General features: G+C 44.6%; 1 protein-coding gene across 1 annotated transcript; it reads right to left on the minus strand.

Annotated features, from left to right (window-relative positions):
• Positions 1–17,253: 17,253 nt before the first annotated feature.
• LOC137383523 (extracellular serine/threonine protein kinase FAM20C-like) lies at positions 17,254–106,898 on the minus strand. The gene is made up of 10 exons (XM_068056566.1): positions 105,633–106,898; positions 102,746–102,918; positions 64,449–64,527; positions 32,901–32,993; positions 32,685–32,800; positions 30,921–31,101; positions 29,479–29,588; positions 27,495–27,576; positions 21,253–21,312; positions 17,254–18,118 (listed from the first exon to the last, which is right to left on the minus strand). Exons 1-10 carry the CDS (start codon positions 106,217–106,219, stop codon positions 17,866–17,868), a joined length of 1,734 nt encoding a protein of 577 aa, XP_067912667.1. The 5' UTR covers positions 106,220–106,898; the 3' UTR covers positions 17,254–17,865.
• Between the last annotated feature and the right edge of the window lie 37,281 nt (positions 106,899–144,179).

Raw genomic sequence — 144,179 nt, forward strand, 5'->3', positions numbered from 1 at the left:
CCTCTACCTCCTAGAAGGACAAGAGCAGCACCTGCAAGTTCCCCTCCAAGCCATGCACCGTGTTGACTTGGAACTATATTACTGATCCTTTACTGTCACTGGGTCAGAAACCTGGAACTCCCTCCCGAACAGCACTGTGGGTGTATGTACACCCCAAGGACTGCAGTGGTTCAAGAAGGCAGCTCACCACCAGCTTCTCAAGGGCAATTAGAGATGGGCAATAAATGCTGGCCTTGCCAGTGATGCCCACATCACACAAATGAATAAAAGAATCTTCCCCCTCAATCACGCCTGGAGATAGCACTGCTGTAAGTAACTGAGTTTGTTTTACTCACATAAATTGTATTATGTAGCGATCAGGCACTCATTACATTTTGCTGGAGAATTAATCCTGCTGTCCCCAGTTCTATTAATAGATTCTGTTTGCTGTCGAGACTCTGCTTGCTGCAGTAACAGGCCGCAAAATTGGCTGGCCTAGTGCCGTTCCTGCATGGCCTGCTTGGCATTAGTGTAGAAAAAGAAGCATACAGGTATATTCCCTGCGTGTGCCGGAACCCTGTGAATTGACGTTATCACATAGCCTAACTGGCTGATGCAACGTAGGATTGAAAACTTGGACCACCCAGCACCAGCTGCACCACGCAGCCCAATTTCTCACCCTCCGTTCACTGTAAATGGAAATCTCAAGTCCCATTCCGCTTCCAACTCATTGGCTGACGCAGTGGTTCCAATGTTGCCTGCGTTATTTAAAATTAATATTCAGCCATGGCAATGCCATTGAATGTCAAGGGGAGATGGTTCGATTCTCTCTTGTTGGAGATGGTCATTGCCTGGCACTTGTGTGGCACGAATGTTACTTGCCACTTATCAGCCCAAGCCTGGATAATGTCCAGGTCTTGCTGCGTTTCTACACGGACTGCTTCAGTATATGAGGAGTCACGAATGGTGCTGAACATTGTGCAATCATCAGCGAACATCCCCACTTCTGACCTGATGATAGAAGGAAGGTCATTGATGAAGCAGCTGAAGATGGTTGGGCCTAGGACACTACCCTGAGGAACACCTGCAGTGATGTCCTGGAGCTCAGATGATTATCCTCCAACAACCACAGCCATCTTCCTTTGCGCTAGGTATGACTCCAGCCAGCGGAGGGTTTTCCCCCTGATTCCCATTGACTCCAGTTTTGCTAGGGCTCATTGATGACATACTCGGTCAAATGCTGCCTTGATGTCAAGGGCAGTCACTCTCACCTCACCTCTTGAGTTCAGCTCTTTTGTCCATGTTTGAACCAAGGCTGTAATGAGGTCAGGAGCTGAGTGGCCCTGGCGGAACCCAAACTGGTTATCACTGAGCAGGTTATTGCTAAGCAAGTGCTGCTTGATGGCACTGTTGATGACACCTTCCATCACTTTACTGATGATTGAGAGTAGGTTGATGGAGCGGTAATTGGCTGGGTTGGACTTATCCTGCTTTTCGTGTACAGGACATACCTGGGCAATTTTCCACATTGCAGGGTAGATGCCAGTGTTGTAGTTGTACTGGAACAGCTTGGCTAGGGGTACGGCAAGTTCTGGAACACAGGTCTTCAGTACTATTGCCGGAATATTGTCAGGGCTCATAGCCTTTGCAGTATCCAGTGCCTTCAGTCGTTTCTTTATCACAACTATTCATTCCTGGTGATGTCTGGAAATGCTGTTTTCTGCTTTTATGTATCAGAGTATAAACAACCACATCTTAAAGTGATTTAAACGCTGGGACTGGTTATGATGTCCTTTCAGAATTAGATTAAACCAGTTAACTCTGCCTGTACGTTTGTTGTACAGTTACAAGGAAACTGCCAGATCCTCAGTTGTAAATAATGGCACATGAAACAAAGCAACACACTTTTATTTCTATGGCATCTTTCACAATGTCAAGATGCCCCAATGACGTACTTCTGAATTGTATTCACTGTTGTAGTGTAGGGTTTTGATAAATGACCAGATCATTTGTTTGAGTGATGTTGGGTGAGGGCCAGGACACTGGGGCAAACTCTCCTGCTCTTCTTGGAAATAATGCCATGGGATCTTTTATGTCCACCTGAGAGGCAGACAGGGCCTCGGCTTAACGTTTCATCTGAAATACGGCACCTTTGACTGTGAAGCACTCCCTCTGTACTGCACTGGCAGTGTCAGCTTTGTGCTCGAGTCTCTGGAGTGGAACTTGAATCCACAATCTTTTGACTCAACTGAGAGTGCTAGCCACTGAACCACAGACGAGACAATGCGGTTGAGCCATCACCTTGTTTCCAATGCTTTGGGGTGAGGCTTGTGTTCAGGTACAGAATTGTAATGGAAATGGCTTGACACATAGGTATTGCATAGTCACTTGTTGGGGCTGATTTGCTGAATGCCCTCTACCAATAGGGCACCTTGACCACTATTCGAGGATTTTGGAAAATTGCAAACTCTCTTCCCAAAATTTTCCAACCACTAAAGTGGCTCTTGCTTGTACAGTACCAATTCTCACAGAGTGCCATCTCTATCGTTGGCGGTTGTTGAAAACTGCACTGCATACATTCCAGCCTCTGTGCCAGTTACATATTCTACACTTGTCCAGGCCATAAACTTGTATAGAACCTTGATTAGACCACACTTGGAGAACTGTGAACAGTTCTGGTCTCCATATTCTAAAAAAAGAATATAGAGACACTGGAGAAGGTGAAAAAATGATTTACTTGAATGACACGATGAACTGAGAGGTCAAAAGATTCAAGATTAAACAGGCTGGAGCTCTTTTCTCCAGAAAATAAAAAACTGAGGGGTGATCTGATGGTGTTCTTTAAAATTACGAAAGGATTTGTTAGGGCAGACACAAAGAAGATGTTGCCGCTAGTGGGGGAGATCAGAGCTAGGGACCATTAAAAAAAGATAGTCACTAATAAATCCAATAGGGAAGTTGGAGAAACGCCTTGACCCAGAGAGTGTTGAGAATGTGGAACTCTCTACCACAGGGAGCAGTTGAGGCAAATTGATGCATTTTAGGCGAAGCTAGATAAACACGTGAGGGAGAAAGTAGTAGAAGGGTATGTTGATAGGGTTAGATGAAGAAGGGTGGGAGTAAGCTTGTGTGGAGCATAAAGACTAGCATGGAGCCCTTGGGCCGAATGGCCTGTTTCTGTGCCTTGCGTTCTACGTGATTCTATCGAGCCATGTTTTTCTTTGCGTGAACCTTGCCAAATTACCATGAACTTTTTCAGACAATAACAATTCTGCCAACCTTACCTTGACTTTGCCCACAGTACACTGTATCAACCTTTTTCAAGGGCCCTTGCATTAGTTATTCTTCTTGTACAATGAGGTTTTCAGCTTGCATCTATAGCACCATAACTCATCCCCAGTTGTTCAAAGTCTAATTTTCACATCTATACAATACTGTTTACTGTAAATTATACACAATAAGCACCAGCTTGAATATATAGTTTGCACTGAAAGCTCGAGTTAATGCAATTGCTATCCTGTTTAAATTTGTAACTTTGGCCATCTAATGCTTATTCAGGTAGTCTAATAATGTTGTTTTCTAGTTGCTGTCCTTCCACATTGTTGAGCCGAAGGTTAATTTTGTGTATATTCTCTTCCTTGCTGATCACCAGTGACTTTGTAGGTTAGAATTTATTTTCAATCCAAGTTCCATTGACTGATTTACTGTTCATGTGTCTCTTGTGGTTTCTCTATTCTATCTACAATCAGAGCTGGGCCTAGGTTATTTATCAAGTTTCCATTGAACTCCACTTCTCAGCCTTACACTGCCTTGTAATGATTTCTGACTCTGTGTTGAAAACATATGGTGTTACAACCCATCCTGTGTCACTCCTGATCCATTTTGTTAACTCATTATTAAGTCTTCTCATTGCTGCTTTTGTTCCAGTGTAGATTAAGCTGAGTGGATAGTTAAAAGGTCCAAATAGGAACATTTCTCACAGTCTGGGTGTTATCACCGTTTTGATATGTTAATTGTAGTGAGGTGAGCAAGCAAGAGGCATTTATTTAAAGGGCCAGAACCTTGACTTGTTTTTGCTTGTGAATTGTGCCAATACATAATTTTATCAATTGCCATGTTATTGGGGCAAAAATTAATGCTGACTCTTGTGGATTTTTTCTGTCCTCAAACAAAATGCAAGTCTGCTAAATATTTCCTCATGAGGGCAAATATCCCATAAACAGATGGAATAAAATGGGATTTTCTGGGCAATGCTGTCCTATCAAATCCCTTTAAACCTGCAGCACAGACACTTAACACAGAACTTCCAGTAAAAACGCAATTATTGAATATTTAGTTGCTGTGGGGATCTCCCTTATGATTTTGAGCTTAAAGGTTTTTCTATTAATTTATCGATCAACATGTTCCACGCCATCAATCTGTCATTGGAGGGAGAGAGGGATATCAGCACACGTAAAAATATCATCTATAACAGAAGGAGTCTTCAATTTAAGGAGGCTGCGCGTTGTCAAATGGCCACGCAATCACATGACATTGGTAAAGCCGTGGAGCTTTTACAAAACGGTTTGTGTCCGATCTTGAACTGTTCCTACTGCTGTGTGGACAAGGGAACTCTTATAAAAGGAAGAGAGAAAGACTTGCATTTCTATATCACCTTTCACAACCTCAGGACATCCCAAAACGCTTTACGTTTGAAGTGTAGGCACTGTTGCAATATAGGAAACTCAGCAGCCCATTTGCACACTGGGTTGGCATCCTTCAATCTACGAAAAATAATGGAAATTCAGCAAACAATCCATTTAAGTGGGGTGGCTGCTCTTGGTGTACCTTTGCTGATGGCTGTGGAGGCCAATCCCAGGTTCTGCCACAAGTGCTGCACGTGAAGCTGCCAAGTGACGCTGTGAGTTGTTGTTTTTGAAGTTGGCGCCTGTTGCCAATCTGCTGTAGCCACTGATCATGGTGGTAGTGCACACCAGGTCACAGGATGTGTCGCCATTTCCCTCTTTTGCCAGCTAGTGATTCCCAAGCGCGATAATTGACATTTAGGGCCTCATGTCAGGCTTGCAAGCATCCCTGAAGTGGAGCTTTGTCTGACCCCGGCTACCTCACCATATAGAAGGTCCTTGGATATGCAACTGTCTTCCATCCTGCGGACGTGTCTGATCCACTGAAGCGGCTTCTGTTTGATTCGTGCCAACACACATGGAAGCTCTGCCTTTGAGAGGACTGCCACATTAGTGATTTTGTCCTGCCAGGATATCCTAGCATTTGCACCCAGCATGATCCCAAAACCCTAGATGCTTTATCAGGGTACTATCAGACAAAATTTGACACCCAGCCATATAAGGAGATATTGAGACGGGTGACCAAAAAGATTCATCAAAGAGGTAGGTTTAAAGGTGTGACTTAAGGGAGGAGAGAGAGGTGGAGAGGTTTATGGAGGGAGTTCCAGAGCTTGGGGCCCAGGCAAATAAAGGCATGGCCACCAGAATTGGAGGAGCGCAGAGGTCTTGGAGGGTTGTGGGGCTGGAGGAGGTTACAGAGATAGGGAGAGGTGAGGCCAAGGAGGGATTTGAAAATAAGGATGCGAATTTTAGAATCGAGGCTTTGCCGGATTTGCCGGGGAGCCAATGTAGGTCAGCGAGCCCAGTGAATGATGGGGCAGCGGGACTTGGTGTGAGTTAGGATGTGGGCATTTGGATGAACCCAAGTTTAAGAAGACAACGTCAATGATATATTACTTGTTAAATCTTCACAGATAACACCATTTCCTTGCTTCATTTCTACCCCAAAGAAGTCAGCAATTGACATACTACTGACTACAGCTTCTGGCAAAGGGAGAGTACAAGCTCAGTGAGGTCATGGTAGAACTGGTCCTGCGGGATGGACTCTCACCCATTCTAATCAGGGCGCACCTGAAGGTCATGGACTGGAGCCAGGTCCCGACATTTGCAGGTTTGGTAATTTTAGTTGAGATTTTTCACACCGGGTGTAAGTGTTTGGTGCAGACAGGTTCACCACCTATTGGCACGCATTAATGTCTTGAAATGTATCTGTTAAAGGCTGCCTTGTATTTTGTCATACCCTCCTTGCTTTAAATTTGACCACCTCCGAATTTTAGATCACAACTGCAGGAAAGTCCCGAATCTCTGTGTCTTCAAAAGCATCTTTTCTTGGCCTGGATATCGAAGTAAGTTATCAATAATGTGCCCGGTATAACAAACACCCCTCACCCTCAGCCACTCCATTGCCATTGGAGCTGGGTTTAGGGTTGTTTCAGTGGCTGCTCATTCCTATCAGCAGCTGTAGATGGAGCTAAGTCACTGCAATTTCACTGAGAACCCAAGTGTCATCAACACAGAAGAGCAACAGCACTTTTAAACATCAACAATGATAGAATCTTACAGCACAGAATGAGGCCATTTGGCCCATCATACCTGTGCTGGCACTTTGAAAGACCTATCAATTAGTCCCACTCCTCCCTGTTCTTTCTCCATAGCCCTGTAAATGTTTTCCTGTTTAAGTACTTATCCAATTCCCTTTTGAAAGTTACTATTGAATCTGTTTTGACCACCCTTTCAGGCAGTGCATTCCAGTTCATAACTCCCTGCATCAAAAAAAAACATTTGTAACTGCATTTTGTCTTATTTGATTTGGCTTGTACATTCCACACACTGAAAGACTTCACAATGGAATCATTTTGAATTTGAGAGCAAGTTTTTGGTTTCTTTCAATTGCTGTTAGGATCTGATAACATCCATTTCTTGTGTCGATTATATTTGTGTCTATCTCCACAGTAATGCTGTTCAGAATGAAAAGAAAGAAGTTGCATTTATATAGCGCCTTTCACAACTTCAGGATGTGCTAAAGTGCTTTACAACCAGTTAAGTACTTTTGGAGTGTCACCACTGTTGCAATGTAGAAAATGCGACAGCCAATTTGTGCACAGCAAGCTCCCAAAAACAGCATCATGATAATGACCAGATAATTTGCTTTTAGGTGTTGGTTGAAGGATAAATATTTGGCCAGGACACCAGGGAGAACTCCTAAGCTCTTCATTGAAATAGTGCCATGGGATCTTTTACATCAACCTGAGAGGGAAGACAGGGCCTTGGTTCAACAGCTCATTTGAAAAGTTGCACCTCTAACAGTGCAGCACTCCTTCAGAACTGCACTAGAGTGTAAGCCTAGATTTTGTGTTCAAGTTGCTGGTGTGGGACTTGAAACCACAGCCTTCTGACTCAAAGGCAATGAACTGATACCTAAGAGAATCAAAGGGGAAGATGCGGAGAATGGTTTTTATGCAGTGAGTTGTTATGAGCTGGAATACATTCCCTGAAAGGATGGTGCAAACAGATTCGATAGGAACTTTCGAAAGGGGATTGGATAAGGGGCAACATTTGTACGTCTATGGGGTAAGAGCAGGGGAGTGGGACTAATTGGACAGCTCTTTCAAAGCACAGGAACGATAGGCCAAATGTCCCCTGCCTCCCTAATGGGCTCTGCGTGATTGTATATTAACTGTTGTGGGATCATCTTAAGAGGAACACCTTAAGAGGCTGTAAGCGAAGATCAATGGGGGAAGTGATATCACATCATACTTGAGTTGGGAGTGTAGCCCGACACAGTAAGATTTATTTATTTTTATTTAGAGATACAGCACTGAAACAGACCCTTTGGCCCACCGAGTCTGTACCGACCAACAACCACCCATTTATACTAACCCTACAGTAATCCCATAATCCCTACCACCTAGGGGCAATTTACAATGGCCAATTTACCTATCACCTGCAAGTCTTTGGCTGTGGGAGGAAACCGGAGCACCCGGCGAAAACCCACGCAGTCACAGGGAGGACTTGCAAACTTCGCACAGGCAGTACCCAGAATTGAACCCGGGTCCCTGGAGCTGTGAGGCTGTGGTGCTAACCACTGCACCACTGTACCGCCCTAAGATGTGTGTAGATGTGCCCATGCAATAGCTGTGTATATATATCTGTTCTAGTTTAAGTTATATTAAAAACTCACATATTCTTTGGATATTACTTGTAGTCCTGTGAGTCTTACAATAGCTCACATATCAAAGGAACAAGTAATATTATATTAACTGCTCATGATAGAGGATGGTGCTTGGTCATTGAAGGGTATCTAGTGTGTTATGTACATTATCCTGACAGATTTCCCAACCCCTAGGACAATTGTCATTGCTTGGTGTCAATGCATCATTCCCCCAGTGTCCATGGATTAGCTGAGCTGGCAGTAGTATTCCAAGGCTCTTGAATGGACTCGCATACAGATAAAAAATAAATACCTGCACTTATCCAGTGCATTTCCCAACCTTAGAATACCCCAAAGGCACTTTGCAACCAATGAAGTATTTGGTTAAGTGTAGTCACTGTTGTAATGTGGGAAACACAGCCGCCAATTTGCACACAGCAAGATCCCACAATCAGCAGTGTGATAATGACCACTGGTCTATATTTGGTGATGTTGGTTGAGGGATAAATATTGGGCAGGACACCAGAGTGAAATCCTCTGCCCAGACAGGCCTCGGTTTAACATCTCATTCAAAAGATGACTCCTCTAACAGTGCAGCACTCTCTCAGTACTGCCGTAAAATGTCAGCCTAGATTTTTGTGCTCAAGTCTCTGGGAGTGGGCCTTGAACCCACAACCTTTTGACTCAGTGCTGCCTACTGAGCCATGGCTGGCCACCAGAATTCCTGGCTGTGAAAATACCAAATAGTTTCAATCTTCAGACACCGTTCCCTATCTGTGAGGTTTAGGGACAGCATAAATGACGCTAGTTCTGTTGGTTATGAAGTTAATACAGTTGTCCAGTGTATTTGCCTAATTTTTCAAACTCAATAATTTTTGGTTAATAAAACCACTGCCTTGGGGCAGGTTTTTCAGATCTGATTACCTTTTCATATTTGTAAGATAAAACCTCCATGTTCCAACTTTTTATAGGCTTTTTCCTTCTATATCTCAGAAATTCTGGGGTCATTTTCCTTCTTCCTCCATATTTAGATTCCACTGTCTTTTTTCTAGAATGATAATTTAGTGGATTTCTATTCCAGAATCAGCATGCATGTGAGTTACTGGACTAGGCTTCCTGCCCTCCACCCCCACCTCCCCTACTGGGTTCTTGGCTATCTGGGGTTGTATCCCCATCTTCTCTGACACTTTCTGGGAGTCGGTCCCAACAGGTCCCAATACACCACCCCCGTGTGTAGGCAGGATTTATTTCCTGCCATTTGATCCCTTTAATCCCATTGTAAATTCACAAAGAGAAGAATCTGGAAGCCTAATCCACCATCTCTGTGTTGGGAAGTAGTTACATTTCTCTATAGAATGAGTTCTTTTGGGGAATATTTGGAAGAAGAACTTGATGAAATGTGGAACCCTTCTCCACGACATGCTCTTCTCACACATCACACACATGCACATCACCCACAGACACACACATCTCGCTCTCACACAGACACACACACACACACATACACATTTCTCTTTCTTTCACAGGCACACACTCTCACTCAAACATGCATATCCAACACACACATAGACACTCATGTACACATACACACTCTCACTCACACACACACATACACACAGACTCATACTCTCACTCATGCACAGATAGACACAGAGACTCTTACTCTCACTCATACATATACATGCACATGCAAACACACACACTCATACACACAGACACACTCTCTCTCACATACACAGATACACATACAAACACACACACACACTTGCACATACACACAGGCAGTCTGTGAGAGTTTAATCCTGCCCCTCTACCTACAATGTTGCGGAGATTGACTTTTCCTTTAAAAGCTTGGACAATGTCCTGCAAAATGGTCACTGAAGGTCAGATAACTTGGCCTGTATATTCAAAAATTGCTTCACTGTCTCAAAAGGAGAAAAAGATTTATTCCAGACTAAGAGGTGTTGACTACACCCATCCTGAAACCATAAAGCGACATTCCTGAATTGAATAGATTTCTTCTGAGAAAAGGGTGTGAAGTAGAGACATCATAACAGAATGATACTCATCCAGACAAAAATGGATGGCCATGAGTTCCACATCTTGGTCCATTGTGTGGTCACACCAGGGGAGAAGGCCACGTGTCAGGTACCAGAAATGCTAATATGATGAATTGAGACCTTTTCAGGTAACCCTCTGATGAGCGAGGCCGAGATCACAGCAACATCACGGAAGGCAGTGGTAGAATTCAGCTTAAACAAGAAGAAGCCCTGCCGCTAATTCTACATTTCAATTTGGTGCAGCGGAGAACTGAAAGTGACTGCCACTTGCAGTCTGAAATCTTAACCACCAGAAATCTACAACACCAACAAATTCAAGACTACAAACACACAGGCCTGCATCTTTAAAAGAGACTGTCCTACAAAGAAGATTCAACAGATTTACCATAAACACGAAACCTACCACACCTTGAACTCTTACCCTTTACCTTCTATTTACCTTCTCCTGAGAATGCATATGAGAGTGACTGTATGCATGAGTGGTGTTGCCAACATTTTGGGGAATGAATCTTGTTCAATAAATAGTTAATCTTCTGTTTTAAACTTACCAAAAAACCTGTCACTGTCTGTTCATTTGGAAAGTAAAACACTCAGGAGCTAGCTCATCATATTAGGCAAAACATGATTGCGGTCAGTTGGGAGGTGAACCACCCATACCCCTTACCAGCTGTCTGTAATATGCTTTAAATTAGTATTTGAAATAGCAGTGTTAGCAAGGTTTTCATTTTTAGTGTCCATTAAAATGAAAGTGTGGAGATTTGATAAACCAGACCTGGACATAAGCACATAGACACAGGTAAATAAAATTAATCAGACCTGGGCAGAAATATATAGAGAAAAATAAATCAGAGCTGAACCCAAACAACTGAGGTATAAATAAATGAAATGAACTGAGCACCAACACACATATACAAATGAGTGAAATAAATCAAACCTGTCCTTTTAAACTTCATTATCATTTTGTTTTTGAAATTCATTCTTTCTTTCTTTCTTTCTTTCTTCCTTTCTGTTGTGGGTTTGAAGATGGGGCTCCATTTTTTTGGAAGCTCAAACTTTATAAGTTGCTAAGGCCAGGTACTCTGCTCTGCATGCCAGCTGTAGCTCAGTCGGCAGCAGTCTCACTTCTGAGTTAGACAATTGTGGGCTCAAGTCCCACTCCAGAGACTCGAGCACAAAATCTAGGCTGACATACCAGTGCATATTGGGAATGGTAAAAAAAAAAGTATTTTTGACTGAGTGGGGCAGTTGGAGCAGGAGTTGATGTGATGAAAGCTCCAGGGATAAGTCCAGCTGGGAGTGGCAACCTCATGTGGAAGTGACGTGAGAGAGGGGGGAGCTGGTTGGGGTGGCAGTGTTGACCAGGAAAAAAGACTCTGAGAAGGAGTTGCTTAATTTGGAATCATGCCTGGCTATTGGAAATCCAAACAAATGTGCATACAATGAGAAAACAGATGTGCTGGAAGACTTTGATACGTTGGGTTCTGCAAACCAAAGAAGTTGCTGCTGGGGTTTTCAAGTTCTTAAGATGCGTCTGTTAACAACCCATCCACCACCTTAAACATTCATCTCTCCACCACTGGCGCACAGTGGCAGCAGTGTGTACCATTTACAAGATGCACTCTAGCAACTCACCAAGCCTCCTTTGACAGCACCTTCCAAACCCACGACCTCGACCACCTAGAAGGACAAGGGCAACAGATGCATGGGAACACCACCGTCTGCAAGTTCCCCTCCAAGCCACACACCATCCTGACTTGGAACTATATCGCTGTTCCTTCACTATTGCTGGGTCAAAGTCCTGGAACTCCCTCCCTATCAGCATTGTGTGTGTACCTACCCCACATGGACTGCAGCGGTTCAAGAAGACGGCTCACCAGCTAATGATAAGAGACATGAGTTCAAAACCCACCATGGTAGCTGGGAAATTTAAATTTAGTTAATTAAATAATATATAGAATAAAAAGCTAGTATCAGTAATGGTGACTATGAAACTACTGGACTGTCATATCATCCCATCTGGTAAGGAAATCTGCCATCCTTACCTGGTCTGGCCTACATGTGACTCCAGACACACAGCAATGTGGCTGACTCTTAACTGCCCTCTGAAATGACCTAGCAAGCCACTCAGTTGCATCTTAGAAGGCAGCTCACCACCACCTTCTCAAAGGCTGTTAGGGATGGGCAATAAATGCTGGCCTTGCCCACATCCCATGAATGATTTTTAAAAAGTTTATTTTAAATTTATTTAGCCGTGACCTGTATTTATATAGCGCCTCTAATGTATCAAAACATCCCAAGGTGCTTCACAAGAACGTAAGCAGACAACATTTGACACGAGCTGAAGGAAGAGAGAATGGGTGGAATCTTCTTATGATTGTTTATTTTCAGGAGTTGGGACCATTTCCAGTTCCGGATCTCGCACGGGTCTGCTGTGAGCACTGCAGCGCGATCTTCTGGAACGGCTGCCTCCTAATTGGCTGCCTCTGTGTTCGCCGTCCAATTAAGGCTGCAGGCCCAATCAGGATTGGAAGGCTGACAGTCCCACTGGGAGAGGTGGGCACTGCTCAGACAGAAAGGAGAATGCGAGGGGGCAGGCCTCAATTTGGAGGCCCCCTCCGAAGTGTGTGTGAAATTTCAAAAATGAAGAGGACTGAAGCTGGTAGGCCCCTCGGAGTGGAGGGGAAACCCCTCCAGAGATTTATTTTGGTCGCAGGTGCGGCCTTTCATGCCTGTGGGCCTGGAGCCTCTGCCCCCGATGGCCCCCAACCCCCAGCCTGCCCTCTGGTGGCCACCTCCATGGAGCTGCTGGGCTCAGCATTCAGTGGGAGTCCGTTCCAACACCAGAAGATCCCGGGGGTGTCCTCACCATCCGCCTCATTAGGCCCTTAATTGTTGATTATTGGCTACCTGCCGGTGCTGGGCGGATAGCTGCTGCTGTTGTCGTTCTCCCACCTCTGGAGGTGGAAACGAGTCAGCCCACTGACCTGCACTCTTTTCTCCAAGTGTGCTCCTGTTCCTGCAAACCCACCTCCATGAGACCTGGACGATTCTGCATAATTGGAGGGCTAGCTGAAAGCCTGGTCGGGTTTAAGGAGGCCCTTCCAAGGAGGAACATGAGGGGTAGAGAGGCTTAGAGAGGGAAATCCAGAACTTGGGGCTTAGTTAGCCACCAGTGGTGAAGCAAAGGGAATGGGAGATGAAGCTTTGCACAACATTCTGCAGTCGGCTGCATTGTCAAAAGAAGGTGTCCGTTGTGGTTGTTAGAGTGGATGATGCACTGCTTTGAAGGGAAACAGATGTTCAAACCTGTACATCTGTCGAGGTTCAGCTAAAAATAGAACTGAAAAGATAAATGTGATGATCAGGAGTTTGCAAAGCATATTTTAACACAGCCAGCTGAGCATATTTTAAAAATCAAGATGATTTGAAATTAGAACTCAAATCTCCTTCACTGCGGAGTCCGGCGGTTTTGAGGTCAGGTGGTAGTTTTAATGGAATGGTTCTACGTAGAACAGGAATAGCAAGTGTTGAACTAGTTTTAACCAGACTGTTAACTGCTTGAAGCTGGGCTGCTTAATGATGTTACACAAAAGGCCCATTGCTAAGGTTTTTCTGAACTCGAAAGGAAGTAAGCATGGTGAGGGATGTTCTGTGTCTTTGAGCTGACGAGTTTTGATGAATATTTAAAGAGCGTTAGCCAAGCTCTCTTGAGTACACTGCTGTGTGTTCAAGATCACTTGTGCTGTCCAAAGTCTAATAGGTTTTACAACATGTTATATATAGTATGATACAGTTTGACATTGGTGTGCATTTGAGATTATTCCATCTTTTGTTTATATTAGCTGCCTTTCTTTATGTGGAGTCACCTTCATTTGCTAAGGACAAAACGAAACAAGGGGGCAGGACGGAGGACTATGGCCCCAGCTGAAGTTCTGATGTTTGTTTTTCTGCCTCTGGAAATTAATTGAAAACCTTAATAGCATTACTCTGGTCCCTCGACTACCCCTCACTCCCTTCACTCCACCATTGGCGGCCATGCCTTCAGCTGTCTAGGTCCTGAGGTCTGGGATTCCCTCCCTAAACCTCTCTGCCTCTGTCTTTCTTCTCCTTTCAGAGCCTCCCTTAAAACCCATCAGTTTGACCAAGCTTTTCATCACCCCTCCTTGGAGTTGTTTCGTTGGCTCAGTCAATATTTTTTGTCCGATTATTCTCCTGTGAAGCACCTTGGGACATTTTTCTACGTTAACAGAGCTAGTCAATTATGAGGTGAGATGGTGGCCTAGTGGTAATGTCGCCAGACTAGTAATCCAGAGGCCCAGGCTAATGCCCTGGGGACATGGGTTCAAATTCCACCAGGGCAGCTGGTGGAATTTAAATTCAATTAATTAATGGAATCTGGAATTGCAAGCTAGAGTCAGTAATGGTGCCATGAAACTATCATCAATTGTAAAAAAACTATCTGGTTCACTAATATCCTTGAGGGAAGGAAATCTGCCTTCCTTACCTGGTCTGGCCTACATGTGACTCCAGACCCACAGCAATGTAGTTGACTCTTAACTCTGAACTGGCCTAGCAAGCCACTGAGTTCAAGGGCAATTCAGGATGGGCAACAAACGCTGGCTTTGCGAGCGATGCTCACGTCCCATGAAAGAATAAACAAGTTGTTGTTGTACTAGCTAATTACTAGCGGCTCATCGCAAGAGACAAAGGAATGGCTGGGGCAGACCTTTGGTGTCAAATTTGCATTTTAGAGATGGCCAAACAACATGCTGAGGAAAACAAAGTCCTGTCCAGCCCAGAGCTAGGGGGTGGGATGGTTTCCTCTGATTATGGAGCATGGACATTGCTATTAGTGTGTTATAGCGGGGTTACCAAGACGTTAGTTTAGCACGTGATGTTTCTTTGATCAGAGGATGGGCTAAAATGTGGGTTTGACCTCCCAACATAACAAGCCAACCATTAGGGATAAAGGAGGAAGAGGAGGCCATTCAGCCCCTCGAATCTGTTCCGCCAAATGATGCAGAATGGATAATCCTGATAACCAGCTGTGGTCTGCAATTAGAAGATTTTTAGGCAGCTGAACTGGCAGCAGGAAGGGCAGGAGTGCTGGGGGACTGAGCGAAATGGCGAAAGAATTGAGTGAGAAACAGAGATAACCTTTTGTGCGGATGAGTGGTCATTAACTTGATATGTTAATTCTGTCTCTCTCTTTTCAGGTGCTGCCTGACCCGCTGAGTGTTTCCCAGCATTTTCCTTTTATTTCAGATTTCCAACACCCGCAGTATTTCACCTTTGTAAGGAATGGGGACATAAGGCAGATTTTCTGCCTGGGTAGGAGCACCCTTTTTACCAGGAGCTTGGGAATAATAACTTCATCACCTCTCTCATCACACCTCCGTGTCTGGGATCGCACTGGACCTCATTGAGGCAGAATATCAGGAGTAAACTGAGTGCAGCAGCCACAAGATTATGATCTACATTTTAAGATATAAAATAGCAGACAACCCTGAGGGGGATTTCAAGATTATAATCCATCACTGAGTTCCGATGACAGTTATAAACCATTTAAGCTTTGCAGTTATATTTCGTGATATCAGTTGAACTGCTCAAGTAGATTATTGCCTCATAATCATTCTTAATTATATCCATTATTCTCTGTATAAATCAACTGAACTCCTGCCTGTAACTCACCCCATTATTCCTTACATAAACCATCTGAAGCTCTCAATTAGATTCCAACCTGTAACTCACTCCCAGCAATCCATTATATTTTATACACACTGCATCAAGTTCCTTGACTAGATTCTAGCCTGGGTATCATTCTAATGTATAATTTGCAGGAAGTCCCAAACAAGATGTCATAAAGCAGCATAAAAACAGAAAGTGCTGGAAATACTCAGCAGGTCTGGCAGCATCTGTGGAGAGAGAAACAGAGTTAACGTTTCAGGTCGATGACCTTTCATTAGAACGTGTATATCCCTTTCAACAACCTGAAACGTTAACTCTGCTTCTCTCTCCACAGTTGCTGCCAGACCTGCTGAGTATTTCCAGCATTTTCTGTTTTTATTTCAGATTTCCAGCATCTGCAGTATTTTGCTTTTATTTTAGGGTCTAAAAAGCAGTGTTTTCTTCAGCGAGCTATCTGTAAGTAGGCAGGTTTTTATTTGAACAGGAATATTTCAATATTTTTCTTTGCTCTGTACAGTCACCTGCAACAGAGAGCAGTGATCATGTGTATGTGTGTGTGAGTGTATATGTGAACGTGTGCATGTGTACGCGTGTGAATGTGTGTGTCTGTGAGTGTGTGTGTGTTTGTATGTGTGAGTCTGTGTGCATGTGCGTGTGTGTGTATGCGTGAGTGTGAGTCTGTGTATGTGTACATGTGTTTGTGTGTATCTATGTTCATGCATCTGTGTGCGAGTGCATGTGTGTGCCTGGGTACAAGAGCGTGTGCGCATGTGGCTGAAAGCTGGGAAATAGAACACCCCCAGAGCAATGTTTAAAAAAAACCCTTTATATCTGCAGCTGCTTTTAGCTGGCCGTGCCCCAACTCTGTGTGGTTTATGTGTGCATATAAGACAAATCTCAGCCTCCAGCTGTTTCTGCTCTGCCCAGTGAAAAGGATTGTTATTCTTTGCAATCTCTTTTTTGTTACCAGCCATAGATGAACATTCCTCTCAGATGTGTTCACAGTTCTGAGGGGTTTTGATGGAACAGGCAGGGAGAAACTGTTTCCAGTGCCACACAGGAGGATCAGTAACCAGGTTAAAGATAATTCATAAATGAACCAGAGGGGAGATGAGACTTTCTTTTCACGCAGCAAGTTCTTGTGATCTGGAATGCACTGCCTGAAAGGGCAGTGGAAGTAGATTCAATAGGAACTTTCTAAAGGGAATGGGATAAATGAATGAAAAGCAAATATTTGCAGGGCTATGGAGATAGAGCAGCAAGAAGTGGCACTAAGAGCTAGCAGAGGCAGAGGGCTGAATGGCCTCTTTCTGTGCTGAAAGATTTTATGATTCCAACTTGCCAACACCCTCTCGACCTTCAACAGTCCCTTGGGTGAAGAATTGGAGGACAACCGGTAACAGTGGGACTGTACCCCAGCGGGAACTGGGAAAGGAAAGTGGGGAACAGCCTCAGTTAGGCCGAATCTGATTTTTGAAGACAAGCACTGCCACCCCACCAAATTGATCTTGAGACACAGACCAGACACAAGTTGTTGCCATAATCTTTATTGCACTTTCACCATATCGCAAAAACAATTACCACAACCCCACACCCCGAAAACATTGCTAACGCAAAAGCCTACAGCCACAGAAACCAGCTCGCCCATCTGTACCTGTAAATAAAGAACTCGAAAAGCAAAGCTGGAAATAAAGTGGCCGATTGCCGTCTGTCGGAAAGTTCCGAGGAGAATTGACGCGACACCTTTGCTGCCTCATTTAACAGAGCAACACCCAGGTTGCTAAAATCAATTTAACCAGCATTCAAGTATTTTGCTTGTCAGCATGTTTCTTGTTTATATATATATATTTCTATATATATATATGAAGATTCTTCTTTCTTCTGTTTTGTGATTGCACACTGCTACTTGTTCAATATTCACATCTCAGGACTGGATACCATCGAGTAAAACAAATAAATGCTTAACTTAGAAACTTTAATTATAATAATCTGGGATGGAGTCTATATTTTACATATTTGGGAACAATTACATCTCTGCTCTGAATTCACTGAATTCAAAAGGTAACATAAATAGCCAGTCTCTCCAAGACTTTCCATTTCTCACTTACACAGGTAAAAAAAATGAGAGTTCCCAGTCCCTCTACTACCTATTGGTTGCCATTGAATTGATATTGTAGTCTATGTCGTTCTCCACCACAATGCTGTGCCCTTCCTTTTCCACGCAGTCGCTGACTGACTTTAAAATGATTCGTAACCTCCTGTCCATGGCCTTTAGGTGTGCATCTATTAGAATGGGCGAGAGTTTGTCCCGCAGGAGCGATTCTGCCATCACCTCGCTCAGTTTGTACTCTTCCTTTGCCAGAAGCTGTAGTCGGAGGTATGTCGATTTCTTTATTCTGAAGGGTAGAGACAATGGAAGGTAATTTAACAATTCGCACATCAAGATGGTGTCTCCCTAAACTTGAGCTCTGCTACTCGCGTTCTAACCCACATCAAGTCTCGTTCATCCATCACCCCTTGTGCTCATTGACCTACATTGGCTCCTGGTCCAGCAGCACCTCAGTTTTTAAAATTCTCATCCTAGTTTTCAAATCCCCCCATGGCCTCACCCCTCCCTATCTCTGTAACCTCCTCCACGCCCACAACCCTCCGAGATATCTGCGCTCCCCTAATTCTGGCATCTTGTGCATCCCCGTTTTTCATCACTTCGCCACTAAAGGCTGTGCCTTCAACTCCTTAAAACCTATCTCTTTGATCAAATCTTTTCATCACCTGTCCTATTATCTCTTTGTGTGGCTCAATGTCAAATTTCGTCTGATTACATTCCTGTGAAGTGCCTTGGGACTTTTTACCATATTAAGGAGGCTATATAAATGAAAGCTGTTGTTGCTGCTGGACAGTCTGGTTCAGCCTCAGGCAGCGACCAGGGAGGGGGAATGGAGTCGGTGCAAGGGAACAGAGTTTGTGGCAGGGACTGATGACAATATTTTGGAGTTCCCCACGTTTAACTGGAGGAAATTGCAGTTCAATCAGAACTGGGTGTCGGACAAGCAGTGTGACAACACAGTGGAGGGCTCGAGAGAAAGATAGTGGTGAGATACAGCTGGGTCTCATGGGCATACATGTGGACCCTGCCGTTCTGCTTTCTGTTGATGTCACTGAGGGGCAGCATGTAGATGAGAAATAGCAGGTGGCGGGGGGGGGGGGGGGCGGTGGGGGGTGGTGCATGGATAGACACTCAGGGGGACTCCAGAAATAACAGTGCGGGAGCGGGAAGAGAAACCATTGAAGGAGATAGTCTGGCTACGACTGGATAGATAAAAATGGAACCAGGCGAGGGCAGTTCCACTCAGTGGGACAATGGAGGAGAGGCACTGAAGGAGGATGGCGTGATCAACTGTGTCAAAGGCCACAGACAGGTTGAGAAGGATATGGAGGGATAGTTTATCATGGTGACAGTCACAGAGTATGTCACTTGTGACTTTGATTAGGACTGGTTCAGAGCTGTGACAGGGGCTGAATGTTGATTGGACGGATTGAAACATGACATTCTCGTTTACTTTTGTCTAATGCTAGTCGGTAATCTTTGAGACATGGAATTAATCGCCTGCAGTTTTACCAATTGTTTGGAATTCTTAGAATCTGAGAAAAAGAGACTATAGCTGCTAAATCTTAGAGATAATCAGCAAATCAATCACTTGTCTTACAGTATTATACAATATCCTGGACTGTAACTATTAGATAATCATCGTATGTCATCGCTCTGTAGTTGCAGTGTTTCAAACTTCAACCATCTTACAAAAACAAAAGGTTGCATTTATATATGACTTCAACATTGTAAAATGCCTCAAGGCACTTCACGGGAGCATCATCAAACAAAATTTGACATCGAGTCACATAAGGAGATATTAGGGCAGATGACTAAAAGCTTGTTCAATGAGGTAGGTTCTAAAGAGTGTCTCAAAGGTGGAGAGAGGGGTAGAGAGTCGGAGAGGTTTGGGGAGGAAAGTCTACAGTCCAGAGTCCAGGCAGATAAAGGCACAAACGCCAGTGGTCGAGCGATTGAGAATGCTCAAGAGGTCAGGGATCTTCAGTTTCAGTCCTATTTTCTCCCCTTCTCTCTCTCCCAAAGACTCATATGGGGGAGTCGGGGAGGCCGAGTTGGGGGAAATTCCATAGTCACTATTAGGCCTCTTGCCTAAAATTGCTGCTGTTAATCTAAGAGCCTGGGCAGTGAATGGAAACTTATTTGCTCGTGGGTTGAGGGTGGAGGGGGAGGGGAGAGGATAGTCTGATAATGCCCTGAATCAACTGCTTACACATGCACTTTTCAGCAGTGATCACTGGAAAATGATCAGGATTGAGAGCCTTGTGCAATTTCCCCCTTTCCCTAATCCAATGGTACTGAATGTACAAATGTTGTACCCTCTGTTGCTGCAGCTGAGATCAGTACAGAGCAGCGATTGTAGCTTGCGAGCTGACTAGTCACTGAGAATAGAATAATTCACAAGTTTTCCTATGAGGATAAAACAAATCCCCTGTAGGGTTTCTGGATGTTCACACCAGTGTTAGAAAATCCCAACTAGCACAATAAGAGTAAGATTTCAAATGGTAACCAAGGTGTGACCAGCCTCAATTCCACAAAGTACAGCAGCAATTCTGCAGGTAAGAAAGAATTAGGGTTCATGGGATTGGGAGTAATATATTATCATGCAATAATGATTGGTTAACGAGCAGAAAATAGAGAGCAGGAATAAGTGGGTCATTTTCAGGTTGGCAGGCTGTAACTAGTAGGTACTCAAAGGATGAGTTCTTGGGCTTCAGATATTCAAGTATAATTTTACTGCAAGCAGTTCGTTCCATTTTATTTCAACATCTCTGACCGTTTGGATTTCACACACCTGTGATAGGACTACCTGCTGTAACTGAGGTGAGGTCATGCTTAAAGTGATTCCCAGGATCCCATGGGAGCTGAACAGCAGGATATCTGAGTATTTAAGGGGCTTAACTGGAGAAAGTTGACTGCAGAGGTGACTCTATGTGCCACAGTGACCTTTGAGCACAATGACCTCTGCAGCACCATGACCTCCGTGCACCAGTGACCTCGGTGAACTGCAATGGCCTCTGGGAATCGCAGTGACCTCCCTGCACAATGACCTCCTGCTGTAAACCCAACACATCTAATGAGCAGCTCAGTGCTGTAATTTGGAAGATTGTTGGGATGATGATGGGCCCAGATGAGATTCCAGGACACTATCATAGAGTCATTTACAGCAGAGAAGGAGGCCATTTGGCCCATCGAGTCCATACCTGAACTCTTTACCTGAAGCTGGTTCAAAGCTGCAGTGACCCATTCATTAGTCCAGTATTATTATCATAAGGAGCTCATAGCACAAACCATGATTTCTTAATTGGGCGGGGAGTGGGGGAGAGAAATACAAGTTTCTGCAATGAAAACAAACTCTGAAATGTTGAGACTGGGAGAAGACTGTAAGGTCAGGAGAGCAGCTCTCTCACTCTCTGCACTTACCTACAGCACTGATTCAGTGGCACCAGGATGGAGAGCTCGTCATGCGAATGTTTCCCAAACCTGCGGGAGGGCATCAAGAAAACGTTAGAAAGGGTTTGCCCGTTTCCAAGCATCCTCCTGAAATCCAGGAGAATTGTGTTTAAACACACCTTATACACAGAGCTCGAAACAATATGGGTCAGTTAGCCTGACATCAGTCGTCAGGAAAATGCTGGAATCTATTATTAGGGACGTGATAACAGGGCACTTAGAAAATCATAGTATGACTGAGCAGAGCCCATATGGATTTATGAAAGGGAAATTGTGCTTGACAAATGTCGAGTTTGTTGAGTTTGCAAGTAACAGTGTAGATAAGGGGGAAACCAGTGGATGGAGTGTATTTGGATTTTGAAAAATCATTTGATAAGGTGTCACACAAGAGGTTATTAAACAAAATTAGGGCTTATTTTCAGGTTGGCAGGTTGTAACTTGTGGGTACTTAAAGGATGAGTACTTGGGCCTCAGATATTTACAATCTATATAAATGACTTAGCAGACAGGAGTGATTTTGCGTATCCAGGTTTGCTGGTGATACAAAGTTAGGTGGGAAAGTAAGTGGTGAGCAGGATGCAAAGAGGTTGCAAAAGGATTTAGACAGGTTAACTGAGTGGGCAAGAATGTGGCAGATAGAATACAGGGTGTTTGTAAAGTCCTTGTGCAACTTTAAACTTTAATAATTTTGGATGTACATATGACAGAAGCAAACTGTAAATGGCATATGAAAAGATAATTCACTAAGTATTTTTAATGTTGTTAATGCTGTGTCAATGATGCTGAAAATGAAAATGGTGAACTGTTGGGAAATAAGATTGATGTATCACAAAAATGGAGAACCTGGAAATTTTAACTGTATTGTGTTAAAACTTTATGAATTATGCTTTCACGTGTTATCGTTTCCTTCCATCATACGAATATATGAATTCGGAGCAGAAGTAGGCCATTCGGCCCCTCTAGCCTGCTTTGCCATTCAATAGATCATGGCTGATCTGTTTGTGTGTCAAGTTCCACACTCCCATCTACCCCCGATAACCTTTGATTCCCTTGCCTAAGAAGAATCTATCTACCCCCGCCTTAAAAATATTCAATCACCCCGCCTCCACCAACTTCTGAGGCAGTGTTCCAAAGTCACACAACGCTCTGAGAAAAAAAATGTCTCCTCATCTCTGTCCTAAAAGGGCGACTCCTAATTTTAATAGTGCCCTCTAGTTCTGGACTCCCTATAAGAGGAAACATCCTCTGCATATACACCCTGTCAAGACCATTCAGGATCTTATAAACTTCAATCAAGTCTCCCCTCACTCTTCTAAACTCCAGTGAAAACAAGCCCAGTCTGTCCAACCTTTCCTCATAAGACAACCCGCTCATTCCAGGTATCAATCTAGTAAACCTCCTCTGAACTGCCTCCAGTTCATTTACATCCTTCCTTAAATAAGGAGACCAAAACTGCACACAGTATTCGAGATGTGGTCTCACCAATGCCCTGTATAACTGAAGCATAACATCCTTACTTTTATTTTCAATTCCTCTCGTAATAAAGGATATCATTCCATTAGCCTTCTTTATTACTTGCTGCACCTGCATACTAACCTTTTGTGACTGCTGCACTAGAACACCTAGATCCCTCTGCACTTCGGAATTCTGCAGTCATTCTCCATTTAAGTAATACTCTGCTTTTTTATTCTTCCTGCCAAAGTGAACAACTTCACATTTTCCCACATTATACTCCATCTGCCAGATTTTTGCCCACTCACCCAACCTATCTATATTGGTCTGCAACCTCCTTATGTCCTCTTCACAGCGTACTTTACTACCTATCTTTGTGTCATCTGCTACCATGCCATCACTCCCCTCATCTAAGTCATTGATATCAATTGTAAAAAGTTAAGGCCCCAGCACAGATAGATCCCTGAGGGACTCCACTCATCACATCCTGCCAATCAGAAAAGGACCCATTTATGCATATCCTTTGCATATCCAAAGTTATTGAAGTTTAAAATTGCACAAGGACTTCATACACACCCGATATAATGTGGAGAAATGTGAAGTTATCCACTTTGGTAGGAAAAATTGAAAAGGAGAATATTTTTTAAATGGCAAGAGATTGGGAAATGTTGATATTCTGAGGGACCTGACTATCCTTGTACGTGAAATACAGAAAGCTAATATGCAGTTACAACAAGCAATTAGGAAAACAAATGGTATGTTAATCTTTATTATCAATTCGGTGAAAGACGCCCTTTGGTCTGCCCGAAACTTGCTGGACTTCCAGCGCAAAGAGTTGTCCACGACTGAGTGTTGCAGACTGGCACATTCCAAGGTCCGGGACCACATGCTGAGGGACGCACTAAAGCTTGGGACAGCCGCAGCAAAGGCTCAATGGGGAAAGACCACAGTGTAAGGTCCCCCCCACCAAGCTGAACTGAGGGGCTGGATCCATGGAAAACCCCTTGAACTGTATCCGGAAATTTTTGTTTGCTGTAAGATGTATATGGCATGAAAAATGAAATGGAAGGGTTGTGAGGCAACTCACTCCAGTATTGAAGGGAACTGATCTCCTTTGCACTCTTTGTATTATTTGACTTGGTGCTGTTTGGAACTGTTTTGTAATTTTTTTTCCAGATTTTTATGAACAAAGTATATTTTGGAAATAAAAAAAAGGTATGTTAGTCTTTATTACAAAGGGATTGGAGTACACGAGCGAGGAAGTCTTACTGCAATTGTACAGGGCCTTGATGAGACCACACCTGGAGTACAGTGGACAGTTTTGATCCTCTGACCTAAGGAAGGATTTACTTGCCTTGAAGGGAGTGCGACAAAGATTCACTAAGACTGATTCCTGGGATGAGAGGATTGTCCTATGAGGAATGATTGAGTAGACTAGCCCTATATTCCCTAGAGTTTAGAAGAATGAAGCGTGATCCAATTGAAACATATAAAACTTTTAAAGGGCTTGACAAGGTAAGTGTTGGGAGGATATTTCCCCTGGCTGGAGAATCTGGAGCATGGTGTCACAGCCTCCGAATAAAGTGTCGGCCATTTAAGATGAGATGAGGAGAAATTTCTTGATTCAAAGGGTTGTGAATCTTTGGAATTCTCTACCTCAGAGAGCTGTGGATGCTCAGTCATTGAGTATATTCAAGACAGAGATTGATAGACTTTTGGATACTAAGGGAATGAAGTGATGTGAGGATAGTGTGGAGTTGAGGTCGAAGAGCGGCCATGATCTTGTTGAATGGCGGAGCAGGCTTGAAGGGTTGAATGACCTGTTCCTGCTCCTATTTCTTAGGTTCTTATATATTTTGGCAGAGATTCTCACAAGCATTGCCTTTGGGACAGATTGGAATAAAAACAGGTTATATAGTAAAGCAAAATACTGTGGATGCTGAAAATCTGAAATAAAAACAGAAAGTGCTGGAAATACACACGTTAGCTCTCTTTCTCTCCCCACAGATGCTGTGTATTTGCAGCACTTTCCGTTTTTATTTTAAAAGCAGGTTGTGGCATGTGTAACCTACATATTGTATTGCAAGCTCACGGGTATTGTGTGGGACCGTGAAGAAATTCTACGGCTCCCCGAGATGATAGGGTTTGTGCTGTGCTATAAAATGTAAATGAAAAACAATCTATAACTTCCTCTTTCTGTCAGAAAGACCCATTAAAGGCTGTAATGGTATTTAGTGCTGCATGCACAGCACGAACACTCCCATGCTCAGACAATGTGTAGTGTTAACACTCCTGACAGTTCATAAAGCACACCGTATTAACACTCCTCACGGTTCATGGGATGTGGGTGGCGCTGGCAACGCCAGCCTTTGACGCCCATTCCTAATTGCCCTTGACAAGGTTGTGATGGTGGTGTAGTGGTAATGTCACTAGACTAGTAATCCAGAGACCAGACTAATATTCCAGGGATGTGGGTCCAAATCCCACCATAGTGGAATTTAAATTAAATGTTTTCATAAAAATCTGGAATTGAATCATTAAAAACCCCCATCTGGTTCACTATTGTCCTTTAGGGAAGGAAATCTGCCGTCCTTACCTGGTCTGGCCTACATGTGACTCCAGACCTACAGCAATGTGGTTGACTCTTAACTGCCCTCTGAAATGGCCTAGCAAGCCACTCAGTTGTGCAAAACTGCTATACAAAAGCTGATGGATGGCAGCGGTTCACGAAGGCAGCTCACCACCACCCTCTCAAGGATAATTAGGGATGGGCAACAAAGCCCAGCAAAGCCCACATCCTATGAAATGAATTTTTAAAAAAAATTCTTGTGGTGTAGGTACAGCTTATGATCCCTAATACCTCTTGGAACCTATTCTGCTGGTTTTCCTTAGTAATCTACTCCACAAACATATTACGCTTTGGCATAAAAAGCCACACCTGACTTCCTAATTTTTAACTTCTGTCCCTTGAATTTGAAACCTTTGCTACCACAAACAATGCACTATCGATCTGCTTTGTCAGTCCACTTCATTTAATCTTGAAGGCTTCAGTCAGGTAGACTAAACGTGGCAACACTCATTCAGTACTCAGACAGGGAGACTAATACTGTTCCTACAATTCAGCACAGTTTGATGTAACAGCATTTAGATCTGTGATCAGGTTAACAACAATACCCACAGTGAGTACTGATGCGCTATCTCTCCCTCTCTGGTTCTCTCTCTGTCTCTGATGTGAAAACAGAGTAGGTAGGGGGAAACTATCAAAATCCCTCATAATTTTGAACGCCTCTATTAAATCTCCCCATAACCTTCTATGCTGCAAGAACAATCCAAGTTTCTCTAGTCTCTCCACATAACTGAAGTCCATCATCCCTGGTATCATTCTGGAAAATCTAGGTGCCCTCTGTGGTTCAGTGGGCAGCGCTCTCACTTCTAAGACAGAAACATGAGCACATAATCCAAGCTGACTCTCCCTGTGCAGTACTGAAGCAGTGCTGCATTGCCGAGGGTGCTAAGGTTCCTGTATTCTGTCAAGCAGACTAAGTCTGTTGCTGGCATGGTGCAGGATTGACAAGCTGTAGATGCCAGGGTGACATTAGGCACCTAGCTGTATTCCCAGCAGCTTTTATCCAACTGCGGCCTGTGCCTCTCACTCGTTTAGATGTTGGAGGCTGTCGCTAACATCGTTGATCCAGGCATTGATGAAGCACCAGGCTTTGACTGCTGGCTGTGTTTCTTGGGGAAAGTAATAGGACGTCGTTAGATCAGGAAATAGCAAGATACTCTACATCACTGCTGAACTGTTCAGTGAGTAAATCAGCCTCAGCAGTTATTTTTAAACCAGTAATGTGCAGCGCTGGTTTCTGCACTGTTACAAGTGATGGATTAAGTGATGCACAGGCTTTTCTTTCAAAGCTTGAGAGTGGTTTGAGATGCGGTGCCTGACCCTAGGACCTACTTTTGCACCAACTTGGGGACTGGATGGGGCAGAAGACACAGAGAATAGTAACTGCTCTGGGATTAACTTTTCCAATGACAGTGTAGAAATTCTTGCCAGGCAATTGCAACTGGCCTCTCCATGCTTATGACGGGAGATACTGTTGCTATCATTGGTGTTCTGGAGGGTCAGAGTGCTTCAGGCCAGAACTCTGATCATTCACTGCAGTCACATGGCCCTCGGACCCTGTCTACCTTCACCATGGAAATTTTAATCTTTTAAAAAAAAGAATCCTATAAATGTCTTTCCTTGAGCAGCTTGCTCAGCATAAACTGGAATCAAACAAGGGACCTTCCTGTGCTGTGTAGCTCAGGACCTCACAGGGGTCACTGCATTCACCAAGCAGATGTTCCAGTCTTTACTGACTTTTGGAGGTAAACTGTAACTAAATCAGAATCAGTATGATAGAGTTAAACCAACCGTGCTGGACATACAGAAACGCACATACATGCACATACCGTCGCATGCTCAAACACACAGACACATGTACTCGCAAGTTCATACGCACACACACACAAGCTCATACATGTGCACAAATGCATATGCACACGCTCATAGACACACACTTGTACACATAGACACGCGGCGCACACGCTCATACACACACATGGTCAATGTGCAGATGCTGATACAGACATTTGCACACCCTCACACTCATGCACATGTATGTAGTTCACACACATGCACAAACACGTGCACACCTGCACTCACAAACTCACATTCAGACATTGAATTGGAAAGCAGCATCTTTGTCGATCCTTACCCTCGCCCGTTATCCAGGTGAATAATAAATGAATCATTTCCAAACTTTTCAAAAGTTTCATAATGGTGCCGATCCATATTTCCTGAAAGCAGAAGAAGCAGGAAAACAGTCAGACTGAAGGCAGTCCCGGTGTGTGACATGCTGATCACCATGGAGCGGAGCCTGGCCTAAACCCACTGCCTGCCCTGGTGCCTGTCGGTCTTCATAAGTGAACCCAGAGGGTGAGTGTCCGCTGACTATTCAACCTTGGCGGGAGGGGCTCTGAGGACAAGCACAATCCTGTTTTTTAAAAATTCTTTCATGGGATGTGGGCATCGCTGGCAAGGCCAGCATGTGTGGCCCAACCCTAATTGCCCTTGACAACTGAGTGGCTTGCTAGGCCATTTCAGAGAGCAGTTAAGAGTCAGCCACATTGCTGTGGGTCTGGAGTTACATGTAGGCCAGACTGGGTAAGGATGGCAGATTTCCTTCCCTAAAGGATGTTTGTGAACCAGATGGTTTTTTTTGCAATAATCAGTGATAGGTGACAAGGAGAAGGCAGGTGAAAAGCTCGTTTGGAAAGCCAGTGCAGACACAATGGACCAAATGGCCTCTTTCTGAGCTGTAATAATTTTCAATTCCAGATTTTTTAAAAATCAAATTTAAATTCTACCAGCTGCGGTAGTGGGATTTGAACCCACGTTCCTAGGGTATTAGCCTAAGCCTATGAATTACTAGCTCAGTACATTACCACTACATCTATACATGCGTGTCCAACAGGAATCCCTGGACGGGGTTTGGGAGTGGTTATCCAGACTGATCCGCCCATTCCCAAGGGAGGACTGAAACCAGTTGTAGCCCCTTGACCACCAACTGGGATCGCTAACTCTGGTTGGATGAATTCCTCGAAGTTTCATCACATGACCTGCTGCTGCCTACAGCCCCGCCTCTACCCACCCTTATTTGGTCGCCTGATGTGTCCATCTGCATGAAGCCCCGCCTCTCCTGCCAGTTGGAAAGCATATTTGATTACCCGATTGGATAATTCTTGACAGTCAAATAGCTGTTTTGTCCCCCAACTCATATTTTTATAAAGAATAAGGTGTTCAAAGAAAATGAAGGAAAAGCCACACAATTTGTTTTTAGAGCCTCTTTGATTTTTCTCTCCAAGTTTTTGCTCTCAGCTGTGTCCTGGGGATTAATCTTTAATCCTGGAGACTCCAGGGCAATCCTGGAGCGTTGGCAACCTACCCAGAAAGCTGTTGAGGCTGGGGGTCAATTGAAAATTTCAAAACTGAGATTGATAGATGTTTGTTACGTAATGCATTAATGGTCACGCACCGAGGCAGGTAAATGGAGTCAGTTACTGATCAGCCATGATCTCACTGAATGGCAGACAGGCTCGAGGGGTCCCTGTGTTCTGGATGAGATGAACCAATTCAGCACAGATTAAGAATCAAACCTGCATTCTTGTTACCCAGCGTCTTTACCAACAGAGCACAAAGGTCTTCAGAGATATTTCAGCCATTGCTCAGTGGGTCGTACTCTCACCTGAGTCAGAAGGTTGGGACTTCAAGTCTTATGCCAGGACTTAACACAAAAAACCTATGCTGACACACCAGTACAGTACTGAGGGAGTGCTGCACTGTCTGAGGTGCTGTCTTTTGGATGAAATGTTAAACCAAGGCCCTCCTGCCCTCTCAGCTGGACTTAAAAGATTTCACTGCACTATTTCAAAGAAGAGCAGGGGAGTTCTCCCCAGTGTCCTGGTCAATATTTATCCATCAATCAACATCAGTAAAAAGATAATCTGGTCATTATCACATTGTTGTTTGTGGGAGCTTGCTGTGTGTAAATTGGCTGCTGGGTTTTCTATATTACAACAGTGACTACACTTCAAAAGTACCTCATTGGCTGTAAAGTGCTTCGGGACATTGTGAAAGGTGCTATATAAATGCAAGTGTTTCCTTCTTTCTGTTTTCAGAAGTAAAGCAGATTTATTTACCCATAAGAAAGTCAAAAATAGTCATTTCAATGAGATCGAGGAGACGGGTGCCACTGTTATATGGGGCAGTCTGTTTGACCTCTTCACAATAGTCAGGATCAACCTCCCACCTGTTGAAAGGAAACAGAAAGCTTTTGTAAAAGAGTGTTTTGGCACCTTGCAGCGAGTAGGATCTCAGTGCCTTCATCGCTTCTCCATTAACGTTCCTCCATTTATCCCAGCATTTAATAACAGCTTTCCAGGCAGCCGATCTCGGGATCTATTTAAACAGACAGAGCCAGCTGCATTGCAACAGTCACCACTGAAGCTTCTAGATTTCAGCTTTAGGTCCCATATTTTGTGGATTGTATCTTTATTCATCTGTCCCGCAGTCAGATGATTCAACAATTAATTGTGGACTATCTCTTGATTCCTTCTTTAACCTTTAAGATGCTCCTTAAAACCTACTTAGACCAAGATTTTGGTCACCTGTCCTAATATCTCCTGACGTGGCTCGGTGTCAAATTTTGTTTGAAAATGCTGCTATGAAGCACCTTGTGATGCTTTATTATGTTAAAGGTGCTGTACAAATGCAAGTTGTTGTTGTTGATGGACAGTTCCAGAAGGAAATGTTGCTTCAGGAAGGGAACACATGCGGTTTCTGAGAATCCGTAGAGGGCGTGTCAGTCTGACCCTGCGGTTTTGCCCTTCCTTCACTTTCTGTATCTAAAATGAAATTACTAAGCACTTGGAGTAAAATGATTTAATTGAAGTCACTCAGCAGGGTTTTTTTAAAAGGACAGGTTGTGTTTGATCAATGGAGCGGAAATCCTTTGAAGGAATAATTCCATATTACTGACCTGTTTTTGACTCTGGATTGGTTGAGGTAGGTAAGAAAGTGATGAATTTGTCGATCCAATTTTTAAAGAGGCAGCATTCTTCAACAAATACATTGAAATATGAAGTTACTGTGCTCTTTCTATGACTCAAATTTATTCCACTTCTTCTGTGTGTCAGCTGTGGCTTAGTTGCCAGCACTCTTGTCTAGTCATAAGCCTCCAAGTTCAAGTCCCACTCCAAGAGTTAAGCACAAAAGTCTAGGTTAACACTTAAGTAGTACCGAGGGAGTGCTGCACTGTTGGAGATGCTGCCTTTTGGATGAGAGGTTAAACCCAGGCCCCGTCTGCCCTCTCAGGTGTACATAAAAGATCCCATGGCCAATATTACTTTTTTGAAGAAAAGCAGGGGAATTCTCCCTGGTGTCCTGGCCAATATTTATCCCTCAACCAACATCACAAAAAAAAAAGATTATCTACATTACAACAGTGACTGCGCTTCAAAAGTACTTCGTTGGCTGTAAAGCTCTTTGAGACGTCTGGTGGATGTGAGAAGTGATATTTCAATGCAAGTCTTTCTTTAAGGATTCATTGTCCCTTTAACAAATCGCTCTTACTTGAACTTACTCTGCTCTCTTGCGTTTATGGTATGACCGTCGCCATGGATTCCTCCAGGTTTTTCTTTTTGCCAGTGCCAGATCTGGCAGGAAAGCTGCCAGCGAGCCTTCTATCTGGTCAGGCTTCCCACATATCGCGTGCTCGGTGGAACAGTAGTAGGAGCACTCTCCGTAGAAGCAGATGTTGTTGGCTGGCCAAGGAGACAGAGATGTACAAACACAATCAGCATAGACGAGTCACAGAACATAGAAACATAGACAAATCTACAGCACAGAAGGAGGCCATTGGGCCCTTCTTGTCCGTCCCAGTCAGAAAAGAGTTATCCAGCCTAATCCCAACTTCCAGCTCTTAGGCTGCAGCCCTGCAGGTTAAGGCACTTCAAGTGTATATCTAAGTGCTTTTTAAATGTGATATGGGTTTCTACCTCCACGACTCTTTTTCTTTCAGGCAGTGAGTTCCAGATCACACTCCGACACCCACCACCCTCCACCCACCCCCCTCCTCTGGGTGAATGGGACATGATGTGAATTACACGCAAATCACCTGATTCAAGGGGCATTGCCGAGCTGGGGCATTGTGGTGGCAATTTGTTGGGCACAATCTCTGGGGAAAGTGCTAAGTCGAGTGCAGGACTGAGCAGAATGGCTGTAAGGTGATTATCAAGCAAATCGTGTCTTTCACTATTAGCCTGAACTAAGAGCTCTGGGCTGTAGTATTGGCCCTGTGGTCACCAGCACTACTGTCTGAGCAAAGGGCTTGAACTCCATTAGCCCTTCCGGCTAATCGTGAATGGCCGCAAAGGTTTAGAAAAAAGGGGAGCTAACTTTCAGTAGGCACGACTCCCTGAAAGGCAGCAGTGCCTTTGAACCTACTGGCAAAACCCTAACAGGGCACGAAGTGCCCCTGGGTGAGGTATAACATGGCTAGTTGCAGAGTAAAGCTTCCTTTACTTTGGCGCCACAACGTGCCTCAATCTGAACCTCAGGAAAACGCCCATCCACTGCACTGTTTTCTACACCAGTCGAACCTCTCTGAAGGGTTCAGTTCCGCACTCCCAGGGAAAGTCACACTTAAATGGAGTGCTGGCTGGAGTTAGGTGGACAATGCAGCTACAATTCTCTGACAGCATGACTCTCCACTGAGAAGGTGTCAGTATGCCAAATTCGAGCCAGTATTGACCCTTGTCCTATATCAACCAGGGTTTGAGTTTAAACTGTCAGAATGAGGGGTCAATATTGGCCAGTACACCTCGGAGAAACTCCCCCTGCTCTCCTTCAAAATAGCACCACAGGATCCTGTATGTCAATCTGACCATGTAGTATTCAATGCCACGGTGGGAGAGCCAACCTGAATTTCATGCCCAAGAGTGAGACTTGAACCCACAACTGCCTGACTTAGAGACAAGAGTGCTACCCAGTTAGGCACAGTTGATACCTAGATTTAGTAGAATGGTACCAGGGATGAGGGACTTCAGTTACCCAAGATGTTACAGAAGCTGGGATTGCTCTCTTTAGAGCAGAGAAGGTTCTGGGGAGATTTAATAGAGGTGTTCAAAACACTGGGGGTGTCAGCCTGGATTATGTACTCAATCTCTGCAGTCTGTTTTGAACCCGCAACCTTCTATAGATCAGTGTCGCAGGCCATGTGACTATGAGAGTGTCGCACCTTGTGTGACTCCTCCTTGCCCCTGCCCAGGGAGGATCTTTGCTGTTGAAAGGTACAACGTGGAGGATTGAAGGGGGATTGCAGACCCCATTAAATCAGTCTCCCTACCTGGCGAGATGAAGAATGTCCTCCAGAGTTTTTTGTCGCGAGTCACGTCTCTGATTTCTCTCGTCATGTTGACCAGCCTCCCAGCAACAGGCGGCACACGCCGAAAATCCAGAATTCTTTGAGGGGGGTAAAGGCGAGGACGTTACACACAATAAGAGCAAGGGAACAATCTAAAATATTCTTTCTTTCACCTAGGCCGTTTTAAAGAGACCTTACCTGTCCAGGTGGAAAGCAGCAATCTCTGAGTTATGTCGCTCATAATCAGAGAAATAGAAGAAATCTGGAGGCGTTTCTTGCTCTCTGGTTTGTCTGAAAAAGACACCAGGTTTAAGTATTTTTTCATTCATTCACAAGATGTGGACATTGTTGTCAAGGCCAGCATTTATTGCCCCATCCCCTAATTTCCCTTGAGAAGGTGGTGGTCAGTTGCCGCCTTGCATACAGTTGAAGGGCTTGCTACATCATTTCATTGTAAAGAGTCAACATTGCTGTGGGTCTGGAGTCACAAATGGGCTACACCAGGGTAAAGAAGATAGATCTCCTTCCCTAAAGGGCATGAGTGCACTAGGTGGGTTTTAATGACAATCTAGTAGTTTTATTTTCACCATTACTGATACTAACTTTTTAAGAATTTAAGTTCCCCAGCTGCCAAAGGGGGATTTAAACTCCTGTCTCAGGATCATTAGTCCAGTAACATAACCACTATGCTACCTAAATCAACACTCCCCATTACTCAACCTACCTCACCCTCGGTTAAATCCCTGACCAGCACTCACGCTGCAGTCCCATTTCTTAATGGTTACTTGTTTGAGGGAACACTCCCTATTCTCAAAGCACAACTCCCATTCACCCCTCCTTCCTTCTATTGTTATTCATTTACCGCCTCCTTCATTACCAATGGTTTCCCCATTTCTCTCACATTCATTTCCCCGATCGGTGCCCCCTCTTTTACTAACACCTGCATCCTATCCATTAGCTCCTCCCCACTCCTACCCAGTGTTCAGTGGCTTATGCACCAACCACATCTCTACCCTGCAGGTGGGAATTTCCAGTCCTGAGAGTTCAAACCTCCAGAAGCAGCAGTCTGGATCATTCGTAGAATCATACAGCACAGAAGGAGGCCATTCAGCCCATTGTGCCTGTGCCAGCTCTTAGAAAGAGCTATCCAATTAGTCCCACCCCCCCTGTGGAATTTGCTTCCTCAGAGAGCAGTAAAGGCTGGGTCACTGAATATATTCAAGGCTGAGTTAGATAGATTCTTAATAGACAAGGGAGTCAAGCGTGATGAGGGGCAGACAGGAAAGCGGAGTTGAGGTCACATTCCGATCAGTCATGATCTTATCAAATGGCAGAACAGGCTCGGGGAGCCGAACGGCTCCTAATTCTAATGTTCTTTTCCTATAGCACTGTAATTTATTTTCCCTTCAAGTATTTATTCAATTCCCTTTTGAAAGTTAATATTGAAGCTGCTTCCACCTCCCTTTTAGACAGCGGAAAAAAATTCTCCTCATCTCCTCAGTTTCTTTTGCCGATTATTTTAAATCTGTGTGTCCTCTGGTTATCAACTCTCCAGCCCCTGGAGCGTGCATGGAAGAGAAGCAGGAACTGGTGCATTGGCCACTGCACTTGAGAGCAATGGGACCAAGAATGGGGTCAAAGGGGAATGGTCCGGAGGGATTTATTTGTGTTGGCAGGTGCTGGGTAACTAACTGGTCTTATGAGGCACAGGGTCATAGAGTGACTCCTGTGACTCCCTAAAGTTAACTTGGCACTCCTGCCATGGTTGAAATTTAGTCCCTAAAGCTTATTTACATAAATAGAGTCATCGAGTCATTTATGGCATAAAACGAAGCCATTCTGCCCATTGGGAAGGCCATTGGGCCCATGATGTCAGCATGAAATGCTGATGGCTGGTTCTTGTGTGATACACTTGTATCAGAGTTCTCAGTATTGGTCTGATCCTCAGTGCGAGAATTTGAACTGTGAATCAGCTCCAAACTTCACACCAAAAAAAAAACACTATTAGAATCAGGAAAGTGTGTCAGATCTAATAGAACATGGCTCCAGGAATGGGCAATCAGAAAGACCTACATTTCTATAGCATATTTCACAACCTCAGGATATCCCAAAACGCTTTACAGCCAATGAAGTACTATTGAAGTGTAGTCACTGTTGTAATGTAGCAGTTAATTTGTGCACAGCAAGCTCCCATGAACACCAAAGTGATCATGGCCAGAACATCTGTTTTTGTGATGTTAATTGAAGGATAAATATTGGCCAGGCCACCAGGGAGAACTCCTCTGCTCTTCTTTGAATAACCCCATGGGATCTTTTACATCCACATGAAAGGGCAGATGATGGGGCATCGTTTTAACATGCTGGCACCTCCGACAGTGCAGCACTTCCTCAGTACTGCACTGAGTGTGTCAGCCTGGACGGAGAGCAAATTGACTTGCACGCTACAGGAGCTTGTTAATGTTGGTGGCTTTCATCTGTCAGTGAGGCAAACCAAACACAACTTAACTGCTCAGGCTCATAAAGGAAAAAAAAAGAGCTTGCATTTATATAACACCTGTCACAACCTCAGAAAGTCCCAAAACACTTTACAGCCAATTAAGTATTTCTTTGAAGTGTATGTAGTCACTGTTGTAATAAAGGAAGCTCCCACAAACAGCAATGTGATAATGACCGGATCATATGTTTGTGTGATGTTAATTGAGGGGTAAACAATGGTTTAGACACTGGGGAGATCTCCCCTACTCTTCTTCAGAATAGCTGCACTGGAATCTTTTATGTCCACCCGATAGCAAGCACAGGGCCTCTGGTTTAATGTCTCATCTGAAAGATGGCACTCCCTCAGTACTCCACTGATATGGCCTAAATGTTGTGCTCAAGTCTCCGGAGTGGGACAAGAACCAAAGGCCATTGTAGCTCAACAGGCAAGTGTGCTGTCGACTGAGCCACTGCTGATGGAACACAGGAGCCCAAGGAGCCACCCAGCAGTCTGGCTGCCTGAAGCACGGCCAGTAATTGATAGCGACTGTCTCACGTGTTGGAAACGAAATCTCGGCACAAGTTGTGAAGACAGTGAGTGAGAACAGCCTGCATTGCGGAGCAGAGTCACACAGTCCCTCATTATAGTGAGGGGAGAAAATGCGATCAATTATCAGCGAACACCATTCTGAATATTCACATTCATGCCATCAGTATGCATAGCTGTCAAGGTTCCCTCCTCTATGGTAATAGTGGGGCCAAATGTCAAATTCACAACAGGAGCTAGCAGTAATTGCAAATTGTCATGGCTGCAGTAATTGCTTCTATAATTCTGGGCTTACTCCGATCTTAATTTAATGAATGTGGCGGGGGAATGTGTCAGCGAAGAAATCATAGGTTTCTGTCAGATTAATTAAATTGAGTCTTTTTTGCAGAATACAAATATATAATTTCTTAACATGGAGTCCCTGCTAGACTTAAGCCGGCACTGACTGTGAAGGCCTCCAGACATCCTGTGGTGTGAAGCTTCCTCTTACAGAGGAGTGCTTAACTTGCCAGCCCAGGCTAAACCCGATTAACAGGGCAGGGTGTCCGATCTCCTGTGAGACTGAACGGTTTCAGAGACGGCGTGCAGGAGTGGAGGCAATGGCAGACGTGCAGGCCTCCCTGGCATCCCGTAAACAGGCCAGGCTTCCTTATCCTGGTGCAAAAACAAAAAGTGCTGGAGACACTCAGCAGATCTGGCAGCGTCTGTGGAGAGAGAAGCAAAGCTAACGTTTCAGGTCAGTGACCTTTCAGATTTCCAGCATCTGCAGTATTTTGCTTTTATTCCTTATCCTGGTGGTTTTGCAGACCCCAAAAATATGCCTCGTGGGATAGTGGAGCAACGTTTCGTTCTGTAAATGCATGGATTGGAAAGAAAGAAAGGACTTGCATTAATATAACGCCTTTCATGACCTACAGGATGTCCCAAAGTGCTTTATAGCCAATTTTGAACACTTTTGAAGTGTTGTAAAGTAGGAAACACAGAAGCCAATTTGTGCACAGCAAGCTCCCACAAGCAGCAAAGTGATAATGACCGGATAATCTGTTTGTGTGATGTTAATTGAGGGATAAATATTGGACACTGGGGAGAACTCCCCAGCTCTTCTTCAAATAGTGGTCATGGAATCTCTTACATTCACCCAAAAGGGCAGACAGGGCTTCAGTTTAACACCTCAATTGAAAGACAGCACTTCCAACAGTGCAGCACCCCCTCAGTGCCGCACCAGGAGCATCAGCCTAGTTTTTGTGCTCAAGCCTCTGGTGTGGGGCTTGAATCTACAACCTTCTCACAGAATAATACAGTGCAGAAGAGGCCCTTCGGCCCATCGAGTCTGCACCAATACATTAAAGACACTGACCTGTCTACCTAATTCCATTTGCCAGCACTTAGCCCATAGCCTTGAATGTTATGACGTGCCAAGTGCTCATCCAGGTACTTTTTAAAGGATGTGAGGCAACCCGCCTCTACCACCCTCCCAGGCAGGGCATTCCAGACCGTCACCACCCTCTGGGTAAAAAAGTTCTTCCTCAAATCCCCTTAAACCTTCTGCCCCTCACCTTAAACTTGTTTCCCCTAGTAGATGACCCTTCAACTAAGGGGAACAGCTGCTCCCCATCCACCCTGTCCATGCCCCTCATAATCTTGTACACCTCGATCAGGTCACCCCTCAGTCTTCTCTGCTCCAGTGAAAACAGCCCAAGCCTATCCAACCTCTCTTCATAGCTTAAATGTTCCATCCCAGGCAACATCCTGGTGAATCACCTCTGCACCCCCTCCAATGCAATCACATCCTTCCTATAATGTGGCGACCAGAATTGCACACAGTACTCCAGCTGTGGCCTTACCAAAGTTCTGTACAACTCCAACATGACCTCCCTGCTTTTGTAATCTATGCCTCGATTGATAAAGGCAAATGTCCCATATGCCTTTTTCACCACCCTATTAACCTGCCCTTCTGCCTTCAGAGATCTATGGACAAACACGCCAATGTCCCTTTGTTCCTCGGAACTTCCCAGTGCCGGGCCATTCATTGAATACTTCCGTGTCACATTACTCCTTCCAAAGTGTATCACCTCACACTTTTCAGCGTTAAATTCCATCTGCCACTTTTCTGCCCATTTGACCATCCTGTCTATATCTTCCTGTAACCTAAGACACTCCACCTCACTAACTGAGAGATGAGAGTGCCATCCACTGCGCCAGGTCTGAATGAGTATGCAACTATAATCTCAAGCCACAGTGCCTTCTCTATTCTCCCATCCTGCTGGCTTCTGAACCGAGCAAACATTTGGAGAGCTCTGGTGAACCATTGTAGGCTGGGGAGGCCTTCACAAGTAGTGTTATGAGGAACCAGTCAATAGGTCAGGGTAGAGGTCTATCTGCATTCATTGTCCCTAATCTAAACTCCTTTCTGCTCCACGTGTCACTTTTACCTGGATAAAACACTCCTCAAAACCTATCTCTTTGATGAAGCTTTAGCTCATCTGTCCTAATGTCTCCTTATGTGGCTCGGTGTCATATTTTGTTTTATAATGCTCCTGTGAAGCACCTTGGGACATTTCATTATGTTAAAGGTGCTATATAAATATAAGTTGTTGTTGTTATGGTCAAATACTTGCAGAAATTTCCTTGACCTGTGGAGGGTTTAAATACCAGTGACCAATGGTCATAAAAGTCATTATTCAGGGTTCTTCTGCCTAAGGCCTATAGCTCCACCAGAGCTTTAGGTTGGAAACTTCCTTTGGAAGAATTGTTATAGTTGCTAGACCACATTCCTAGTAAAGTAACGGAATCAGCATTCCTTCATCGTCACTGGGTCCAAATTGTGGAACTCCCAATTGATTGGGAGTGTTTAATTTATTCATGGGATATGGGCATTGGCATCACTGGCAAGACCAGGAGATGAGCCAGGCTAGGCCATTTCAGAGGGCAGTTAAGAGTTAACCACATTGCTGTGGGCCTGCAGTTGCACATAGGCCAGACCAGGTAAGGATGGCAGATTCCCTTCCCTAAAGGGCATCCATGAACCAGATGCATTTTTTGATCAACAATTTGGTAGTTTAATGGTCACCATTACTAATAATTATTTCCCTTTCCCCCAACCCCCCCGGATTTATTTAATTAGCTGAACTTAAATTCCCTCACTGCTGAGGTGGGATTTGAAGTCACATCTCTAGATCATTATGCAGGTCTCCAGATTACCAGTCCAGTATCATAACCACTATGGTGCCATACTCCCATTACAAAATAACCTTCAGCACAGGGACTGCAGCAGTTCAAGAAGATGGCCCACTAGAATGAGAGGGGGATCTCATAGAAACCTACAAAATTCTAACAGGATTGGATAGACTAGATGCAGGAAGGATGTTCCCGATGGCGGGGGAGTCCAGGAGCAGGGGTCACAACCTAAGGATAAGGGGTGAGCCATTTAGGACTGAGATGAGGAGGGATTTCTTCACCCAGAGAGTGGTGAACCTGTGGAATTCTCTACCACGGAAAGCAGTTAGGGCCAAATCATTAAATATATTCAAGGCAGAGTTAGATATAGTTCTTAGGGCTAAAGGAATCAAGGGATACGGGGAGAAAGCGGGAACAGGGTACTGAGTTTGGACGATCAGCCATGATCGTATTGAATGGTGGTGCAGGCTCGAAGGGCCGAATGGCCTACTCCTGCTCCTATTTTCTGTGTTTCTATTTATTTATTTATTTTTATTTAGAGATACAGCACTGAAACAGGCCCTTCGGCCCACTGAGTCTGTGCTGACCATCAACCACCCATTTATACTAATCCTACACTAATCCCATATTTCTACCACATCCCCACCTGTCCTGATATTACCTGTCCCTATATTTCCCCACCACCTACCTATACTAGAGGCAACTTACAATGGCCAATTTACCTACCAACAAGTCTTTTGGCTGTGGGAGGAAACCGGAGCACCCGGAGAAAACCCACGCAGACACAGGGAGAACTTGCAAACTCCACACAGGCAGTACCCAGAATTGAACCCAGGTCGCTGGAGCTGTGAGGCTGCGGTGCTAACCACTGCGCCACTGTGCCGCCCTATGTTGCCACCTTCTCAAGGGAAAACTAGGGATGGGTAATAAATGCTGGCCTCCCAGTGACGCTCCTCACATCCTGAAGAATGATTTGAAAATCGGATCAGTCCTTCTATGATTCTCCCTGCTCAATCAACCTTGGCTTACACTGGCATTCCCTCCCGGTATTCCGAGACTGTAGAGAAACAGAACTTTTTCCTGAATTCCATTTCTACTTAGCGATGGTAATGTGAATTTAGCTAGGCTTGGGGGGGGGGGTTGAATTAAATCTACAAAATTCACCACTCGCCCATGATTCACACTTAACGTTAAAAGTTCACGGAGGACAGCACTGGAATTAGAGAATTCAGGTATTGGATGAACTTTGCCCTCAAGACAAGTTCGGCTGCCAACTCTCCAGTATTGCCCTGGATTCTCCAGGAATCAACGATTAATCTTCAGAGCAACACCCAGGCTGGCGGTTAAAAGTTGCGATGTAAAAAAAAAAAATCTTTGAACACTTTTGTTTATTAGTTATAAATTATTGGACGTAGGTGGGAGCGGGATTGGCTGTTTGACTGATTGTCAAGAATCATCCAGCTGGATAATGAAGAGTCTGTTCAATTTCCGATTGGTGTGGGAAGGCGGGGCATCACGTGGATTGTCATTTTGGGTGACCAATGGCGTGAGCGTAGGGACCGGGGCGGCTGGAGGTCGGAGGTCATGTGATGGCACCTCCAGGAATACGTCCAACCATAGTTGGCAACCTTAAGGACAAGTGAGAGAGAGTTACAATAAGCCTTCCTTGTAGGCCTCCGCAGGATTTTGAAATCCCTTTTAGTTATGTTTGGATAGGATTCATGAATTTCACTTGTTTCTGTTGCTAGCCATTGGGAAACTGGGCGTGTTGTCTTTTACGATGTGGTCAGTGGAAAATGATGGTCACAGCTTTGTGTTAATTCTGTTTTTCCCAGCACTGCATAATACTTTCCAAGTCATTGTCCGTCTGCAGGAAGTCACTACGTTTGAAAATTTACTGTAGACTCTTCAAAAATGATTGAGCTGTGGCTGAGTGAGCAGTACTCGTCCTCTGAACCCAAAGGTTCTGGGTTCAAGCTCCACTTCAGAGAACTGAGCACAAAATCTAGGCTGACATTTCTAGTGCCAGTACTGAGGGAGTGCTGCACTGTCAGAGGTACTGTCTTTCAGATGTGATGTTAAACTGAGGGCTTATCTGCCCTCCCAAGTGGATTGGAAAGATCCCATGATACTACCTTGAAGACGATCAGGGAACTTTTCCCTGAAATCCTGGCCAATATTTCTTCTTAAACCAACATCAATAAAAATCAGGTCATTTATCTCTTTGGTATTTGTGTGAGCTTGCTGTGTGCAAATTGGTTGCAGCATTTCCTACATTATAATCATGACTACACTTCAAAAATACTTCACTAGCTTTGGGACATCTTGAGGTTGTGAAAGGCACTATATAAATGCAAGTCTTTCTTTAAATTGGAATTGGAGGTTGGAGTGACTGGTGACTTTCAAGGCTACAATTTTGGATCAGTCTGTGGAAGAGCTGTACAGTGTGATGCTGAGCCCTGGAAAGAATGTGCTGACCAAGCTGGGCTCAATCCGGTTGGAACTGGGGTCACTGCAATTAGCCTCGGTTTCCCAACTACAGTCTGTCTTCAGGAGGGGGAGAGAGAGAGAGAGAGAGAGAAGTTTAAAGCTGCAACATCCCACTAGGTGGTGGTATTCAGTAAGAGCACATAGGCCCCAATAGAAAAGGTTTGCTGTGTGGCTCTTTTCGAATATATCAGTGTCAGGCCCTATCAGAGGCAGCACTGTACTGTAAGGTGTCCTGTGTTTTTGCATGTGTGTGTGTGTGTGTGTGTGTGTGTGTGAATTTCCCCTGTGCGCAGTTACTCTGACTGTGTGCGGATCTTGCCTGTGTGTAGTTACTGTGTGTGTGAATTTCCCCTGTGTGTAGTTACTGTATGTGTGTGTGAGTGAATGAATCTCGCCTGTGTGCAGCTTGCTCTGTGTTGCTGAGTGCTCCCTGAGGCATGAACGCTGTGAAATTGGCAAACGCTACACCATCATTTCCAGTAACACTGTCTCCTTCATGCCATCAACAGCATGAACAAACAGGCCTGGAATTAATGAAAAGTAGCTGGGCTGTCAGAATGCGCTGAACTCACAGAAGCTTCCTAGCTACAGCAGCTGGACAAAAACTCGCCAAAGAAAAGTTTATAATGTGACATTTATATATTTCTAAGTAAAATCAAATGGCCTGATGGACAGGACAGTATTTTTCTGTAAACATCAAATACACACAATGTTCTTCTATAAAACTTAACTTTTAGAGACAGTAAACAGAGATTTGGAATAAAATGAAATGAGGTGGATGAGTCTGACGGTTAAATAGTTGGTTTGCCGTTTGTGGCAGACACATTTTAAACAGAATGACTCGTCAGAATATTTAAAGTTGAGCTGTTTTTCCAGCTGCCAGCTGATAATATTGGGATATTCTGTTCTGTGCTGCAATTGTAGAAATAGGTTCCAGTCATACTAGTGGTTACAATGTTCAACCAGAGTTTTTTCCAAACTGGACAGAACACAAAGTGCTACCCTTGTTCACGTCACTGAATTTCCAACATGTTCGATGTGCTCCTTGTCTTTCTTTTAAGCTCCACTGCCCAGACTTGGCTCAAGTCTTCCGTCTCTGAGTCTGGAGTTTGTGGGGTTTAAGCCCCCACAAGTTCAAGGTGTTAGTTGAGCGATAAATGCTGACCTGGACACTGGGGTGATAATTCCCCTTGCTCCTCTTTGAAACAGTGCTGTGTGATCTTTTACAGCTGCCTGAAAGGGCAGACTCAGTTTAATGTCTCATCTGCAAGATGGCACCTGCGGCTGTGCAGCACTCCCTCGGTACTGCACTGGGTGTCTCAGCCCATCCAGCTCAAATAGGGCAGTGGCTCGCACCCTGTATCGTGGGACTGAAATCCTAAATAAGGGAATTTCAGTGTAACCCATTAAATCAAATTGCTCATCACTCCGAATCCACCAGCCATTTTAATTTTGAGCCTTGACAATTCTGCAGTGACAGGAATGCCCAATCGAAGCCCAGTGAATGCATTTGCAATCACCTCAGGGAGAACCTTGTTCATCACAACTACAACTGGCCTACATCAACTCCCATTCCAGCAATGCCTCAAATTAAAAATTCTTATCATCGTGTTCAAATCCATGGCCTCATCCTCTTCCTATCTCTATAACTTACTTCCGCCCTCCAGCCCTCTGAGATCTCTGCGTTCCTCCAGTTCTGGCCTCTTGCATATCTCTGATTTCTATCACTCCACCATTGGTGGCTGTGCCTTCAGCTAACCCGGCCCTAAGCTCTGGAATTCTCTTCCTAAACCTATCTGCCTCTCTACCGCTCTGTCCTCCTTTAAGACGCTCTGTCAGACCTGCCTCTCTGGCCAAGTTTTTGATCACCTGTCCTAATATCTCCTTATATGGCTCAGTATCAATCTTTGCCTGATTACACTCCTATGAAGCCCCTTGGGACGTTTTACTATTTTAAAGGTGCTATATAAATGCAAGTTTTTGCTGGGCTTAAAAAAAATCAATCTCAAAAGACAATAATTGATTTGTAATAGGAAGTTGTTTTGATGCAAATGAAAAGCTGCGAAAAGCTGCATTTTATCAACTTTTTAGTTGTAGATAACTTCTTTGAGGTTAAACATTAACTGAACATATCCGTAACTGCGACACTCAGAAACCGTCAGCTCATCTTAAACCTATTCTGCCTCAAATTCATGCGCCGCCAACAGTGGAAAAAAGTAATATTAATTCATTGGCTCTGAAAGCCTAGCTCTGTCCTTCCCATCACTCGAGTTCAAAATATCCAGCTTCCAATTAGTTCCAGCAGTCTTTAGTCCATTTCCCCAAACAGATAGCCTCCATTCTGCTGAAGCGCTGACAAGCTGAGACGTGGGTTCAAACGCTGGCGGTCAGCTTAAGAAAAACATATGATTGGCATGTATGCAGAATTTACATTTAACAGCCGATGAAAAGTCACCCACCTAAAATGTCGTGGGCGGTTTTAACCTCCAACAACGAATGGGTTTGGGTCGGGTGGGATGTTGAACAGTAAGAAATTTGAAACCTAAATCCAACCCATCTCGGACTTGCCCACTCTGGTTTCAATGGAGGCAAGAGTGGGGCAGGCGTCTAATCCAGTCCTAGGAGGCGACTTCCTAATTTAAATACTTTGAGCCAGTGTGTCTCTGATTTGATCCCTCTTCCTGGTTTAATGCTGACCAGCCTTGGGAAAGCCAGTGGCTAAAGGGCGGTGAGGACCACTGTGAAGAAGAGATAGCTGCCTTTCCAGCACTGCTCGTGGGCTAGGAGGCACAGCAGTGCTTCCCTCTCCTCCATCAATCGGATGACCTCGCGATTATCGAACACTCCCTAGCCCTTCACACCACCCCCCCCTGTCCCCACCACTGTGATCTTTACCCCGGAGCAGCAGGAAATCTACCTGCTCCTGGGCTGCCTCCTCCGAAATGTTCACTGCCCGACAGGAAGCCGATTCTGTCAATCAAACTGGCTTTTGTGGGGTGGGGGGGTGGGATCCTGCTTAATAAAAACATACAGGCCCCAGAGTTACAGCCATGTTTGGGGAAAACTGGCCAGAACTCTTTCCCTCTCCAGAACTTCTTCCCTCCCCCAGAACACTTTCACTCCCCTCCGCTTGAAAACCCTGATCCAGTAAATATCGGGGCTGTTAACTTTTTGTTCCTCTCTCTCTGTCCACAGATGCTGCCCAATCTGCTGCATTTTCTGTTTATAAATTACATTTAAGAGAATTTGATACACTCCCATTAATAACTCCATTATAAACCTTGTGCGATCTCTGTTTGACAGAGTGGAGAACTTTTGCAAACAAGGAGTCTGTTGTTCTGAGATTAGTTAACCAGAGTCACTCGGTCACAGGTCAAACTACCTACTTTGCAAATAACACTGCTCATTGGCTAACCAGACTGGGTGCCAGTTTATATTCCAGGTTTAGGCTAAAAATATTCGGGAGTCAGAACTAGCTCATTATTCCACATTTTTCTCCATTTCTCCTGTTCAATATTTTTCCTCATAAAATACAGAATCATACAGTTCAGAAGGAGGCCATTCGGCCCATCGTGCCTGTGCTGGCTCTTTGAAAGAGCTATCCAATTAGTCCCACTTCCCTGTTCTTTCCCCATTCCCCTGCAATTTTTTGAAAGTTACTCTTGGATCTGCTTCCTGCACCCTTTCAGGCAGCGCATTCCAGATCATAACAACTTGTCGCATCAAAAAAAAATTCTCATCTCCCCTCTGGTTCTTTTGCCAATTATCTTAAATCTGTGTCTTCTGGTTACTGACCCTCCCACCAGTGAAACAGTTTTTCCTTATTTTTTTCCATCAAAATTCCTCAAATTTTGAACACCTCAAATAAATCTCCCCTTTAACCTTCTCTGCTCTAAAGAGAACAATTAGACTGTTGATCCCGATTTCAATTCTGGCCTCTTTGGATATGAGGCCTGTGATACAGGCCAAGCAATCCACAATCAAACTTGATATTTCTCTCAAATTACATGGATTGCTTTCGAATGAAGTTTGCGTTGTTAGAAGCTGAATCTATGTGACATTGAGTCCCTGAACCAAAGTTCAAGTCCCACAAATCTTTACCCTCATGTCAATCCTTCTCCTCAGGCTACTGTGTAACACTGAACCTCACAAACTTCATTATATTACTGCAATCTGAAACAATATGATAGCTCAAAACTGAAGTCAGCTGTGGCTTAGTGGGTAGTCCTCTTGACTCTGAGTCAGAAGGTTGTGGCTTTGAGTGGTAGCTATTATTACAAGGAGACAAGTGGGTGGGATCAGTAACTCAATCGGATCCAGAGACTTCAGCACAGAATCTAGGCTGGCACCTACTTCAATGCCAATACTGAAGGAGTGCTACACCGTCAGAGGGGCAGTACCATAGGTGTGCTGCACTGTTGGAGGTACTATCTTTCAGGTGAGACATTAAACTGTGGCCCCATCTGCCCTCTCAGATGGACATAAAAGATCCCATGGCGCTATTTCAAATAAGGGCAAGGGAGTTCTCCCTGATGTCTTGGCCAACAATCACTAAAACACATTATCTGGTCATTATCACATTGCCGTTTTTGGGAGCTTGCTGTGTGCAAACTGCATGCTGCTTTTCCTACGTTACAGCAATCAGTACACTTTAAAAAAAGAATGCACTTAGTTGACTGTGAAGCACTGTGGGAATTCCTGAGGCCGGGATAGGGACTATGGAAATGCAAGTTCATTCTTTTGTCTGATGGTCTAGAGGAGGCCTGGCTTCCTGCTCCTGATCATTTACTCAGTGACCCTCACTGGAAAATAGAATTGCTTTGAAGTCAAGTGAGGAACGGCCTTTGCTGCGATGGCTCCCTATGGTCGAATAGCTGGCTGACATCCATGGTCTAAACACGCGAGCAAATTGCGGCCATTGAGCGAGGATGAGAAAAAATCGGACCAATAAACGAAACGACCAGTTCGCTGAGTTGCTGCCCAATCCCCGGCTGAGACAGCTAAAAGAAATGCATTTATATAGTGCCTTTCACAACCACAGGACATCCCACAGCAAACCCCTAGAATCGGCAATGTGAGAATGACCAGGTAATCTGTTTTTTGTGATGTTGGTTGAGGGGTAAATAGAGGCCAGGCCTGCAGGGAGAACTCCGCTGCTCTTGTTCAATATAGTACTGTTAAATCTCACATCTACTGGAGAGGATAGATCAAGCCACAGTTTAATATCTTATCTGAAAGATAGCACACCTCTCCATCAGTACTACACCAGAGTGTCAGCCTTGACTTTCCTGATCAACTTTCTGGAGTGGAACTTGAATCCATGATCTTCTGCCATAGCAGAGAGTGTGCTACCCACGGAACCATAGCTCGAGGTCTCAAGCACGTGTCAAAGGAACCAGGCCAAGTGCAGCTGGAACTCCTGTGTTTTGGTGGCTGCTGTGCAGGGCCCAGAATCAAATGGGTTTCGGTCTCAAATAATAATCAGAAGTCTGGGAGCGGTGGGATGCAAGTTCCGAGCCCTCTCCACGATTGAAGAGGCCATTTACCAGGCTAGGCTTGTACTCTAGAGCTGGTCTCCTCCTTATAGTGCACCACTGGTTATAAAACAGCCATTTGAATTTAACAAAACCCATCACATTGCCAGGCATTTTGCATAATTTAATTGAATTGCTCGGAATAAATGCCTATTATGTTGCACTAGACAATTGCAAGATTCCATTTATCAAACGCTATTGCTTAATTAAAGTGCTGTTTAATCCACCAAAGAGATAACATTTTAGCAATGTCACACTTCATTTTTTTTAATGCATCAACTTTCTTTGAATGTATTCACCGGAATGTTCCAGGGACGGAGGATTTTAGTTACAAGGTTAGGTTGGAAAAGCTGCGTTTGTTCTCCTTAGAACAAAGGAGATTGAGGGGAGATTTAATAGAAATGTACAAGATTATGACAGGCTTAGATAAGTTAGACAAGGAAAAGCTGTTCCCATTTGGGGAACACAGATTGAAAGTTTTGGGCAAAAGATGCAGGGGGAATATGAGGAAGCACTTTTTTACACAGCGGGTGGTAATGACCTGGAACTCGTTGTTCACAAGGGTGGAGACGATCAATGGCTTCAAGAGGAAGTTGGATGGGCACCTCAAAGAAATAGACGTGCAGGGCTACGGGGATAGAGCTGGGGAGTGGGACTGACTGCATAGCTCCGTGGAGAGCCAGCATGGACCTGATGGGTCGAATGGCCTCCTTCTGTGCCAAAAATGATTTTGTGTTTTTCTGCACAAGATGATTAAAATAACCATGAAAATTTACCTGAGACGCAGTTAAACTATTCTCCAGGCCCAGCTGAGGCCCAGCTTCTGATCATAAAGCTCCAAGTACTCTCAGGATAGCTCTTGACTTTGTGTGACAGTATAAAATGGGCCATAGCGTGCTGGCAGCTCGTTTTCCACCTCTGCTGATTTTTATTTCGGTTCAAGCCAAAATGAAATAGGCTGCTGATTCTCAAATCGCCTATTTTACACTTGGTCACGATCTATCCCTCTGTGATATCAGCGTTTAAAGTCGTTAAGGCCCTTATTACAACAGGATGCACCAAACAGTCATACAATAAAATGGACTCGAGACGCCGAGCAGTGAATCTTACAGCACAGAAGGTGGCCATTCGGTCCATCATGCCTGTGCTGGCTCTTTGAACGAGCTATCCAATTAGTTCCACTCCCCTGCCCTTTCCTGATAACCTTACAAATTTCTCCTTTTTTTTTTATTCATGGGATGTGGGCGTCACTAGCAAGGCCAGCATTTACTGCCCTTGAGAAGGTGGCGGTGAGCTGCCTTCTTGAACCGCTGCAGTCCATGTGAGGTAGGTACACCCACAGTGCTGTTAGGAAGGGTTTTGACCCAGCGACAGTGAAGGAACGGCGATATAGTTCCAAGTCAGGATGGTGTGTGACTTGGAGGGAAACTTGCAGGTGGTGGTGTTCCCATGTATTTGCTGCCCTTGTCCTTCTAGGTGGTAGAGGCCGCGGGTTTGGAAGGTGCTGTCTAAGGAGCCTCTTCAAATGGGTCAGATGCTTAAAATAGTTGATAGAGTAGACAGTGAATAACTATTTCCTCTGGTAGTGAGAATCCAGAACAAGATGACATAACCTTAGAATTACAGCTAGGCTGTTCAGGAGTGATGTCAGGAAGCACGTCTTCATACAAAGGGTAGCGGAAAACTGGAAAACTCTCCCCCAGAAAAGCTGTTGAGGCTGGGTGGGAGGTCATGTGAAAATTTCAAAACTGAGGTTGATGGATTTTTGTGGGGCAAACGTATTCAGGGCGATAGAACCAAGCGGCTGGATGGAGTTGAGACATAGATCAGCCATGATCTAACTGATTGACTGATAGCATGGTCTGAACAGCCTCCTCCTGTTCAAGTATTTATCCAATTCCCTTTTTGAAAGTTACAATTGAATCTGCTGCAACCACTTTTTCGGGGCAGCGTGTTCCAGAGCGTAACAACTCACTGCGTAATGAAAATTCCCATCATCTCCCCCTCGCTTAGCAGCTGGTGAAAAGGTGGTTGAAATGTCTTGAGGTCACTGATAGCTTATAAGGCCAGGTAACATTTTCTTATTCTGAGGAAATGTTTTCTCCTTTTGTGTCCTTCTCCACCCTGCCCCTTCCGAGGGCATTCACCAGCTGCTGGGTATGGTAATGTAGGCATTATCTACAACTTCAAGGCAAGTGGGGCTGATCGGAGCTGCCCACGTCCCCACTGAAATGAATGGATAGACAATGACAGCACGTGCGTCCCCGTGATCTCCCAAGATAAACTCCCTGGAATGCAGTTTCTCACTTTGCATCATGGAATCACACGTGAGTCTGAGAAATAAAGAACTTGCATTTCTATAGTACCTTTCACTACCTGAGGATGCCCCAAAGCATTTTACAGCCAAGTGAAGTTTTTTTGAAGTGTGCTTCATTGTTGTGATGTGGGAAACATGACAGCGAGTTTATGCCACAGCAAGAGCCCACAAACAACAACATGATAAATGGCCAGTTCAATTGCTTTAGCGAATGTTAATGTCTCATCTGAAAGATGGCACCTCTGGCAGTGCAGCACTCCCTCAGTACTGCACTGGGCGGGTCAGTCTGGATTCTTGTGTTCAAGCCTTAAGACTATCAGTATATAGATTAGAGAATTGCTTATTTTGTTTCATCTAGCTCGGAGGAAAAACAAAGTCATCGATTGTGACAGAAATTAAAAGTTTGGTGTTCTGTCTCATCCGTCCACTCGATAATATTCAACTCCTCTCTCTGTTTTGGCCTTTCTGCTCTCTCTATTCTGTTGAAGCTGACAGTATTAGCCTGGGTTCAGTAGACGATTGTGGGTTCAAGTCCCACTCCACAGAACTTGAGAACTGACACCCCCAGTCCCAGTGAGAGAGTGCTGCACGATCAGAGGTACTGTCTTTCAGATGTGACATTAAACCGAGGCCTCGTCTGCCCTCTCCGGTGGATGTCAAAGATCCTATTTTGAATAAGAGCAGGGGAGTTCGCTTCGGTGTCCTGGCCCAATATTTATTCCTCAACCAACATCACTAAAAACAGATTGCCTGATCATTCTCACATTGCTGTTTGTGGGATCTTACTATGCACACATTAACTTTACATTTTCTTCTTTAGTAACTATGGTTCCAAAGTATTTGCTTTGCTGAAAAGCATGTTGGGATGTCCTGAGTTATAGAAATACAAGTCTTTCTTCTTTTCTTCCTCTGAACTCTTCTCTTAAACTGTTGAGAGTCTACCAGAGTCGCCTGTGGAAATTCAGGGGCAACATTTTTAATAATCTAGATGGAGAGAGAGTTCTATCTGTCAAGACAATGTGTATCTGCTCGCTGAAGTCTGACTGCCGTCAAAATAGAGTTTGAAGCTTTATTCTGCTTGACAGGCCCCAACTCAAGGATTTGAAGGCTGCATTTTATGAATGCTTTGGTTTAATTTCTTTCTGCCATCCACTTCTCACTCCTGTACCCACTCTCCCTTCCAAAACAAAGAAGCTGGCTCCTACTATGCAACTGTTCTCTGGATGTCGGCATTCCAGGGTGCCTTGCGCAAGTAGCAATCCTTTGCATGCGAGTGCACAAAACAGGCTGAAGTACTGGATGGAGCCAAATCCTGACTTTCGTACGTGTATAATACCCAACCTAGGGAGCTGAGAAGCAGGAATCTTGGCTGATATGACTCCCTCTGCCACTCAAGGGGGCTTAGGCCAACTGAAGGAACGAAAGGGTGGCGACCCAACCCGAACCCGGCCAGACCCGACGACAAGTGTCGGGGTCGGGTATCTCTTCCGGGTCCAGCATTCGGGCTCGGGTCGGGTCGGGTCGGGCTGGACGTGGACAGTGCTGCCTTGCTCCGGGAAGTAATCTTTAAATGAACATTCAGGACGTCAAGGCGGGAAACGTGCAGTCCAGACTCCGCACTCTGCAGTAAAGCCTGGCTACCCGACCAAACCGGACTACGTGTGTCGGGTTTGGGTCAGGTCGGGCATTGAAAAAGATTAAAGGACTCGTGCCCAGGTTGGGTTCGGGTTGGTTGTTGTTGGGTCGGGCCCGGCTTGAGTTTTAATTTTATACCTGAACCAGGCTTTAGAAGGAACCCTGGCTGCAGTAACAAGACTCAGCATAGCCTCTGGGGCAGTTATGGAACGGGGTGATATATTTAATCAAAGTTGTCCATTCAACTGCTGTAAAACAAAAGCATCATTGAGGAAACTTGATGTCACATGTTAGGAACCGGAAAAGGCCATTCAGCCCCTCTGTTCCACAATTCTATTAGATCATGACTGATCTGTATCTTAACTCCATCCACCCACCTGAATGCTCCATTAACATCATCCTCATTAGATACTGGTTCACTTGGATCAAGGCCAGGAAATTTAATTGGCAGAAGGACCAACGGCAATATAAGGGAAAAATGTTTACCCAGCGAGTTGTTGTGATTTGGAATGCGCAGCCTGAAAGGGCGGTGGATTCAATAGCAACTTTCAAAAAGGGAATTGGATAAATACTTGAAGGGCATAAAATTGCAGGATTATAGGGAAAGAGAAGGGGGAAGTGGCTAGCTCTTTTAAAGCCTGGCACTAGATGGGCTGAATGGCCGTCTTCTGTGCTGTATGATTCTATGAAATTATGGAGTGTGACCATTTATCTCCCAACACTTAACGGAATTATCAATCTCCCACGCTTAACATTCTCAGTTGGGTTAACCCATTTAAGGAATCTCCTTGAAAACTATTAAGCACGCAGCCACTAATCATTGTACATCCTCATCCGAACGCTCACAATCATTGCTTAATGTGCACAGAATTTCACTAAGTGCAAAAAAGGACCTCTTGTTTATAGTTACCGGCTGCTAGTAATTGAGCATTTAAACAACTGGCTAAGAACCAGTAGTGGATGGTAGCCGAGCCTGAAATCTATTTTACCGATATACTAATATACACAAGCAACCATTGATTCCCCCGGGGAAATAATCACTTCACTGTGACAACGTGTCTGTGAACTCGGCAAATCAGCTGCTAATCAATTAGTTGCCATTAAACCACAAATTGCATTCTTGTTAGACTTGCCCCTGAGTGAGGCCCGTTCTTTATTGCAAAGTATAATGAAATAAAAATAATAAGCCGGGACATATCTCTGCCATAATGGTGGCTGTTACAGGATGTAGGAGCTATAATCAGAATATTCTATGAGTCTACATGGCTGAGGATTGACTACTAATGACTCAATCAGATAAAGGTTTTCTTTGGTTCTCACTTGCTGTATTTAGCCTCGTGTTTTCTTCATGCTGTGAATGTGCTATATAAATGTAAGTTTTTGTTGTTTCCATTATGGCTCCTCACTGGACTGTAATGGAATGAGGCCTTAGATCAGTGATAGCATTGTGTAGGGTTTAATTTCTACTCTATACAGTCCCTTTGCAAGCGATTGACTAGTTTAACGCCCCTCAGCAGTGCTATCTCCTGCTTATCATTGCTTTAAAGTGGCTGCAATGTTTGAGATGATAAGCAGATAACTGGTGCTTCTCACAATATTGAACAGAATTCCTTATTGGACGTGCTTTCCAACTTAGTGATCTTCTCTCCTGCCGGTGTGTGCTGCGGACTGTCAGCCCTCCATGACATCACCCAAGCAGCCATTCTTCAAGTGTGAACCAAGATGGTGAGTGCCAGAGGCTCATTACTATGGCAGGAGGGGAATTGGGTGATGGTTGTGGTGACACAGCCAAGCCCAGTCTTCGTCTCATTCAACACCTACACGCGTTCCCCTCCTGCAGGAGTCACTCAGGAACCATACACCCAGCCTGACTCCCTTCCCACCACTCCACATGACCCTCCGCAGCTCAGGAGCCATCACCCCATACCCATCCCCTCACCAGAAGATGGGAGGAAGGGGCAATCATAGACAAGTCTGGGTTTGTTCTCTCTCAACTCGTACACACACTAGATTGTTATCGGGAGCAGGAACCCTGTCTGATTCCACTCCCTTACCTCCCCATCTGGCGAGGGGGGGCGGGGAATGGGGTGTGTGGGGGGAGGGATTACGGTTCTGAGGCCAGTTGCATTGCTCCAGTCTATGGTCAGCCAACCCAGCGAAGACTTGGGGTCAACCCTGGGAGTTTCCACTCTCTTGCCCAATGCCACATCAAAAGAAAAGACTTGCATTTATATAGTGCCCTACATGACCTCAGGACATCCTAAACTCCCCCACTCTTCTTCAAAATTGTGCCGTGGGATCTTTTACATCCACCCAAGAGGGCAGACGGGGCCTCAGTTTCACAACTCATCTCATTCTGACAGTGCAGCACGCCCTCAGTACTGTGCTGTGTCAGCCTAGATTTAGTGCTTAAGTCTCTGGAGTAGGACTTACGCACACAAACTTCCAATTCAAAGGCAAGAGTGTTACCCACAAAAAGGCTGTCTGCTTACCCGTTGAGCATTCAGCAAGCTCTCCCAAAAGTTAATGATGTAAATGATATGAATATTTTAAAAAAAATGTTAAAAGTGCTTTGAATAATGAAATGCTGGTTAAAGTATGCAGGGACAGCTGTTGTGTGAGTTCTGCACTCTGAATGGTGATTGCAGATGGATAGAGTACTGCTTTCTTCATCAGAAAATATATGAACTTATTTAAAAAGAAAATGTTATCATCCAGGCAACATTGCACAAGCTTTGAATGGTCTGTGCAGCTTTCCAAACACACATGCTTTTGATTAAAGAACATATGGAAATATATGATCAGGTCCTTTATCACAGAACAAAACTCTGCTCCTTGTATCCGAACTCATGCCAAGTCCCATTCACCCCGGTGCTTGTTTTTTTTAATTCATTCATGGGATGTGGGCATCACTGGCCAGGCCAGCATTTATTGCCCATCCCTAATGCCCACGAGAAGGTGGTGGTGAGCTGCCTTCTTGAACCGCTGCAGTCCATGTGAGATAGGTACACCCACAGTGCTGTTAGGAAGGGAGTTCCAGGATTTTGACCCAGCAACAGTAAAGGAACGGCAAGAGAGTTCCAAATCAGGATGGTGTGTGATCTGGAGGGAACTTGCAGGTGCTGGTGTTCCCATGCATCTGCTGCCCTTGTCCTTCTAGGTGGTAGAGGTCGTGGGTTCGGAAGGTGCTGTCGAAGGAGCCTTGGTGTGTTGCTGCAGTGCATCTTGTAGATGGTACACAGTGCTGCATCGGTGGTGGAGAGAGTGAATGTTTGTTAGCAATTTGTTAGCAATTTGTGGACCCACATTGGTTCCAGGTTCCTGCAGCAATGCCTATTTTTAAAACTCCCATCCTTGTGTGCAAGTCTCTCCATGGCTTTGCCACTCCCTATCTCTGTAACTTCCTCCAGCCCTTCAACCTTCCGAGATCTCTTCACTCTTCCAATTCTGGCCTCTTGCAAATCCCTGATTCCCATCGCTCCACCATTGGTGGTCATGTCTTCATCTGCTGAGACCCTAAGCTCAGAAATCCCCCCCTAAACCCCACTCGCCACCTTTAAGACGCTCTTTAAAACCTACCTCTTTGACCAAGCTTTTGACCTTTCGTGGCTTGGTGTCAAATGTGGTCTGATTACGCCTCTTTGAAGTGTCTTGGGACATTTCACTACAGTAATGGCGCTATATAAATGCAAGCCTTTGCTGCTGCATCTGGGTTTGAAGCTAGTCTGCGGGTGCAGGTGGCATTAAAGGAGAAGGTTCCTCTCTGGGCATGTGGTTTGTACAATTATTACTTGCTAAGAGATTTAGTTTTAAAACAATTACTTTAACAGGTATTAGCTAGAAATTGCACTAAGTGTACTGTTACCCTATTGGACAGGGGCTATACCATAGGGCCTTTCGTTGGGAGATTACAGGCAGGTAACGCACCTGATTTTCTGCCCAGTTAAGTCTGTCAGAACCACAGGTACTGTGGTACTCATGATTTCCTGTGACTATTCGATTGTGAAATCAGATCCTTGTAGATTTTGATGCAAAGTGGTGTTCAGCTCTGCATCAATGCTAAACTTGTGGAGGAAGACCACATCCTTCAGAGAGACTCCCTCCACCTTCCTGTTGTGTCAGGCGGGGCTCTGGCTCCAGAATCAGGCAAAGGGAGACCGCTTCAGATCAACAATATGGTTGGTGTGTAACTGCAGCCTGGAATGACTTAGTGTGCTATTTTAATGGAGGCCATTTGTATTACAGTGATGTTGCACAGTGTAACTTCTGGGGCTCTTTGAACTTACTACAAGATTAGCAATTTGTCTCTGCCCTTATATGGAACCTGTCTACCCTCTGTGTAGTAGCGGAGCGTACAGTGCATTGCTGAGGCCACACCTGGAGTACTGTGTGCAGTTTTGGTCTCCTTACCTAAGGAAGGACATACTTGCCCTAGAGGCAATTTAACAGACGTTCACTGGACTGGTTCCTGGGATGAGGGGGATTATCCTATGAGGAGAGATTGAGTAGACTAGGCCTATATTCCCTGGAGTTGAAAAGAATGAGAGGTGATCTAATTGAAACATAAAATGTTTTTAAAGGGCTTGACAAGGTAGATGCTGAGAAAGTGTTTCACCTGGCTGGGGAATCTAAAACACAGGGATATTGGCTCAGAATAAAGGAGTCAGCCATTTAGGGCAGTGATGAGGAGAAATTTCTTCATTCATCTTTGGAATTCTCTACCTCAGAGAACTGTAGATGCTCAGTTATTGAGGATATTCACAATAGAGGTTGATAGATTTTTGGATAGTCAGGGAATTAAGGGATATGGGGATAGTGAGGGAAGGTGGAGCCGATGTCGAAGATCGGCCATGATCCTATTGAATGGCGGAGCAGATTTGAAAGGCCAAATGGCCTACTGCAGCTCCTATTTCTTATGTTCTTATGTTGTCCAATGCATTAGCCAGTGTGGTTACTTAGGAATCCGGATGTGGCTTCTTAATTAGTAAATAAAAAATGAACAATAGCCATGGTTGTTGGGTCTGTGATTTCAATCCCCATTGGCATGGCGTACAGATGTGAACTTCAACTGCTTTGTGTGTTTGTTGGTAAAATGGTAAGATGAAAAACAGAGTGTGTGTGTTTTTTGATCATTGTGTGTGCCTTACTTGCATGGTTACTGAATGATGGCAGATGTTTGTGATGTAAATATACATGTGAAGTACATTTTCTTGCATTGTGTGAATGTATATAAAATGTTTCACACGTGTAAAATGGGTGCAGCGAGGCCCGATTTCAGACACCAATGTCCTGTGCACCAAGGGGCTGTGCAAAAGGTTTGCCCTGAAATTGGGTCAGGCCATTTTTTTAGACATCTGAGGAGGCCAACTAAAGCAGACATATGCCGATGTGGGGCCCAGTGCCTGTTTCAGGACCCCTCTGGGAAATTGGGCTGACATGCGCGGAATACGAACGAGGCCAGGGTTATCCAGTCCGCGGGTGCCCCCCACCCTAAACCAATAGCCACCACCGAACAGGTAATCACATGATTTTTTTTTCAATTCATGTGGAGCCAGGAAGATCAGGAATGCTGCTCCCAGCACTGTAGCACTCCCGATAGCAGTGCTTGTTACCCGTCACTGCTGCCCCACCCACCTTCTCCCCCCCATACCCCTCTCCAAATGGGACCAACCTGAGGGCCTCTGCTGGAGAGGCAAGCGGCCCACAATTCTTTCTCGAGAGACGGCCGAGCTGCTAGTGAAGGCACGACAGACAACTCGCACAAGTTATCGAATGAGGCCTGAGGCCCAATTTCAGGCTAGCCTCAGCCTGAGCAGGTCCGGTTCTGGGCCCATTTTCCCTGTAATATACCTTAACTGTAGCTGCCATATGATCCAGTGCTCCAGAAATATAAAGAAACGTCTCTTAATTCAGAATACTTAATGATGTTACGTGGAAAAATAATTTTAATGTCAGCTTGAGGGCTATTGCAATATTGGCCCAAGCACCCTGTGAGTTAGGTTGCTGAGGCTTTATTTGAAATGTTTTGGCACTATGCCATTCTAACCCTTGGGGCAGTTGACTTACAGCAAGATCTTTTGTATTGGAGAGTGTTGTTCCAGAGCAAAGCATCATCGTGTCACAAAAGGGCTAACGGTATAATTAAACCATTGCTCAATTAGATGATTGCACTTTCAGAGAGACAGATTTCAAGCAAGATATGTATAGACTCTGCAGCATCTCTGCCCATACGTTGCCTGGACTGAACGTCACGCTGTTGGAGAACATTATGTTTCTCTCAGTCATCTGCTGTTTGATATCTGTGGCCTTGGGTTCTATTTCTGGAAATAGACGGGCTATTGTAACCATCTTCTTCGGTCAATTTGGACCTGTCCCATCTTATGAGCTCCGACCACCAAATCAGTAGTTGCTGTAGCTTAGTGGGTATCATTCTGACCTCTGATGTCAGACGTTTATGGGTTCAAGTCTCCATCTGGAGAGTTAAGGACAGAATCTCGGCCAATGTTCCTAGTACAGTACTGTGCTTATTCCATTATCTCTAGTGACTGATTACCTATGTTAACATTAAAGTACACATTGACCTAAATATAAAGGTCATGAGGGGGTGGAAGTTGCTGGAATTTTGCATTAATTTACGGTCTGGAAATAATGAGCCTTTGTTTTTTCACTTGCAGTAGTTGTTTCAGAAAATAAATGATGCCTGATTGCTGCTTTGCATCTCCCTAACGATACAGCACCAGATGGAAATCTTCATTTAAGGGAGACATGAGCCCATGATATTAAAGTAGATAGGCAGAATTTGGAGTGTGGCCAAGTAGAGAATGAGAATATAATGGAGAAAGTGAATTGCGGCAAAGAGAAACAAAGACACCAAACGATCCGAGGCTAAAGTCAAATTAAAGTGCTACTTTGTGTTTGTACCTGAATACCAGGAGGGCTCAGAATAAGATGCATTTCAGCTATAAAGAGAGACTGGATAGGCTAGGGTTGTTTTCCTTAGAGCAGAGAACGCTGAGGGGAGATATGATTGAGGTATACAAAATAATAGGGACATAGATAGGGTAGATATGAAGAAACTTTTTCCCTTAGCAGAAGTCTCAATAGCCAGGGGGGCATAGATTTAAGGTAAGGGGCAGGAAGTTTAGAGGGGATTTAAGGAAAAATGTTTTCACCCAGAGGGTGTTTGGAATCTGGAACACACTGCCTGAAGGGGTGATAGAGGCAGGAACCCTCACAACATTTAAGAAGTATTTAGATGAGCACTTGAAATGCCATAGCATACAGGACTACGGGCCAAGTGCTGGAAAATGGGATTAGAACAGTTAGGTGCTTGATGGTCGGCATGGACACGATGGGCCGAAGGGCCTGTTTCTGTGCTGTATAACTCTATGACTCTATGCTTAGTTCAAGTTGCATGCATCAACTGGAAAATATATTATGGGTCAGTCTAGGTGAGAACTAATTCCTTATGCGAAGATATGGAATATTCAGGAAAGAAAGAAGGACCTTGCATTTATATAACGTGCTTCCTGATCTCGGGATGTCCCAAGGCTCTTTACAGCCAATGAAGTACGTTTTTGAAGTGTAGTCACTGTTGTAATGTAGGAAAGGCGGCAGTCAATTTGCGCACAGCAAGCTCCCACAATCGGCAATGTGATAATGACCAGATAGATATTAGTGGTGTTGGTTCATTGTTAAATATTGGCCCAGTACACTGCGGAGAACTCTCCTGTTCTTCTTTGTGATAATGCCATGGGATCATTTATGGCCACCTGAGAATGAGAGGGCCTCAGTTTTACATCTTATCTAAAAGACTGCACCTCTGACAATGCGGCACCCCCTCGGTACTGCACAGGATATGTCTAGATTTTGTGCTCAAGTCCCTGCAGTGGGACTTGAACCCACTGCCTTTTGACTCAGCAGCAAAAGCTGTAACTGACACCAGCATTGAGTGTCATAGAGTCATAGAGCCGTACAGCATAGAAACAGGCCCTTCGGCCCACCGTGTCCATGCCGACCATAATGCCTATCTATAATAATCCCACCTGCCTGCATTAATTCCATATCCCTCTATGCCTTGCTCATTCAAGTACCTGTCCAGATGCCTCTTAAATGTCGCTACTGTTCCTGCCTCCACCACCTCCCCTGGCAGCTCATTCCAGATACCCACTATTCTTTGTGTGAAAAATTTACCCCTTTGATCCCCTTTAAACCTCCTCTCTCTCACCTTACATTTATGCCCTCTAGTTTTAGGCACCCCTACCATGGGAAACAGACTCTGGCTATCTACCCTATCTATGCCTCTCATAATTTTATATACCTCTATCATGTCCCCTTTCAGCCTCCTTCGCTCCAGGGAAAACAGACCCGGCCTATCCAATCTCTCTTTATAACTCAGGCCCTCCAAACTAGGCAACATCCTTGTGAATCTTTTCTGTACCCTCTCTAGTTTAATCACATCTTTCCTGTAGTGCGGCGACCAGAACTGCACACAGTACTCCAAATGCGGCCGAACCAACGTTATGTACAACTGTAATATGACGTCCCAACTCTTGTACTCAATGCCTCGGTCGATGAAGGCAAGCATGCCATACGCCTTCTTCACCACCAGGTCTACCTGTGTTGCCACTTTCAGGGAACTATATACTTGCACGCCAAGGTCTCTCTGCTCAACAACACTCCCCAGGGCCCTGCCATTCACTGTATATGTCCTGCCCTGGTTTAACTTCCCAAAATGCATCATTTCACAGTTGTCTGTGTTAAATTCCATTTGCCACTCCCTTGCCCACTTTCCCAGTTGATCTATATCCTGTTGTAACCTTAGACAACCTTCCTCACTGTCCACTATACCACCAATTTTGGTGTCATCGACAAACTTACTAATCATGCCCCTTACATTCACATCCAAGTCATTAATATATACAACAGAGGGCCCAGCACCGATCCCTGTGGCACACCACTGGTCACCGGCCTCCAATCTGAAAAACAACCCTCCACTACCACCCTCTGCCTCCTATCACCAAGCCAATATTGTATCCAATTTGCTAACTCACCCTGGATCCCATGTGTTTGAACCTTCTGGACCAGCCTACCATGCGGGACCTTGTCAAAGGCCTTGCTAAAGTCCATGTAGACAACGTCCATCGCCCTGCCCTTGTCAATCCTCTTGGTCACCTCCTTGAAAAACTCAATCAAATTCGTGAGACATGATTTCCCACGCACTAAGCCATGCTGACTATCCCTAATCAGACCATGACTTTCCAGATGCATATAAATCCTGTCTCTCAGAATCCCTTCCAATAACTTTCCCACCACTGATGTAAGGCTCACCAGCCTGTAGTTCCCTGGCTTATCCCTGCTGCCCTTCTTAAATAAAGACACAGCATTAGCTATCCTCCAGTCTTCCGGTACCTCACCCGTGGCTAACGATGATATAAAAATCTCTGCCATGGCCCCAGCAATCTCCTCCCTTGCTTCCAATAGCATCCTAGGATAGACCTGGTCAGACCCTGGGGATTTATCCACCTTATTGTGCTTCAGGACCTCCAACACCTCCTCCTTTGTAATGTTGATATGCTCCAGGATATCACTGTTCCCTCCTTTGAACGCACTAGCTTCCATGACCTTCTCCACAGTAAATACAGACGAGAAGTATTCATTTAAGACCTCACCCATTTCCCGTGGCTCCACACATAGATTGCCACATTGATCCTTAAGGGGACCTACTCTCTCCCTAGCTACCCTTTTACTCTTAATATACTTATAGAATCTTTTAGGATTCTCCTTTATCTTATCTGCCAGGGAAATCTCATGGCCCCTTTTCGCACTCCTAATTTCCTTCTTAAGTGTAGTCCTAGATCCCCGATACTCCTCGAGGGACTCGCTCGATCCCAGCTGCCTATACCTGACATATGCCTCCTTCTTTGTCCTGACCAGACCCTCAATATCCCACGTCAACCAAGGTTCCCTAAACTTGCCAGCCTTGCCCTTCAATCTAACAGGAACATGCCAGCCCTGAACTCTTCCTATCTCACTTTTAAAAGCCACCCACTTGTCAGACGTCCCTTTACCTGTAAACAGCCTCTCCCAATCAACTATTGAGAGTTCCTGTCTGATGCCATCGAAATTAGCCTTCCCCCAATTGAGGACTTCAACCTGAGGACCAGTCCTATCCTTTTCCATAACTATCTTGAAGCTAATAGAGTTATGGTCACTGGACCCAAAGTGCTCCCCCACTGACACATCAACCACCTGCCCAGCCTCATGTCCTAAGGAGATCGAGTGTAGCCCCTTCTCTAGTAGGGCCATCCACATACTGCTTCAGAAAACTATCCTGGATACTTAACACATTCTACCCCATCTGATCCCTTAGCACTAAGGCAGTCCCAGTCAATAGAGTGCTCTGGCTAGATGTCCTTTCAAGCATAGCACCCAGTTTTGATCACTGAGAAAGCAGGGCACCATTCAAACCCAGTAGTTTGGGCAGACTGGAGCAGAGTCATGAAACTGTGTCAGTGTTAAGAGCAAGGGCTGGTTGTATTGGGATTTTTAGCTTTGAAGGGCAGGCAACACTTTTTTTTAATTCTTTCATGGGATGTGGGCATCGCTGGCAAGACCAGCATGTGTTGCCCATCTCTAACAGCCCTTGACAACTGAGTGGCTTGCTAGGCAGTTAAGAGTCAACCACTTTGTGATGGGTCCAGAGTCACATGTAGGCCAGACCAGGTAAGGATGGCAGACTTTCTTCCCTAAAGGGCATGAGGGAACCAGATGGGTTTTTGATGATAATTTCATGGCACCATTACTGAAACCACATTTAAATTCCATTTTTTCAATTAATTACTTGAACTTATTAATGAATTTAAATTCTACCAGCTGCCATGGTGGGATTTGAACCCCTGTCCCCAGGGCATTAGCCTGGGCCTCTAGAATACTAGTTCAGTGACATTACCACTCTACCACTGTCTCCCCAAGAAGGGAATGTACAGAGATGTGAAAAATGACATAGTACAGAAAGAGTTCAATCTGGAATGCTACTTCAAATGAAATTGAGAGAGTAAGACAAGAGCATAAGTTCAAATTGGTGAAGGGCAAATGATGGACTGAGGGCAGAAAAATGTTTCCTTACGGGATTGGGGGTCTGGTAGGGTAGTGCAGGCCAAATCCCCGGAATCTTTGAGAGATAGTTGGATGTTGTGATGGAGGGAAGCCTGGATGTGTGATGAGGGGATTATAGAACTTAAAGAAGGTGAGCTGATATCCCAGGGGAATTGGCAAAATGAGTCGGGCTGAAGACTGAAGTCTTATCAGGCTTGGATATTCCTCCAGGAATCTGCCCATTTTCAGGCGGTCCAAGACTGGTGTATTGAGAAAAACGTGGGGAGTGAGGGGGGAAATAATAAATATTTATTCAAAATGTATTTCCCAATATTCAGGTGTCCTGGGAGCATAGGAACAGGAGAAGGCCATTCAGCCCCTCGATCCCATTCCACCATTCAATTAGATCACAAGTGACCTGTAGTTTAACTCCAGCTATACGTCTTAGATCCATAATCCCTTAATCCCTTTCCCCAACAAAAATCCATTAATCTCAGTTTTGAAATTTACAATTGACCGCCAGCCTCAACAACTTTTTGGGGGAGAGAGTTCCGGATTTTCACCACCCTCTGTGTGAAGAAGTGCTTCCTGACATCACCCCTGGCTCTAATTCTAAGGTTACGCTGCCTTGTTCTGGACTCCACCAAACCCCTGCCAGAGGAAATCGTTTCTTTGGGAATGATTTTCCTGCAGGCTTTGGGACCCTGATGTCGGGACCACATGGGCTGCTGAGCCCGCACTAGCTGGCAGCAAAGCCGGTGCACAATCCTCCAGGAGGCGGCCTCCTAATTGGCCACTTCCACGCTCGCTGTCCAATTGAAGATGGCAGGAGTCGCTCCTGCCGCTGGCAACTCAATCTCAGAGGGCGGGCACTTCTAGAGTGGGGGGGGTGCTGCTGAGGCAGGTCGGGGACCATCGGGGCGCCTCAACCTGGAGGCGCCCTTGGAGATGTAAAAATAAATCATTATTTTGGGGCGGGGGGGCGGGGCAGAAGGCATTAGGTCCCTTGGAGTGAGGGGAAACCCCTCCACCTGGACTGTTGGGGCCACAGGGGCTGCCTTTGATGCCTGCAGCCCCTTTTTTGCAGGGAAGAAGCCTCCGGCTCCGATGGCACCCTCCAGACTGCTGCAGGGAGGCTGCCTCCATTGAGCTAGTGACCCCTGCATGTGATTGGGGAGTGGGGAGGGCTCCACCGGTGGCCGAATTCCAGCAAGGCTGGAAAATCGTCCCTAGTTGGCGCTTAAGTATGTAAATTGCCTGCCTGCTTCTGTGGAGTGGGGCAGCCGATCCACATTCCTAACTGCCCTGGGAAACTTCCAATGCAACTCCCTGCTCTTTTCCTGGCCCTCCCCATCTCCACTGCCACCACTACAGGGCTGGGAAAATTCTGCCCTTTGTATCTATCCGAGCAACTATTTAAATCATCTTAAACACCTCAATTAGTTATCACTCCTTAATCTTCTATACTCTCAATTAGATCACTTCTTAATCTTCAATACTCAACCATTACAAGCCTGGTGCTTTCTTGGCCCAGATAATCAGTTTCTCTCCGGTGGGACCCCTTTCCCTTCTGCAGGCTGCAACATCTCATCTGGCTCAGTGTAACAGTCTCCAGTTCAATGCCAGCTCTCTTACGGACTGAAGAAGCAGAACATCCCCAATGTAGCGAGTCCCCATTTACTGGCTTTGCCCCCTCTCACCTTGTGAGGGGAGGGGTGGAGGCAGTGCCTCGTAACAAGACAAAGCAGGATTTCTGAATCAGAGCCTAATTCCGGAGCTGCTCAACCAGGAGTCACGCCTGGCTGACCTCCCATGTTGCACCTCCATAAACTTGAACTAATCGAAATCTCTAACCGATGCCAGGTCCCGTTCACCCATCGCCCCTCCTTGTGCTCGCTGACCTACATTGGTTCCCAGTCCAGCAACAACTTGTTTTAAAAAGTTTCACCCTTGTTTTCAAATCCCTCCCTGGCCTCACTTCTCCATCCCTCCTCCAGCCCAACAACATTCCAATATCTCTGCTCCTGCAATTCTGGCCTCTTGCACATCCCCAATTGACCAATTCAGCTGCCCAGACCCTAAACTTTGGAATTTCCTCCCGAAACCTCTCTGTCTCTCTACCGCTCTCTTCTCTTTTAAGATGCTCCTTAAAACCTACCTTTTTGACCAAGCTTCTGGTCACCTGCTGTAATATCTCCTTATGTGGCTCAGTGCCAAATTTTGTTTGATAACATTCCTGGGAAGTACCTTGGGACGTCTATGTTAAAGGTGCTATATTAATGTTGTTGTTGTTGTTACGGTTCAAACAAATTGAATCTCATAGAAACGACAAACTTTATTTGTTGTAATGACTGGAAGAATTGATTGGAATGTCTAGTGATATCAAAAGAATATGTTTGATGCTAATTTACATATAGTGACTAGTGTAACCACTGGCCAAAAAAGTGAACAAGATAGTTGAGAAACATACTCACTTCATTGGTTTAAAGAGTGCCTGTCCATAGTTTTGGAAAGTCAAGATGAGTTTTAGTTGCGTACCTCCAGATTTCATTGCTGTGAGGAAAACACAAATGGATAATTAATTAATATGCAACACTTGTTTAAGAAGGGTAGCAGGGATAATCCAGGTAATTATAGACCGGTGAGCCTGATGTCAGTGGTAGGGAAGCTGCTGGAGAAGTTACTGAGGGATAGGATCTATTCCCATTTGGAAGAAAATAGGCATATCAGTGATAGGCAACATGGTTTTGTGCAGGGAATGTCATGTCTTACCAACTTAATAGAATTCTTTGAGGAAGTGACAAAGTTGATTGATGAGGGAAGGGCTGTAGATGTCATATACATGACTTCAGTAAGGCTTCAGAGCATGACAGCCCCCCATTTTACTTTCATTTTTAGTTATTTTTTCTTCCTTTTTTTTTACATTCTTTTTTACATTTTTTACAATCTTTTTTTGCATTTATTTCATTTCATCTTAGTTTGTTCAGTTTGCTTATCCACTGTTTTTTTCAGGTTTTTTTTTTCAGGTTTGCACTTGCTGCTGTTCAATATTCAGTGTATTCACACCTAATCTGGACTAATGCTTTGTCTTTCAACACACCATTGACATATTGTTTGCCTTTGCTCCGTGACCTTTTGGTCAGCTATGTGGCCTGGTCCAATCTGCACCTTCTCCTTTGTTATCTCTTGCCCCACCCCCACCTCACTTGCTTATAATCTGTGACTTTTCTAATATTTGTCAGTTCCGAAGAAGGGTCACTGACCTGAAACGTTAACTCTGCTTCTCTTTCCACAGATGCTGCCAGACTTGCTGAGTGATTCCAGCATTTCTTGTTTTTGTTTGACTTCAGTAAGGCGTTTGATAAGGTTCCCCATGGTAGGCTGATGGAGAAAGTGAAGGCGCATGGGGTCCAAGGTGTACTAGCTAGATGGATAAAGAACTGGCTGGGCAACAGGAGACAGAGAGTAGCAGTGGAAGGGAGTTTCTCAAAATGGAGATGTGTGACCAGTGGTGTTCCACAGGGATCCGTGCTGGGACCACTGTTGTTTGTGATATACATTAATGATTTGGAGGAAAGTATAGGTGGTCTGATTAGCAAGTTTGCAGACGACACTAAGATTGGTGGAGTAGCAGATATTGAAAGGGACTGTCAGAGAATACAGCAGAATATAGATAGACTGGAGAGTTGGGCAGAGAAATGGCAGATGGAGTTCAATCAGGGCAAATGCAAGGTGATACATTTTGGAAGATCCAATTCAAGAGTGAACTATACAGTAAATGGAAAAGTCCTGGGGAAAATTGATGAACAGAGAGATTTGGGTGTTCAGGTCCATTGTTCCCTGAAGGTGGCAACGCAGGTCAATAGAGTGGTCAAGAAGGCATACGGCATGCTTTCCTTCATCGGATGGGGTATTGAGTACAAGAGTTGGCAGGTCATGTTACAGTTGTATAGGACTTTGGTTAGGCCGCATTTGGAATACTGCGTGCAGTTCTGGTCGCCACATTACCAAAAGGATGTGGATGCTTTGGAGAGGGTGCAGAGGAGGTTCACCAGGATGTTGCCTGGTCTGGAGGACACTAGCTATGAAGAGAGGTTGAGTAGATTAGGATTATTTTCATTAGAAAGACGGAGGTTGAGGGGGAACCTGATTGAGGTGTACAAAATCATGAGAGGTATAGACAGGTTGGATAGCAAGAAGCTTTTTCCCCAGAGTGGGGGATTCAATTACTAGGGGTCACGAGTTCAAAGTGAAAGGGGAAAAGTTTAGGGGGGATATGCGTGGAAAGTTCTTTACGCAGAGGGTGGTGGGTGCCTGGAACGCGTTGCCAGCGGAGGTGGTAGAAGCGAACACGATAGCGTCTTATAAGATGTATCTAGACAGATACATGAATGGGCAGGAAGAAAAGAGATACAGACCCTTAGAAAATAGGCGTCATGTTTAGATAGAGGATCTGGATCGGCGCAGGCTTGGAGGGCCGAAGGGCCTGTTCCTGTGCTGTAAATTTCTTTGTTCTTTGTTCTTTGTATGTATTTTAATCAAAATGCAAATTATTTCCTAATTTGAGGGATGAGCATTTTCTCTCATAGGTTATATGATGTAACATTTTAAAGGGGCACTCATTCATGAATATTTTTGGCACGCCTTTTCTTTTGCTCACAATATAGGAACATAAATAGGCCATTCAACCCCTCGAGCCTAGCCCACCATTCATGGATGATCTTTACTTCAACTCCATTCACTTGCCTTTGCTCCATATCCCTGATCCACCTACCCAGCTAATATCTACCGGTCTCAGTCTTCAACAATTTGATTGACCCAAAATCCAGAGCCATCTGGAGGAAAGAGTTCTAGATTTCCGATGCCCTTTGTGTGAAAAAAATGCTTCCTCATTTCACGTCTAAAATGACTTGCTGTAATTTTGAGATAGTGCCCTATTGTTCTGAATGAGGAAAAAGCCTCCCTGTATCTATTCCCTGTATGTAAATCGCATGAAACTAAATAATTTCACTGGACATCTTCCAAATCAGGAACAACCCTTTTTCCCTCTTTCGCTCCTCAACCAGTTCTGTGGAGAGACTGGAGAAGTTGGGGTTGTTCTCCTTAGAGCACAGAGATTAAAGGGAGATTTCATAGAGCTGTTCAAAATTATGAGGGGTTTTGATAGAATGAATAAGGAGAAACTGTTTCCACTGGCAACAGGGACAGCAACCAGAGGGCGCAGATTTAAGGTGATTGGCAAAAGAACCAGAGGGGGCAGATGAGGAGAATTTTTTTAACGCAGTGAGTTGTTGTGATCTGGAATGTGCTGCCTGAAAGGGTAGTAGATACAGATATAATAGTAACTTTCAAAAGGGAATTGGATAAATGCTTGAAGGGGTGAAAATTGCAGGGATATGGGGAAAGAGCCAGGAAATGGGACTAACTGGATAGCTCTTTCAAAGGTCATGATGGGCCATATGGTCTCCTTCTCTGCAGAATGATTCTATGATTCTAACCAAAAGGCCCTGTGTCAGTGAGATGATGTACACCTATGACTAGGCCTTAATATGGTTCGGCGTTCCCCTTGAAGGCAATGGATGTGCTTGCACTATTTGGGTGGAAATGGGTCAAGATTGAGGCATCTTGTTGAACAGTCCTGTGTGGCTGAGTGGCCATGCCTTCAGGCACTTTGTCACACAGTCAATTCATTTCCATTATGTTCTAGAATAATGATTCTTTGTCGTTGACTGGGTCCGAATACAAGTGAAACTCTTGTTTGCTGTACATGAATGCCAGGATGTGGCCTGCACCATCATGATGACTGCAGGGAATGGAGAACAAAGGGCAATCAGTTAGCAGGGGCTAACATAGAGCAGAAGCACTCCCTTCACTCTACCACAGTGAAATATATTTAATTAACTGTTCCCTAGCTATCCAGATATTCCAGATATCCTCCCACTCCTCTCCTGATGGTGCTGAATGATTCCATCCCTTCCCCCAAGAGGTCATTCTGCATGTGTGAGCCTACATATCATGGCAGGCTATTCTCCCACCCTCGGTAAACCTGAGCTCATCCAGAACTCTGCTCCCTGTATCCTTAACTTGCATCAAGTCCTGTACACCTGTCACCCCTGTATTTGCTGATCTACATTGGATCCTGATCGGGCAACACCTCGATTTCAAAATTCTCATCCTTGTTTTCAAATCCTTCCATGGCCTCACCTCTCTCTATTTTTTGTAACCTCCTCCAGCCCCACAACCCTCTGAGACTGCTGCGTTGCTCCAATTCTGGCCTCTTGTTCATTCCCAATTGCTTTTCAGCTGCCATGGCCCTAAGCTCTGGAATTCCCTCCCTAAACCTCTCCGCCTTTCTACCTCTCTCTCCTCCTTTAAGACACTCCTTAAAACCTACCTCTTTGACCAAACTTTTTGGTCACCTGCCTTAATATCTCCTTCTGCGCCTCGGTGTCAAATTCTGTTTGATATCGCTCCTGTGAAACTCCTTGGGATGTTTTACTACATTAACTGTGCTATAAAAATGCAAGCTTTTGTTGTTGTAGAAAGCATCACTGCTGCACTATTCCTGATCTCCACAGCAGAACATACTACATTAATAAGAAGAGGGAGCCCTGGGTGAAATTAAATTTCCCCTGCCTAAATTGTTCACTCTGTTTTACTGTTTGACTGTTTGACCCAAAGAACCCACTTGATTACCATTGAAACGAATGGAGGACTCGAGAGATTTCTGGAGTGAAAGAAAATTGCAATGGTTGTTCCTTTTGTGCCACGCTTTTCTTCCTTCCTCCCTCTGTTCTTTCTTCTTGTTCCTCTCTTTTCTGTTTGTGACGAATGACTCTTTGTCTTTCAATCTTAAAATTAGAGCTGGGACTTTCAGGGGTGATATCAGAAAGCACTTCTTCACACAAAGAGTAGTGGGAATTTGGAACTCTCTCTCTCTGTGAGAAAAGCTGTCGAGGCTGGAGGTCAGTTGAAAATTTCAAAACTGAGATTGATAGATTTTCGTTAGATGAAGGATATTAAGGGTCATGGAACCAAGGCATGTAAATGGTGTTAAGAGGCAAATCAGTCATGATCTAATTAAATAGCAGAACAGGCTCAAGGGGCTGAATGGCCTACTCCTGTTTCTAATCTGATGACAAGAGAACAATGAGGTAAATTGTGTGCAAGTGGAGAATCGCATCACTCGTGTGCATGACTTCATCATAACAAAAATGAGCAATATAGTTCGTCCCCTTCCTCAAATTTAACACGAGAGGTATTTTGCATGAAGATGCTGCCTGTTTTAACATTAAAAAGATACATTTTCCTATTTAGAGCAGGGTGATTCTGGAACCCAGCCAGTGTACATAATCTTCTTCGTCAGTAATGATGAGAAAGCCTGTGATCAGCTGCAGGGCTTTATAAATTTTAAAACAGGTTTTTTTTTTTATTACTGCGTGCACCTGATGATATTAGTGCCCAACCTGAGGAAACAAGAAGCAATCTTCGCTCAGTTCTCCTGAGATGAAAACGTCATCTTGAATTAACTGGTGACAAGTAGAGTATTTCTGCAAAAGCAGTGTAGCTTCTACACTTGATCTTATACAGGACAAATTATATAATACATTAATAATGCTTGGCCTGGAGGAAGTATTTCGGAAACAATGTCACAGGACCTTCTCTCCATGCCTATACCTCTTTCTCCTTTACTTTATCGTGCACCTTGCTTTTTCCTTTCTCCTTGTATATTTTGTCAGTCCCTCCCACACCATTCCCTTTGTTTGTGCAATCTTCCATCCCTATTTTCAGTTTTTATCTCAGTTTAACGTCTTGCTGGTTAGGTTTCTTCATATTTAGATAATGTTTCTACCTTTTCTTAGCCTTCTTTAGGGTCAGATGTGTCTCAGTGGTTAACCCTCTCTTGTCTGAGTCCAAAACGTCATTGCCTAAAGTCCCATCTCCAGAGACCTGAGCACAAAATCTCAACTGATCCTCCCAGTGCAGTACTGAGGGAGTGCGATGCTGTCTTTCAGCTGAGATTTTAAGCCATCTGAATGTAAAAATGCCCATGGCACTATTTGAAGAAGAGTAGGGGAGAGCCCCCTCCCCGTGAGGTGGCCAATGTTTATCCCTCAACCAATGTCATTACCTGGTCATTATCTCACTGTTGTCTATGGGAGCTTGCTGTGCGCAAATTGGCTGCCGCACTTTCCACATTACTTATGAACATAAGAAATAGGATTGGGAGTAGGTCATTTGCGCCTTGAGCCTACTCCACTATTTAATAAGGTCATGGCTGATCTTCGACCTTATCTCCACCTTCCCACCAAATCTCCAAGTCCTTGCATTCCCTTAGAGTCCGAAAATCTATCTGTCCCAGCCTTGAATATACTCAATGACTGAACATGTACTTGGGTAGAGAATTCCAAAGATTCTGAGTGAAGAAATTTCTCCTCATTTTAGTCCTAAATGATCGAACCCTTATGAGACTGCGACCCCTAGTTCCGGACTATCTCGCCAGCGGAATCAGCATCTACCATGTCAAGCCCTCTCAGAATCTTATATGTTTCAAGGAGAAACTCAAGATTACAATAGTGACTACACTTCAAAAAGTACTTCATTGGCTGTAAAGCACCTTTGGACGTCCGGAGATTGTGAAAGGTGTGGCAGAGGTGCAAGTCTTTCCTTCCGGACCTGAGGGATATGGAATGATGGAGTTGAGATACAGATCAGCCATGATCTAATTGAATGGTGGAGCAGGCTTGAGGGGCTGAATGGCCTCCTCTTGTTCCAATACTGACTGGTGATACCTTTTATCATTTAGCAACTGCTGTACAATCTCCTTATAAAGAGCTCTGCCGTGCCTACCATTCTATTCTCTGACTTGTTGCCATGGAATAGCTAGGACTTAATATTCAAGCCTGTGGTGCTCTCAGTGTCTGTAGTCAGGACAGTTTTGGTGTCTCCTGTGAACATTCCAGAATCAGACTAATTGCACTGCTGAGTGGGGGAGACGCCAGAGGAATACATTAACTTATAATGAGGCTGTGTTACTACTCACCTTATCCCCTCTCCACTGCAGTACCATGGAGAAATGTTTTATTTGTACATCAAAATGTTGCCGCACTTTAAAAATCAGGAAGATTTACCTCTGTAGTGAACAATTCTGTTCGACTTCCCTCTTGTTTTCTTTCTTCCTTTTATATCATAAGGATTCTATCCTTTGGCATCCACCTTTGCATTTCCTGTTTATCTTCTCTTCCTATCTCTGTGGCTCATTCCCTCTCTTCAGCTCGCCCTTTATCTACTCCAAGATCTCTGCTCTCCTCCAATTCTGGCCTCTTGCGGATCTCCAGTTTCCTTCACTCAACCATCGGTGGCGGTGCCTTCAGATGCCTAGACCCCAAGCTCTGGAATTCCCTTCCTAAATCTCTCCAGCGCTCTCTCCTCTAAGACGTTCCTTAAACCTACCTTTTTGGCCAAGCTTTTGGTCGGCTGTCCTAATATCTCCTGATGTGGCTCAGTGTCATACACTATTTGATAACGCTCCTTTGAAGTGCCTTGGAATATTTTTGTAGACAGAAACCAGCACTGCTCCCCATTCTTCAAATCTCCCTTCTAATTCACGATGGCATTCCTCCTCAGTTCTCACCACACCTCCAGGGAAGCTGCTATCATAAGGGATTGAATCTCTGCTCTCGTTGTGGGCAGGGTTCCTGACCTGGACATACTAACATGAAAGATCCAGCAACAGGATGCAGCAGACCTTCGATTCCCCTGAGCATCAGCTTCAGTGGGTGGGGGGAGAAGAGTCAGGCACAACAGTGTCAGTGCAAACTGGAGGAGAGGACTGGAGAACAGAGCCTCTTTGACATTGGGAGATGGTGCTGTTTGATCAAGGAGGACAGTTGGAGGCGGGAGGAATAAAAAGCTAGTATCAGTAATGGTGACCATGAAACCACTGGTTTGTTATAAAAACCCATCTGGTTCACTAATATTCTTTAGGGAAGGAAATCTGCCGTCCTTACCTGGTCTGGCCTACATGTGACTCCAGACCCACAGCAATGTGGTTGACTCTTAACTGCCCTCAAATGGTCTAGCAAGCCACTCAGTTGTATTCAAGAAGCCAGCACCCCACCACCTTCTCAAAGGCAGAAAATATTGGCCTGACCAGTGACACCCACATCCCATTCACAAAATGTTTGTAACCCTCCTGTCCAAACAGAGACAAATTTTCCCGTTTTCCTGCAAAACAGCCAGTGCTGAGTTTGTTTGGTGGCAGTGCACACTGGCAAAAGAGCTGAACTCCAGAGGTGAGGTGATAGTGACTGCCCTTGACATCAAGGCAACATTTGACCGAGAATGGCATCAAGGAGCCCTAGCAAAACTGGAGTCAATGGGAATTGGGGGAAAATTCTCCACTGGTTGGAGTCATACCTCGCACAAAGGAAGATGGTTGCGGCTGTTGGAGGCCAATCATCAAGAAACTCGACACCATCCAGGACAATGCAGCCCGCTTGATTGACACTCCATCCATAAACAGCCACTCCCTCCACCACCGACACACAGTGGCAACAGTGTGTACCATCTACAAGATGCACTGCAGCAATGCACCAAGGCTCCTTAGACAGCACCTTCCAAGCCCACAACCTCTACCACCTAGAAGGACAAGGGCAGCAAATGCATGGGAACACCACCACCTACAAGTTCCCCTCCAAGTCACACACCAGCCTGACTTGGAACTATATTGCCATTCCTTCACTGTCTTTGGGTCAAAGTCCTGGAACTCCCTTCCTAACAGCACTGTCTGTGTATCTACCTCACATGGACTGCAGTGGTTCAAAAAGGCAACTTACCATCACCTTCTCAAGGGCAATTAGGGATAGGCAATAAATGCTGGCCTAGTCAGCGATGCCCACATCCCATGAATGAATAAAAAAAAGTCCCGTCATCACTGCAGGAGTTCCTCAGGGTTCTGTCCTAGGCCCAACCATCTTCAGCTGCTTCATCAATGATTTTCCCTCCATTATAAAGTTAGAAATGGGGATGTTCGCTGATGATTGCACAATGTTCAGCACCATTTGCAACTCCTCAGATATTGAAGCAGCCCATGTCCAGATGCAGCAAGACGTGGACAATATCCAGGCTTGGGCTGATAAGTTGCAAGTAATATTCGTGCCACACAAGTGCCAGGCAATGACCGTCTCAAACAAGAGAGAATCTAATGAGCTCCCCTTAATGTTTAATGGCATTACCATCACTGAATCCCCCACTATCAACATCCTGGGGGTTACCATTGACCAGAAACTGAACTGGTCCAGCCACATACATATTGTGGCTACAAGAGCAGGTCAGAGGCTGGGAATTCTGCAGCAAGTAACTCACCTCCTGACTCCCCAAAGCCTGTCCACCATCTACAAGGTGCAAGTCAGGAGTGTGATGGAATAATCTCCACTTGCCTGGATAGGTGCAGCTCCAAAAACACTCAAGAATCTTGACACGATCCAGGACAAAGCAGCCCACTTGATTGGCACCCCATCCACCACCTTCAACATACACTCCCTTCACCACCGATGCACAGTGGCAGCAGTGTGTACCATCTACAAGATGCACTGCAGCAACTCACATAGGCTCCTTTGACAGCACCTTCCAAACCCCTGACCTCTATCACATAGAAGGACAAAGGCAACAGATGCGTGGGAACACCACCATCTGCAAGTTCCCCTTCAAGCCGCACACCATCCTGACTTGGAACTAGATCACCATTCCTTCATTGTCACTGAGTCAAAATTCTGGAACTCCCTTCCTAACAGCACTGTGGATGTACCTACACCACAAGGACTGCAGTTGTTCAAGAAGGCAGCTCACCACCACCTTCTCAAGGGTAATTAGGGATGGGCAATAAATGCTGGCCTGGCCAGCGACGCCCACATCCCATGAATGAATAAAAAAAGGCTCATTCAGAAAACTGGGCCCTTTAAAATCCAGTTTTCTGCATGTTTAAATAACTAATGTGAGTTTATGGAACTCACATCAATTAAACCAGAGGTTTCGTGCAATAATTCTGCATTTCAAAGTAGAAAGCATGAATTGCTCTTACTCGCTGCTAAACCTCTCATCATTGCTGCAGAGCATTGTGTTCCTACATCACTGAGGCCTCCCTAACTTCTGCTTTTTCATTCTGGCAATCTTGACCAGTAGAAATGGCTGGCAGGGAATCCAAGAAAAGAATGTACATTCTGAGTGCCTCATTGTTCAGGACCAGCAGGACAGATTGGTGCTTGTGGGGTGGTTTCACATGGGGAGGAGGCAGCATAATGCGTGTCCACTGAGGCTCAGTGGATAGCACTCTTGTCTCTATGTCCAGAAGGTTGTTGGTTCAAGTTCCACTCCAGGACTTGAGCACATAATCCAACCTGATATTCCAGTACAAGACTGAACGAGTGCTAGATTGTCGTTTGGATGAGCTGTTAAACTGAGACCCTATCTGCCCTCTGTTGGATGTAAAAGATCCCTTGGCACTATTTTGAAGAACAGGGGAGTTTACCTTGATGGCCTGGCCGGTATTTATTCCTCAATCAACATCACAAAAAACAGATTATCCGGTCATACTGTGGGTGTACCCGCACCACATGGACTGCAGCGGTTCAAGAAGGCAGCTCACCACCACCTTCTGAAGGGCAATTAGGGATGGGCAATGAATGCTGGCCTAGCAAGCGATGCTCACATCCCAAGAAAAGAATTTTAACAAATCACATTGCCGTTTTTGGGATCTTGCTGTGTGCAAACTGGCTGCCACGTTTCCTTCCTTCCTTCATTCCCACTCACTCAAAGAAAGATGAGGAACTCAACAATAACAGCAACCTGCACCCCCTCCATGGACTCGCCCCCTCCCTATCTCTGTAAACCTCCTCCAGTCTCTCAAGCCTCTGGGATCTCTGCCTCCTCCAATTCTGACCTCTTGAGCATCTCTGATTTTAATCGCTCCACCAGTGGCAGCCACGCCTTTGGCTGAATAGCTCTGGCATTCCCTCTCTAAACCTCTCCGCCTCTTTACCTCTCCTCCTTTAAGATGCTCCTTAAAGCTTACCTCTTTGACCAAGCTCTTGCTCATCTGTCATATCTCCTTATGTGGCTCGGGGTAAAATTTTTGTTGAAAAATCGCTCCTGTGAAGTGCCTTGGGATGTTTTGCTATGTCAAAGGCACTATATAAATGCAAGCATTTGTTGTTGTTGTACGTAGTCAGTTTGACATCAAGAAATATCCTGAGGAACTTCTCAGAGACGTAAACACCAAGCCAAGGAGGACTGAGGTGAGGAGGAGGGACCAAAAGCCTGTTCACAGAGGTAGGGCCTTAGAGGAAGAAACGGAGGTGGAGAAGACAAAGGAGTTTAGGAAGGGAATTCCAGAGACTAAGGCAGATGAGGGTTTGGTCACCAGTGGTGGGGTTGAAGGGTGGGGGAATGAACAAGAGACCAAAGTCAGCACGTGTTCAGGGTGGGGTTGCAGTTGTAGGGCTGAAGGAAGTTACATGGTACCCATGCTACCCCACCCTCAGTGACCACTGTGTATTAGAACGAAGGCCTGCTCCTACTGCTTGTTACTTGTTTGCTGAAAGCAACTTAGTTGTAGGGATTTCAGTCCCATGATCAAAAAGAGAAACCCCAATGGCCTATATTTTCGAAGGAGCTGGAGTAACTCCAGAGGGAAAATCTGCAGCATCTGTTTGACCAGTTCACCACTCGCTCACTGCCACTCCAGGCTGTTTATGTTGAAAGTGACCATGTTGTGCACAATCCATTTAATTAGACATGGGCAGCTGTACTCAAACTCCATTTGGATAATGGAAATACATGTGATGTAAGTTGAGGATTTATAACTGGAGATTTAATCACATGACCTATTGCCTCCAACTGCACTGCCCCCACATTCTCGCCATCAGTCACCCAACATGTCCGTCTTCAAGGTGTCCTGCCTTCATACACCAATAGGAAGCTGAGTAGACTTTTCATTACCAAATTGAATGATTCTTGACTGTCAGTCAAATCACCATTTCTCCCCCATGTCTGATATTTCACAACTAATAAATTGTTCAAATATACTTTTTTCAAACACAATTTTGTTTACCATAACCATGATTTCTCTCTCTGGATGTTGCTCGTAGCAGTCCAGGAGTTTAGTCCTGGAGACTCCAGATCAATCCTGGAGAGTTGGTTACCTTCATTTAGTTGTGCCATAGTAATGCCTATGTGTTTCTCAGCAAAAAATGTTTCTCAGGGCAATGAAGAGAGGGCTGGCAGGAATGTCAAAATTAAAGGGGCTGATAGCCTATGCTTTACAAGGCATTGACTCCATAGGTCACAGTGCTCTCTATTAAAAAGGTTTCACTTGTACCCAGTGCAGGAGATCAGTAGCTATGCCAAAGTCTCTGATGTGTTGCCTGATAAAAAGGGGCTGAAGGGTCAAAGATTGCGGTATTTTACTGCTGATACATAAATCAATACTGTTGCCTGTGATGTTTGACTCTCTCTGATAACACACAATGGGCAAGTTTCATGGAGTACTCAGATCAAACAGATACCTCAACAGTTGCATAATTCACGTCTGTGATTACTTACTGCACATGCTCCAAGGCCAGCAATCTGCTGGGAGCATTTCACATGTGACGTCAAGCTTTTGAGATTTACTCACCCGTCACCAGTACCGAGTGACAATAAGACTCATGGAATGGATGAGAATTGTACAGTTCTTGAACCCGCCCGACTCCCACAGCAAACATACATGACTCTCTGGCATTATAGCCCTTTTCAAGCCCTGTTCTCGCTTCTTCCACATCTGGAGAGTCACTCCTTCAAGAACAGCCACGGTTCAAATGTCTCCTCATTCATGAATTTGTCAGTGAAGTGAAGCTGGCCTTTTCCTATATATTGGAACTGCAGCTGAAGCAAATGTACCCACCATACACAGGCCCTCACAGTATGTGATAGGAACGTAGGAACAGAAGGAGGCCATTCAGCCCCTTGAGCCTGTTCCGCCATTCAAGGAGGTCATGGCTGATCTATGACCTAACTCCATGTACCCACTTTTGCCCCATATCCCTTAATGCCTTCCGTTACCAAAAATCTATGAATCTCAGAGTTAAAATTACAATTGATCCAGCATCAACTGCTGTTTGTGGAAGAGAGTTACAAACTCCTACCACCCTTTGTGTGTAGAAGCATTTCCTAACTTTACTCCTGAAAGACCTGGCTTTAACTTTGGGACTATGTCCCCTAGACCTAGACTCCTCAACCAGTGGGAATAGTTTCTCTCTATCTACCCTATCAGTTTCCCTTAATACCATGAAAACTTTGATCAAATCACTCTCTAACCTTCTAAATTCCAGGGAATACACCCCTTGTTAGTCATCACCTGACCCTAGCACGGCAGAGGTGGTGATGTGGAGAGATAGGAACAACTTGAAGGTTGCTACTAAGGAGTTGAGCACTGAGATGCATGTAAATTGATGCTAGATAAGCATATGAGGGAGAAAGGAGTAGAAGGTTATAATGATAGGGTGAGATGAAGTAGGCTGGGAGGAGGCTCATGTGGAGCATAAACATCAAAATAGATTGAGTGGGCCGAATGGCTAATTTCTGTGCTGTAGACTCAATGTAACTCAATGTCATCTCTCGCCCAGGGTCATCCCCATCTCCCGCAGAGTTATCACTGAAAGACAGAAATACGCCATCCCAGATTGCTGCCCCAATTGAACGATAGTCACACAAGCCGGAATGCTATCTCAGCTGTCAGCGCACTCAACAAAATATATGGCTTTCATTTCAGGACTTCCATTTCAGCACTGCAGACAGAGTACAGGGACGTCTTGGGGAGATATATCTTGGCCATCTACAAGCACCTCAAGGCCAATGGGCAGCCAGCCATGAAGGAAGATCAGTGTTTAGGGGACATGTGAGGGTCATTCAGTTATCGGTCCAGAAACTGCAAGTGAATCCAGTCACATCTGCAGGCATAGTTCTCATCTGGATGTAACCGAATCCTACAGACAGACTCGGCCTTTAGTTTAACTATCGCAGTAGTGGTTGCCTTATCTGGGGGAAGTGAATAGAAAGCCACAACTTACAAACCGGCATGTGCCCTTCACATGGGAATACCAAGAGCACCGTGTGCTCAAAGCTGCCCTAAACTCAAAAGTTCCCCGATAAGCTACACCATAAATTGTCCAGATTACATCTTTACACACAATTACATAGAATTTACAGCATAGAAACAGGCCATTCGGCCCAACAGTTCTATGCCAGTGTTTATGCTGCACACGAGCCTCCTCCCACCCCTCTTCATTTCACCCTACCAACATATCCTTCTGTCCCTTTCTGCCTCATGTGTTTATCCAGCTTTCCTTGACTGCATCTTCACCTCAAATACTTTCAAGTGGTCGTGAGTTCCACATTCTCACAACTCTCTTGGTAAAGAAGTTTCTCCTGAATTTAAGTACACTCAAGGATGTATATTCATTAAATGAGAAACTAGCATTGCTCCAGTGTAGTTATGAGGTGAAGGTGCAGCCTACTTGGGGTCATGTTTTCTATTTGCCTCATTCATTGCGTTCAAAGTCATTACTCCTCCTTCCCTTCATGCTTGTGACATGTTATATACTTGTCCGATTTATAATAGAATACACGTTGGAACTGTGGACACTCTGGTACAAGTCACAGAATCTTATAGCACAGAAGGAGGCCATTCAGCCCATTGTGTTGTGCCAGCTCTTCGAATGAACTAGCCAATTAGTCTCCCTCCCTCCAGCTCTTTTCCCCTAACCCAGCAATTTTTTCTTTTCCAAGTATTTATCCAATTCCCTTAGCAAAGTTACTATTGAAAATCTGCTTCCACCATTCTATCAGGCAGTGTTTACCAGATCAATAACAACTCACTGCATATAAAATAAAATCCATATCTCCCCCCTGTTTTTTTTGCCAATTCTCTTAAACCTATGTCCTCTGGTTACTGACTCTCCTGCCAGTGGAAGTGGTTTTCCCTATTTACTCTCTTAAAACCCCATATAAATTTGAACACCTCTATTGAATTCCCCCTTAACTTTCCCTGCTTTAAGGTGAATAACCCCAGCTTCTCCAGTCACTCCGCACAATTGAAGTTCCTCATCCTGGTACCATTCTAGTAAATCTCCTCTGTTCCTTCTTCAAGGCCTTGCCATCCTTCCTGAAAATGTAGTGCCCAGAATTGAACAAAATACTGCAGCCGAAGCCTAGGCAGTAATTGGTAAAGGTTTAGCATAACTACTTCTGATTTGAATGCACTCCCAGGGAAATTCTATATGGGCTCAATTAACACCACAGACTGCTTAGGACCTTTAATAAAGAGGAAGTCCAGGATAATTCTCAGTAGTGGAGAAAATTAATCCCAACACGCATAAACTATTGTTTAAAAAAAATTGCTTCAATTTCCTTTCTCCATCCCTGAATGTTCAGGCTATTTTTAGTTCACTCCTGCAGGCTCAGTTATGCTCCAGCCCTGCAAGAGGAAGGGGCCATGTTGCTGTGCTTTTGGTAATGTTTCTGCCAACACAGATTTAGAACTGGACTGTTCAGCAGTGCACAGGCTGACCTGCATTCCGATCTTCCCTCCCTCCTCCCTTCTCTCCCTTCTCTCCGTTTGACCCCGCGTCACCAGCATAGTTACAATCTGGAGCTCATAATGTGGGGAATTGTGCAGGCCTGGCTGCATCCATCATCCCTGTGACAAAACACTCATTCACCAGGAAAGCTGTGTCTCCAGCTGGCAAATGTATGGACATTTAACCGAACACTTTACAGCTCATTTGTGGGAAATGGTTGCGCTCAATGCTGTATCTTATAGACAATGTTACGAGAGTGCTTCTATTTTTAGTAAAATATGTTTTAAGGACTTATAGTTGAATTATGGACATTGATTCATTGGATGATTGAAGAGATGCTGAACTTTGTGTTTTATAAAAAGATCACCAACTTATCTTATAAACAAGCCCTTACTGGAAGGCACCTGTTTTCAGATAAAATACCAGCAGGGAGCTTGTTGTAATGACTTGGAGAAGATGTTTACAGAGAAGTGACAGGTCAAGATTTATAGAGGTCAGGAGGCTTGAGTTCTGGAATGTCTTTGGTTTCACTTTGAATTGTTAAAAAAGACAGTTGGCTTGTGCCTACCAAGAAAACCCAGCTCATCTCTTTCTCTCTCTTGGAAAGAAACCCTGCATATCCAGTGTGTGGGAACTGAAACCTCTGTAGCTGCATTTCTTGGAAAGCCTACCCAAACTGATCTTCAACATCACCTAGAAAGAACTGATCGAGGAAGATCCCAGTGACTATATGCATTTGGGATGCCAAACCAAAACAAAGAACATTTTTCCATATCTTCTCTTTTTTCTTCAAGAATGAGCAAGTATTCAGCCTAAGTTTTTTTTTGTCTGTTCTTCTTGTAATAGAGCTCGAAACAAAAATTCCTTTTACTTTTCCAGTTAACCGATGTTACATCGGGGCGGCACAGTGGCGCAGTGGTTAGCACCGCAGCCTCACAGCTCCAGCGACCCGGGTTCAATTCTGGGTACTGCCTGTGTGGAGTTTGCAAGTTCTCCCTGTGTCTGCATGGGTTTCCTCCGGGTGCTCCGGTTTCCTCCCACATGCCAAAGACTTGCAGGTTGATAGGTAAATTGGCCAGTAGCAATTGCCCCTAGTATAGGTAGGTGGTAGGGAAATATAGGGATAGGTGGGGATGTGGTAGGAATATGGAATTAGTGTAGGATTAGTATAAATGGGTGGTTGATGGTCGGCACAGACTCGGTGGGCCGAAGGGCCTGTTTCAGTGCTGTATCTCTAAAACTAAAAAAAATAAAGTATATATGTGTGCGTGACTGTGAGGGCTAAGGTAAAAAGGGAACTGTTATATTTCAATCTGTGTGTTTATGATTTGCTTCATTACTGGTTAAGACTTGTTTTATAATAAACTCTAATTTTGTTGTTTGTTAAAGAAACCGGGTTGGTGTGTTTTATTCTGGGATAAAAATAGCGTCTATGATTGACCGTATCAGTAAGTGGGAAAAAAATTAAATACGTATTGTAACCTGTGGAAAAGTGGAACTGGAATAAACAGTGCACTCCTTCCACCTCAGTCATAACAACAATTACAATGCATCTACAGAACAGAAGCAGGCCATTTGGCCCAACAGATCCAAGCCAGTGTTTATGCTCCAGACAAGCCTCCTCCCTCCCCTTTTAATCTCACTCTATTAGCATAACCTTTTATTCCTCTCTCCCTCATGTGTTTATCGAGCTTCCTTTTAAATGTATCTATGCTAGTCACCTCGACCACTCCCTGTGGTAGCGGGTTCCACATTCTAACTACCCTCTGGGTAAAGAGGTTTCTCCTGAATTCAATTTTAGATTAGAGATACAGCACTGAAACAGGCCCTTCGGCCCACCGAGTCTGTGCCGAACATCAACCACCCATTTATACTAATCCTACACTAATCCCATATTCCTACCAAACATCCCCACCTGTCCCTATATTTCCCTACCACCTACCTATACTAGTGACAATTTATAATGGCCAATTTACCTATCAACCTGCAAGTCTTTTGGCTTGTGGGAAGAAACCGGAGCACCCGGAGAAAACCCACGCAGACACAGGGAGAACTTGCAAACTCCACACAGGCAGTACCCGGAATCGAACCCGGGTCGCTGGAGCTGTGAGGCTGCGGTGCTAACCACTGCTATTTTGCTATATCAATACTTTTATTTGTGTGATGTTGATGTGTCTGAATGGAAGCTTCACAAAATCACTAGATTCAGGAGAATTCCTGGTTCCCTGACCTGAAAAAAAATCCACCTTGCACACAGATGATGAAGCCAATCCTAATATTGTAATTACTGTAATTTTTAGCCTATATTAATTAAAGTGCATGAACATCTTAAATGAAGGCAAAATACTTTTAACTCTGGCTCATAGCCCCGGGGAGAAGGGCAGAAATGTGCGGAGGACACACGGGGGTGGGGTGCGGGGGGGGGTGGGGGCGGGGGTGGGGTGTGAAATTTGGTGGCAAAGCATTGGATGTTTTAGTACTTTAAAGGCACCATATATTTGTTGTACCAGGTAACTTCTAAAGGAAGCTTTTCCCTGGGGGGCGGGGGGAAGTAATAATTGACGATTAATAATTGAAATATTGTAGACTGGGAACTGCAATATTCCAGTGGAGGGGCACCTCAGAGATTTTTACCCCTTAGTCAAAACATTAGTGGTGCCAGTGTAATCCATTCATCGAATATGTCCCGCAGGGTTGCTTTCAATCTGGACCTTCCTAATTATTTATGGGAGAAGTCAGTTCTGCTAAATTGCCCATCAGTTCTAAAGGGAGACACAGCTATATTTTATGGCCTGGAAATTTTATCAGAGCTGCTCCCTCAATTCTGTCATAACGGTCAGATGTATGCCGGAAATCCCATTCATGCGCATGAATGGGAATTCCAGCACACTTCCGGATAAATGATGGCGGAGGAGGGAAGCAGCTCTGAGGGAAATCTCTGGTTTACTCGCAGTGGGGAGGGGATGGAGGTGGGGGTGGGGACGACGACAGATTCACTTTACCTGTCCAGTGGGAAACGGGGATTGGATGGGTTTCCCATTTAACTCCATTTACCCCACGTTACTCTCCATTCGCTTCATTTTATTATCCACTTGTCCCATTTTACTCTGTATTGAAGTTGGCGGAAATTAAAATCAAGATGTGGTGTAAGCCAGGTAGCCCATCTTATCTTGTTAGTTTTCCGCCTGGCAGGTTAGGTTTAAATCATCCCCCAAGTCAATCAACTGTTGCACCCTGTTTTATATTTTAATAACTGCTGGTTACAGGCTGTTCAGGAATGGCCATTTTATTGTGTGGAACTCTTCCTCCAGTGAAATCACTGCATTCTGCACCGTCATATCATGAATGGGAGGTTTTGCTCACAATCTGATGTTCCCAGGTATTAATACCAGGGCACTCTGAGATGAATATTCAATTGCTGTATGACTTTAATTGATTTACTACATGTTTACAGACTTCAGTTGATTTCTTAATGTAAATTAGTGGTTGAAAAGAAAAGGAAGACTTGCACGTATATCGTGCCTTTGACGACCTCAGAACATCCCAAAGCACTTTACAACGAGATCCCAAAATGAGATAATGACCGGAGAATCTGTTTTTAGTGACGTTGTTTGAGAGATAAATATTGACCGAGAAAAAGCTAACACTGAGCCATGGCTGACGTCTAAAACACAGTTGCTTAAACACAGAGCACACATTCAATTTCAGTGTAAAACCTTTGCTGTTTTTTAATTTCATAAATGACTTGGAATCTGAAACCCACAACTAGACTAACAGATCTCCAGATGGCACCAATACACGGAGAATGGTAAAACAAAGGATGTTGCTAATGATTCGAAGAAGGATTTAGTTCATTTATGCAAAGTAGGCAGACAGATAGAAAATGATATTTAATATTGCCAAATGCTCATTGGGTGAAGTAATATGCAACAGAAGTACAAATAAATGGCTGCAGGAAGGCTCAACAAGGGTGCTGGAGGTAATAGTGGACTTGTATTTGTCAATGCCTCGACATTGTGGTGAGGCAATTAAAATAACTAGCAAAATGCTGGGTTATATATAGCCAGAATGGTGGGATACAAGTCTAAACAAGCAACTCAATTTCAAGATAAATAAGTGTGAGGTGGTACATTATGGTAGGAAGATTAAGGAGGCCACATTCGCCTTGGAAAAACGTGTCTAAATGGAGTAGAGGAGCAAAATGATGTAAGGGTCCAGGTACACAAATTATTACAAGTAGCAACACAGATTAATAAGGGCATAAGGAAACCAAACAAAGCACTGGGGTTCACAGAATCGTTACAGCACAGAAGGAAGCCATTCGGCCCATCATCTCCGCACTGGCTCTCTGAAAGAGCAACTCCCTCAGTTCCATTCCCCTGCCTTCTCCCCATAACCCTGCACATTCTTCCTTTTCATATAACTGTCTAATTCCCTGTTGAATGCTTCAATTGAACCTGCCTCCACCGCGTTCTCAGGCAGCGCATTCCAGACCTTAACCACTCGCTGCGTGAAGAAGTATTTCCTCATGTCACTTTTTCTTCTCTTACCAAATATTTTAAATCTGTGCTTCTCTCGTTCTCAATCCTTTCACGAGTGGAAACAGTTTCTCTCTATCTACTCTGTCCAGACCCCTCATGATTTTGAATGCCTCTATCAAATCACCTCTCAGCCTTCTCTTCTCCAAGGAAAACAGTCTTAACTTCTCCAATCTATCTTCATAACTGAAATTCCTCATCCCTGGAACCATTCTCGTGAATCTTTTCTGTGCTCTCTTCAAAACCCTCACATCGTTTCTCAAGCGCAATACTCCAACTGAGGCCAAACTAGTGTCTTATGCAAGTTCAACATAACTTCCTTGCTCTTGTACTCTATACCCCTATTAATAAAGCCCAGGATACTGTACGCTTTATTAACCCCTCTCTCAACCTGTCCTGCAACCTTCAATGACCTATGCACATATACACCTAGGTCCCTCTACTTCTGCACCCACTTTAGAATTGTACCCTTTATTCCATATTGTCTCTCCATGTTCTTCCTACCAAAATGAAATGGGTTCATTTCTAGAGGGATGGAATTGAAAAGCAGAGAAGTTATGTTAAACTTGTATAGTTTCTCCCCCGTCTCCTCGACCCTCACCTCCAACAACGAGTGCTGCTTCTGCAGCATCTCTCCCTTCCACTAGCCCACCAGGCCAAACTTCCTCCAATAATCCCCCCTGCCCGAGCCCTGAACTTGCATCTTTCTGTCATTTCTCTCCTATCTTCCCTCGTTCCCTCTCTAAGCTCATCTTGTCCATGAGACTCATCTTCTGTTTCCTCAATCCTATTCCCACTAAACTGCTGATCACCCAACTTCTCCTCCTGGTCCCCATGTTAGCCAATATTGTTAATGGTTCTCCCTCTTCAGGTGCTGTCCCTCTCTCCTTTAAATCTGCTGTCATCACTCCCTCCTCAATAAAACAACCCTTGACCCCACGGTCCTTGCAAACTACTGTGTCATTTCCAATCTCCCTTTCCTCTCCAAACTCTTCAAAGTGTTGCCACCTCCCAAATCTGTGCCTATCTTTTCCGGAACTCCATATTTGAATCTCTCCAATCAGGTTTCTGCTCCTGCCACTGTACCGAAATGGCACTTATCAAAGTCACAAATGACATCCTATGAGACTGTGACAAAGGTAAACTTTCCCTCCTCATCCTTCTCATCCTGCCTGCACCCTTTGACACGGCTGACCACACCATCCTCCTTCAACGCCTCTCCACTGTCGTACAACTGGATGGAGCTGCTCTCACCTGGTTCCATTCTTATCTATCTAATTGTAGCCAGAGTATCACTTGCAATGGTTTCTCTTCCTGCTCTCACACTATTACCTGTGGTGCTCCCAAGGATCTACCCTTGGCCCCCTGCTATTTCTCATCTACATGTTGCCCCTTGGCGACATCACCTGAAAGCACAGCGTTAGTTTTCACATATACGGTGATGACATCCAGTTCCACTTTACCACCACCTGTCTCGACTGTTGCTAAACTATCAGAGTTTTATCCGACATCCAGCATTAGAATGAGCAGAAACTTCCTCCAATTAAATATTGGGAAGACTGAAACTATCATTTTTGGTCCTTGCTCCAAACTCCGTTCCCTAGTTACCAACTCCATCCCTCTCCCTGGCAACAGTCTGAGATTAAACCAATCTTTTCGCAATCTTGATGTCACATTTGACCCCAAGATGAGTTTCCAACCACCTATTTGTGCCATTACTAAAGCTGCCTATTTCCACCTCCATAACATCACCTGACTTCGCCCCGATGTCAGCTCATGTGCTGAAACCCTCGTTCATGCCTTTGTTACCTCTAGACTTGAATATTTCAATGCACTCCTGGCTGGTCTACCACATTCTACCCTCCGTAACCTTGAGGTCATCCAAAACTCTGCTGCCCGTGTCTTAACTCGCACCAAGTCCCATTTCCCCGTCACCTCTGTGCTTGCTAAGCTAAATTGGCTTCTGGTCAAGCAACGTCTTGAGGACCAAAAACAATGGTTTCAGTCTTCTCAATATTTAATTGGAGGAAATTTCTGCACATTCCAATACTGGATATCAGATAAAAATCTGATAATTTAGCAACAGTGGAGGAATCGAGAAAAGTGGTGGTGACGTAGAGCTGGGTGTCATCAGCATACATGTGAAAACTAATGCCATGCTTTCGGATGATGTCATCCTTGTTTTCAAATGTCTCCATGGCCTCGCCCTCCCTATCTCTGTAATGTCCTCCAGCCTCACAACCTTCCACGATATCTGTGCTCATCTAATTCTGACCCCTTCAGCATCCCTGATTTTAATTGGTCCACCATTAGTTGCCGTGCCTTCAGTTGTCTCGGTCCTAAGCTCTGGAATTCCCTCCCTACACCTCTCTTTCTGCCTTTAAGACACTCATTAAAACCTACCTTCTTTGACCATGTTTTTGGTCATTTGACCTAATATCTCCTTATGTAGCTTGCCGTTGTATTTTATTTTATAATGCTCCTTTGAAGTGCCTTGGGATATTTTATTACATTAAAGGTGCTGCAATACACATCAGAAGTGCAATGATACAACATTCACGGACTAACTTTGAAGAGTTATGAGAAAACAGACTTTGTCTTTAAAAAAAAGAACCTCTCTCATAAAGTGAACAATGGCCCAAGATGACTGAAGAAAAAGGGGATTGGCCTTTTGTGTATTCAAACAGTCTGACAAAGGCAAAGGACAAATCTTCAAAGGCAAAAGGTGCTAATGAAACCCATCTGACACCACAAAGGATGTGAAGTAGCCATGTCCTGGGCCATTGTGCAATCACCATGGGTGTGTCCTAACAGGAGGTGAAAGATGACACAGTTTTACCTTTAAGAAAGACAGCTAGAGAGAGAGACTGAGCCAGAAGGTGAAGCTACAAGTAACAGCTGACATTCCAGCAAGTCAGAAAGTACTGAAAAATCCGACATCTGCATTATACAGCAGAGAGAGTTGGAAGTGACCCACCATTTTCAACAGAAACTTCAATCAAGAGTTAAATCTACAATCATTTCAGGCCTGCAACCATCTAAAACTTGAGTCTCAAGAGAATTCAACAGGTTTATCATAACCTTTCTCCTCCACTAAAAAACACCTTCTTCTTTCCCTTCTCTATCTGTTTCATCTTGTGCATGCATGCTCGAGTAAATGCGTGAGTGGATGCGTTTGCGACAATTTTGGGATAAGGTGTATTGATCAACAAACAATCAACTTTCTGTTTTTAAAACCTACAAGTAAACCTGTCACTGTCTGGTTATTTGAAAAATAAACCACCAAGGGACTGGACTCTAATACAAATACACTTGCTGCAGTCAGGTGGGGAGTTGAACAGTAAGAACCACCCACGTCACACCACTTGGCCATAACAAATTTTGGGCTCGAAGCCAGGATCTGACCACCAGATAAACGGAGAGATTTGGAAAATGGGAGGAAAACTGACCTCTAAAATTGTAGAAAAATAAATAGTTTTTTTTGTATTCTTCGTTTTTTTTCTCTACGGTGCTAGAAACAAAACCTTTAACGCTAATGAAGTTGTAGAGCAGGGAGAGCTATCCCATGATAAGCTAAACAAATTAAGTGTTGAAGATTTAACAAAGCTTAGCTACAGAGGTGGGAATCACTTTCATACAAAAAGCAAAGAAACTGGAACTGGTGAAAAGTCTAGCTAACCATTTTAACCTGACCTCTGAACTAGAAGAAAGCTTAGAATCAGAGTCTGAAAAAAATAATTCTATCTAGAATCCAGTTACAGATGAAAAAGGAAGAGATAGAGTTTCAGGGTCAAAAGGAAAGAGGAAAGAGAGTTTCAAAAGGAAAAGGAAGAAAGGGAGACCCAAAGCGAGGAAGCAGCAAAAATGTTTGATTTAGAGACTGCAAACCCACAATGAAAATGTTGCTAGTCACGCAAACCTTATCCCCAATTCAAAGCAAAACGTTGATGTCCTGAGACAGACAAGACTTCTGCCAAAATGTAATGAGGAGGAGGTTGAGTAATATTTTATCTCATTTGAGAAAATAGCTGCCAGGCTAAAATTGCTGGAAGAATTCTGGACTCTCCTCATACGAGGTGAGTTCATGGGTAGGGCTCATGAAGCTTTTCCCCTGGTATCAGAAGAAAGTTCCTGTGATTATGAATAAACTAAAACTGCAATTCCAAATGCATATGAGCTGGTATCGGAAATATATAGATAGAAATTCTGACACACCTGGGAAAAAACCCACACAGACTTACATTAAATTTGAAAGAATTAAACATATGCCTTTTTATCACTGAATATGATCTCTCAAGCTAGAACCCTCAAATGAAAATTTGAGAGAAGTGATGTTGCTGGAAGAGTTTATAAATAGCATCCCGAGTAGCATAAGAACACACATCGAAGAACAAACATTCACAAGGGAAGCAGCAAAAATGGCCGACGACTATGAATTAATACATCAATCCCTAACTCCAAATAAATTTGGGTCTAGAACTCACACAAGCTAGGGAGAGATAGCAGGGTTGCAAAGGAAGCAGAAATGGGCTGGAGGAAAAGGACAGCAGGGAAGGAAAAGTCAATCAGTCTCCAACTTTTAAAAGGTACCTTGGGGATAAACCAGCAGGGGTCTGCCCAACATGTTTCCATTGTGGCAAATCTGGGCATGTCCAGGCCAATTGTTGGGATGCCAAACAACAGCAGGAGGTGCTGCAGTCAAGTCTGTGTCTGTGGCTTTGAAAGTTATAAGTCTGTGTTCTATTATAACACAAGAGCAGAGCACATATCAGAGCTTTTTGCACAAAGGAAAAACGACTCCTTGTGTGTCCCAGGCACCAGACAAGGAGCTAACCATTCCCAGGTTTAGCAGTTGTTTTCAAACCCTACTGGTAGCCAAACTGACAGAAATGCCATTGGCAAGCAGAACAAATACCACAGTATTAGTAAAAGGACTTACTGGGAAATACTTGAAGGTTTCCTTGGTTAAAAGTTACCTATAGAATAAGCTGGTCACTGGGGTAGTGACAGTTGGAATCATTCCGAGCTTATCCATGCAGGGGGTCGACCTATTGCTGGGCAATGACTTGGCAGAAAGCACAGTATTATACCCAGAGATCCAGAGCACTCCACAGAGACTGGAGAAACTGATGGGAGAAAACAAAAGTTTGTACAACTGCAGAGGTCAACTGTGGAAGTCCCAAAAATCCCACAGGGAGTGATAGAGCCAAAAGAATTTAAAAGGGCCCAGATAGAGCCAAAAAGGTTTAAAGAAGCTATGATAAAAGGTGAAAAAGCTAAAAGCAACTGAGATATGGTTAGCTGAAACCTTTTTTTGAAGATTTAAATAAGGGCGAGGAAAGTTCCCAAACAGGAAAGCCAAGAGTGAGGGAAATGTCTCACCTAGTTGAAGTGCAGTTGGAGTGCAGTGAAAGCTGGACAACCACCTGCAAGCAGCAGTGTCCCAGAGGACATGGGGCAGATTAGGGAAACACCTGCCTCGGAAGTAAAAGGAAAAGGGGAAGCTAACATTCCCTAAGGAGAAACACATTTGTGAAAATTAGAAGAGAACTAAAAGTGAGGTCAACATGGATCTACTCACTGAAGAATCCCAAAATTAGGTTGCAAATCCAAATGTAATCAAACCCAACAATTTAGAGTCAAAACCCAGGCAGAACAAGGGGCAGGAAGAAATCCCAGATGCCTCGCAGGGGCTAAAATACAATGTATCACCCACTATCACCCGAGAAATAAGAACTATCAATGTGCCAGAACCTAAATGATTAACGCCATGTATTGTGGAAGCAGTAGTCAAGGGGTTAAAGCTTGTACAGCTGGGGAACCTTGCCCCAAACAGTAACAGAAATTGGTATACTACAAGCTGCACCAACAGTCACATAGTCCTCGAGATTAACATTCCGAAAGTAGTAAAAACTGATGTGAGAGAAACTACAACCTCATTTGACAACACGTAACCAAAAGAAATACAATTTTTTGATGGTACCTCATCTGAGCTCCAGGACATCACTGCAGGAGTTCCTCAGGGTAGTGTCCTAGGCCCAACCATCTTCAGCTGCTTCATCAATGACCTTCCTTCAATCATAAGGTCAAAATTGGGGATGTTTGCTGATGATTGCACAATGTTCAGCACCATTCGCGACTCCTCAGATACTGAAGCAGCCCGTGTCCATATGCAGCAAGACCTGGACAATATCCAGGCTTGGGCTGTTAAGTGGCAAGTAACATGCATGCCACACAAGTGCCAGGCAATGACTTTCTCAAACACGAGAGAATCTAACCATCTCCCCTTGACATTCAATGGCATTACTATCCCTGAATCCCCCACTATCAACATCCTGGGGGTTACCATTGACTAGAAACTGAACTAGAATAGCCATATAAATACTGACAATAGCAAGTCACAGGCTAGGAATCCTGTGGCAAGTAACTCATCTCCTGACTCCCCAAAGCTTGTCCGCAATCTATAAGGCACAAGTCAGGAGTGTGATGGAATACTCTCCACTTGCCTGGATGAGTGCAGCTCCAACAACATTCAAGAAGCTCGACGCCATCCAGGACAAAGCAGCCCGCTTGAATGGCACCCCATCCACAAACATTCACTCCCTTCATCACCAAGGGACAGTAGCAGCAGTGTGTACCATCTACAAGATGCACTGCAGCAATGCAGCAAGGCTCCTTCGACAGCACCTTCCAAACCCGTGACCTCTACCACCTCGAAGGACAAGAGCAGCAAATACATGGGAACACCACCACCTGCAAGTTCCCCTCCAAGCCACACACCATCCTGACTTGGACCTATATCACTGTTCCTTCACCGTCGCAGGGTCAAAATTCTGAAACTCCCTTCCTAACAGCACTGTGGGTGTACCTACACCACAAGGACTGCAGCAGTTCAAGAAGTAGGATCACCACCACCTTCTCAAGGGCAATTAGGGATGGGCAATAAATGCTGGCCTAGCCAGTGAAGTCCACATCCCACGAATGAATAGAAAAAAACAAAGGATGATGATAAAAACATAGGCTGGAAGCCTGAAGACTGAATGAAATGAATCTGTAAAGTGGTGTGACCCTAAACAGTCTTACTGTTTCTTTTACCCTCTTTCTAAACCCAAGTAAAATAAACAACATAAAAATGAAATCCAAGGAATTTCATTTTTTTCCATTTTGGGCTAGGTGTCACACACACGGAAAGTGCAATGATACAACATTTACGCACTAATTCTGAAGAGTTTTGAAAAAATCGACTTTGCCTTTAAAAAAATTAACCTTTATTTTAAAAAGTGGACAATGGTACACAATGGCGACCGAAGAAAAAGGGGATTGACCTTTTGTGTATTCAAACATTCTGACAAAGATAAAAGACAAATCTTCAAAGCCAAAAGATGTTAATGAAATTCATCTTGCAGCTATTCTAAAACATTCCAGAATTGAATGTCTTCTTCTAAAACAAAGGAGGTGTGAAGTAGCCATGTCATAGGTCATTGTGCGATCACCATGGGAAAAAACAGAATGTGTCCTAACAGGAGGTGAAAAGAGATACACTTTTACCTTAAAAAAGACAAGTAGAGAGTGAAAGGAACACTGAACCAGAAGGTGAAGCTACTTGTAACAGCTGGCATTCCAGCAAGCCAGAAAGCATATGACCTGCTGAAATATCCGAAATCTACAGTATACAGCAGAGAGTGCTGAAAGTGACCCACCATCTTCAACAGAACCTTCAATCAAGAGAGAAATCTACAATCATTTCAGGCCTGCAACCATCCAGAACTTGAGTCTCAAGAGAATTCAACAGGTTTATCATAACCTTTCTGCCCCCAACTAAAAAACAACTTCCTCTTTCACTTCTTTATCTCTTTCTTCTTGTGTGAATGTGTGTATATGTGTACATGCGCAATTGAATGTGTGAGCGAATGCATTTGCGACAATTTCGGGATAAGGTGTATTCATCAATAAACAATTGACTTTCCGTTTTTAAAACCTACAAGAAAACACGTCACTGTTTTTTTTGAAAAATAAAACACCAAGGCTCTAAACCCTAATACAAATACATTTGCTGCAGTCATTTGGGGAGTTGAACAGTGGGAACCAGCCACATCACACCATGTGGCTGTAACAGTGCTGTATAAATATAAGTTGCTGTAGTTGACAGAAAAATTAAAGAACAGAGCAGGAGAGAAGCTCAGATAAGGCAAGAGATAAGTGATATAAAGGTGCCAGCATTGGATACCAAAGGCCTGAAAATTGTAGCAGGAATGCAAGATGAAGGGATGTGAGGAGTGGGAAACAGTTCGATGATTTATGATCTCAACACAGTGAAGATACAATAACTTGTATTTATATAATCCCAAATTGCTTCATGGGAGCATTATCAGACCAAATTTGACATTGAGCCTCATAGGGTAATATTAGGACAAGTGAGCAAAAGCTTGGTCAAAGAGGTTAGATTTTAAGCCTCTTCATAGTAACAAAGAAGAGCAAGTGGCTAAGTTAGAACTTAGAAGAAATGAGTATCAGTGAAATGGAGAAAGACAAGGAGGCAACACAGTGAGAGACAGATAGGGGAAGCTAGAGAACACATATCAGATAGCAAGCTGTCTCCTATATCCTGTCCAGGAGTGTGATGAAGATAAACAGTATTCAGTTCAAGACACTGCAGGATATGAAGCATATATTGGTGTTGGAGGCAGTGCAGTGTAGGTTTACCAGAATGATACCTGGAGTCCAGGTAAAATTATGAATAGAGCTTGCACAAACTAGGGTTGTATTCCCTGGAATTTAGTAGATTAATGGGTGATTTGATCGAAATTTTCAAGATATTAAGAGAGCCAAAATGGTTAATGGAGAGAAAATATTTCCACTGGTTGGGGAATATAGGACTAGGGGACATAGTCTTAAAGTTATAGCCAGGTCTTTCAGGAGTGAAGTTAAGAAATACACCTACACAAAAAGTGTTAGAAGTTTGGAACTCTTTTCTGCAAACGGCAATTGATGCTGGGTCAATTGTTAATTTTAAATCTGAGATTGACAGATTTTTGTTAACCAAAGGTTTTAAGGGATATGGGGCAAACATACAAACATATGAATTAGGAGTAGGCCACTTGGCTTCTCATGCATATTCCGCCATTCAACAAGATCATGGCTGATCTGAATGTCACCTCAACTCCACATTCCTGCCTACCTCCGATAAACTTTCACCCCTTACTTATCAAGAATCTATCTAACTCTGTCTTGAAAATATTGAAAGACTTTGCTTCCAGTGCCTTTTGAGGAAGAGAGTGCCAAAGACTCACAATGCTCTGAGGGAAAAAATTTCTCCTCATCTGTCTTAAATGGGTGATCCCTAGTTCTAGATTCTCCCACAAAAGGAAACATCCTTTTCACATCCACCCTGTCAAGACCGATCAGGATCTTACATGTTTCAATCAAGTTGCCTCTTACTCTGCTAAACTCTAGCGAATACAAGCTTAGCCTGTCCAACCTTTCCTCATAAGACAACCCACCCATTCCAGGTATTAAGTCTAGTAAACCTTCTCTGAACTGCTTCCAACACATTTACTTCGACGTGGTCTCACCAATGCCCTGTATAACTGTAGCATAACCTTCCTGCTTTTGCAATTTTGTATTCAATTCCCCTCGTAATAAATGCTAACATTCTATTAGCTTTCCTAATTACTTGCTGTACCTGCATACTAACCTTTTGCAATCATGCACTAGGACACCCAGATCCCTCTGCACCTCTCACCATTTAGATAATATGCTTCTTTTTTATTCTTCCTGCCAAAATGGACAATTTCACATTTTCCCACATTATATTCCATTTGCCAGATCTTTGCCTACTCATTTAACCTATCTATATCCCTTTGTAAGCTCCTATATCCTCTTCACAACTTTCTTTCCTACCTATCTTTGTGTCATCAGCAAATTTAGCAAACATACCTTCGGTCCCTTTATCAAGTGATTTATATAAATTGTAAAAAGTTGAGGCCCCAGCACAGATCCCTGTGGCACACCACTCGTTACATCTTGCCAACCAGAAAATGACCCTTTTATGCTCACTCTCTGTTTCCTGTTAGCTAGCCAATCTTCTATCCATGCCAATATGTTATCCCTTACACCACAAGCTTTTATTTTCCGCAATAACCTTTGATATGACACCTTATCAAATGCCTTCTGGAAATCTAACCACAATACATCCACTGGTTCCCCTTTATCCACAGCATATGTTCCTTCTTCAAAGAACTCCAATAAATTGGTTAAACATGATTTCCCTTTCACAAAATCTTGTTGACTGCCTGATTACCTTGAATTTTTCTAAATGCCCTGCTATAACATCTTTAATAATAGCTTCTAACATTTTCCCTAAGACAGATGTTAAGCTAACTGGCCTGTAGTTTCCTGCTACCGATGAAGGGTCACTGACCCGAAACGTTAACTCTGCTTCTCTTTCCACAGATGCTGCCAGACCTGCTGAGTGGTTCCAGCATTTCTTGTTTTTATTTCAGATTTCCAGCATCCGCAGTATTTTGCTTTTATTGTAGTTTCCTGCTTTCTGTCTCCCTCCCTTTTTGAATAAAGGAGTTATATTCACTATTTTCCAATCTAATGGAACCTTCCCCAAATCTCGGGAATTTTGGAAAATTAAAACCAACACATCAATTATCTCATTAGCCATTTCTTTTAACACCCAAGGTTTGAAGTCCATCAGGACAAGGGGACTTGTCAGCCCACAGCTCCAACAATTTGTTCAGTACCACTTCCCCGGTGATTGTAATTTTCTTGTGTTCCTCCCTCTGTTCCATTTCCTGATTTACAGCTATTTCTGGGATGTTACTTGTATCCTGTATAGTGAAGACCGATGCAAAATACCTGTTCAATTCATCTGCCATCTCCTTATTTTCCATTATTAATTCCCCAGACTCACTTTCTATAGGACCAACACTCACTTTGATTAACTCAAAGGCAGGTATATGAGGTTAGGTCACAGATCAACCGTGATCTCATTGAATAGCGGAACAGGCTTGAGGGGCTGAATAGCCTCCTCCTCTTCATGTGTTCCTATGATAGAAATCTATTTTCTCAGATATAGAAGCAGGATTCAAGTCTTGATTGGATTTGGGTCTTGTGTAGGGAATAATCCTGTATTGCCATGGACACTAGTTCTCATATATTGTTCGAGTGTTTCCTTTCAAGTGAGCTGCAAGACCAAGCCACCTTATTTTCCCATTGATTTACAATGGTTTTCAGATTGGTTGCATAGAGTAGAACAGTGAAATGCTTAGGATACTGAACAAATCAAGCCAACAGTTCATCACATTCAAATCTGTGCACTTGCTAATGGAACAATTCGTCTTGACTAGTTTACATGGGACAATTAAAGCATTATTGGAGCAACTGTAGAGGCACCCAGGAATGGAAATATAAATTTTGACATTATTGGCACATTCTGCCTCTTCATTGTCACCAGTTTGCCAGTGTCAAATATTGTTAAAATAAAAAACAATGAAACCAATGTTTTTGACCAAAAACAAGCTTCAAAAGATTTCTAAACCAGGGCTAAAAGAGTTAAGTGATGAGGGCAGACTGCATAGACGAGACTTGTACTCCCTTGAGTATAGAAGATTAATGGGTGATCTAATTGAGGCGTTTAAGGTGATTAAAGGAATTGATAGGGTTGACAGAGAGAAACTATTTCCTCCGATGGGGGAGTCCAGAGAATGGGGCATAAACATAGAATTTCAGCAAGGTCACTCAGAGGTAATGTCAGGAAGCACCTCTTCACACAAAGGGTAGTGGAAATTTGGAACTCTCTCCCACAAAAAGCTGTTGAGTCTGGTTGGGGGTGGGGGGCGCAGATGTAGTGGTCAATTGAACTGAGATTGATAGAGTTTTGTTAGGCAAGGTTTTTATTTTTGTATTAAAAATTAGAATTCTGTGTGTAAATAGTCATGTAGTAGTACAGAACTTGAGTGTTGCTGAAAATAGAGACATATTGTCGAAGCTTTTTGCTTGCACTCATCATGATGATCCACAAGAATAATCAATGCAAGGGAAAATAACAACTTATACTGTTTGACTGGTAGTGGTACCAGTATCACCGGGAGTTATTAAGTTTAGCACATGACATTCCTATAGCAGAACACACGGGGATCCGGAAGATCAAATCACATATAAGTCAACATTATTACTGGCCAGGTCTTACAGAGGATGTGGTGCAGTTTTGTAAAACATGCCGTACGTGCCAGATTGTGGGAAAACCACAACCTGCCATAAAACTGGCACCTCTAATTCCCATACCAGTTATTGAGGAACCATTTAGTAGGGTTTTGGTAGACTGTGTAGGACCTTTAACAAAAACAAAAGCAGGACACAAACATATACTCACTATCATGGATATGGCTACTCGATTCCCAGAGGCCATTCCCTTGAGGACAATTACTGCGAAGGTAGTAATAGAGAAGTTAACCCAATTTTTTTTTACGAGATATGGATTACCAATTGAAGTTCACCTGGATCAAGGTTTCAATTTTATGTCTTAAGATATTTCAAGATGTCATGGGTAATTTGAGTATCAAACTGTTAAAATCTTCAGCACATCACCCACAGACCCAGGGAGCTTTAGAAAGGGACCATCAAACTCTCAAAACAATGATTAGGGCTTATTGTCATGAATATCCCCATGATTGGGAGAAAGGGCTAGACTTTCTTTTATTTACCACTAGAGGTTCACCGAATGAGTTTACAGGTTTTAGTCCTTTTGAATTAGTTTACGGACATGAGATAAGAGGTCCTCTAAAACTAATCAAAGACAGGTTTTTAGAACAGAGGGATGAATCTTCTATACTAGACTATGTATCTGTGCCCCGGGAAAGGCTCATGAAGGCTTGCAATGTGGTTCAGGAACACCTTAAATCATCCCAAACCACTATGAAAATATGGGCAGACAAGAACACAAAGACCCGAACTTTTCAACCAGGGAGTGAAGTATTAGTATTATTACCTTTACCTTTACAGCACGGTTCAGTGGTCAAAGGATTGGTAAGGTAAGTTATTTGACACCCCAGATCACCAGAAAAAGAGTTGGTTGTGTCATATCAATATGTTAAAGCAATATTATCACAGGGAGGAGGATAAGCCAGTACAGGTATGTCAGGTAAGAATGAAAGGGATAGTGAGGATGAGGCAGAAGCAGGTGTAGACAATTCTCCAATTGAACCTCCTACTATCTGATTAGAATGGCTAGGAAAATTGGACAACATGCTTTCGTACCTAGATGCAGAACAATGAGAAGACCTAACAAGGCTACTCACAGCATTTGAAAGAGTCTGTAGGGATAAGCCAGGATGTACAACCTTCGCCACACATGATGTGGATGTAGGGGAATCCGTTCCTATAAAACAGCATCCTTACCGCTTAAGTCCAGACAAACAGGCCCAAGTAAAAGCAGAAATCCAATACATGCTGGAAAACAATTTAATTGAACCTAGTCATAGCAGCTGGAGCTAACCAATAGTATTAGTGCCTATACCTGATGGGTCAACCCGACTTTGCATAGATGACAGAAAGGTCAATGCAGTAACAAAGGCAGACTCCTATCCAATTCCTCGCTTGGAAGACTGTATTGACAGAGTGGGCAGTGCCATATTTCTTACAAAGATAGATTTGTTAAAAGGACCCTGGCAAGTACCTTTGACACCCCGAGCTAAAGAAATATCAGCTTTTGTGACTCCAGAAGGTCTTTACCAGTGCCGAGTGATGCCATTTGGGTTAAAAAATGCCCCAGCAACCTTTCAGAGCCTAATGAATCAAGTGGTAGCCAGTGTTCCCATCTGTGTAGTGTATCTTGATGATGTGCTAATATACAGTAACACTTGAAAGGAACACTTAAAACAGCTAGAAACTCTGTTTAAAAATAGTACAAGCAGCTGGTTTTGTGGTAAATCTGGCAAAAAGTGAATTTGCAAAAGCAAGAGTGACCTACCTTGGGCATATAGTCGGGCAAGGACAAGTGTTGCCAAGAAAGGCAAAATGTACAAGCCTTGGTGGAGTTCCCTCCCCCTAAGACTAAGCAAGAAATCATGAGGTTTTTGCTGATGTATGGTTTCTACAGAAAGTTTGTACAAAATTGCAGTACTGTAGCTGCTCCACTAACAGATTTGCTACAGAAAAAGAAAAACAAGGTAGTGTGGTCAGGGGAATGCCTGGCATCTTTTGAAAAGTTAAAGGCAATTTTGACTAACGAACCAGTGTTGGCTGCTCCAAATTTTACTAAGCCCTTCAAGGTAGTGATTGATGTTAGTGACCTGGGGGTCGGTGCAATCCTATTACAAGATGATGAATCAGGCATAGAAAAACCGGTGGGATACTTTTCAAAAAAACTGAATCGCCACCGAAAAAAAGTATTCCACCATGGAAAAAGAAACATTTGGCCTATTGTTGGCTCTTAAACATTTTGAAGTATATTTCTGCCACGACTAGAGAAACACTGATATATACTGACCATACTCCTCCCGCCTCAGTCGTAACAAAGGGTATTAAGGTTTAAGGAACCACAGGGGGTCGATGGAGTTAAGATACAGATCAGCCATAATCTAACGGACTGGAGGAACAGGCTTGAGGGGCTGAATGGCCCCCTCCTGTTGCTATGTACCCGGTGCTACATTTAGAATTTACAATAATTCCAGAACGGCATGATAAGTCACTGTGAAACTGCTTCCTTGTGCCCTCCCATCAATCATTTGCTACTATCATTCTGTGTAATGGATGTTGAATCAACTATTGTGTTTTGTCCCCAACACCACTGTGAGCTGGCAGCTCCCATTAGTGGCCTCCCTGGCAATACTGTTATAACTGCTGCGTGTTTCCAATTTATTTTTTAAATCAAAAGCATAGATGCCATATATTCCATCAGATAACATTGTGACCTGGGCTCTTGCAGGTGACTGTGACATTGAGATGCATTGATTGAAATGCAGCCTAATAACTCCCACATCATATTTATTACTTTGCTATTTTATTATTGCCTTTGAACCTAATAGTTCACTTGTGATGTTATTACCTGGCAGTCCTATGATCAGCTGCATTGGAAAATCTTTATAGCAATCCAGCTTTGATTTATTTTTAAATCCGGCATACGTTATTATAACCACATATCTTAATCAAGTGGCGATCTGTTCAATTAGAAGCTGTAATTCTAAACTGTTTCGAATCAATCCATTAACAAAAACTTGCATTTATATAGAAAATTTAAAGTAGGAAAACAACCCAAGGCACTTCACAGGGGTATAATCAGACAAAAAATGACATTCTATGGAGTACTGAATACCTAGCTCCATTCTCAGCTTGAATTGTGATGTCTCAATCCAGAGACAGAAAGTAGGAGGTTTTGAGGGCACATCTTTATTCCAGTGTGGATAATTTGTTGCTTTAATTAGAAATATCTTTGTTACTTGTATTTGCATCTTCTTCTCATCCCCCTGGCTTTAATTAAAGCTGCTTTCTGCTGCTTCTAGGTTGCTTCATTACTGAAGTACGTAGCTGTGGTTCAGTAGGTGTCACTCTCACCTCTGAGTCAGGACGTGAGCACAACAATCTAGGCTAACACTCCCAGTGCTGTACTGAAGGAGCGCTCCACTGTCAGAGGTGCTGTTTTTTGGATGGGACATTAAACAGAGGCCCCATCTGCCCTCTGGGATGAATGTAAAAGATCTCATGGCAATATTTCAAAGGACAGCAGGAAAGTTAACCTGTCAAATAATTACCACTCAATCTACATCATAAAAACAGATTAGCTGACAACATTGTTGTTTTGTGGGAGCTTGTTGTGCACAAATTGGCTGCAGCATTTCCTACTTTACAACAGTAACTACACTTCAAAAACACTTAATTGGATATAAAGCACTTTAGGGCATCCTGTGGTCATGACAGGCGCCATAAACACAAGTCTTTCTTTACTTTGTTTCTCATTACCGTTAGTTTGTTTGGTGTATCTCTTAATGATTTAAACACAATATGCTCCATTTGGAGTGTTCCCAATAGAAGCAAGGATGGAGTGAAGAAGGTGGGAACTGTTGGTAGAACTTCCTAGACTTAGATATTGGATTCTGAGATCGAGCTGCCCTTTCAAAAACACAACCTTAATTATTCACTCAGGCCTCTAAAAGCCATTGTTCGAGCTGTTAGCAACTAGGTAAACTGTTCCTTAGATTTTTGAGTTCTAAGAGGCTATTGTTACCTTCCTTGATGGTTCATTTGGGGTATTGTGGGTTGGGCTATGGTCCCTGGTCACCTACTGAGTAGTGCATATGTGCATACCAGGTGCTGATGCAACCAGCCTTGGCTATGATGCTGTCCACAGCCAGCTGACCAGTATGGCTTACTCTTGGAGAATAGCTTCTTGAGGAAGGCTCTGCAGAGTTGCTGGCTACCAGGATCTATATCCTAGGAACGGTCACTGCCTTCGGGAGTTAGGAGGAATTCAAAGGGGAGGAGGGTGGTGGTGAAACATTATTTTGAGAAAAAGTCAAAGACCAACTGCAGGAATTGTTCAGTGGCAAATTATAAAAGACTTGTCTGCAACTTGCCCTTTAGGACCAATTGTTTAGGAACAAGTGCCCATTCAAGTTGGCACATACCCATGTTGATAGGGCTAAGGGGTTCCGTACGTTTTAATTGAGACGTTGAAGATGTTTCTTGTGCAATCAACAAGAACTTGCATTTATATACTGCCTTTAACACTAAAATAGCCCAAGGTGCTTCACAGGAGTGTTTTCAGGCAAAATTTGATACCGAGTCATGCAAGAGATATTAGGGCAGGTAGCCAAAAGCTTGACCAAAGAGAAAGGTTTAAAGGGGCAACTTGAAGGAGGGAGAGGTAGAGAGGGAGAAAGGGAATTCTAGAGCTTAGGGCCTAGACAATTAAAGGCACAGCCACTGATAATGGGGTGAAGGAAATCAGGGATGAACAAGAGGGTACAATTAGAGAAGCATGGAGATCTCAGAGGGTTGTGGGGCTGGAGGAGGTTACAGAGATAGGGAGGGTTGTGGGGCTGGAGGAGGTTACAGAGATAGGGAGGGTTGTGGGGCTGGAGGAGGTTACAGAGATAGGGAGGGGTGAGGCTACGGAGGGATTTGAAAACAAGGATGAGCATTTTTAAATCAAGACATTGCTGAACCGGGAGCCAACATAGGTCAGTGCGCACAGGGGTGATGGGGAATTGGTGCAAATTAGGACACGGGCGGCTGAGATTTGCAGCAAACTCAGAGAAAGGTTGATAACGAATGAATGATGGACAAATGCATAACCAGATCAATATCAATTAAGTAAATACATATACTCACTTTTTATAATAGGTTGCACAGGAAATGTGAAGAAATGGCAGTCAGTCATGTACAAGTCAGCATCAGCGAAAAGTGTTCACTTACAAAGCAGCCAGTTACTTGAACCAATTACAGTCAGGGTTTAAATTCAAATTGTAAAGGAAAACAAAAACATCCTTATGTAATCCCATCTGATCATAATTCAATAGGATTCAGTATAATTTGAACCTAGATCACGCCTGATTGATTGTTAATAATCTAATGTCAATATTAGAGACAATTGAACGTGAGTATGAAAAGCCTAGAAACCTTCCCTAGAGTCATAGAATGATGCAGCCTAAAGGAGGACATTTGGCCCTGCGTGCCTGTTTGGTAGAGCTTTCCAATTAGTCCCACTCCTCTGCTCTTTTCCCATAGCCCTGTAAGTTTGCCCTTCAAGTATTTATTCAGTTCTCTTTTGAATGTTAATATTGGATCGGCTTCCACAGTAACTTGCCATTTAAAAATAAAAGAAAAGGTTTCCTCGTGTCGCCCCTGTGTCCTCAAATCTGTGTCCTTTGGTTACCGACCCTTCTGCCACTGTAAACAGTATCTCTTTATTTACTCTACCAAGACCCTTCATGATTTGAATGCCTCCATTACATTTCCTTTTAACCTTCCCCACTCTGAGTAAAACAACCCCAGCTTCCCCACATAACTGAAGTCCCTCATCCCTGGTACCTTGGTCCAAGGTCAATCTTTAAATGGATCTTGAGTTAGAAGAGACCTCTTTGAGTTTGGGCAACCCCTGGTTTAAAAAGAAAAGCCTTATTATTTTATGTAACACTGTATAACATGATTTGGAGGCACTTACAGATACTCTCAGCTGTCAGTACTTGTTACTAACCATATCTAGCCCACAATCTCACCTTAAGGTTTGTATGTAATGATATTCCATTGCAAGTGTCTGTTGGCATTTCTCCTTTGAGTCATCAACCTTTATTTATTTGGTTGGACAGGTCAGTCCAAGAAAGCATTTCAACTCTCATCCTGCACACTCTTGCACTTCTTATTTGAGATAATGATCTCAGACAAGGAATAATTTTCAATGAGAGATCCATAATCTCAGCAACGCATCCTCCGAGGTGCACTCACTTCCAATTCATCTCATTCCCGTCCCGCTAACAAAGACACATTGCATTCACCGCCTTTCTCCCTCTTAAGACACTGGGGAAAACTCTCATTGCACACACACTAAAAATGAAAGGGCAAAGAAGTACATTGGAGTGAGGGAGCAGCTATTTAAATAGAGATTTCCCTCACCTACGCTGGAGATCCGCTGGGTCACCAGATCCCCCAGCAAAGCTTCGACCACTGGATTGTCGCGAGAATATAACTCATAGCGGTTTATCCCGATGTGAAATTTTAACCAGTTAGGGTACGAGTCTGTGGGGCTGTCGCTGGTCGGCGCAAGGGCATCCTGCTCTTCGTTCATCCTGCAAGAGAAAGGATGGAGTTGGAACGGGAGCAAGGTCCGAGATGCAGGTGAGAAATAAGGTACTAGGATAAAGTTCCCCCCTCCCCCTTAAAGTGTCTCACCCCCTGCCCCCGTTTGTAACCATATATCGGAAATTGGTGAGGGGGAGGAGAGAGAGAGAGGGAGGGAGAAAGATGGGGAAAAGGAGGAAGGGAAAGAGAGGTGATAAAGAGAGAGGGGAGAGAAAGATTCTAGGATTGTCTTCCATCTCACCTGTTTAATCCACTGCAAAAATCAAGGGGAGTTGAACAGTCAGGATGAGCTGCGACATACTGGGTAACAATATTGAACCACTAAACCCATACAATCGGGATGTGCTGTCTGTGTGTCATGTTGGAAACATTGTCTTAACTTGCCCGTGGTTTCTAATGCCATTTTAGTCACAGAATGCCCTTAGTTTTAGCACCCAGAGAAAACAATACGCCAATATTCCCTGATAGAAGAGGCTGTACATCTCCCGTTGATCCACTCTGTCACCATTCGCTATTTGTAATACCATCTCGGGTGCCCGCGCGATGCCAATATGATAATGACCCCCAAACTCGGTTAACTGGTTAAGAAAAGTGGGTTTCCTCCGGGTGCTCCGGTTTCCTCCCACATGCCAAAGACTTGCAGGTTGGTAGGTAAATTGGCCATTATAAATTGCCCCTAGTATAGGTAGGTGATAGGGAAATATAGGGACAGGTGGGGATATGGTAGGAATATGGGATTAGTGCAGGATTAGTATAAATGGGTGGTTGATGGTCGGCACAGACTCGGTGGGCCGAAGAGCCTGTTTCAGTGCTGTCTCTCTAAATAAATAAATAAATAAAAACCCGTAACATCAGAATGTAGAAAGAGAGAAAATGGAATGATTGATACAGGTAGACGGAGTAGGCAGAGAGAGAGAGAGAGAGAGCAGATAGCAATAGAGCAAATGAAAAGTTTGAGATAGAAAGCAGGTAGAACCGAGTGAAAAGAAGACAGCAGGCAGGGAGAGAGAGAGATAAAGACAGAAAACTGGCAGAGAGACCAGATAGCAGAAAAGGAGTAGAGTGATAGAGAGAGCAGGCAGAGGGAGAGAACAGAAAGAGGGGGAAGAGACAGGAAGAGACACAGAAACTGATAGAAAGGGGGAGAGGAAGGATAACGAAGCAGACAGACAGAGAGAGAGTGAAATGTGTTTATTTGGTTCCCAGTCAGAGCTGCAATATCCCCGGTGCCAGTAGGCAGTGAAGCCGGGTTCAATATCTGCCACTCGGGGCGATCCGGCGGAAACCTGGTTTGCAGGAGACTGGAGTTTTTTTCGTTAAAGGGGGAAGGGGAGAAACGGACGCAAATACGGCGCAAATCCTGCGCTATTTACTCGTCGAGAACAAAAGTACCTAATAAAGAGACTTGGGGATATGCGGAATGATAATCTCAGTGTCAAAGCCCCGTCCAGGCCCATTGATGAATTAAAAAACAACGTGCGTCAGAAAATAGCTTTCTTACGAGGGCGGGACATAGTTCATCGCTCTGTCTTTCTCTCTATCTGTCTCTATCTCTTTCTTCGTGTCTCTGTTTTTCTCTGTCTCTGTTTCTATCGCTCACTGTGTCTTCTCCAGCTCTTGGTGCTTGTCCCTGCCTGTCTGCATGTGGGTGTGTCGTTGTGTGTGTCTCTGTCTCTTACTGTTCCCTCTCTGTCTCTCTGTCACTTTCCTCGGCTCCCTGCCTCTGTCTCCCTCTCTCTCTGCCCCTCTCTCCCCACCCACCCTCTCTATGTCTGCCCCTCTCTCCGCACCCACCCTCTCTATGTCTGCCCCTCTCTCCCCACCCACCCTCTCTATGTCTGCCCCTCTCTCCCCACCCACCCTCTCTCTCTGTCTCTCTCTCCCCACCCACCCTCTCTATGTCTGCCCCTCTCTTCCCACCCACCCTCTCTCTCTCACTCACCCTCTCTATGTCTGCCCCTCTCTCCCCACCCACCCTCTCTCTGTCTGCCCCTCTCTCCCCACCCACCCTCTCTCTGTCTCTCTCTCCCCACCCACCCTCTCTATGTCTGCCCCTCTCTTCCCACCCACCCTCTCTCTGTCTCACTCTCCCACCCACCCTCTCTATGTCTGCCCCTCTCTTCCCACCCACCCTTTCTCTGTCTCTCTCTCCCCACCCTCTCTATGTCTGCCCCTCTCTTCCCACTCACACTCTCTCTGTCTCTCTCTCCCCACCCACCCTCTCTATGTCTGCCCCTCTCTCCCCACCACCCTCTCTCTATCTCTCTCTCCCCACCCACCCTCTCTCTATCTCTCTCTCCCCACCCACCCTCTCTCTCTCACTCTCTGTAGTTTTTTGCTATTATCTGTCTGCCGAGCCCTGGCTCAATGTTTCTGCCTTTCGGAATCTAGCACAGCTCCTCTTCCCGGCAGCTGCCAGATGCACAGTGAGTGGGGAAATCACTGCACATTCCTGGCGCTTGACAGCACCAAGTGCCCGAAAAAGTAGGTACAAGATGTGTGTGCAAGCGGGGTGGGCAGAAACAAAAACAGCTGAATGTAGCCGGAACATAACCTGGGGCTAGTTCAGTGTTTAACCTTCCCCCAGCGATATAATTGACTCCATTCTGATTCAGAGCAGAGATTTTACTGGGAACACGCTGAAAGGCAGGATCAGGCTTAATACTGGATGCAAGGTAGGAAATGCTGCAAAATGACTTACCAGTCCTGGGGATTGGCGACTTTCGGGTTAAACTTGATGTCTGAGTTAACGTTAAACAAGATTTCTCCCTGGGTAAGGGCAGGGGTTGAGCTCTGGTACAGCGGGTGTTTGAAGAGTGCAGTCAGTTTGGAGGGGCCGTCCGGGGCTCTGAGAACAGTTTTCTCTGCAGCCTCTGGGATGAGATTCTTGCTGCTGCCCGGGGCCTTTCTCAGTCCAGTTCCTTCGCCCTTGGCCAGAGGGTGAGAGCCCGTGCGGTTGGAGCCAGGACCCTGGTCGCTGCTGAAATCCTGCAGGATCCGGAGGGTGTGTTTGTTGAGCCAGGCGGGATCACCCCCTCCTCCTCCTCCTGCTCCTAGAGAGGCGGCCCCCGATAGCAGCTTGCCCCAGCCTGGGAGCCCGGGCTGCGGCTCGCTTGCCAGCAGCCCGTCCCGGTGCTGACAGGGGCAGCCGGGCCCGCCGGCAGCTGCCCCTCCTCCGCCGCTCGGTCTCCTCTCCAGCCTGGGCAGTAAGTCGATCAGGATGTGCATGGTGCAGGCGATCAGAAAGACCATGACGATCAGCAGGCGAAATCTGCGGAGCAACATCATTGCTGGGAGCGAGCCGACAGACAACCCAGATTGCGAAATAATAATAATTAAAAAAAAAAATAGAAATAAAGGGTCTCGAAGCGAACCGAGCAAAGATTAAAACAATTCCGATTCAACTGCAGACCGGCCCGTGTCATCCGCAAGGATCCGCAGTGAGCTCCTCTCCATCCTTACACTTGAAGCTTCCCAGTTGCAGAAATAATGCATCTATTTGGCGCAGTGTCTGTGTGTGTGTGTGTGTGTGTTTGTTTTCCTCTTGTCCTTAACCTTTCATTGACTCTGAAAACCAGACATAACAATCACCCAAATGAAATACGTATATTTAAAAACAATTACTGTGAAGTCGGTGGCGGCTCCTCTGCAATGGTTGAGTGTCCAAACAAGAGAGAGAGACACACACACACTCTAGATGCCCTCAGTAGGAGTGCTGAGAGTCCTCACTGTGCCCAACTTTAAGTCCTCCAACAGGGCGAGGAAGCTGCACCGCCTCCGCTCCTTCCCGGTGTCTGGCTGTGTCTGCCAGTCAGGGAGAGCTGTGATTCTTATGAGATCAGAGCTTGCAGCAAACTCCCCCCTTCTCTCTCTCTCTCTCTCTCTCTCTCCAGTAAGCAGTGCCGGGGTTGTGAGGAGGAAAGTGGTCTGATGTGCCAATGCTTTATTCGGCGGCCCCCTGATAAAAGCAGCAAAGCGTCACGTTGGGCGGAGGGCTGGGCTCTCAGGTCCTTGGAGCCGATCCCAGTCCCAGTCCCCTCCTCCCCATCCCGGAGCCCAGGCACTCCATTCCGCACAGCTTCCAATCAGAGCGAAGGGGCGGCTTTTAATCTCCTCCCCCCTCCCCCCCGCCCAAAGAAAATAGAATTGCAAAAGAAAACACGAGATATCCAGAGATAGAGAGACAGACAAGGAGAGATATATAGATAAAGAGAAACACAGAGATAGAGACGCAGATATAGAAAGAGACAGAGAGAGCAAGATAAACATAGAGACAGGCAAAGACGGAGAGCGAGAGAGGTAGACAGAGGGAGAGATAGAGACAGAAAGAGACGGAGAGGTGGAGACAAACAGAAAGAGACAAGCGTAGAGAGGGAGAGAGAAACCGAGAGACGGAGAGAGGAGGACAAAGAGAGAATCTCTGGGAATGTAAGTTCTTGTCTGATTCCAAACAGCCCCATTCCCGAGCCAAGTCTCACCGCCAGCGACCCCGCTTTTATTTTCCGTCAGCACAAGTAAGGAGGAAATGATATTCTGTCATTTCTATATTTTTAGATGAAACCAAGATTTGGTTAACAAATGCAGACTGAATGAGTATCTGGGAGCAGGGCATTGCACAGAGAGAAAAGCGCCGAGCATGGGCTTGCATTGATTGAGAGTGCTGTCAATTATTTTTATATTTTAGGATTTTATTTAAATATAATTGCGATAACTTGATCGATATCGGATGTTAAATTCCGTATTACGGGGAAAACAGGAAAGAGCTGACACTGAACATTTCAAGCTTTTCAAACGGATTGGGCTTTGTCGGAACTTTCAGTTTAGCCCTTGGGTTGGAAGACAATATGTAAAACAGTTGAAAAAAAGGGGGGGGGGGGGGGGAGATGGTGCAGGAGAATATCGGCAAGGGGATATCTGTCACTAAGGGAAAGGAGGGGAGATCCCTTCAGTTTATCTGCTAGTTACAATCAGGCTTATTCATGAGGGACCATCATACAATGGGAAGGGAGAAATATAATTATCCGTAGTTAAAAGCAGAAAATGCTGGAAACACTCAGCAGGTCGGGCAGCAGCAGTGAAGAGAGAAGCAGTTCAGGTTTCAGAACAGGATTTTGTCTTCATTCTAGTGATGTGTATGCAGCCACCGCTCTCTCTGGCTGTCTCTCCCTTCCTCTGTGTCCAGCTCTGCCTATCTGAACTCATCCCCCCTCTCTCTCTCTCTCTCTGACATTCCGGCAGGTACATATTATATATTCTAATCACAGGAAGCAATAGCCCTAAGTGCATCTCTTGTTACAACGGCATAACATTATAGTTTACAAAGCAACAATATTAATAGAAAAGTGACCGTATGTGTTTAAACCGCTGGGCATCACTTGGGTTACAGGATTTGTCATCTCCTTTACTCAAATCTTTGCAGCACCTATTGAGAATCTCCCTCTTTTAATTCTGTCTCAATCCGAAGACATCAGGCACTTTATCTGCTCAATGAGCTTCTTCATGACTCAAGAGTTTTTTTTGGCTGACAGTCTCTGCTCCAGATACCGGGGATAGGATGGGAGCAGAGACAGACTGGCCGCCCTCTGCAATGAACCGCCTCGAACCTATGAGAAGCAGAAGTGGAGGAACATTCATTAAAGGGGCTCCGCCTTCAAATGAGAAAATTCGGCACAAAAAAATCCCCGCCCCCTCCAATTTGTTTGTAAACATATCATGTGATGACACAAAATGCATTAAATGTCTCACTATTAACATAAATTATCCTGATAAACCAATCAGCTTCTCAATATTAACATAAATTATCCCGATAAACCGATCAGCTTCTCTTTCTGTTAGTATTTCAGATTTCCAGCATCCGCCGTATTTTGCTTTTATTTTAGTCTCTATTTTTGGATATATTATTCTGATGAAACCAATGCCCCTTCATCGCTCCGCCCTCCCTAGTTAGTCTGTTCCGGCCGCCACAGATGCGATGGGCCGAATGGCCTCCTTCTCGGCCGTATTTTTCAATGATTCTGCGATTCTAACCATTTCTTAAAGGGAACGGAACCCCTACAGCAAAATCCATATTATCTAACCAAGCAATAGAAAGGCTTAGTAATTATTAGCTTGTTTTACAAGGACAATTTTTGTTTATTCGATGACAGCTGAAATGCTCATTGAAAGTTCAATGGAAATTCGCACCTCATTGTCCACAGGCTCTGAGGGTGAGCAATAAATCCCCCTCCTATCTGCCACACTGACAACCAGCCCGAAAGCAATTTCCAAAGTTGCAGGTAACAGCGATTAATACATGGTATAGGCGGCAATAAATCTCGGGTAATAATTAACCTCTTGGTCCAGCGGTTGAGCAAGATGCGTTTCCAACAATCCTCAGCTTCTGTTGAAATAGTCACTGTACGTTTTATTTCTGTACACATGTCTAATAGGCAAGATCGCTATTGTCTCAGCACCTCATCTTTGGGGAAGACAAGAGTGCCAGCAACCTCTTTTCACTGCCCTCTCTTGTGCCCTTATTACTACTGGTCGCCACACTACCAGAAGGACGTGGAGGCTTTGGAGAGGGTACAGAAGAGGTTTACCAGGATGTTGCCTGGTCTGGAGGGCATTAGCTATGAGGAGAGGTTGGATAAACTTGGATTGTTTTCACTGGAACGACGGAGGTGGAGGGGCGACATGATAGAGGTTTACAAAGTTATGAGCGGCATGGACAGAGTGGATAGTCAGAAGCTTTTTCCCAGGGTGGAAGAGTCAGTTACTAGGGAACATAGGTTTAAGGTGCGAGGGGCAAAGTTTAGAGGGGATGTGCGTTGCAAGTTCTTTACACAGAGGGTGGTGAGTGCCTGGAACTTGCTGCCGGGGGAGGTGGTGGAAGCAGGTACGATAGCGACGTTTAAGAGGCATCTTGACAAATACATGAATAGGATGGGAATAGAGGGATACGATCCCCAGAAGTGCAGAAGGTTTTAGTTTAGGCAGGCATCAAGATCAGCACAGTCTTGGAGGGCCGAATGGCCTGTTCCTGTGCTGTACTGTTCTTTGTTCATTGTATTTATACATCACTTTATCAAGCTTTCTCAGAATGAATTATTTGGAAGTTCAGTAACCATTGTTATGTAGGCAAATTTAACATCATATTTATTAGCTGAGTCTGTTGGCAATGAGTATCTGCTAAATATTGCAACATTTAATTTGTTTAACCATACAACACGGAGAACAGGAGGAGGCCATTCAGCCCCTCGAGCTTGTTCTGCCTTTCAACCAGACCATGACTGATGCATATCTTAACTCTATTTGCCCGCTGTGTCTCCATTTCACTTAATGCACTTACCTAACAAAAATCTCTAGATCTCAGTTTTTAAATTTTCAATTGACGTCCAGCTTTTTGGGGAGAGAAAGTTCCAGATTTCCACTACCCTTTGTGTGAAGAAGTGTTTCCTGACAGCACCCTTGAATGGCCAGGCTCTATAAGGTTCTGCCCTCTTGTTCTGGACTCCTACCACCAGAGGAAATCATTTCTCTCTATCTACCCTGTCAACTCCTTTAATCATCAGTTTAGTTAATCACTCTTTACTCTTTTATAATCAATGAAATACAAGCCAAGTCTAGGTAACCTGTCCTCATCAGTAACCCTTTTAGGCCCAGCATCCTTCTCCATCCAAGGCCAATGCATTCTTCCTGAGGTGCGGCATTCTGTGCTCTAGAGAGGATCTGACCAGAGCTCTGTACAAAGGCTGATTTATTATGACTTTAAAACAGCCTAATCTTCACCAGACTGGAATTTCCGCAGATATATCCTTCATGATTTTATTAACACAAGACTATGGATTACTTCTGATCCCACAGCTCATTTAAAAAAAAAATAGTTTCTGTGATGACCTGGCCAACATCAACCATCTGCTGGCAGTTCATCCCATTTGTTGTGGGCTCTTGCTGCACACCTACATTATTTACCAGCATAACATTACAAAGAACAAAGAACAAAGAAAATTACAGCACAGGAACAGGCCCTTCGGCCCTCCAAGCCTACGCCGATCCAAATCCTCTATCTAAACCTGTCGCCTATTATCTAAGCCTCTGTATCTCTTTACTTCCTGCCCATTCATGTAACTGTCTAGATACATCTTAAAAGACGCAATCGTGCCCGCGTCTACCACCTCCGCTGGTAATGCATTCCATGCACCCACCACCCTCTGCGTAAAGAACTTTCCACGCATATCCCCCCTAAACTTTTCCCTTTCACTTTGAACTCGTGTCCCCTTGTAATTGAATCCCCCACTCTGGGAAAAAGCTTCTTGCTATCCACCCTGTCTATACCTCTCATGATTTTGTACACCTCAATCAGGTCCCCCCTCAACCTCCGTCTTTCTAATGAAAATAATCCTAATCTACTCAACCTCTCTTCATAGCTAGCGCCCTCCATACCAGGTAACATCCTGGTGAACCTCCTCTGCACCCTCTCCAAAGCATCCACATCCTTTTGGTAATGTGGCGACCAGAACTGCACGCAGTATTCCAAATGTGGCCGAACCAAAGTCCTATACAACTGTAATATGACCTGCCAACTCTTGTACTCAATACCCCGTCCGATGAAGGAAAGCATGCCGTATGCCTTCTTGACCACTCTATTGACCTGCGTTGCCACCTTCAGGGAACAATGGACCTGAACACCCAAATCTCTCTGTACATCAATTTTCCCCAGGACTTTTCCATTTACTGTATAGTTCACTCTTGAATTAGATCTTCCAAAATGCATCACCTCGCATTTGCCCGGATTGAACTCCATCTGCCATTTCTCTGCCCAACTCTCCAGTCTATCTATATTCTGCTGTATTCTCTGACAGTCCCCTTCAGTATCTGCTACTCCACCAATCTTAGTGTCGTCTGCAAACTTGCTAATCAGACCACCTATACTTTCCTCCAAATCATTTATGTATATCACAAACAACAGTGGTCCCAGCACGGATCCCTGTGGAACACCACTGGTCACACGTCTCCATTTTGAGAAACTCCCTTCCACTGCTACTCTCTGTCTCCTGTTGCCCAGCCAGTTCTTTATCCATCTAGCTAGTATACCTTGGACCCCATGCGCCATCACTTTCTCCATCAGCCTACCATGGGGAACCTTATCAAACGCCTTACTGAAGTCCATGTATATGACATCTACAGCCCTTCCCTCATCAATCAACTTTGTCACTTCCTCAAAGAATTCTATTAAGTTGGTAAGACATGACCTTCCCTGCACAAAACCATGTTGCCTATCACTGATAAGCCCATTTTCTTCCAGATGGGAATAGATCCTATCCCTCAGTATCTTCTCCAGCAGCTTCCCTACCACTGACGTCAGGCTCACCGGTCTATAATTACCTGGATTTTCCCTGCTACCCTTCTTAAGCAAGGGGACAACATTAGCAATTCTCCAGTCCTCCGGGACCTCACCCGTGTTTAAGGATGTTAAGGCCCCAACTATTTCCTCTCTCGCTTCCCACAGTAATCTGGGATAGATCCCATCCGGACCTCGGGACTTGTCCACCTTAATGCCTTTTAGAATACCCAACACTTCCTCCCTCCTTATGCCATCTTGACCTAGAGTAATCAAACATCTGTCCCTAACCTCAACATCCGTCATGTCCCTCTCCTCGGTGAATACCGATGCAAAGTACTCGTTTAGAATCTCACCCATTTTCTCTGACTCCACGCATAACTTTCCTCCTTTGTCCTTGAGTGGGCCAATCCTTTCTCTAGTTACCCTCTTGCTCCTTATATATGAATAAAAGGCTTTGGGATTTTCCTTAACCCTGTTTGCTAAAGATATTTCATGACCCCTTTTAGCCCTCTTAATTCCTCTTTTCAGATTGCGCCTACAATCCCGATATTCTTTCAAAGCTTCGTCTTTCTTCAGCCGCCTAGCCCTTATGTGTGCTTCCTTTTCCCTCTTAGCTAGTCTCACAATTTCACCTGTCATCCATGGTTCCCTAATCTTGCCATTTCTACCCCTCATTTTCACAGGAACATGTCTCTCCTGCACGCCAATCAACCTCTCTTTAAAAGCCTCCCACATATCAAAAGTGGATTTACCTTCAAACAGCTGCTCCCAATCTACATTCCCCAGCTCCTGCTGAATTTTGGTATAGTTGGCCTTCCCCCAATTTAGCACTCTTCCTTTCGGACCACTCTCGTCTTTGTCCAAGAGTATTCTAAAACTTACGGAATTGTGATCACTATTCCCAAAGTAGTCCCCTACTGAAACGTCAACCACCTGGCCGGGCTCATTTCCCAACACCAGGTCCAGTATGGCCCCTTCCCGAGTTGGACTATTTACATACTGCTCTAGAAAACCCTCCTGGATGCTCCTTACAAATTCTGCTCCATCTAGACCTCTAACACTAAGTGAATCCCAGTCAATGTTGGGAAAATTAAAATCTCCTATCACCACCACCCTGTTGCTCCTACAGCTTTCCATAATCTGTTTACATATTTGTACCTCTATCTCACGCTCGCTGTTGGGAGGCCTGTAGTACAGCCCCAACATTGTTACCGCACCCTTCCTATTTCTGAGTTCTGCCCATATTGCCTCACAGCTCGAGTCCTCCATAGTGCCTTCCTTCAGCACAGCTGTGATATCCTCTTTGACCAGTAATGCAACTCCTCCACCCCTTTTACCTCCCTCTCTATCCCGCCTGAAGCATCGGTATCCTGGGATATTTAGTTGCCAATCATGCCCTTCCCTTAACCAAGTCTCAGTAATAGCAATAACATCATACTCCCAGGTACTAATCCAAGCCCTAAGTTCATCTGCCTTACCTACTACACTTCTTGCGTTAAAACAAATACACCTCAGACCACCAGTCCCTTTGCTTTCATCATCTGCTCCCTGCCTACTCTTTCCCTTAGTCACGCTGACTTCATTATCTAGTTCCTTACAGGCTTTAGTTACTACATCCTTACTCTCCACTGACTTCATTTGGTTCCCATCCCCCTGCCACATTAGTTTAAACCCTCCCCAACAGCGTTAGCAAAAGCACCCCCAAGGACATTGGTTCCAGTCCGGCCCAGGTGTAGACCGTCCAATTTGTAATAGTCCCACCTCCCCCAGAACCGGTCCAAATGTCCCAAAAATCTGAACCCCTCCCTCCTGCACCATCTCTCAAGCCACGCATTCATCCTGACTATTCTTTCATTTCTACTCTGACTATCACGTGGCACTGGTAGCAATCCTGAGATTACTACCTCTGAGGTCCTACTTTTTAACTTGGCTCCTAACTCCCTAAATTCCGCTTGTAGGACCTCATCCCGTTTTTTACCTATATCATTGGTGCCTATGTGCACAACGACAACTGGCTGTTCACCCTCCCCCTTCAGAATGTTCTGCAGCCGATCTGAGACATCCCTGACCCGTGCACCTGGGAGGCAACATACCATTCGGGAGTCTCGTTTTCGACCACAGAACCGCCTATCTACTCCCCTTACAATCGAATCCCCTATGACTATAGCCCTTCCACTCTTTTTCCTGCCCTTCTGAACAGCAGAGCCAGCCACGGTGCCATGAACCTGGCTACTGCTGCCTTCCCCTGGTGAGCCATCTCCCTCAACAGTATCCAAAACGGTATACCTGTTGTGGAGGGAGATGACCGCAGGGGACACCTGTGCTGCCTTCCTGCTCTTTCTCTGCCTTTTGGTCACCCATTCCCTTTCTCCCTCAGCAATCCTAATCTGCGGTGTGACCAATTCACTAAACGTGCTATCCACGACCTCCTCAGCATCGCGGATGCTCCAAAGTGAGTCCATCCGCAGCTCCAGAGCCGTCATGCGGTCTAACAAGAGCTGCAGCTGGACACACTTCCTGCACGTGAAGGAGTCAGGGACATCAGCCGTTTCCAAAGTATAATATGGCTGTGGATGAAGTGCTCAGGGGCATACCAAGGATGTGACAAGAAACTTAAACAAGTGCAAGTTCATTCTTTAAGGAGATGAACTTGTTTGTCCATTTTCCTTTGAGTTGCATTGCCAGATTTTTAAGAATTCTTTCATGGGATGTGGGCGTCACTAGCATGACCAGCATTTGTTGCCCATCCCTAATTTCCCTGAAAAGGTGGCTTAGTCTGAACATGTTACTGTGTAACTAGGAGTGCTGCAGGCACATAAACAGAGTAACACACGAGAGGATTGCACAGCCCTGACATGGAACCCCAGATTACAGCCTGCACTAACAGCCCAGCATCATAAGCCAACACAACCCATGTCAGGTCATGCCAGCTGCTTGAATTGCTGACATGTATTAACTTCCCATTTGTCAAATCTTAACAACTCTTTTGTATCCTAAGCATTATTGTGCTGCAATAAAATTTGACTTTCAATTATCCTAAACACATAAACCTATTCAAACATGTATTTTTAAAAAATCAGAAAACAGGCAGCATGGTATATGCCATGTGATAATATATGATCAGGAGCTGCTGTATATCTTGTATTAATACACTGTCAGGACAAAAGGTATATATCATCTGCTGTGCTGTCAAATGCTGTGTTATATGTAGTAGTATATTGTCCAGTGCAGTGGCTTCTTTGACAGCAACTTCCAAATCCTCAACCCCTACCACCTAGAAGAACAAGGGCTGCAAGCGCATGGGAACACCATGGACACACTGACTTGGAAATATATTGTTGTTCCTTCATTGTTGTTGGGTCAAAATCCTGGAACTCCCTCTCTAACAGAACTGTGGGTGTACCTACACCACACGGACTGCAGCAGTTCAAGAAGGCGGCTCGCCACCACCTTCTCACAGGGAACGAGGGATGGGCAATAAATGCTGGCCTTGACAATGATACTCACATCCCATGAATGAATAAAAAATTATATAATGTGTTGGCATACTGTCAGATACAGTGGTATATGTCATGTGTTAATATACTATCAGATACAATGGTATATTGCATGTGTTAACATACTGTAAGGTACAGTGGTATGTGTCATTTGTTAACATACTGTCAGATAACATGGTATATGTAATGTGCCAACATACTGTGTTTCAATCAGGTGAGAAAATTTCGTACACAGCCCCGAATTACTACTCTCCATGTTGGACATGCTTTCACTGGGGTTACTCTGTCTCCCCCGAGTTAATTCAAGCCGCCTCATCTCTCTTTCCTCTCATTCCTTCTGGAAATTTCTTTCTCTTTCTCTCTCCTTTCTTTTTCTTTCTCCTGTCTCTCCTTTTCTCTCTCTCTTTCCCTGCCTTCTAATTCAAGTTTCCTCTGTTCCAATTGGACCTTTGCTAGCAATACCCTGTTGGAGTCTATTTCTAACCCTGTTTCTGACTCTTCAGGTTTGAGGGAAAAATGGTTGGCCACTGGTCTTAGGAGTTCCGATTTCCTAGCCTTGGCACAGAAAGTGATCCCACACTGCTCAGCCATATTCCTCGACTCTTCCATAGATAGTGCCTTTAACTGATCCCAAGTTATGTCACCTTGACCTGGGAGTGTACTGGCTTCAGTCACAGACATGTTAGTATTCCATCACACACAATCACAAGAAAACCTGTATTGAAATATTTTCTCTTTTCGATTGGAGCAAATTGACTTCCCAGTCCCAATTTCTCATTTGTCTGTGGGTCCAATCCAGGTTACTAGCCCCCAGATTTCTGTTACGACCAGGTGAGAAAGGGGTCTAGGGCTCCCGTCTCAGCCTTTTCCTGGTTTGGCCGTAACAGGGTTTAACTTTTAAAAGGCAGAGTTTTTAGCTTCCCCTCAGTGAGTCCTTGCTCACTGCTCTCTAATTGTCATTGCAAAGAAATCAACCAGACAGGTTTTCTCAGATTTAAACAAGAAAGGTGTAAGTTTATTAACCTTAAAACTCTAATTCAGTTAAAACTACTAAAAATACATAACACGACCATGCTAGCATGCATACATAATAAACACACACACAAATAGATACAGAGGATGAGAAAGAATTAAAGGGGGGAAGGTTCGAAGTAATAGATGGAAATTCAGTTACTGGATTTGAGTTGGATGTAAAGTCTTTGATTGAAGTTAAGTCTTGAAGTTCTCGTTGGGGCCCAGTGCGCACTCTCAAACTTGTTTCGCTGGTCTTCTGTCTTGTGGCTTAAGTTACTTCCATGGGTCCCTGGAACTTTGCGTTTTTTTTAATTCATTCATGGGATGTGGGCATCGCTGGCCAGACCAGCATTTATTGCCCATCCCTAATTACCCTTGAGAAGGTGGTTGTCAGCTGCCTTCTTGAACCGCTGCAGTCCATTTGGGGTAGGTATACTCACAGTGCTGTTTGGAAAGGAGTTCCAGGATTTTGACCCAGCAACAGTGAAGGAACGGCGATATAGTTCCAAGTCAGGATGGTGTGTGACTTGGAGGGGAACTTGCAGGTGGTGGTGTTCCCATGCATTTGCTGCCCTTGTCCTTCTGGTTGGTAGAGGTCGCGGGTTTGGAAGATGCTGTCTAAGGAGCCTTGGTGCATTGCTGCAGTGCATCTTGTAGATGGTACACACTGCTGCCACTGTGCGTTTGTGGTGGAAGGAGTGAATGTTTGTAGATGGGGTGCCAATCAAGCGGGCTGCTTTGTCCTGGATGGTGTCGAGCTTCTTGAGTGTTGTTGGAGCTGCACCCATCCAGGCAAGTGGAGAGTATTCCATCACACACCTGACTTGTGCCTTGTAAATGGTGGACAGGCTTTGGGGAGTCTGGAGGTGAGTTACTCGCCACAGGATTCCTAGCCTCTGACCTGCTCTTGTAGCCACAGTATTTATATGGCTACTCCAGTTCAGTTTCTGGTCAATGGTAGCCCCACGGATGTTGATAGTGGGGTATTCAGCGATGGTAATGCTGTTGAATGTCAAGGGGAGATGCTTAGATTCTCTCTTGTTGGAGATGGTCATTGCCTGGCACTTGTGTGGCGCGAATGTTACTTGCCACTTATCAGCCCAAGTCTGGATATTGTCCGGGTCTTGCTGCATTTCTACACGGACTGCTTCCGTATCTGAGGAGTCACGAATGGTGCTGAACATTGTGCAATCATCAGCGAACATCCCCACTTCTGACCTTATGATTGAGGGAAGGTCATTGATGAAGCAGCTGAAGATGGTTGGGCCTAGGACATTACCCTGAGGAACTCCTGCAGTGATGTCCTGGAGCTCAGATGATTGACCTCCAAAAACTACAACCATCTTCCTTTGCGCTAGGTATGACTCCAGCCAGCAGAGGGCTTTCCCCCTGATTCCCATTGACCTCAGTTTTGCTAGAGCTCCTTGATGGCATACTCTGTCAAATGCTGCCTTGATGTCAAGGGCAGTCACTCTCACCTCACCTCTTGAGTTCAGCTCTTTTGTCCATGTTTGAACCAAGGCTGTAATGAGGTCAGGAGCTGAGTGGCCCTGGCGGAACCCAAACTGAGCGTCACTGAGCAGGTTATTGCTAAGCAAGTGCCGCTTGATGGCACTGTTGATGAGACCTTCCATCACTTTACTGATGATTGAGAGTAGGCTGATGGGGGTGGTAATTGGCCGGGTTGGACTTGTCCTGCTTTTTGTGTACAGGACATACCTGGGCAATTTTCCACATTGCAGGGTAGATGCCAGTGTTGTAGCTGTACTGGAACAGCTTGGCTAGGGGCACGGCAAGTTCTGGAGCACAAGTCTTCATACTATTGCTGGAATATTGTCAGGGCCATAGCTTTTGCAGTATCCAGTGCCTTCAGTCGTTTCTTGATAGCACGCGCATTGAATCGAATTGGCTGAAGTTTGGCATCTGTGATGTTGGGGACTTCAGGAGTAGGCCGAGATGGATCATCAACTCGGCATGAGAGAGAGAGAGAGAGAGAGAGAGAGGTGCTCTCTTCTTGAAGTTCAATTGCAGTCTCTTCCTTTCTGTATCAGCCACAATTCAAAAAGCCCAAGGTTGGCCAGCAGGTTAGTCATGTGACTAGCTCCTTATTTGGAACAGCCTCTCCTGCGGGGTTTGTGGATTCTTCCAAGCCTACCGAACACTCTCAATGGGGGAGTGGAATGCTGGCTCTCACACATTCAATGACCCTTAATGTCTCTTGATCATCATTATTGACAAAACCCATCTGGCTAATTGAATCAGGGAGTACTCCCATTGTCTCTTCATGCAACTGTCTTTTAGAATGCAAATATGCAGCCAATGTTTTCAGCCACTGTTCTGTGGTCTTTTTAAACAAGTTATTTCAATGTCCAGTAAGTGTTCAAATAATGTTCCATATAACAAAATTAATATATTTCCATCTGGCAGGTGTGGTTTCCGTCACAACTGTCAGATGTAGTATACACGTTATTACACTGTATACCTTCAGGCTCAAAGTACAAATAACCATAAGGGCCTGGATTTTGCAATGGTAATGACGGAAATGCTGTCAGTGTTTGTCGTCATTAATCCTCTGAAACTGACATCAGCTTCTGGGGTCCACACAAGCGTGGTTAGACATGGAAATCCAGAAGTTGCCATCAGTGATTCTATGCTTCTTCATAGGAAGAATGTGCAGTGTTACAGGGAGAAAGTGGGGAATGGCACTAAGTGAGTTGCTCATGGGAGAGCTGGTGCAGACTCAATGGGCTGAATGGCCTCCTTCTGCGCTGTAACAATTCTGTGATTCTGGGTGTGTTTCTGAAGTCTCCGCAAACAGCAATCAAACAGAAATCACTAAACTGATGAGAACGTGCCCTTTTACACTATTAGGTTCATTGTAAAAACCCTTGAAAATGTTGCATCTTGTTGAATGGAGTGTTTTTAATAGCATACTAATTCAAACGTACTGCTGAAAAACCTTTCTGGCCCTGGAAGTCTAATTTTATATTTGTGGAATGTCCAATTTCTTAATTCTGATAAAAAAAAGTTCCACATATTTTTAAAATATATTTTTAAGGCTTGTTTATGATATTTTAACTTCCACCTTAATTCCATGTGTTATGTCCCAATCACTTATTTCACTCTCTGTAAAAATTAATTGTAAAAGAAAGAAAGACTTGCATTTACATCGGGCTTTTCACAACCACTGGATGTTTCAAAAGTGCTTTGCAGCCAATTAAGTACTTTTTTGAAATGTAGGCGCTGTTGTAATGTAGGAAATGCTATGACCAACTTGCACTCAGCAATCTCCCACACACAGCAATGTGATAATAACCAGATAATCTGTTTTTATGATGTTGATTGAGGGATAAATACTGGCCAGGGAGAATGTCTCCTGCTCTTCTTTGAAATAGTGATAGGGGATCTTTTACATCCACCCGAGCAGGCAGATGAGACATCAGTTTAACATCTCATCCAAAAGACGGCACTTCTGACAGTGCAGCACAGCCTCAATACTGCACTGGGGTATCAGTGTGGATTGGGACTATGAACCTGGAACCTTGCGATTCAGAGACCAGAGTGCTACCAGCTGAGCCACGGCTGGCAGCTTAAAGTTAAGGATGATCAGTGCATTTTACTTCCTGGTGCGCTGCTTGTGAGAATACTTCAATGTGATTGGCTGCTTTCCCTGCTTGATGTCATCGCTGTTGTTGGACGCCTGGAGATCCCCTTGTCTTGGTACCATAGACAAGGTAACATTGGGAAAGAGGAAATCCATGCTACAGAGATTGCTAGATCTTTGTGGGCAGCTTTCTTCGAGTTTAGTGACGATCACTATCACTTCATTGTTGGCAGCGTAATCTAGGCCAATATTTTTGCAAGACAACAATGACTGCACTTCAAAAAGTAGTTCAATGTGTGACTGAACATTGAGTCCAATCACTTCAGAACATGACTGGCCTTTTTAAGAATATTTTCATATTTTTTATTTTATTTTTATTTTTTTAACCATGTGCCTGTTTTTCATGTAGACAGAGCTGCTCATTATTCTGCCATTAACACTCTCTCTGGACTAATGCATTGTCTTTCACCAAAAGCATTAACACTCTCTTTGCCTTTGTCCCATGACAGCTTTGATATTTAATCTCTCCTGCCCTCTGCCCTATCACACACCTTCCCTTTTGTTCTCTTCCCCACACCCCCCACCCCCTTCACTTGCTTAAAACCTAATTCTTTTCTAACCTTTGCCTGTTCTGATGAAAGGTTACAGACTTGAAACGTTAACTCTGCTTCTCTCTCCACAGATGCTGCCTGACCTGCTGAGTATTTCCAGCACTTTCTGTTTTTATTTCAGATTTCCAGCATCTGCAGTATTTTGCTTTTATCAATTAAAGGGATACGTTACCACAAAGAAAATAAATAACTGTGGGATGAGCCATTAAACCGAGGCTCCGTCTGCCCCCTCAGGTTGATGTTAAAGTTCCCTTGGTACTATTTCGAAGAAGAGCAGGGGAGTTCTCCCTGTGCCCTGGCCTATATTTATCCCTCAACCAACATGACCAAAACAGATTATCTGGTCATTATCACATTGCTGTTTGTGGGAGCTTACTGTGTGCAAATTGCCTGCTACTTTTCCGACATTACAACAGTGACTACACTTTAGAAAGTACTTCATTAGCAGTAAAGCACTTTGGGATGCTCTGAAATCATGAAAGGTGCAATAAAGATGCAAGTCTTTCTTTTGATAAGGAGCAAAATTGAAATCCACAAGTTTTGATTTGACCTTTATATAATAACATCAGAATTTATTGATTGATGGGCATAAAGCTAAATGAATTGAATTAGTATACGGGGCTACTTGCAGCCTCCATGAATGACAGGGACTGTTTATTTACACTTATCCTCATTTCACACCTTAACACTTTTCTTGAAGTCTTGGCCCAATGTTGACTTCTTGTGCGATGACCATCGAGGATTGCTTAGCCCCCTGCGCATTAATGACTTGTTCCTCCAGCTCACTTCACTGTGTCCTCCTGCCTCCTGCACTCTCCCTCTACCTGTCGCAGAAACTGTGCAGTCCGTAACTGGATTGCCCTGCAAATTAGTGGCTGTTTAGTTTGACGACCAGTAATATTTTCGTAGGTGCCTTCCAATTGGCTGTCCAGTTGTCAGTTACTTCTAATGCATCAGTTTCCATTAAGTCCCTTGAAGTTGAGATTAGAACAAAGAACAAAGAACAGTACAGCACAGGAACAGGCCATTCGGCCCTCCAAGCCTGCGCCGATCTTGATGCCTGCCTAAACTAAAACCTTCTGCACTTCCGGGGAGCGTATCCCTCTATTCCCTTCCTATTCATGTATTTGTCAAGATGCCTCTTAAACGTCGCTATCGTACCTGCTTCCACCACCTCCCCCGGCAGCAAGTTCCAGGCACTCACCACCCTCTGTGTAAAGAACATGCCTCGCACATCCCCTCTAAACTTTGCCCCATGCACCTTAAACATATGTCCCTTAGTAACTGACTCTTCCACCCTGGGAAAAAGCTTCTGACTATCCACTCTGTCCATGCCGCTCATAACTTTGTAAACCTCTATCATGTCGCCCCTCCACCTCCGTCGTTCCAGTGAAAACAATCTGAGTTTATCCAACCTCTCCTCATGGCTAATGCCCTCCAGAACGGGCAACATCCTGGTAAACCTCTTCTGTACCCTCTCCAAAGCCTCCACGTCCTTCTGGTAGTGTGGCGACCAGAATTGCACCCAATATTCTAAGTGTGGCCTAACTAAAGTTCTGTACAGCTGCAACATGACTTGCCAATTTTTATACTCTATGCCCTGACCGATGAAGGCAAGCATGCCATATGCCTTCTTGACTACCTTATCCACCTGCGTTGCCACTTTCAGTGACCTGTGGACTTGTACGCCCAGATCTCTCTGCCTGTCAATACTCCTAAGGGTTCTGCCATTTACTGTATACTTCCCACCTGCATTAGACCTTCCAAAATGCATTACTTCACATTTGTCCGGATTAAACTCCATCTGCCATTTCTCCGCCCAAGTCTCCAACCGATCTATATCCTGCTGTATCCTCTGACAATCCTCATCACTATCTGCAACTCCACCAACCTTTGTGTCGTCCGCAAACTTACTAATCAGACCAGCTACATTTTCCTCCAAATCATTTATATATACTACAAAGAGCAAAGGTCCCAGCACTGATGCCTGCGGAACACCACTAATCTCATCCCTCCATTCAGAAAAGCACCTTTCCACTGCTACCCTCTGTCGTCTATGACCGAGCCAGAAATTGTAATGAGATAAATTTGCTTGTTCGCCCTCAGTGACTGGTAGTGAGTATGGGAGCAGTTTTGAACCTCCTGGCTCTACACCAGGTAAATATTTTTTTCAAATTTGCCTTTTTTGGTGGCAGTCCCTTCAAGGACCTGCTGGTTAAGCCGCAGCTAGACCGACTTTTCCAAGAAGTAGCTGGCGCAGCCTTCAGAGCAAGCTAATTTGGTAAAGGAAGCATTAAGCCATTTAAAGAAAGAACTTGCATTTATATAGCACTTTTCACAGTGTCAGGATGTCTCAAAGTGCTTTGCACCTTTTGAAGTGAAGTCACTGTTGTAATGTTGGAAATGCGGCAGCCAATTTGCACACAGCAAGCTCCCACAAACAGCAATGAGCGAAATGGTCAGGCAATCAATTTTTTTATTGATATTGTTTGAGGGATGACTATTGGGCACTGGGGAGACCTGCCTTGCTCTTTCCCAAACAGTGCCAGGGAATCTTTTACGTCCACCCAGAGAGTGCAGCTTTAGTTTAATGTCTCCTCTGAAAGATGGTACCTCCGGCAGTGTGGCATTTCCTCAGCACTGTACTGGGTGTATCAGCCTGGATTTTGTGCTTAAATCCCTGGAGTGAAGCTTGATCTCACAACCTTTTGCTTCTGAGGTGACACTGAGAGCTGAATTTTCAGGCCCTGGTGAGGTCGGGAATGAAACATAGGAACATAGGAAATAGGAGCGGGGAGGCCATTCGGCCCCTTGGGCCTGCTCTGCCATTCAACGAGATCATTAGAATTAGAAGAATTAGAACATTACAGCGCAGTACAGGCCCTTCGGCCCTCGATGTTGCGCCGACCTGTGAAACCATCTGACCTACACTATTCCATTTTCATCCATATGTCTATCCAATGACCACTTAAATGCCCTTAAAGTTGGCGAGTCTACTACTGTTGCAGGCAGGGCGTTCCACGCCCCTACTACTCTCTGAGTAAAGAAACTACCTCTGACATCTGTCCTATATCTATCACCCCTCAACTTAAAGCTATGTCCCCTCGTGTTTGCCATCACCATCCGAGGAAAAAGACTCTCACTATCCACCCTATCTAACCCTCTGATTATCTTATATGTCTCTATTAAGTCACCTCTCCTCCTCCTTCTCTCCAACGAAAACAACCTCAAGTCCCTCAGCCTTTCCTCGTAAGACCTTCCCTCCATACCAGGCAACATCCTAGTAAATCTCCTCTGCACCCTTTCCAAAGCTTCCACATCCTTCCTATAATGCGGTGACCAGAACTGCACGCAATACTCCAGGTGCGGTCTCACCAGAGTTTTGTACAGCTGCAGCATGACCTCGTGGCTCCTAAACTCGATCCCCCTACTAATAAAAGCTAACACACCATATGCCTTCTTAACAGCCCTATTAACCTGGGTGGCAACTTTCAGGGATTTATGTACCTGGACACCAAGATCTCTCTGTTCATCTACACTACCAAGAATCTTCCCATTAGCCCAGTACTCTGCATTCCTGTTACTCCTTCCAAAGTGAATCACCTCACACTTTTCCGCATTAAACTCCATTTGCCATCTCTCAGCCCAGCTCTGCAGCCTATCTATGTCCCTCTGTAACCTACAACATCCTTCGGCACTATCCACAACTCCACCGACCTTCGTGTCATCCGCAAATGTACTAACCCACCCTTCTACACCCTCTTCCAGGTCATTTATAAAAATGACAAACAGCAGTGGCCCCAAAACAGATCCTTGCGGGACACCACTAGTAACTAAACTCCAGGATGAACATTTGCCATCAACCACCACCCTCTATCTTCTTTCAGCTAGCCAATTTCTGATCCAAAGCTCTAAATCACCTTCAACCCCATACCTCCGTATTTTTTGCAATAGCCTACCGTGGGGAACCTTATCAAACGCCTTACTGAAATCCAGATACACCACATCCACTGCTTTACCCTCATCCACCTGTTTGGTCACCTTCTCGAAAAACTCCCCTTCACAAAACCGTGCTGACTATCTCTAATGAACTTATTCTTTTCAAGATGATTATAAATCCTGTCTCTTATAACCTTTTCCAACATTTTACCCACAACCGAAGTAAGGCTCACAGGTCTATAATTACCAGGGCTGTCTCTACTCCCCTTCTTGAACAAGGGGACAACATTTGCTATCCTCCAGTCTTCCGGCACTATTCCTGTCGACAATGACGACATAAGGATCAAGGACAAAGGCTCTGCAATCTCCTCCCTAGCTTCCCAGAGAATCCTAGGATAAATCCCATCTGGCCTAGGGGACTTATCTATTTTCACACTTTCCAAAATTGCTAACACCTCCTCCTTGTGAACCTCAATCCCATCGAGCCTAGTAGTCTGAACCTCAGTATTCTCCTCGACAACATTTTCTTTCTGTACTGTAAATACTGACGAAAAATATTCATTTAACGCTTTCCCTATCTCCTCTGATTCCACACACAACTTCCCACTACTATCCTTGATTGGCCCTAATCTAACTCTAGTCATTCTTTAATTCCTGATATACCTATAGAAAGCCTGAGGGTTTTCCTTGATCCTATCCGCCAGCGGCGCTTGAGATGGCTTGGCCATGTGAGCCGCATGGAAGATGGCAGGATCCCCAAAGACACATTGTACAGCGAGCTCGCCACTGGTATCAGACCCACCGGCCGTCCATGTCTCCGTTATAAAGACGTCTGCAAACGCGACATGAAATCGTGTGACATTGATCACAAGTCGTGGGAGTCAGTTGCCAGCATTCGCCAGAGCTGGCGGGCAGCCATAAAGACAGGGCTAAATTGTGGCGAGTCGAAGAGACTTAGTAGTTGGCAGGAAAAAAGACAGAGGCGCAAGGGGAGAGCCAACTGTGCAACAGCCCCAACAAACAAATTTCTCTGCAGCACCTGTGGAAGAGCCTGTCACTCCAGAATTGGCCTTTATAGCCACTCCAGGCGCTGCTTCACAAACCACTGACCACCTCCAGGCGCGTATCCATTGTCTCTCGAGATAAGGAGGCCCAAAAGAAGAAAGAATCCGCCAATGACTTCTCGTGTCCTCTCCTTGCTCTTCTTAGCTCTCCCTTTAGATCCTTCCTGGCTAGCTTGTAACTCTCAAGCGCCCTAACTGAGCCTTCACGTCTCATCCTAACATAAGCCTTCTTCTTCCTTTTGACAAGCGCTTCAACTTCTTTATTAAACCACGGCTCCCTCGCTCGACAGCTTCCTCCCTGCCTGACAGGTACATACTTATCAAGGACACGCAGTAGCTGCTCCTTGAATAAGCTCCACATTTTGATTGTGCCCATCCCATGCAGTTTCCTTCCCCATCCTACGCATCCTAAATCTTGCCTAATTGCATCATAATTTCCTTTCCCCCAGCTATAATTCTTGCCCTGCGGTATATACCTGTCTCTGCCCATCGCTAAGGTAAACCTAACCGAATTGTGATCACTATCACCAAAGTGCTCACCTACATCTAAATCTAACACCTGGCCGGGTTCATTACCCAGTACCAAATCCAATGTGGCATCGCCCCTGGTTGGCCTGTCTACATACTGTGTCAGAAAACCCTCCTGCACACACTGGACAAAAACTGACCCATCTAAAGTGCTCGAACTATAGTATTTCCAGTCAATATTTGGAAAGTTAAAGTCCCCCATAACAACTACCCTGTTACTCTCACCCCTGTCGAGAATCATCTTCGCTATCCTTTCCTCTACATCTCTGGAACTATTTGGAGGTCTATAGAAGACTCCCAACAGGGTGACCTCTCCTCTCCTGTTTCTAACCTCGGCCCATACTACCTCAGTAGACGAGTCCTCAAACGTCCTTTCTGCCGCTGTAATACTCTCCTTGATTAACAATGCCACACCCCCTCCTCTTTTACCATCTTCTCTGTTCTTACTGAAACATCAAAATCCCGGAACCTGCAACATCCATTCCTGCCCCTGCTCTACCCATGTCTCCGAAATGGCCACTACATCATGGCTGATCTTCTACCTCAACGCCATTTTCCCGCACTATCCCCATATCCTTTGATATCTTTAATATCTAGAAATCTATTGATCTCTGTCTTGAACATACACAAGGACAGCGAAGGGAATCTATGTGTGGAACCAGAGGAAATGGGCGAGGTACTAAATGAGTACTTTGCATCAGTATTCACCAAAGAGAAGGACTTGGTGGATGATGAGCCTAGGGAAGGGAATGTAGATAGTCTCAATCATCTCATTATCAAAAAGGAGTAGGTGTTGGGTGTCTTGCAAAGCATTAAGGTAGATAAGTCCCCAGGGCCTGATGGGATCTACCCCAGAATACTGAGGGAGGCAAGGGAAGAAATTGCTGGGGCCTTGACAGAAATCTTTGCTTCCTCATTGGCAACAGGTGAGGTCCCAGAGGACTGGAGAATAGCCAATGTTGTTCCTTTGTTTAAGAAGGGTGGCAAGGATAATCCAGGAAATTATAGGTCGGTGAGCTTTACATCGGTGGTAGCGATATTATTAGAGAGGATTCTTCGGGACAGGATTTACTCCCATTTGGAAACAAACAAACTTATTAGTGAGAGGCAGCATGGTTTTGTGAAGGGGAGGTCGTGCCTCACTAATTTGATTGAGTTTTTTGAGGAAGTGACGAAGATGATTGATGAAGGAAGGGCAGTGGATGTTATCTATATGGACTTCAGTAAAGCCTTTGACAAGGTCCCTCATGGCAGACTGGTACAAAAGGTGAAGTCACACAGGATCAGAGGTGAGCTGGCAAGATGGATACAGAACTGGATCGGTCATCGAAGACAGAGGGTAACAGTGGAAGGGTGCTTTTCTGAATGGAGGGATGTGACTAGTGGTGTTCCGCAGGGATCAGTGCTGGGACCTTTGCTGTTTGCAGTATATATAAATGATTTGGAGGAAAATGTAGCTGGTCTGATTAGTAAGTTTGCGGACGACATAAAGGTTGGTGGAGTTGCGGATAGTGATGAGGATTGTCAGAGGATACAGCAGGATATAGATTGATTGGAGACTTGGGCGGAGAAATGGCAGATGGAGTTTAATCCGGACAAATATGAGGTAATGCATTTTGGAAGGTCTAATGCAGGTGGGAAGTATACAGTAAATGGCAGAACCCTTAGGAGTATTGACAGGCAGAGAGATCTGGGCGTACAGGTCCACAGGTCACTGAAAGTGGCAACGCAGGTGGATAAGGTAGTCAAGAAGGCATACGGCATGCTTGCTTTCATCGGTCGGGGCATAGAGTATAAAAATTGGCAAGTCATGCTGCAGCTGTACAGAACTTTAGTTAGGCCACACTTAGAATATTGGGTGCAATTCTGGTCGCCACACTACCAGAAGGACGTGGAGGCTTTGGAGAGGGTACAGAAGAGGTATAGAAGAGGTTTACCAGGATGTTGCCCGTTCTGGAGGGCATTAGCCATGAGGAGAGGTTGGATAAACTCGGATTGTTTTCACTGGAATGACGGAGGTGGAGGGGCGACATGATAGAGGTTTACAAAGTTATGAGCGGCATGGACAGAGTGGATAGTCAGAAGCTTTTTCCCAGGGTGGAAGAGTCAGTTACTAGGGGACATAGGTTTAAGGTGAGAGGGGCAAAGTTTAGAGGGGATATGCGAGGCAAGTTCTTTACATAGAGGGTGGTGAGTGCCTGGAACCTGCTGCCGGGGGAGGTGGTGGAAGCAGGTACGATAGCGATGTTTAAGAGGCATCTTGACAAATACATGAATAGGAAGGGAATAGAGGGATACGATCCCCGGAAGTGCAGAAGGTTTTAGTTTAGGCAGGCATCAAGATCGGCACAGTCTTGGAGGGCCGAATGGCCTGTTCCTGTGCTGAACTGTTCTTTGTTCTTTGTTTGTTTGTTCAATGACTGAGCTTCCACAGCCCTCTGGGGTAGAGAATTCCAAAGATTCACCATCCTCTGAGTGAAGAAATTCCTCCTCATCTCAGTCTTAATTGGCCTGCCCTTTATTCTGAGACTCTGCCCCCTGGTTCTAGACCCCCCAGACAGGGGAAACATCCTTCCTGCATCTACCCTGTTGAGCCCTGTAAGAATTTTGTATTCTTCAGAGATCATCTCTCATTCTTCTAAACAATAAAGAATACGGGACCAGTCTCCTCAATCTCTCCTCATAGAACAATCTCACCATCCCAGGGATCAGTCTGGTGAACCTTCGTTGCACTCCCTCTGTGGCAAGTGTATCCTTTGTTAAGGCCAGCTGAGGAAGGGGTCTCAGGCTCCCCCTTTCACTCCTTCTCTGATTTGACCGCAACAGGGTTTATCCTTTCTACACAGTGATTGAACTTACCACCTCAGTGAGTGCTTGCTTCTGTTCCTCTCATGTAATTACAAAAGAACCAATCAGACAGGTTTTCTTGAGCTGAAACAAGAAAGAAGTAAGTTTATTATCCTTAACACTCTAAACGGGTTAAAATTGCTAAAAATATGCCACGCATCCACATACACATGCACATGAGAGTCACACACAAACAAATAGATTACAGAGGGAAAAACAACTTTGGTGGTTGGAGTAAAGTCTGGACTAAATGGAATTTAAATACTGAATATCAGTCCCAGAGTCCTTAGTTGAAATTGTAGTCCTGAAGTCCTCGTTGGGCCACGTGCATGGCTGCAGGCTTGCTTCTTAGGCTCCAGAAGGCAGAAGAGGGGATTTGGTCATTGTCCCCTAGATGATGGTTGTGGTGGTCTGTAGATGTAGCTTTACCCATTGCAGCCAGGTCTTCTCTTGATCTGTACTGGAAAGAGAGATAGAGAGAGAGAGCTGCTCTGTGGATAGCTTCTCAGTTACTCTTCTGCTTTCCCAGCCCAAGCTTAGTCTCTCCAGAGCTGCGCAAGTAGTCACATGACATTCCCATACCTCTTTAATGAGGTCCTTCTGGTAGCTTCTCTGATATTCAAGGCTTTACTCCTCAAACTGTCCAGTCACACTTGGTGGAGGTTGGCTCTTTCAAAGTCAATGGGTGTTGATAGCCCTTGACGACCGTACTGATAAAGCCATTTCAGGTAATTTAATCAAAGAGCACCCCATTATTCTGACTAGGTTGAATCAGTCATGCTGTCTCCAGTCTACTCAGTTGGTGTTTCATCTGTAATTTGCAGTGGCCATCTTGGCTGCCAGCTTTTCTTTTTAAAAGTTATTTGTAACAATTTCCAGTAAAAGTCTCAGGCAAGGGTCCAACTGATGAAATTAATATTTTCCCATTTGGCATGTAGGGTTTTCATGACATCTTCCTTATTAAAGGAGACCAGAACTGTACACAATACTCCAGGTGCGATCTCACCAAGGCTCGAAACAACTGCAGCGAGACTTCTTTACTCCTGTACTCAAATCCTCTTGCAATAAAGGCCAACATACCATTTGCCTTCATAATTGCTTGCTGCCCCTGCATGTTAGCTTTCAGTGACTTATGAATAAGGACACCCAGGTTCCTCTGGACATCAACACTCACTGGTCCCGTATCCTTTATTGTTTAGAAGAATGAGAGATGATCTCTGAAGAATACAAAATTCTTACAGGGCACAATCTCTCACCATTTAAGAAATACTCTGCATCTCTGATTTGCCTACCAAAGCGGATAACTTCACATTTTTCCACATTATATTCAATCTGCGATGTTCTTGCCTACTCACTTAGCCTATCTAAATCCCCTTGAAGCCTCTTTGCATCCTCCTCACAACTCACATTCCTACCTAGTTTTGTGTCATCAGCACATTTGGTCCCCACATCCAAGTCATTGATATTGACCAGGGCTGTCCAACATACGGCCTGCGGGCCAGGATCCAGCCCGCCAAAGAGTTCCATCCGGCCCACGGATGTATTTCAGAGATGAGAAATTTCCCATTGGCTTCTTCTTCCAGACCGGCTTTAAAAAAAATCCCGCTGTCAGTTTCACAGCTGACATCGGAACAGCACTTTCCCAAATTCGGACTAATTTGGGGTTTTCTGGCAGGCTTTTAAAAGACAGTTGGAACCCACCGGAAAAGAACTGACCAGCCACAAACCCAGATGCTATTCCCAGTTATACTCTTAAGCTGCTGTACTGAGCACTCCCGCTCCTTGCAACTGTCAGAGAGAGAGAGAGGTCACTAGGGGGAGGGTGGTTTGCAGGAGAGAGAGAGAGGTTCAAGAGAGGGGGAACAGAGAGAGAGAGGGAGAAAGAGAGGGGGGAGAGAGGGGAGGGAGAGAGAGAGAGAAACAGAAAGAGGGCAGGAGGGAGAGAGAGAGGCAGATAAAGAGAGACAGAGAGAGAGAGAGAGGGCTGAATTTTACTATCATCCGACGTCAGGGGTCATGGTGGGGGTGCCCAGTAAATGGCTCCGGGAGAGGCCTGCCATGGGCCACGATGCCGGGAAGGCCCCATCCCATATTGTTGGCAGCGGCGAGACCTCGTGGCGAACCCCTCTCCCCTCCCCCGCCGCCGCCCCGCTGCTCGGCAATGGGACTGAAATTTAAATATTTAAAAGTATGAAAATGATCGAATTAAATAATTATCTGCTCCTGCCGTCTGTTCCGTTGCCAAATTGGTGGCGGCGGCCGTCACTCCCATGCCGTTAGATCTCCGTTCGGAGATTCTATGCGGGACTGTTGGGGAGGGAGGTGCATGGAAATTATTTCAGTGTGGTGGGGGTGGGGGGGGTGCGGGAATGGGGAAAGAGATTCCAATTAGTGGAGGAGATGGTGAGAAGGGGTTGAAGATAAAAGTTACTGAACCTTGTGTGTGGTGGTGGGGGAAAGGTCAGGTACTTAAGGTAAGTATTTTGGGGGGTGAGAGGGCAAGAAATGAAGTAAATGGATATTGGGGAGATGGGATAGAAACTTTTCTTTCATTGTTCAAATAAATTTTAATGTGCTTATTCCTTTAAATATTGAAATTCAATGATAGGGCTGGAAGCCCTTTAAAAATGGCGCCGACGCAGTGTCGCTGGACGCCATTGCTGGGGATGGATCGCCCACCCCCCCCTCACATCATCGGAGGGGGTTCGTGGTCTGCCCCAGCCATGTAAATGAGCCACCGCACCGTGTATAATATCGCGGCAGCTCTGCAGAGTAAATCCCACGCGTGTGCCCAGTCGTCTTTGAAGCATATTCAGCTGAGAGAGACAGAGAGAGGGAGAGAGAGTGATCAAGATCACTCCTGACAGATGGATGTCTATCCTGATCACTCCACATCACTACAAGAAGTGTGCAGGCAAACATTGACTACTTACGCAAGCAAAAAAATGCCAGGTATCTCACTAAATCAGTGTCCAACATAGCGACAAGAAAATAAGTCAACAAATTAATCGTCTCAGTTAAAGCCTCTTCACAAAAATGCACATTTGCTGTTGTTTTGATTAACAGTAAGATACATTTTTAATGCCTTTATCTTTCCGAAATTGTCTCAGTGGCCCCCGATGTAAGACAAAAATTGTAATGTGGCCCCCCTCCCCCCCCCCACGCGAAAAGGTTGGCCAACCCTGATATAGATAGTGAATAGCTGGGGCCCAAACACTGATCCTGCAGTACACCGCTAGTCAAAGCCTGCCGACCTGAGAAAGACCTGTTTATTCCTACTCTCCGTTTTCTTACTGTTAAACAATTCTCAATCCATGCCAGTATACTAATTTCCCGTATGAGACCTTATTGAAAGGATTCTGAAAATCCAAATACACCACATCCACTTATCTATTCTGCTAGTTAAAACGGAGGTGGGTGGGGCCCCAAAATACTGGTGCCGGCTGGTATTTGGGTTTTGCAATGCCTTTCCCGTCGCTGGCACTGTTCACCAGGGCGGGGTGAGGGCAGGACAGTGATCCCATCCGCTCCCTGTATAAGGCCAATTAAAGTTGTTAAAAAGCTCATTATGAGCTTGTTAAAGGAGGGGGAGTTGAAATTTTCATGGGGGTGCTGACCAGTTGAAGGGAGGTGGGTACAGAGTGGGGAGCCAGTTATAGCTGCCCCAGGAAATTACCCCGGGCTGATAAAAGGGTCAGCGGTACAGAGGGGGACTCAGCCTTTGGGAACCAGGTGTCCTTGGCACTGCACAGGTAGCAGGGAGAGTGGGCAGTCAACGCATGAGCCATGCAGGGGGTCAAAACTCTTCTGGCACCATGGGGCCAGCAGAGCAGGGGCCAATGAGGCCCTGGAAACATTTAGCTCCTTGGGGGAAGGGCATGGGGTGACAGATGCGAGAGGAGGAGGAAGACGAGGTGGAGGGAGATGATGCTGAACAGAAAGATGCCCAAAGTGGTGGGTGCGATGCTGTTCTGATGCAGGTTGCACCTGTGTGCACGGCCCACCATATTGTATGCTTTGTCACCTGCTTTACCCCCATAAAATGGCCACAGCATCATTGAATTTCTAGGCCAGTGTGACATGAGGTTGGGGGTGGAGAGGGGGGAGGTGGCAGGAGGAGGGATTTACAAGCAAGGCATGGAACAGCCAGCAAGCCTGAAAGTGACACATTTATTCTTTTAATTGATGATCAAAACTCTGGCACATTACGAGTCATATACAAACAACTTAGATGTTGAATAGCACAGAATTACAACAGTGTGCTGCAGTCTTAACATATTTTTGCATGCTTAATTGTCGGACTGAATTACTTCCACCTGGCAGCAATTATTATGCTAAATCATTGCCTTCTGGATATTGCCCTGCCTTGGCACATTCAAGCAATCATAGAATCATCGAAAGTTTATGGCATAGAAAGAGGCCATTTGGCCCATCGTGTCTGCGCTGACCGAAAAATGAGCCATCAAGTCTAATCCCACCTTCCAGCATTTGGTCTGTAGCCCTGCAGGTTACGGCACTTGGTGCATATCCAGACTCCTTTTAAATGAGTTGAAGGCTTCTGCCTCTAACGACCCTTTCAGGCAGTGAGTTCCAGACCCCACCACCCTCTGGTTGAAAAAATATTTCCTCATCTCCCCTCTGATCCTTCTACCAATTACTTTAAATCTATGCCCCCTGGTTACTGACCTCTCTGCTGAGGTAAATAAGCCTTTCCCATCCACTCTATCCAGGCCCCTCACAATTTTCTACCTTTCAATCAAATCTCCCCTCAGCCTTCTCTGCTCCAAGGAGAACAACCCCAGCCTATCCAATCTTTCCTCATAGCTGCATTTTTCCAGTCCTGGCATCATCCTCGTAAATCTCCTCTTTACCCTCTCTAGTGCAATTACCTCCTTTCTGTAATGAGGTGACCAGAACTGCACACAGTACTTAAGTTGTGGCCTAACCAATGATTTATACAGTTCCAGGATAACATCCCTGCTCTTATATTCTATACCTCGGAAAGGATTCCATTTACCTTCTTAACCACCTTATCGACCTGTCCTGCTACCTTCAGGGATCTGTGGACATTCGCTCCAAGGTCCCTCACTTCCTTTACAGCTCTCAGTATTCTCCCATTAATCATGTATTCTTTTGCCTTGTTTGACCTCCCCAAATCATCAATGACCTTCCTTCAATCAAAAGGTCAGAAGCGGGATGTTCTCTGATGATTGCACAATGTTCAGCACCATTCACGACTCCTCAGATACTGAAGCAGTCCATGTAGAAATGCAGCAAGGCCTGGACAATATCCAGGTTGGGCTGAAAAGTGGCAAGTAACATTCGTGCCACACAAGTGCCAGGCAATGACCATCTCCAACAAGAGAGAATCTAACCATCTCCCCTTAACAATAAATGCTGGCATCACCAACGACACCCACATCCCATGAACGAAGAAAAACAAAGGCATCACCTCACATTTTCTGGGTTGAATTCCATTTGCCACTTTTCTGCCCATCTGACCAGTCCATCGGTATCTTTCTGCAGCTTACTACTGTCCTCTTCGCTATCTACCACCAGGCCAATCTTTGTGTCATCTGCAAACGTCTTGATCATGCCCCCTACATTTACATCCAAATTGTTAAGATAATACCACAAAAAGCAGGGGACCCAGTATAAGCCACTGGAAACAGCCCTCCAGTCGCAAAAACGCCCATCAACAATTACCCTTTGTTTCCTGCCACTGAGCCAATTTGATAGCCACCTTATCAAACACCTTAAAACCTAATTCTTTTCTAATCTTTGCCAGTTCTGATGAAAGGTCACAGACCTGAAACGTTAGCTCTGCTTCTCTCTCCACAGATGCTGCCTGACCTGCTGAGTATTTCCAGCACTTTCTGTTTTTATTTGTATCCACCTTGCTACATTTCCCTGGATCCCATGGGATTTTATTTTTTTAACTAATCTGCCATGTGGGACCTTGTCAAAAGCTTTGCTAAAATCCATGTTGACGACATCAACTGCACTACCCTCATCTATCTTCCTTGTTACTTCTTTAAAAAATTCCATCAAGTTAGTCAGACAAGATCTTCCCTTAACAAATCCATGCTGACTATCCTTGATTAATCTGTAGCCTTCTAAGTGACAGTTTATCCTGTCTCTCAGAATTGATTCCAATAATTTGCCCACTACTGAGGTGAGACTGACTGGCCTGTAATTACTCAATCTATCCCTCACTCCCTGTTTAAACAGAGGTACAACAATAGTTGTAACCCTAACCTTCAATCCTCCGACACCATACCTGTATCCAGTGAGGACTGGAAAATGATGGTCATGTTGGTTTGAATTTTCCAACAGGGTTTAGTATGGCAGTAAATCTTTTATCTTGGTGAAATGAGCACATCAATATAGTTCATTATTAGGGTTCAGATTCAGGTAGCGATACTGCCCATTTTACAAATAGTTACAAGGAGCATGCATCTGGGTACATGTCAAACTGGGCTTAATCAGCACCGGTGGAGACAAGTTAGTGCCACGGAAGTCAGTTTTTTTTTTAAAACAAAATTTGAATGTGATGTTTTAAATGTTGTGAATTCTGAGGCGAGTGGATTCTCATGTACTGCCTTTAATAAACTGGCACAGAAATTGTCCATACCATATTGGATCATGCAGCACAGAAGGGTAAAATTTGGTCCATTATGTCTGTGATGGTTCTTTAAAAGAGCTATCCTATTAGCCTCACACCCCTTGCTCTTTCCCTACAAATTGCTTCTTTTCAAGTATGTATCCACTTCCCTTTTGAAAATTATTATTTAATCTACTTCCACCGCCCTTTCAGGCAGCGCATTCCAGATCATAACAACTCGCTGCGTAAAAAAGTTCTCTTCATTCTCCCCCTGGATTTTTTGCTAATTATCATAAATCTATGTCCTCCGGTTACTGACTCTCCTGCCAGTAGAGGACCAGCTTCTTGATTTGCCATTTGCCTCATCTTACTGAAGTGCTGGTCAGTCCTATGTAGCAAACATTTGGGGAAGTCCGCACGGGAGCACAGGGCACAATTTCAGTTTGTGTGGCCAAGGGGAATATATTGTCTTGTTCGCCAGGCTGCAGTATAAAGGTCCACCTTGAGCAACGTGAGTTAACTCCACCATGAACGAGGCACATGGTTCTGCTTGTGCAATTGTGTCATTGAACCCAGTAAAACACCTTCACAGGACTCAAAATTTATCATTGTTCTCTCGATCATCAAATAAAAAAAAATAACTAATTGTTCTCATTTGCTGTTTCTGGGACCTTGCTGTGTTCAATTGTCTGCTGTGTTGCCTACAAAACTTCCAGAAGTAATTCATTGGTTGCCAAGCTACTTTGAGATATCCCAAAGATGTGAAGTTGCTATATAAATGCATCTCTGTCTTTCACTCTCTGTCTTGCTCGTTCTCTCAAAGTATAACAACAGTAAATCAGAACTGAAGAGATAGGAAACAAAAGGGAGGAAATTAGCTAGGAAATTGCCAATGATAAACATCTTCTTCTTCTTTGGCCTCCTTGTCTCGAGAGACAATGGGGAAGCGCCTGGAGGTGGTCAGTGGTTTGTAAAGCAGTGCCTGGAGTGGCTGTAAAGGCCAATTCTAGAGTGACAGACTCTTCCACAGGTGCTGCGGATAAAATTGGCTGTCGGGGCTGTTACACAGTTGGCTCTCTCCTTGCGCCTCTGTCTTTTTTCCTGCCAACTGCTAAGTCTCTTCGACTCACCACACTTTAGCCCCGCCTTTATGGTTGCCCGCCAGCTCTGGCGATCACTGGCAACTGACTCCCACGACTTGTGATCAATGTCACAGGACTTCATGTCGCGTTTGCAGACGTCTTTAAAGCGGAGACATGGACGGCCGGTGGTTCTGATACCAGTGACGAGCTTGCCGTACAATGTGTCCTTGGGGATCCTGCCATCTTCCATGCGGCTCACATGGCCAAGCCATCTCAAGCGCTGCTGGCTCAGTAGCTTCCATGTTGTTCTGGTCACTGTGAGGAGACTATGGAGTGACCTCTCCATGGCGCATGCCTGGGCAGATGTATGGAGGTTGTGAGTTGCCCAAGCATCAAAACCCTCCTCTCGGCATTCCTGGTGGGGTCCAAAGGAGTGCAGAGCACGACGTTTGGCACTGGTATGGCCGCAGGAACTGCCGGAAACATGCCAAAGGTGACACATGACCGCCTTCGGGGTTCCGCTCTGGATTTTCTGTTGGGGTTTACTCCCTTAGCCTTGGTTGCTCCCGAGACACCCACAAGGCAGTGGGGTTGTTAGGGCCCCTGCTCAGGGATAGGTGGATGCCGGTGGGAGGAGGTGGGGGCAAGGGGGAGCGGCGGTGCGAGGGGGAGGAGTGCGGTGGGAAGGGGTGGAGGGAAGGGGTGTGAGGGGGAGCTGGGAAGGGGCTGCAGGGGGTAGGGGAGGGGGTGCAGGGGAAGGGGGTGTGAGGGGAAGATGGTGCGAGGGGGGAGCTGGGAAGGGGCTGCGAGGGTACTAAAGGCTTAGAAAAACAACCAATCTGAATGACCAATTGAGAGAACCTAACAATAAAAAATTAAAAAGATGAATTGATTGACAGTGCCGTTTGTAAAGAAAATCCACTATTTTTTTCAGTAACGGAAATTTCTAATGTCCAAAATAAGGGTATAAGCAAAATTTAAACAAATATATTTCACAATACTATGTTAAAGACACAATGTAAATAGCATTTACTCATTGGGTGTCATTTTTGTCTTTTGGTATCTTCAGTAATGTTTCCACACAAAGGTAAAGGAATATATGCATAAAATAAAGGGGCATTCACGCTTTTCACAGAATAATGAACAGTCATGAAACCCAATCCCCAAATCATTGGTACAATCCCCAGAATACTCTGTAAAATACCCAGAATTTGACTTATTCAGTCTCAATAGGCAGTGCTGCTTTTATGCCCTACATAACATCCCTTTTATCATCAAACAATGTGTCTTCCAACCATCAGCCTTCCTTGTGAATTTTAAAGGATGCCAAGCAAATTCGTCTTCTTTGGATATGCTACAGAGCTTTCAGTTCTTTAGCACACTTCATAGGTTCTTCAATTTTTGAGAATGATAGATGAAGGGTCTTCATTAGCTGCATTGTGTAATGCAAACCTTCTCCCTTGCCTAACCTATTGTCCCCCTATTAACATATCATAGATCAATTGGCACCTTGACTTTACAAAAGTCTTTTCTCTATCCAGAGTCACTTGACCAGTCTAGTGAGTGCAACCCTTTATCTGCAGGGTATTTGTTACTGATAAAACTTGTGCTGACACAGAACAAGATATAACAGGGTTCCCAAAGCGACTGACATTTTGCAAACATTTCAGTACAGATAAAAGCAATAGCTACTCAGTGTCTTAATAGTGTGAAGTGGAGGGAAAATTTGCATGCCTCACAAACCCTTCAGAACTACAAGAAATCTATTCTGAACTGGTGCACATTGCTGACTGATTTTCTGCCAGGAAAGGCTGCCAACCATTTCATTTTGTACTCCAATGGTTTCTGCTGCTGCAGTCGTTGTCATAAACTCAGAAGTACAGCTTTTGTTATTATTTAAACTTCTGCTGGATTTGCTTGGTTTAACAAGGAGGTGTGACTTTTATTGGGCTAGTGATGTCCACGCAGCCATCAATTGTTTAGAATTGGGAGATAGAAAAATGTAATCAGAATGTGGTACAAGGAACTCACAGCTAGGGAATGCTAGTTTTGGACAAAGACTCTGTAGTAATGAAGGATAAGTGCACCATTGATATCAGGATCATTATTCCGTGAATGCATGATAATCTGTGAAATCTGATTAACTTCAAAACAAAAACTGCACTGCAGTTCAGTCAACATCTATTGAGAGAACAGGCAAGTTAATGTTTAGGGCATGGACCCTTCTTAAGAACTGGTAGGAATAACAGGTGCACCCAAGTGCTTATACCAATGATTTGCCCCTTTTCAAATGGATTAGTAACCCTGCTATCTAAATGATAATACTAGATCAATGAAAATATTTGATATACACAATAGCTGGTAAATTTAATAATCTATACTCCCTGGCACTTTAAATCAGTTTAGTGAATTCTGTTCCAGTGATCGTCAAAAGTCAGTGGAGTTGACTACCCTATCTGAAGAAGATGCTACCTGGAGTGGTTACAAGGACATATCACTGTGCAAGTGATTTACTAGATCAGCCCCACGATCGGTCCAAACCATATAACCCTGATCTGTAAAATTGGACTGGTCAGTGTGTAAAAATCTCAAACTGTTCTCAAATGATTAAAGGTTTTATTCCCTTACAAGTCCGACTATAAAATTCCACAAATGCTCATTTAGTTGTCGGGCTCCCTGATACTAGCGTGAGCTAAATTTAATTCTGAAGTTATTAAAAAAGCTAGGAGCCTCCAACTTTCTGGAAGCTCCTCCCACTCATAACTTTGGAAGAAATTCAACGTAAATAGTGTTTTCAACAAACTTCCACGGAAGTTACATGGTGGAGCGCCGAAGAAACTCCTGCTGATAGTCTCCCCTCCATCCCACACAGATTACGTGGCTGGTAAAGTGCACTGCTCAGTGTAGTGCTGACTCAGACAATTCCAGGTCTGTTCTGATCTCAGCTGAGCCAGTGCTAATGACACCATACACAGCCTCTGGGTCAAACTTCTTTTTATTCGTTAGTGGGCTGTGGGCATCACTGGCTAGGCCAACATTTATTGCCCATCCTGAATTGCTAAGCCATTTAAGAGTCAGCCCCATTGCTGTGGGTCTGGAGTCACATGTAGGCCAGACCAGGTAAGGACAGCAGATTTCCTTCCCTAAACCAGATGGGGTTTTACAACAATTGTATCATGGTCACCATTAGCCTAGCTTTTAATTTCAGATTTATTAATTGAATTCAAATTTCACCATCTGCTGTGGTGGAATTCGAACCCATGTCCCCAGAGCATTAGCCTGGGCTCTGGATTACTAGTCCAGTGACATTACCACTATGCAGCCACCTCCCCACTATTGTTCCCACTATTTAACAACCGTCCAGGTCAATATTTGGTTGTGTGTACCATCTACAAGATGCACTGCAGCAACTAGCCCTGGCTCCCTTGAGAGCACCTTCTAAACTCACAACCTTTACCACCTAGAAGAGCAAGGGCAGCAGGCACATGGGAACACCACCACCTACAAGTTCCCTTCCCTGTCACACACTATCCTGTCTTGGAACTTAATCACCGTTCCTTCACTATTGCTGGATCAAAATCCTGGAACTCCCTCCCTATCGGCACTGTGAGTGTACTTTCACCACATGGACTGCAGCAGTTCATGAAGGCGGCTCACCACCACCTTCTCAAGGGCAATTAGGGATGGGCAATAAATGCTGGCTTCGTCAGTGATGCCCACATCCCATGAATGAATTTTTAAAAAGTCAGTATCGAACAGGTTAATATCTTGATATTAACTCAAGGGAAAATGATGTTACTGAGACCGCCCTCAATGCAGCCCAATGTCTGCCAGTCATGGACGAGCTGGACGAATAGCCAACAAAATCGGACCTCAGTAACGCCATCGATTCTCTAGCCAGCAGAAAAGCCCCTGGAAAGGACGGCATTACCCCTGAAATAATCAAGTGTGCCAAGCCTGCTATACTCTCTGCATTCCATGAACTGCTTTGCCTGTGTTAGGGTGAGGGAGCAGTACCTCAGGACATGCACGATGCCAATATCATCACCCTCTATAAGAACAAGGGTGACCGCGGTGACTGCAACAACTACCGTGGAATCTCCCTGCGCAGGACAGTGGGGAAAGTCTTTACTCGAGTCGCTTTAAACAGATTCCAGAAGCTGGCTGAGCATGTCTACCCTGAGGCACAGTGCGGCTTTCGAGCAGAGAGATCCACCATTGACATGATGTTCTCCCTTCGCCAGCTACAGGAGAAATGCCGCAAACAATGGATACCCCTCTACGTTGCTTTCATAGATCTCACCAAAGCCTTTGACCTCGTCAGCAGACGTGGTCTCTTCAGACTACTAGCAAAGATCGGATGTTCACCAAAGCTACTAAGTATCATCACCTCATTCCATGACATTATGAAAAGCACAATTCAGCACAACGGTGCCTCATTAGACTCCTTTCCCATCCTGAGTGGTGTGAAACAGGGCTGTGTTCTCGCACCCACACTGTTTGGGATTTTCTTCTCACTGCTGCTCCCTCATGCGTTTAAGTCTTCAGAAGAAGGAATTTTCCTCCACACAAGATCAGGTGGCAGGTTGTTCAACCTTGACCGTCTAAGAGCGAAGACCAAAGTACGGAAAATCCTCATCAGGGAACTCCTCTTTGCTGACGATGCTGCATTAACATCTCACACTGAAGAGTGTCTGCAGAGACTCATCGACAGGTTTGCGGCTGCCTGCAACGAATTTGGCCTAACCATCAGTTTCAAGAAAACGAACATCATGGAACAGGACATCAGAAATGCTCCATCCATCAATATTGGCGACCACACTCTGGAAGTAGTTCAAGAGTTCACTTACCTAGTCTCAACCATTACCAGCAACATGTCTCTTGATGCAAAAATCAACAAGTGCATGGGAAAGGCGTTTGCTGCTTTGTCCAGACTGGCCAAGATGGTGTGGGAAAATGGTGCACTGACACGGAACACAATAGTCTGAGTGTTTCAAGCCTGTGTCCTCAATACCTTGCTCTACGACAGCAAGGCCTGGACAATGTATGTCATCCAAGAGCAATGTCTCAACGCATTCCATCTTCGCTGTCTCCGGAGAATCCTTGGCATCAGGTGGCAGGACCGTATTTCTGATGCAGAAGTCCTCGAGGCGGCCAACATTCCCAGCATGTATGTCCCACTGAGCCAGCAACGCTTAAGATGGCTTGGCCATGTGAGCTGCATGGAAGATGGCAGGATCCCCAAGGACACATTGTACAGCGAGCTAGTCACTGGTATCAGACCCACCAGCCGTCCATGTCTCCGCTTTAAAAACGTTTGCAAATGCGACATGAAGTCTTGCGACATTGACCACAAGCCATGGGAGCCAGTTGCCAGTGATCGCCAGAGTCGGCAGACAGCTATAAAGGTGGGGCTGAAGGGAGGCGAGTCAAAGAGACTCAGCAGTTGGCAGGAAAAGAGACAGAAGTGTAAAGAGAGAGCCAGCTGTGTAACAGCCCCGACAACCAACTTCACCTGCAGTGCCTGTGGAAGAGTCTGTCACTCTAGAATTGGCCTTGAGAGCCACTCCAGATGCTGCTCCACAAACCACTGACCACCTCCAGGTGCTTACCCATTGTCTCTCGAGGCAAGGAGGCCAAAAAGGAAGGAAGGAAAAAGGAACATCTTGATTGAATAGTGGACGAAATAATTCATGCAACTGCTTTAATGCACTCCTCATATTAATATTCAATCATTTTACTCCTAGAAGTCAACAGCAGGTAAAAAGTGGAAAGGAACCTCAAAATATCGCAATTCACTTCCATGGCATGTTGAAGGCATAAGAAGCTGATGTTTTGTTAATAAATGTGGCTCATGCTGTTAGTTTATTTAGCTCAACAGTGTTGACTGCCTGTTATAGATAATGATACATTATGGTATTGTAGTATGGTATTTACCATGCTAAAGTCCAGTGTTCTTCCTGTTTCTAGAAGGGTTGTGCAGATGGAGCAATGCTATTACTGGAGGGTACCATTACCATTGTACTCTCAGACTGGCAATCAGCCAGGTTCTCGGACAAGGGCTAATTATGCAGACTTATTATAGAACGCCAAGCCAGGCACCTGAACATGATGAGTTACTATGGAGACAAATTATTGAAGCCTCTGAAAAGTGTCTACTTTAATTGGACCGGTAAAGGTTTTCCCAGTGTCACTGGACCAATAGACAGTAGAGCAAGTGCCCCCTTTAAGATGGTGCCTCTAAAAATAACCTAAGCAATTAAGTTAAGAGGAGCTGGAGGTGAATGGGATCAGTATTCCATTGCTTTGATCAATTATACCGCTGTGCCCAGACCTGGTTTTGCAAACTAATCAATAAGGAGACACTGGGTGTCACCAAACAAAAGTGTCCCCCTTTTTTTAGAGGGGTTCAACTAATGAAGAGCTATACCATAAATGAAAGGAAACTGATATATTTAAATAATAATGCTAATCCCAGTGTATACTACACACCAGTCCCTATGGTGCCCATCGGTTGTGGAAGTCATCAAGTATACCAGTAGGCACCATGTGTTCCTTCTCTGGAGTGGGCAGGCAAGGACAAGATCATGGAAGAGAACCAAACAGTCAGAGCAATCCCTCCCCCATGAACAGCGTCCACCCAGTACGTGTGGATGCCCACTTTGGTCAGGCCCAGGCACAGACCCAGTGTTCCATTATTGATGGGAGACTTTGACTATCCAGGATTTCAGTGTCGGATACCATCTGATGTGTTAAGGAGTGCATCAGACAGATTTGCTGAAGTACTGTAGGCTAACTCAGCATGTCAAAGAGGAATAAGCATAAACCAAATATAGTGCTCCGTAGCGAGCATCAAGCCTCCATGAGGGGCACACCTAGGATCAGTGACTACAATATTATACAATTTCAGTTGGCTGGTAGAAGCAAAGGGACTGTGAATCTACACTTCATTCCGGATTTCACAAGGATAAACTAGAATTTTTTGATTTCCAGGACAAGCAGCAGAAAGGCTTCCTTTGGTACCTGTTTGAGGTTCAGCGTCACAGTGTGAGGTGGGTTTAGGCCAAAAGGAGGAAGTGGCTCCACTGGGAGAATGGGCTGCAGCCAATCCAGATCTGTCAAGTACCTGGAGG

The sequence above is a fragment of the Heterodontus francisci genome, chromosome 24 (genome assembly GCF_036365525.1).
Source record: "Heterodontus francisci isolate sHetFra1 chromosome 24, sHetFra1.hap1, whole genome shotgun sequence".
Classification (NCBI taxonomy): Eukaryota; Metazoa; Chordata; class Chondrichthyes; order Heterodontiformes; family Heterodontidae; genus Heterodontus; species Heterodontus francisci.

What these genes read in the sequence shown, in the direction of transcription:
- LOC137383523 (XM_068056566.1), bottom strand. Translation starts at nt 106,219, where the DNA reads ATGATGTTGCTCCGCAGATTTCGCCTGCTGATCGTCATGGTCTTTCTG. An exon ending in GTCGCCAATCCCCAGGACTG is followed by an intron (nt 102,919 to 105,632) that starts GTAAGTCATTTT and finishes TTTCTCTTGCAG; the next exon opens with GATGAACGAAGAGCAGGATG. An exon ending in CACCTGGATAACGGGCGAGG is followed by an intron (nt 21,313 to 27,494) that starts GTAAGGATCGAC and finishes GCCCTCCCGCAG; the next exon opens with GTTTGGGAAACATTCGCATG.